Here is a 144,179-nt window from a genome sequence, read left to right as displayed (position 1 = left end):
CAAGAATCCTCCTCTCTTCTTCTTCTTCTTCTTCTGCTTCTTCTGCTTCTTCTTCTTCTTCTTCTTCTTCTTCTTCTTCTTCTTCTTCCTCCTCCTCCCCCTCCTCTGACACATTCATCAATATCTTGTGGCAAGAATCCTCTTCTCTTCATCTTTCTGGCTTCTTCTTCTTCTTCTTCTTCTTCTTCTTCTTCTTCTTCTTCTTCTTCTTTCTGGCTTCTTCTTCTTCTTCTTCTTCTTCTTCCTCCTCCTCCTCCTCCTCCTCCTCCTCTTCGACTTCGAGTTTACTCTACCTTCTTCATTTGCTTCTGTTTTCATCCTGAATCATCATCGTTTTCTTCTTTTCCTTCTTTGTTTCTTTTTCTCTGATGTTAGTAACCTAATCGTTTCTTTCATTTTTATTTTGACAGACTCATATTATTTTTTATGATAAATTGTATGGCTTATTTTGTTTCTTTTTTTCATCTTCAATTATCATCATCTTCTTTTTCTTGTTATCTTTAATCATCATCGTCGTCCACTTATAACATTTACCCCTAATATGATTAATATTTATTACGACATTGTTATTATCTTCTTTAACTCTACGAAAGTTCTTCGTTCTTCATCTTTATAATCATCATCATTATAATTAAAAACTTCATACTTTCTTTAAAAAATCTCCGAATGTTTTCTAATATGGGAACACACAACAGGTATCTAGATGAGATGGCGCAGGCTGCCAAATCCAACACGAAGACCTACTGCCGACAGTCTCTGATGGGAGGCAACTATGGCCTCCTCGACTTGAGGAGCTTCAAGCCAAACCCAGATTATTACAGGTTAGGATTTGCAAATTAACATCTCTAATCAATTATATCGTCATTAACATCCTTTATCCTGCAAATTATTTCATCATTATTTGGATAATGATGCCAATAATGATGTCCATGTCCTGCAAGACAACATCATAAGATATGAGAGCTGTTGCCTTATAATATTTGAGTTGATGACGATTAGGACTAAGTTACCCGTAATGGCAAATCCTCATCGTTCTGTAGAACCGAATGATGCGGATAACATAAGTGATATATAATATGATAACGATGATGATACAAAAGGACCCCACCTCCTTATATACTTCTTCTTCCCTCCCTTATTCACTAGTGGGCTAATATATCCTCCTTTTATTACGATGTCATCATTTGACAATCCACATGACACGCTTCTATCTCTTTAAAGAAGTTGACTTGGTTGACCCTCACTTTGACCCCTGTTGACCATAGTCTCCTTAGTTAGGATCTCATCCGACTGTTCCTTCCCTGGCCTTCTCTTGTATGAGATGTATAGTACCTTATCAGGTCCCTGATGATCGTCGAAAAGGCATTAATTTTCCCTCTTCTATCTTCCTGGCGCAGCGCTCTTCTCTGGCACCGGCTCATGGGGAGCAAAGTCCTTGATTATTCTTTTGCTGGGCCACCGTCCCTTCGAGTCTACGCTCACTGCGCGCAGCACAAAGTACTTCTCTCTCTCTCTCTCTCTCTCTCTCTCTCTCTCTCTCTCTCTCTCTCTCTCTCTCTCTCTCTCTCTCTCTCTCTCTCTCTCTCTCTCTCTCTCTCTCTCTCTCTCTCTCTCTCTCTCCCTCTCTCTCTCTCTCTCTCTCGCTCTCTCTCTCTCTCTCTCTCTCTATCTCTCTCGCTCTCTCTCTCTCTATCTCTCTATCTCTCTCGCTCTCCCTCTCTCTCTCTCTCTCTCGCTCTCCCTCTCTCTCTATCTCTCTCGCTCTCCCTCTCTCTCGCTCTCTCTTTCTTTCTCGCTCGCTCTCTGTCTCTCTTTTTCTATCTCTCTCGCTCTCTCTCTCTCTCTCTCGCTCTCCCTCTCTCTCTCTCTTTCTTTCTCCCTCTCTCGCTCTCGCTCTCTCTTTCTATCTCTCTCGCTCTCTGTTTCTCTTTCTCTCGCTCTCTCTCTATATCTCTCTCGCTCTCTCGCTCTATCCCTCTCTCGCTCTCTCCCTCTCTATCTCTATCTCTATCTCTATCTCTATCTCTCGCTCTCTCTCTCTCTCTCTCGCTCTCGCTCTCGCTCTCTCTCGCTCTCTCTTTCCATCTCTCCGGCTCTCTCTCTCTCTCGCTGTCTCTCTCTCGCTCTCTCTCTCTCTCTCTCTCGCTGTCTCTCTCTCTCTCGCTCTCTCTCTCTCTCTCTCGCTCTCTCTCTCTCTCTCTCTCTCTCTCTCGCTCTCTCTCTCTCTCTCTCTCTCTCTCTCTCTCTCTCTCTCTCTCTCTCTCTCTCTCTCTCTCTCTCTCTCTCTCTCTCTCTCTCTCTCTCTCTCTCTCTCTCGCTCTCTCTCTCTCTCTCTCCCTCTTCGTGACACGCTCTCTTTTTCTTTCTCTTTCTTTACGTCACAAACTTTCTCATTCTTGCTTAAACGTTGTCTCACCCTCGGCTTCTACATTTTTAACGAAGGCGGGGATAACGCTGCTCTTCATCAACCTACACAGGCAAGACAAGGCCATCGTCACCGTGAGAAATGACCTAAAAGTAGCCGTGGCAGAGAGAAACGGCATCCAGAGAGACAACGCGGTGGTGAGGGGCTTAAAGAGAGCAGTGTCATGGGTGGGAAAGATCTCGGCAGCCAAAACTGGCAGGGAAGAGTATCATCTTAGCAGTGATGGGGATTTCAGGAGTAAGAATGTGCTACTTAATGGGCGTAGGTTTGAGATCACTGAGAAGGGAGATGTCCCCAACTTTGATCCCCTTATCTCCGCTCTGGGTACTCCTGTTGCTGTTCCGCCCTTGTCCATTGTTTTTGCAGTCTTCCCCAACTTGGATGCCACTGCTTGTCAGTGATTTCTATGTAGATTGCTTGTTCACTTACAAAGAGGGAGGCAAAACCCCTCTATCTGGGATGGGCATGAGCAAGTTGAGATTAAAAGAGTATCACAGGACTTGAGGATGTAAACCCTCCTCACCACAGACCAAGATTCCCACTGATGACCTCTTGCATGCACACCCTCTCCCATAGTAGATTCAATATTAGTAATTTTTCTCTGTATTACTCCTAGCCGTTATAATCAGTTATAATGGCTATATCTAGATGAAATTCTACGGACGGATTATTTCCTTTAGGTTGAATCCTCACCGTCTATGTTTAAGCTTATGTTGAATCTTGGCCATTAATCTCATAACAAGTATAAGTGGTACATTTTCAATTCTTACTCTCTAATCTTAAAATTAAATCCTATTAGTCATTATCCTTCTTCGTATTGCTAGCTTGGATGCTGACAAGGATCTTAGTTTCTTACTCGTTAACACCCCCGGCAAGCACAACAATGTCTCCAAGACACTAAGCTTGATTCAAATCATACCAACGCGAATTTGCCGAGTAGCTTTGTCAATGCATCAGCCAACTGTTCTTCGCTTGGGACAGAATCTCACTATTCCTGACCATAACTTGTTCCTAGACAAAATGGAAATATGTCTCTATCTGTTTAGTTTTTTATTGAACACAGGATTGGCTTCTAGATATGTCTCTCCGTACTCTCACACTACAAAATCGGCGATATTATGGGTTCAATATTGATTTCTTTGAAGAGAGAGTGAACACAAAGAATTGTTGAGGCACAATTGGCTACGGCTTTATAATTTGCTACCATGCTAGATCTGGCGATGGTTGATTGCTTTTTAAGCTCCTGGAAACAAGACTTTTGCTTATATATACAAAAAACTCACATGTGGACTGACTGTCAAGATTGTCACCTGCTCAATCTGCGTCACTAAATGTGTTCATATTTTAACTAGAATACTTATGAATGATTAATTCACATAGGATGATTTTTTTTCGATAATGAAGAAGATGATTCAAGGCCTGCAAATAATTTTAAGTTGAAGAGAGCATATTCTGGCATGCTTTGTTCTCAACAAATGACATATCTGGTCTAGTTAGAGTAAGATATTGAAGAGAGACTATCCATCTGAGAGTTGACTAAATCAGGTTTAAATTATTTTAAATTTTCATGTTGTAAAAGTGTAGATTTTTTTTTATTGGCACAAAATATGACCCTTTTCGTGCTTTATAAACCCAATTCCTGAAACGTAATGTGCAGGACCCGGATCTTCAATCAAACATCCAGAATGTACGTAGCGCATGAGATTTTTAATTTCCTAAGTATTTCGAAAAAATTATCAAAATATCATCTTCATATAAGTAAATAAATATGTATCCCACATATGATTGAAGTTTTGAAAATGTATACGTGTTAGATCCAACTAAGCCAAGAGTTAAGATCACAGGGTCCCTCAACTGCTTCATTTCATAATATTTTTGGCATGCATACCTAATGTAGAAAAGAAATAGCAGTTTACATAAAATGTCTATTATTTCATTCTGTTGCTCCATTTTTTCTGCAATGTGTGGTAATGATAACCTATTATTAATACCTTGAATTTTAAGATAGGTGTGGAGAGCTTGTACCTTTCACCCCATTAAGACTACAGATATTCTATCCTACAACTAAATTGGTTCTCTCCTTGGTTCTGAAATTCGCTACAGATTTGTATTAAATCACTTTTTTTCTTCAACACAATAAACAAAACATAGACAAAAACATAGTATATTTGCTAAAATAATACATAAACAAAACATAGGAATCACACCTTCAGTACAACATAATTGGAGGACCCTTGAGATCTGAGCGAATTACTTCTAAACATTTATTAGATGCGTGGTAAGTCGAAGAAAAAGGAACTTTATAAGACTTAGAAATGCTGAAATATTCACATATGATTTGTCGAATGAAGTGTTAAACAAGAATAGAAAATTTGTTAGTCACTCAAATAAAGTTCAAAGTTATGGGCGCCCAAGTCCAAAGTGTCATGTTTCCTTTGTCAAGAAACAAAGATCCCTTTTAGGAATGAGGGTCCAAGTAGTAGAGACCATCTTTAGATATTCCTTGAAAAAGGATCTGATGATTTGTTTTTTCCTTCAAAAGGAATAAGAAGCACAAAACTCAACATAAACATTGTTATCCACGATTTTTTTATGAATATTTTAAAAATTTTAGTTACTTTAGGAGAAAGATGAATAACTTTTAAGTGAAGAGTTTTAATATATGTTGGAATATTTGAAGATCCAATGAATAAAATAGTCGAACATCAACTACTATATGTGGATTATCATTTCCGTGATTTTGATTATATCCTCTATACTTCTAATTATATATTCTCTGCACATTGCTTTATGATTCAAATCTTTGTGCCCAAGTAGTGTTTGCAATTGGAGGAAATAATTTTATATATTCGTCTTTTTGAAATAAAAAGAATGTGTCATGGGCCTTCAAATTATGAACAATTTCATCAAACGTCACATGGTTGATGTTATCATTGATACTCACTGCGAATTAGGAATACTATGAACCAAGTCCTGTCAAGAAGGTAAAAATATTAGGAGTGTCACTTACTTGCTATCCAGCTGATTCCAAGGATTGAAAAAGATCTAAAATGCTTCATGTATCCAATCAATAGTCATCATTGTTTTCCTTCTGTTGTGAAATTTCCAATGAAGTTCCATCTCTTAGGGTTGATTCCAACTAAAAAATATGATATCAAGTTTGTAACATGCTTCTTGTGATGATTTTTCCTTTCTTATGCAGGGAGAAACTCCTCAAAAGGAGTGGGGTGAAGATCTCCCAACGTTTTCTGACCAGTTTTCTGCTAATTCTTCCAGTGTCAGGTTTCCAACTATGTCTCCTTGCACATCTGATATGGAAATTGGAGTAATATCATTAATACATTTTGTAATTAAAACTGGTGAATTTCAAACACAACATTGCTCCTATCATAATCATCATTGGAGCTTGTCTCATCGTCACCATATATATTTGATTCGGTGAACTGAACAGAGTGGTGGCAGAAGATTTTCCTTCAGCCTTCTTGAATCCCTTGAGGCTCTGATACCATGAAAATAATCAGGAAAAACAGGAAGAGGAGAGAAGAGGAGAGAGACAGTTAAAAGCCTGTAGTTATTCCACACAGATTTCATTAAAATTGCTTCATTTTTGTATTTCCATATAATAGATATATAATCAGTATTTTTCTGTCAAAATCCTCATGTTAAAATAGTTATAAGAGCTATTTCTAGACAAACTCCTACCATGGATTATTTCCAGAGTAGGTTGAATCCTCATTCAATGAATATGTTTTTAATATTTTAATGAACATATTAACTTGATCTCAAATTGATGACAGAACCCTAATATTATTAAAATTAGCATTAAATAATTATTTTGAATACATTTTCAAACCGACTTGTTTTTATTATCATGAATTTTGTCCAGTTTCATTTTTTGAAGTAGAATTATTGATATATACGGATTAAATTGTGTAAATGCAAACCATTAACTTTTCTTATCTGATATTTAAATGTATCATGTTTTTAGATGGAAATTTTGAAAAAAAAATGAAAATTTTATTCAGTTTTAAATGTCCTTTTGTGTGCTCCACGGTAGAGATTTATAGTATGCTCTGAACTTATTATTCTGACATCCCTTCACCTGATAACTAACTCATGGCCCCTGGTTACTTCATAGTTTCTAGTTTCTATAAGTTGAGAAAAAATTTATTCTTAAAATATTCATAGCAAATAGATTGTAAAGTACATTCTAATTTCTCATGAGATGTTATTATCTCTATATTGGAAAAAATATTATGCATAATAATAATTGGAAAAACTGCAACTCTTAAAATATTTCCTCACATGAAGATGGACCTCTAACTACTGTTTATAAAGTCAAATACTTAATAAGATGGGTCTAGTTACTATGACAATCTAGTGCCATGCCTTTTTTCAATTGCATGTATACTTATTTAGGTATTTCGGTCTTTAAAATCATGTTTGATATTTGTAAAAACATATTTGGGTTTTAAAATGAAGGATGTTAAAAATTTTTGGGTTATATATTGGTACATTTGATATGAGTAAAGGCATATATTTGAACAAAGTGATGACCCGATCACATGTTTAGGCTGATAAAAAAAGGACAGACCAATGTGATAAACTCAAATTTAGGGTTAAAAATTACACCATTGTTGATTTGATTTTAATCAATATAAATTATAACCCAACACTCACATAAATGAGCCAGTGGATGAGTATGGGTTGTCTCCATAGTGAATGAGTCTTGGTGAAATAACTCGCTCTCGATATGATGGTTTTAGGAGAATGATGAGGGATAAGTTCAGATGGTGATATGAGATGGGGATAATAAAAAATATAATAATATCAAGATGATTATTACCTTGAGTCGTAGATAGTGGAATGTGAACAAAACGAGTGAAAATGAGAGCGTGAGATAGAGGAAGACAAGAAGAGGTGATGACAAGAAAAGAAGATGAATGAGGCAAAATGATGAGAAAAAATACTGAAATTAGAGTATATGATTTGAATGAGGATTTTAAGTAGATTTATGGAGATAATGGGAAGATACATAATGATGAAGGCGGTGGATGTAAGGGATGAACGAGGAATAAGATGGAGGAAATGGATATGATCTACCTATGAGAATGTACTGACTATAGATCAATGGAAGGCATGAGACTAACCTTAGATCCCTATGTTCTGTTGGGATCAAGGCATTTTCTTGATGCAGATCAATTTCCCCACTTCCCAGTTCACCTTCTTGATGGAGCGTATCCAGACGACGCAAACGAATCATCAGCGGAGCCGTCGTCGCCATCATTAGCATCACCGCCGGTCCGTGTCCAGCCCGACCGGCACGCCAAAGCATCCGTGAAGACGCCCAAGTTTAAATACCCTGGGTAGAGCACGTCTGTGCCCGTATCATCGTGTTTTCGTTACCTGTTTTCAGTCGTGTGATTTCCTGTCCGTGTTCATCATGACGAGTTCACCGTACTCATCATGACGCGTCCGTATCGTCGCATTTAAATCTGTTGTTTTATTTTGAGTCGTTTTATTATTTCCCCATGTTTTTTTTTTAATTTTGAGTGTTGTAAAAGGGTCCCTTTTTGGGCCCCTGTGTTTACTGTGTAATGGGTCCATCATGGCCCTTATATAAGGCCATGATGGACCACGTACAATCTAGATCTGGAATTTGTGTTGCAGTTATCCCACGTGCAGGTCTCATCTTGAGAGAAGAAGAAGAAGAAGAGGAAGGAGGAGGAGGAAGCAGAAGAGAAGAGGAAGGAGGAGGAGGAAGCAGAAGAGAAGAGGAGATCAAGGAAGAAAGAGAAGAAAACAAACGGGAAAAATGAGGTGAATCTGGACGAGGGCAGCCTCTGTGAGAAGTCGGAGGAGAACGTCCCTGTTAAGGAGTCAGCACCGGACAAGTGCGCCAACTCGCTCGGAATCAGAGGACACCTACATAGGGATTAATCAAGATTAGTTAGTAATGAATCATTTAAGTACTCTATACTCGTTAGAGAACTAGCGGTCAGGATCAAATACAGGTTCAAAGATAGATAGGATTCAACATAGAGGGTCAGGATTAAATCTAGAACGATAAGTTCAAACCTTAGACAGAGGGAGCACGAGATCAACGATAACGATCAATGCACCCACGTAGTTATAACGGTCAGGATTGATTCTATCAATTATATCTAAAGGACCACGACACCGATCAACGGTGGTGATCGGTGGACCCCATTAGTTATAACAGTCAGGATTCATTCGACTAGTTCAAATTAAATATCCGTTGAGGTTGTTACAACGGATATATAATTAAACGGATACTTTCTATATTTAGGCTACGATATAAAACTATAAATACGAAAACCCATGTAAACAAAATGTCTGAGGATAATACAACGATCAACTCTTCACCTATTCTTGGCGTACTTCTCTCTCCCTCTCTCTCTTTCTCCTCTCCTCTTTCTTTCTCTATCTCTGCGATCTCTATCAGAGAATTCTTTCAGTCCCATTCCACGAATTGCCACCCCGAGCAATGCCCGACGACTTTCACCTGTTCTCCTCATCCGACCACCGGCTTAGAGCCGACAAAGGGGTCTGCGGCAGAGCGACGGGAGGGATAAAAATTCCCCTGAGAGGTCGTTGTTGACGCCGTCCGAGCGGGCGATCTTCTCTAGCCGTCTGAACTTGGCCGCACTGTTTTACCACGACGATTTGTGGCGCCCCTGGTACCTGGACAAAGCACCTTGCCTGATCAGATCAGTGCGATAGGAAATTTTGACTACCTTCTTGAGGATGACCGAAAGGGAACGAGATTCCTCTCCGAAGCCGTTGTCTTCACCGTCTAAGCGGTGGCCTTCGCTGGGCATCTGAACCCGTCCTCACCGGATCTGCGATGGTCCGTGGCTTTCCCCTTGCACCTGGGTGACGCCCTTCGCCAATCAGGTCAGCGCGTCAAGGAATCCCGGTCACCCCTTGAGGGCGAACATGGCTGGGCCCCACAGAAGTTTGACTAACCTTTGTGGACGGCCAGGCAGTCCGCGGCGGATTGTTCTGACCACACTCTTGTGGATGAACGGGATAGTGTTTCCTGGCCTGTTTTGATCTCTCCACCATTCCCTTTGTGGATGATTGAGGCTGGTACCTTGAGTTGACCAGATCATCCCCTCAGGCAAATACGGCTGAACCCCCCCCCTGGAGAGTTGACCGTTACGTGGACGACTGAGTTCACCCGCTGGGAATTTCTTCACCGACATTGTGGACGCACAAAGGAGGAAAATATCGGTACTCTTTCATTCGAACGGCGAGAACCTGTGACGCTGTGAGGATCATGACATTTCTCTCCCTACTCCTCGCCTTCTGATGTAATATGACCTGCCGGGATCGAGCAGCGCGCGTAAACATCACAGGGAGTGGAGGGCGGAGTGGCGGAGCGGCAGCACGGGGCGGACGCTTTGACGGTGGTGACGGGGTGGGCCGACTTTCGGGAAGAAAATGGGGTATGATGGCGGAGATGTCAACACGTCCTCGGAGTGATCTCGACGAGGAAGCGAGGTGGAAACTCACGGAGTGATCTCGACGTGAGAATGCATGATGATGACTCACGGAGTAATCTCGACATGAGGGAATGTACTGACTACGAACAAACTACGAAGGCAGCGGCATAAGGCGGCTGCATCTATGTCCTATCGAAGGACCAAGGAGGCTGCAACTACGAACGAGCGTGAGCATCGGCGGCAGTATGTCATCCTGCGACTACTCTTCTCGGAACTAAACTAAGGGACTGGAGACGCGCATATGGCGCGGGTGACTCTATGGCGCAGGTATGCGAGAGTATGGATCTCGGACTTCGTGCGCGGCAGAGATGGCGGAGGCGACGCACGATGAGCTAGGATGACAGAGGCAGGCGATGGAAGTCGGGTCGGCTAAGGGCGGGCGAGGCAGAGGTGGGTAGTAGATGCAACTAAGGTGGCCGAGGAGGCGGAGGGGCGGACGAAGTGGTCGAGGGCCATGGGATGACCGACAACTGTCAGCGGTTGAGGTTGGCCTAAGGCGGTGCGGGTTGGCCGGAGGATGTCGAGGTGGCTGAGGCCACCGAGGGCGGCCGGGGCGGCAGAGGCCGCTTGAAGCAGGCGTAGTCGGCCGGATGAAGGCGGAAGGACTGGAGGCCGGCGGAGGGGTGGAGGCCGACGGAGGGCCTGGAGGTCGTTAGAGGGCAGGAGGCGGACCGGTCGACGGTGGTCGGGTGGCCGACGGCGGTTGGCGGCAGGGCGGCCGTCGCTGACTGTGGTGGCCGGATCGGTCGTGAAGGCTGCGGAGGCCGTGGCAGCCGTGTCCGCCCGAGGCAGCCGAGGCGGCCGGGGAGCCGTAGGCTGTTAGGCGATCGAGGCCGGTAGAGCGGCCGGGCGACCACGGGCGATCGGACGGCTGAGGAGGCGCCGTGGTACCTGGGCGGCCGTGGGGCAACCGGATTCCTTCCACAGGAAGGCCCTGGCAGATGGTGGCCGCCGTAGGCAGTTGGAGGGGTCGCCGGTAACTGGAGGTGGCCGTAGGCGGCCGGAGGCGAATGACGGCAGCAAGAGGCGGACATATGCGAACATCAGCGACCATTAGGTGACCAGAGAAGGCTGGAGATGGCCGTACGCGGCCAACTGCATTTGGTGACTAGAGACGACCGTAGGAGGGGGTCGGCGATGGGCGACGGAGGTCGGAGGTACCCGACACGGAGGCGACCATTTGCGGCCAATGTAGTCGGAATCGGCCAAAGGGTGGCCGGGCTGGACTGGCGGCGACGAGGGTGGCCGAAGGAGCCTCAAAACCCGACGAGGTGGCGGAGCCGGCGGCACCGGCCAAGTCGGCGCCGGAGCCCCGGCGACGAAGACGAGAAGAAACCCTAACTTCTCAATCTTGATGGCATTCTCGTAAATTCCTCCAACTCGGAAAATACACTAAAAACTCTCAAAATTCTCAGAAAAATGACTAGAAACTCAAAAGAACAAAGGGGCTACATTTTGGCAATTCGATTTTCAATTCTTGGTCTTCTCTTTTTACAATGGGCATCCTTCCTTTTTATAGGGGAAAAGGGGAAGCCCAAGAGGTTTTAGGGAAGATGAAACAACAAAAAAACAGAAAACAAAGAAACATAAAAAAAATAAGGAAGATAACTCCTTAAGGATTGATGGTCCCCCATCACCTTCACTCTTCTCGCCATCGGTCTTGCGCTACACCGCGCGACGAGCCGCCAACCCTCTCTGGCATGTCTCCACCGCATCTACTGCATCGCTTTATGCACCGACAATGACTTCAACGACGAACGCCGCCACCGACGAGGTATGCCGTTCCCCTTGCTCGTCAGTATATCTTTCAACTATACTCCACCGCGATCGGGTTAGATTAGGTGAGAGATTTATCAAGAAAACTACGAAGTTGAGCGTCTTCTTCGGCATGTCCAAGCCCATCCGTTACGTGCGAGCCCCTACGGACTTGTTCCGTTCGGCGCCATATTCGCCATCGTCGCTCTGATGAGGGTCAGAAGGTCACCGTCACCGTCACCGATCGTCTGCTTTAGAGCTTGAACTTTGGTGAATCATCACGAGTTGGGGCCTGCACATACATTCTCCTAGGTCACATCGTATCACGTAGTTACATTCACCTAGTAAATTATCCGTCAGAAGACGACTTCGACGACGTCCGACATCACTTCTTCAAGTATTCAAGACACAAAAAACACCCTTTATGGGCCTTCGAAATCTCACTGTCTTCAATCTGCCTCTCTAGAAGAAAGAGAGTTGAAAGATTTTTTACAAAGGTTGTGGGCTCAATCTATAGATCCAACTAAACAGATGGACAGCGGACAAAAAGATGAAGCTACCCTCAGAATTTCAGTGTTATCGGCCTTTCGGATCTTGGGATGTCTAGCTCTATAGTTGGACAATTCCTAGCCATCGATTTGATCCAAAGACTTATCTCTCCTCATCCTCATCGGCGCCATCATGTCATTTTTTAGGGTTTGTCCTTAACATTGCCTTAAATGCCATAATTGGTATGGGTTCACACACCTCATCTTCAACTAATGGCTTTTGTCGCACCACGTGTCCCGTAAGGAAAAACACAAAAATTGAAATAACTGCATCACAATAATATATACTAATATTTATATAATAAGAGAGATATGTGTGTGATGCGACAGTGCATCAGTGCGCACAATGTAAATGTGTATCTAAGAAAGACCATTTAAAGAGGAACACATGAGGGCCTCGTGTCCTGTGATTGGCCTCGATCAACATGCACATTTATTGTGCAACAAATATATTATTTTTTTCTGGGCCACGTCATCCCCGTGATTAAAAAATATAAAAGAGAATCATTAGTCATTAATGTCATCATGACATTTATAATCACTGTATCATTTTAATGATTTTCCGGCATGAATCATGAACGAGAGTGAAGGATTGGCTGATGCCAATCATTATCGGGGGTAATATATGGTCGTTGTTGGACAAATCAAATGGTGACATGTGGCATGGCAGAAATAAAATACAAACTTACATCAATAATGTTGGATCTTCATGAGAATAAAACCTTTATCAGGTAAGTTTTTTTTAATGATTTATCAACGTTTTGAATTTAATGAGTAATTAATCCTTCTTGATGCAGGTTATTAGAGTAAATAAAAGAATAATAGTATTTGATGTTATAAATAATAATATTTTATCAATGTAAAATTGGCATAAAAATATTAAATATATATGTAGGTTTGTTTGGGTTTTGAACCCAAGACCTCTCAAGAGTTTGCTTTAAAAAGGAGGGCCTTTAACCATTCCTTGTACTTTATCTTTTTGATGTAAAAGAAACAATTATATATATAATACCTTTTTCGGCCCATTACGGTAAAGTGACTATAAAAGCATCTTTTTTGGAAAACGTGCTCACTTTTTTTTTGTGCGCCCACTCTCTCTCCAAAAGTTTGTGCTCACCTTGAGATCTGAGATCTGTTCTTGCTGGAGGGTTTCAAGCTTCAAGAAATTGGGGCTTTGGTGGTGGTTTGATGCAACATTCATTCTTGGGAATCTGCATTCATAAAAACTGGTGAGATCTTTTCATACTAAGTGCTCTTCATTTTTTTGTTCAATCCTGATAATCTTCTTGAGACTATAATAATACTTCCAACTTGTGATCTATATCTTGGATCGAAATTCTGATATTAGTACTTCAGATTAGACATCACTCATTTTATAATTCTTGATTCTTCAATCTTTAGTTCAAAATTGAATATTCAAATAGATTTTCCTATTCTGAAATCTGAAATTAGGCAATTCTAATTTGACTCTTGATTCTTTAATCTGAAATTCAGAAGTGGGTATTTGAATTTTTGGTGGATCACTAATCTGAAATTTGAAATTGATTTTTTTTATTTTTAACCCAAAAACCTTATAATTGAAAGTAGAAATTGATTTCCTAATTTGATTCAACAATTCTTGATTCGATATCTTGACGACTGAGTTGATTATACATATTTAATGATCGGTTATCTTTTCTGAAATACATCCTTGTTAAATCGACTTTGTAATAATCGATTGGTTATTAATCATTCATTTTATCCATATCGAATTTGCTTGCCTACATCAAATCAGTGCATTCATATAATTTGATCATAACACATAATTTGATTTGGTATTACCTATTAGTTGAATTTAATCATTTCATATCAATTCAATTAATCTGGTTGTGACAGTACTCTTCAACTGATTTTATTTGTGCTTGTTAATCCAGTTTAATCATAAATTTGATTGAAAATTGATCATACTTGTTTGGTCATTGATTTGATAATAATTCATCTCATTTGGTGTACCTAATTTTGATTTGATCACATCTGATTAATTGATTAATACATCAATCATAACCTTGATTGGCATCAACCAACATTATTTTTCTCTCATAAAGTAAATTGAAATCAATTACATCTATTACTCTAAATTGATCTCATTTAATTCTAAAGATTGATTTCAATTGATAATAGTTGATGTTATCACTGATTTAATCATAGCTGATCATATCCAATATATCTAGTTGGTTTGATCACTTTGTGATCAAAATTTGATCAATCAGTAAAATCGACTTGACTTTGACTTTCTCAATTACTTTTGATTATTCATAACTGATCGAATACGATTAACACAATTGAATTAAATTGAGATTGTTATTTGATTTAGTTTGTTCACACTGAGCTTAGAAGCTTTGACTTGTATTGTTGAATTGAATTTGAATTTCCTTCAGATTTCATTCTACTATTCTGATTTGATTGAAATTGATTATTCAGATTCAAGATTTGATCCATATTACATTAGATAATATCAAATTGAACTTGATTTTAAGTGACTTATCATTCTGATACTCTCAAGTTGATAGTATAGTGTTTTTTGATAAATCTAGTTAGGAAATATATTTGGACTGAAATTGGTGAACATTGGAAGTTGGTGTGTTGACCAAGGGCCAACAAGGGAAGCTAGGTCTTTGTTCTATTGCAGGTAGGTGGTCACCGAGGCTGAGAAGATTAGCTTGGGTCAGGACAAGGAGGGTTGACGTTAGGAGCTCCGTGGTGGTGTGGAGTAGGCGTCTCTAGTTTTTCCTATTCTTGACTTAAGTGTAATTGTAAGGCGAGAGTGATGCTCACCCCCCATATAGTGAATTGCGGTTTTTTATAGGACTTTCACTGGGCCTTTGAGCCTGTGACTGTCCTGAGATCTAGACGATCTCCCACGGCTGCATTAAGGGCACTTGTGCCCCCAAGCAGGGTAAAAGATTGTGTTAAGGTGAGAAGAGTGGTTGAGAGACAATATTAAACAAGGAATCTTAAAAAGAGAATTAGATAACATAAATACAAAAGTAGACTAATTCACCCCCCTCTTAGTCTTCAAATAATTCATATTGAAATAAAATAAAAGCCCAGAAAATATAAGTAAATATGTATACCAATTTAGAAATTTTACATCTTTATGAATATAATGTTCAAAAATTCAGAAAATGTCATATTTGGATTAAAAAAATCAGAATATGGCATCAAAAAGTCCCTTTAAATACTAAAAAATACAAATTCAAAACATCTTTCTAGAAATGTATTTAATCTTTTTATTCTTGATAAAAAACATATATAACCATATAATGTGTGAATAAAAATGTAAATATAATCATAGTAACCTAATAATAATGTGTGCTATCAAAATGATACACCGATCAATGATAGTCATTGGAAAAATAGTCCTTAGGAGGAAATTTGTGATATTCACATGGAAATTCCAAAAAAATTACTGCCAGTATGATACAAATTCAATAACTTCAGTCCCATAGGAAATATTTTGTTGTTGAATTAAACTTCCATAATAATGTACATGTTGTGGTAGATAAACTTAATATTTTATTGTCCTAGTGAAATGTGACTGTACTAAATTTTTTTTTTATAAACCATAGTTGATTAACGTATAGTTATTGATTTACTAAAAAAAATTATAAAATTTTCTTTATGATTTGAAAACAATATAAATTAGGTCAAGTTTAACCCCTCTAACACTATTCGGTTCCTATGAATTAGGTCAAGTTTTTTTTTCTAAATCCTTCGATTGGTCAAGTTTAACTCTCCCATCATTCAAGGTTTGGACTATTAAAATCAGAAACAAGCTGAGAAGTTGTGGCATTTGCATTAGAGGGGATGAGTAGCATTACTCGAAGGTCATGGTGGAATTGAGAGATGTTGTAAATCAGATTTCTGTGAAGTATCTTCTTTGGCCTATATTGGTCGCTCCTGATGGAATTTTGACAAGTTGTGGAGATTCTGTCCATGTGCCAACACAACAAACCGACATCCCAGATACAACAAACTGACATCCCAGGTACTTGAGTGATTCATTCATATTTGGAATCACATAAGCTTCTAGACGATGTAATATGATATCATGAGCATGTCTCCGTGCATAGTAATAATGAGATATTCTATAATTTTGTATCTGGGATGTCAGTTTGTTGTGTTGGCTCATTTGCTATCATGGTATTAGAGCACAAAAATTGTTGGTGTGAAGACACTCGGTAAACAACATTTTCCATCAAAAATGTCAAAGATGGACAATATCACTACATCCTCCTTTTATGCAAGGTGTCACAAGCCATGTTTCTCTAATGAGCTTAAACCTCAAAAGGGGTAAACTATCCTCTATGGAAATGCCAAGGTATCATAACTGTGTTTCTACAAGGGCGGAGCAAATACATCATTCATGAAAGGCTGACTTACATGCCAACACTCTCAGATCTCACATAATAGAGAAATGAGATACGTACTTCCTGGCCACAAGGATGTCTTTTTTTTTCTCTAATAAAATCAAATGATGAGATATTTTACTATAAGGTGGCGCACACAACCACACGCCATCATGGACGTGACACCACTACCGCAGGAGACACCCCATGTCATGACACGTCAACAACGTCAACTTCAGACTGAGGATTCGAGCATCATTTAAATTAGATTTGAATTTTACAGTTATTTTAAATTTACTCTTTCCTCCAAGACCTATACATAGGCCGATGCTGTACTGAATTACTTGATGATTTTCTTTTGAAATTGAAGGTTTCTTCTAAGAGAAATTTGCCTTAGTCTCCTCTCCGCCGCGACGTCACCACTACTAGTTGTTGCTGCCACCGTCTAGAGGAGGCCTCCATCCCAGTATTGCCACTCGCACGGTTTTGATGCGTAGCTGCATCAGCACAACTGCCGCACACAGCCACCGCTCATACAGTCTCTCGCACGACGCCGCACACACAGCCTCCTGGATGGCGCCTGCCATGTGGCTGTCACGCGCAAGTAACTGTCCTCGTAGCCACCGCACGCAGCTGCCAACACACGCGGCCCCTGCGTGCAGGTATTCGCTCACGTAGCTGCCACGCGCAGCCGCCTGCCCACGCGGATGCTGCGCGTAGCCGCACGGCCGTCGCGCACAGCCGTGCACCCGCACAGACGCCCCCATTCTGCTTCCTCCTGTCCACACAAACCCCCCCCCCCCATTCTGCTTCAACATGCTTCACACCACTCGTTCTGCAATTGCGCGCCCCCTTTACCATTTAGGTTTCGGGGCCCTGCCCCATACCCTGCAAGGAGGCGACTCCCCCTTGACCCCCCGCCAACTGACTGCGTAGTTGGATCCGCAAAACCCTATCGCAGCGCACGTCATTTGCTCCCACCAATGACGCGTCGACAATTTTTTGCATCACCTCTTCGCACTACTCTTGTGTCAAAGGTCCATTCTTCCCTCTTTGGTATCAGTATTACTTTTCTAGTGTTTCTAGTGTGTTTGTTCTACCGCCGTCCGAATTAGTTGAAAAGGTTTGAATCTTCTCGTGATCGACCGTTCGAGATAATGGATTTAGAACTTGTTTTCACCACAGTTGTTGTAAAACTATCCTCCCACCCTCGACCGAGGAAAGGGGCTGCACCATCAACATTTTCACTGTATTTAAATGTTCGAAGTCGATCATGTTGATTTGTAGTCTATTTTATCCATCCCTGGTTGAGTTAGCCTATCCTACTTGCGTCATTCCTAGTCATCCTGCATCAATTTCACAAGGTATAATCCAAACAATTTACACAATCCATCACGCCTGTGCTTATATTATGAAATTCAAAATCTGAGATCCAAAATTTTGGATGAGTGTCGTTATAAAAAAATTGATAGATAATCTGGAAAAAAATCATAATCTAGGCCTTATAATTCTTTTCTAGTTATTTGAAATCATGAATTCTTTGGCCATATTCTCTTATGAACATTAAATTCATGGAAACTCATTTAATTATATTTTATGCATATGAACTAACTATTTATGTGATAGTCTGAATCATCCATACACTAGATTCCAAGTTGTGCCACATTTCCTAGAATTTAATTTTTGATGTTACCCACACATGGAGGGATTCAATCGACAATCGCAATGATGTGTCATCATTTGCTCAAAAGAGGTTAGAACGATTTCACCATTGTCAACTTTTAAATCCTACTTGGTCATTCATGTCATAGCTGGTGAGATTAGATATCATAAAAATATTTTGTCTTAGATAATTATTCTTACTTGACCATAGACTTAAGTCGATGATTTCTTATAATATATTCTTGACTCAGATGGAATTAAAGCAATTCACATAGTGGAAGACTGTGAACAAAGATCAAATATCATTTGTAAATCTAATGATTAAACCACATGGGCATGAATTGAATTCATGATATCTTGGATCTTGATTGAGATGTGTTGAGCTTCTCAAATGTGCAGCCTCTATACATATCCGAACGATCCCTGGTACATTGGATCTCCTTCTTCATCTTAGCGAGCAATGTTTACCCTCCAACATTGTTGTTATACACTCTGGATCGCATCAGGAATGGGAAGGAGCCAAAGGGAGAGGAGCACAAGAATGATAAGAGGACTGATAAACTCTGGCTTAGGTGAATTTTTTCAGGCCTTCTGTTATTTATATTAACTGGGGATTTTCCATACAACCCCCGAAACTTTAGGGATATCTTCCGAAGTCCAAAAACTCATTTGTGGGTTACCCTCTGAGCCCATGTCTCAGTCTAGTTAACGACTCTAATGGTCTAATAATAATATCATCATAAAGAATAATTAATGTTGGATTGATTTAACCCAATTGATACGTCGATTCTCTAGGCCTAAGGTGTCAAGCTATACTTTGTGTTGTAGAAGAAATAAAGGAGTATATATCATCTCACTCGTGGAACTTGTTTGTCATTGGTTACCATGGGTGTTAAATCTCTCATCCACTTGATACTCCATGGATGGTTAGGGTATGGTCAACTCTCCAATCTTAATTAGTCATTAAACTTATAATTGATGCATCAGAAAATAATACAATAACTATTACATGATATTCTATTGCCTCAATCAAGGACTTTGTCACGTCATCTTTCGTGAGTTGTCTACTCTTATTACTAGGGCGAATGATCAAAACCTAACCTATCTGATGGAGAGCGCCAACTTACTCCATCGGGACGTCATCGAAGCCGCCATCATCGTCGTTGACAACCCGCCAGCTCGCACCCTGCCCGACCGGCATGCCAAGGCAACAGTGAAGACATCCAAGTTTAACACCCTAGGTGAAAGCACGACCACGCCATCAATCATTTTGAAATGTTCGCCAGCTCGTGCTTGTTTTAGTCATTTTACCATGATCGTTCAGTTTTGTGTTTATCGTGTTTGTGTTTTTATTTTCGTCGTGTTGTTTTTTGTGTCTGTCATGTGTACGTCGTGTTTTTGTGTGTCGTGTTCATGTTGTCAAACGCATGTCAAAAATATTGCTGTTTTGTTTTAAAGGGGGGTCTTATGTATAAGACCCCCCTAGTAAGGGCACTAGTGTCCTTACTAATGGCTCCCCTACCCTTAGTAAAGGCCTTAGTAAGGTGATTGAGATTATTCAATAAAATATATTTAACGGTACTTAGAAATACTTAGTGATAAGTACGGATCGTCTCCACAGGGAACGATGATTGAGGAATTACTTTCTTATGCTAGTGATGATAGACGAGAGGACCGACAAAAGCAAGATTTGAGGACGTGAGCTAGTGATATCGATAAAAGATATGTGATTATAAGCTAATTTAACTTAAAGAAAAGAGTAAGTGATTGTGATGGATATGACGATGAACGACGGTATGAACGAGGATAGTGGTTGGATATGGAGTGGTACGATGGCAATTATGGAGAGATGAGAGAATGGGGACGTAAGTAAGTGAAGTGATAAATGAAACATTGATAAAAAAACTTTAACTATGATAACGATGATGTTGGGAGAGAAACAACGTAAGGCGACGACACTTACCTTAGACCCTTACGTTCCGCCAAGATCACGGTGATTTGCGAGTGCAGATAAGCTCCCCCTCTTCTCTTTTGTCTCTTTCCACACACCCAAGACACCAAGAACACTCTTGATGGATCTCAAAACTCACTCTCTTTCAATCAGCCCACAAAAGTAGGAAGCAAGTTCAAGATGATTTTTACAATGATCCATGCCTTTACTTAGAGATCAGAGGGTATGGATAGAAAGAGGAGGGGAAGATCAAAAGTTATGGCTGTTGGAAGTAGAAGCAATCCTAGCCTTTAATTTCTTCTCTCTCCTCATCAATGTCATTGGTTTCATGCCAATTAATAAGTCAAAGCACTTGGTATACTATGGCTTTTTCGTATTCTGTGGCTTTTCGTATTCTGTGGCTTTTTGTATTCCATGGCTTTTCATATTCTGTGGCTTTTCATATTTCGTGGCTTTTCGTATTCCATGGCTTTTCGTATTCCGTGGCTTTTCGCATTCCATGCCACATGTACATGACAAAAGGACAAAAAACAAAGAAAAAAAATCTATTTCTTGATGCTGACGTGGCGGCACATCAGCGCGCCACATCACCTTATGCCATCAAATAAAATAAAATACTTAAAATTTCATATTAAATAAAATAAAAGCCCAAAAAATACGTATAAATATATTTTTTGACTCATAAAAATCATATATTTCCAAAATTAATATCAAACAATTCCAGAAAAATCATATTCTGTCTCAAAAGTTATATTCTTTTAGAATATATTGTTAGAAAAATCCTAAAAAATACAGAAAATTCAGAAATTTGTTCTAAATATAGATTTAATCATTTTAAGCTTGATAACATGAAAATATGAGTAATTTAATACATAAAGACACATAAATATAATAATAGAAGGCACTAGAAATACATGTTATCACCATCGTGCCCGTATATAAGGGGCACAATGGAGCCCTAGCCGACCAGACCAGAGTATCAAATTTTGAAGGTTTGTTCAGAGTTTGGTCTCACCAAGAAGAGGGAAGGAGAGGGAGAAGAGGAGAGGAAGAGGGGGGAGGAGAATGGAGGAGGAGAAGAAGGCAGGGAACACACCCCGGCCCTACCGTTCCCCCATTAGCCCAGTCTACCACGGACCACGCACACTCACAGGCCACCGGCTGATGTAACACGATCGGGTTCTCGGATTGAACGACTCGTGTTACACCAAAGGAGGGGCTAATGCGGTCATATCAGAGAGCAAAGACGAGTAACGATGATGTCGTGATAGTGATAATATGACAATAAACTCGATGAGAAGTATGAACTCGGTGTCGACAAGCGCCAACACCCACTAGGCCACGGCAAGCAAGACTTGGGAATGCCACTAGGCTCCTGATGATCCGGATATCGGGTTGAAGGCCGACGGTGCGAGCTCGGCTACTGCCGCTTTTGCACACACCCTCGACGGCCCCAACCAAGGACGTCTCGAAGGAAATCCTAACGCGCAAAGCATGAATCCTATCTATCACTAGCCTAACCCCGGCGGCAGAGAAAACGTTCGGAGGCACTGAAAGAAATAATATAACGACGATGGGGAAGTCAAAGAGCGTACCAGGAATGATAGGCTCGGGGGTGTCTTCTTCGGCAGCCGTGGAAGGTGAGCAGCAAGGTGCGGCGGTACCACGATCAACCGAGATTGGATGCTGGGGCTGACCGAGGCGCGGCCGCGGGGGCGGGCGCGAGGCGTCCAAAGGGAGACTGTGGGCGCCCGTAGGATTGGACGGCGCCTGCGAGAGAACGGCGGCCCTGGCGGCCGCGGTCGGTTCTGGCGGCCTTAGCGACAATGGGCGGCCGTTGGCGGCCCTCGGCGGCCGTTGGCGGCCCTCGGTGGCCGCTGGTGGCCCTCGGCGGCCGCTGGTGGCCCGGAGGGTCAGCCGGCGGCGGTAGGCAGCCTCAGGAAGGGTCGCCGGAATTCCGGCGACGGTGGCGGAGACGGCGGTTTTTGGCGATGGCGGCGGCGGTTTCCGGCGATCTTTAGGGTTTCCTCTGTCTCTCCTAATTTCGCAGTGGCATTTTCATAAATATGTCGAAAACCAAAAAAAACACTAAAAATCACATTTTCTTGGGTCTTTTTTCTTCCTCTTTCCCATGGGCGGCCCCCATCTTTTGTAGGGGCAAATATGGGCCTTGTCCCCTTAAAAATAAAGGAGAGAAAGGCCCAATTAAAGAGTAGGGCCCCCCCTATTAGGAGAGAGGGAGAGCGTCACACGACTATACCTACATGTGCGCTAACACACACGCAACGTGCAGGTTTTACAACGGTTTAAACAAGCGCGAATAAACAAAACAAGCAAACAATTGGCCGACGTACATGGCCGACTAAACAAGAAAATAAAAGTAAAGATAACGTCAAACCTTGTTGGGCCGTTGACGAGGCCGCGTACTCCGAAGACTGGATCATATGCGTGAACCTTCATGTGATGAAGTGGATGAATGAGGGCTTCGCAAGTGGATGGTCCCCCATCACCGGCTCCACACTTGCACCCTTGAATCCCCCAGCTCTAGTCCTCCCACATGCATGCAGTAACCCGCCCTGTGGGCACGCGCATGCAATAAGCCTCTTCCTCACCTCCACTCTCCGACATTACGCTCTTGCGCCGCGTCACCGCCGCCAGTCGATCCTAGACGTGCACGTTAACAGCACGCCTTCCCCGACCTGCCCGCATCGGCCCCTTGCGTCGACAAAGACTCAAACGACGAATGACCTGTTGACGAGGTACGCTGTTCTCCTTGTTCATCAGTTATATTACGTCTTTCAGTATATTTTTGGCTGCCTCCACCGCGCTCTGGTTAGTTTAGGTGAGAGGCTTTATCTTGAGATTATATCATGAGTGGATTCTTAGGTATGGGTCAAGCCCATCCGTTACATGTGAGCGCCAACACAAATATTATGTTCGATGACGTAGTCATCATCGTTGCTCCGACGAGGGTCAAAAGGTCATTGTCACCGTCACCGGTCACCCACCTTGGAACTAGGAGCTCGGCAAACCCCACGAGTCGGGGCCTGCATGTAAATTCACCTAGGGTTCATTGCATTACATAGTTAAATTCCCCTTAGGGAATTATCCTTCGGACGACAACATCGACGACGACCGACATCTTCTTGGTATTCAAACATCGTCTCAATATGCAACCGGACGATGACCCCGATGACCTCCGGCATCACTATCGATTGGGTTAAATCAATATGACATGAATTAATCCATACAGTAATATATATAATTAATTCGAAAGACCAATAAAGTTTTAGGATTTTTATGAAAATACCCACTTCGTATAAATAGGGGAAAGCTCTTAACGAATGAAAATTTGTTTTCTTTGCTCTTCTCCCCTTAGTTCCTCTCCATTCTTGATGCAATCGTGATAGCGAAATGATGATGACAGAGAATGGAAAATGTTTCTCAAGACGAAGGAAGAGATTTGAATTGTCAAGCATCACGTGGATATGTTTAGAGGCTCACACATCAGAAGCTCGACACAACTCACTTGAGGATCCAAGAAACCAAAGATGTGGTACGTAGTTTTTTTTATGGTTCGACTCATAGTTTTTTTGATGGTGTTACGATTCTGTTTTCAATCTTCTTGTACCAAACGTAAGTCTCATCCAGATCAAGGCCCAAAACCCTTTTATAAGTACTCACTTCTAAACGTGGTCATGCTTGAAAATGGAAGAGCTCCAAGAGGGCAATAACATTGAGACAGTAACCAACAGTCAAGATGAGTGAGAACAAAGAACCAAGAGCTCGACACATCAGAAGCTCGACACAACTCACTTGAGGATCCAAGAAACCAAAGATGTGATACGTGCCCTGGTGATTTGATTTATCGTTGTTTTTTGATGGTGTTACGATTCCATTTTCAGTCTTCTTCTACCAAACGTAAGTCTTATCCAGATCAAGGCCCAAAACCCAATTATAATTACTCACTTGTAAACATGGTCATGTTTGAAAATGGAAGAGCCAAGAGGGCAATAACATTGAGACAATAACCAAGAGTCAAGAGGAGTGAGAACCAAGAACCAAGAGCCAACAGCCATAAGCCAACAGCCGAGAGGAAATTTTGCAGCGCACAAAGCCGACAATCAAAAGGAGAGAGCCCGACGGAACAACTTGTTTTAAATGAGAGCCGAGAAGGCAAGAAACTAAGAGCCAATTGACGATCACCATGTGATAGTCCAATGTTGTTCTAATTCAGACCGATAAAAACCACCAGTGACCTATATTTTACTATCACGGACGTGGGACAGGATGTGGATGCGTCAAGCCAAATGGATCTTGGATGAGATGATTCCAGATAGGGCAGTTTCAGATGACCCAAAAAAATGGGGCACGGGATGGGACATAATGATAACCATCCCTAACCGTCTCCAAGAACTATATCGCACTTAGAGCTATAGGACGGATGACGCATCATCATTCGCCTGTGGAAAAAACGTCATCCGTCATTGTCCGGAGAGACTGAAGGATGACTGAACAGAGAGCTTTGAGTCATCCGTCACCTGTGACAGATGATTAGATGATGGAAATAACAAACTGATGACAGAACAGACGTATGACTTTCGGGTGGTGACGGAAATATTTATCTCTCTCTCTCTCTCTCTCTCTCTCTCTCTCTCTCTCTCTCTCTCTCTCTCTCTCTCTCTCTCTCTCTCTCTCTCTCTCTCTCTCTATCTATCTATCTATATATATATACATGTGTGTGTGTGTGTGTGTCGATCTGGATATCGATGGCTCCCTCTCCTTCTCCCTGTCTCTCTCTATCACTCCCTCTTCATATATTTTTCTCTCGATCACTCCCTCATCCTCTCTCTCGAGATCGCTCCATCTCCTTCTCCCTCTCTCTCGATCACTCCCTCCTCCTCCTCTCCCTCTCTCTCGATCGCTTCCTCTCCTTCTCCCTTCTTTCTCTTGATCACTCCTTCCTCTCTCTATCTCTATCTCTCTATCTCTCTATCTCTCTATCTCTATCTCTCTCTCTCTCTCTAACTCTATCACTCTCTCTCTATCTCTATCTCTATCTCTATCCCTCTCTCTCTCTCGATTGCTCCCTCTTCCTCTCTCTTTCTTTTTCTCTCGATTGCTTTCTCCCCTTCTCCCTCTCTTTCTTTCTCTCGATCTCTCTCTTTTTCACCCTCTCTCTCTCCGCCCTCTCAGTCTATTTTTCATCCATTATCCATTCCTTTGTCTGTAAAAGATGAATGATGGAACAGGACTGATGACGGACTTGTGACGATGACGAAACCGGAACAGATGATGAATCAAACAAAATAAAGTGCTATGGACGGATAACTGAACAGAAGTCCGTTCAGACCCGTTCTGTCCATCCAAAGCCGTCATCCGTCCAACAGCTCTAAATAGAGAAGGGTGTACGGTGCAGTGCAAAAATTCGCACCAACTGTGTGAATTTTCGCACGCACTATAGGGGTTGTGAGATGTGGGGTGCAGTTTCGTGCCGAAATCCGCACCGCACATGGCACAAATTCGCACAGGTCACTGTCGCCGGGCCAGGGCGGTGCTGGCGAAGGAGATTGTCCAAGAGATCGAGATAGTTGAGAACAGGAAGGAAGCCAACTCCACCGGGATCGTCCCTGTAAGGAGATTGCTCCCCAGGTTGAGCTCCGTCAGGCGTCGCCATGAGAGCACGTCTCTAGGGAGCTCAGCGGAGATGGCGTTGTCGTGGATGGTTCAGCACTTGGAGCCTGGCCAGCCTCCCGATCGACGCCGGCAGCTGCCCGGCAAGGCGGTTCCCGGAGGTGGAGATCTCGAATATGTTCTTCACCACGGCGATCTCACCGGGGACAACGGCACAAAACTGGTTGTGTGATATGGCGAGGAGGGAAAGGTTCCGATCTCCGGCTATGGTGGGGGAGATCTCGCCGGAGATAAGGTTCCCTTCGAGGTCCAGTAGGCTGACCCTCGGCAGCGCCAACATTGCCGGCGGGACCTCGCGGGAGAGCGAGTTTCCTCTGAGCCAAACCCGCCGGAGCGTTCTGCAGCTTGCCAGCCCCTCCGGTAGAGTCCCCAAGAGAGAATTGACGATGAGCATGAGCTCCTCCAAGGAGCTCCCATGGCAGAAGGGGCAATCCGCAGGGAAGCAAGGAGGGGGGCGATCTGCAGGGAAGCAGAGAGGGGGGTGGGGCCGCGGGCGGAAGGGAGGGAACGCGAGCGGCCAGGGGAGGAGGGAGGGGGGGCACCTTCAAAAAATTGGCACAGTCGCACCACACCGCACGGACCTGTGTTCGGTGTGCGGTGCGATGTGCGAAACTCGCACTGCACCGCACAAACGCACGAAAATAAGTTCGCTTGCACATTTGGACCTTCCCTAGCTCTAAACATACTATACTCGTAAGTCCCACTTTCTCTTATACTGTTGACTAAAATTGTTTACTAATTATTCTTAAGTCCCAATTCTCTGTCTCCATCTCTCTCTATCTCTATCTATTTATCCTTTCTCTCTCTATATATCTCTGTCTCTGTCTCTGTCTCTGTCTCTGTCTCTGTCTCTGTCTCTCTCTCTCTCTCTCTCAGCCAAGGTGGTGAACTTGAATCTGAGTTGACCTTTCCACGCCAGCTTGCGATCTGTCATGAAGTCTTCCTCCCAGTCTCGGTCGAAGATGAATTGGGTCTTTAACTTCAGGCCTTCGCCGCCCTACTCGTATTCGCTTGGGTTCGAGCAATACAGATGTCTCCCCGGATCAATCGCCACGAGAAAAGAGTTTACAATCATCTTTCCGGGATTTTCACTCGATCTATTGATTAGGGTTCCATTAAATTTTCAGACTACTTCCAAGTTCAATGGCCAGGGATAGGAGCGGATGTTCGTTTTCGGTTTACGCCTATGAAGCTTCTGTCGAGTTCTAGATTGAGTGGACAAGTGGAAAGAATTCGCCTTTAGGCCGGAGGAGATGTTCATGGATCCGTGGTGGTTGCTTTTTCTTTGCGTTCTGATGTGTCCTTGCTTCTACACGAAGAAGAAGGAGCGCGATATCTCTTTCAATAGGAAAGATGTAAAATTGAGTGAGTTTTCTATGATGATATGCTTACACCGTATTCTCTTGTTCTTCGTTATGGGTGATATCTGAAACGGGGGTCACCTACTTTGCTTTAATGGGCGTTTTTAATGTAAAATTGTGATGAATTTCATGAATAGTTCATTCGTTTCACTCTGCTAAGCATTTACGAATGAAGAGATTTAAGCCCATAGAAGTTCAGAATGTGCAAAATTGAAGCGAAATTCGACGGGAAAGGAATCCTTGAGCATCGTTGGTTGATAAACTATCTTCGTGGAATTAAATAATGGGCATGAGTGACTCTCCTGGTTGGTTTCTTAGTTGATGCTTTTCATTTAAAACTGCTGTTAAATTCATGAAAAACCATCATTTCACTGAGGGAATCATTTCACAAAACTTCGGAACTATGCAGAATTGACGCCAAATTCAATGGTGATGGAACTAGTGTGCATCCTCAAATAGTGATCATGAAACCCTGGACCTGCCATCCATTACTCACCAACAAAGTTTTCTTTTAAATTGTGTTTTCCCTCCGAAACAGTGATAAAATTCGTATCATTTCACTCTGCTTATCATCTATGCCTAAAAAGACAACCTATTACACTTCAGAATTATACCAAATTGAAGAAAATTCAATCTGAGAGGAACCCTTGAGCACCATCTGTTCATGAACTATCTTCCATGAATCAAATAATGGGCATGGGCAACAGTGAATCTGACACCCATTCCTTACAAATTATCAAAACTCTGGGCAATCATCAACCTCCTTTTTTTTCAGCTCCATCTTCTCATGAAAGACCAAGCTCTGTGAAGAAGTCTGAACCCCTGCAGATCATACCGGCCAGCCCCATGCATCCACCTGGCAGCCCCCTACGTCCACCTGGCAGCCCATTGCATCCATCTGGCAGTTCCCATCGAACGCATGCCAGCCCGTTGCATCCAACTGGCAGCCCCTATCGTTTGCCTGGCAGTCCATCACGAGGGGCAGCAAGCTCTTCGCGTGTGCCATCCAGCCCTTCGAGGTTTTCATTTTCATCTCAGATTTCTAGAGTAAGCTCTGAGAATCTATCCTTCCATCAGATAGCAAAGGCAACCCACAACTTTTCTCCGGTGTACAAGATCGGGGAGGGTGGGTTTGGAACTGTGTACAAGGCAGTCTTTCCAGATGGGGAAGTGGTGGCTGTTAAACGGGCGACAAAGGTAGCCATTTACAAGCCTCTTTGTTTATTGATACTAACAAATACACTTGTTAGGATTCTGAGATGGGTCTCAAAAGATATGAGAAGAGAAAAAGTGTGTTATTGAGATAATATAGTATTAAAATATATAAGTTAAAATTATAATTAAAATAAAATGAGCTAGCAAGTCTTGGGGTGAGGCTTCGCTAATAGGATTTGGAACTTCTTGTTGGGGTTGATGGTGGACGTTGAGGGGATCTTGAGGAGTTAATGATGACCAAGTCAATTTCCAGAGCTTGTCATTTATCCCCATCATCCCTGTCATTTGTCCTGGCCAGGATGAGGATGATGATGATGATGACGACGACAACGATGATGACTTTCTCTTGTCATTTCCTTTTGTCACTGACCCTTTGTCAACCTCACTAAGATTGTGATAGACGATGAATAAACATCATCACCCTTCATCTGCGACCAGGATGAAGATGTTGAAATTGTTATCATCACTCAAGGTGGGGACAATGAAGGGTATTGGATGCTTTTAGTCATTATCTGGAAACAAAACCAGTTATCCTCTCAACATTAATTTTAGCCAACCCAAAAACACCAACGCCGATGACAGCGGGGTATGTTGACTGTTGGTAAAAAGGTTGTCAATACCGTATAGCTGATGTTTTTGCATCATCACATCATGCTTTTCAGGAACACTTTCCAGCTATGCTGTCCGACTTCTTTAATGAGGTTGAACTTCTTGCAAAGATTGATCACATGTCCCTGGTGCGATTTCTTGGCTTTATTGACACCGGAAACGAGAAACTTATCATCACCGAGTATGTATCCAATGGCACCCTTCGGGAGCATCTTGATGGTAGGTACATTATTTTTTTAATTGACTTATATTCTCTCTCCATTTTCTTTATTTATTTTCCCTTCTTAACATTTGTAGCCCTTTGTATAAATACTGATATCTTCGCCTGATCTAAGAAGACATTATTTATTTATTTTCTTTTTCTCTCTCCTCTCTCTCTCTCTGGCGGCTCAAACTCTTTCACCGAGTTGATTTTTTCCGGTTCTTCACTGAATGTCAGCGCCTGATGGTAAAGCTCTGAACTTCAGCCAACGGATGGAGATTGCCATTGATATTGCTCATGGCTTAACTCACCTCCATTTATTTGCAGGTGATGCGCTTGTAATTCTCTTATCTTAATGCTTGCTGCAAATTTGGTGATTTACAATTTACTTGCTTTGTGCAGAGAGGATGATTATACACAGAGATGTCAAGTCTTCAAACATTCTGATTACAGAGAATTTTAGGGCCAAAGTAGCCGACTTTGGTTTTGCAAAGGTCAGCCATAATGATACGGAGCAGACCCATATTTCAACTAAAGTCAAAGGAACATTTGGGTACCTCGATCCAGAATATCTCCGGACCAATCAGCTCACTCCGAAGAGTGATGTTTTTTCATATGGTGTCTTGCTCATAGAAATCTTATCTGGAAGGCGGCCTGTAGAGCGTACAAAACCACCTGATGAAAGGCTTACGGTCAAATGGGTGAGCAGGATTTTGTTACTCTTGGCCAGATTGAAACTCATTCCTGATTACTGATCTTTTTGACGATCCATAATCTCATGGTTTTGCCTTCATTCCCTCATCATTCGTCGATAATTTTTCTTGAATTTTTCCAAAGACATTAATTCATGATTGATTTTTTTTAGAAAAGAGGAAAGATCATCCGAGATAGTGATCAACCTGAAGCTAGTAATATAATGAATGTGAAATCCATGAAAGATCTTATTGGCCTTCTCCCAACCCTTCACTTCCTCCGAAATCAGTTTGAAATGAAACTCTCCATATCATGCACCTTGCTGTCCTTCTATACAGTCCTTCCCTAAACACAACTTCATTGCAGCATATTAGTGAATGATATGAAGCTCGAATAAGATCTATAATCTAATGATTTCGTTTTCTTATTATTCGTTAGAAATATTTTCTTGAAGTTGATAAGTTTGCAAACTCCAGTATGTTAGCTAAATTTTTACTTTTCTGATTAACTTTTTAAATTTTTTTCTCCTGCTGTAAAAACTTTTTACTCTCACGAATGGTATGAAACTGTCATAAAATCTATAATCTCGTGATTTTGCTTTCAGTTTCTCTTCATTTGTTAAAACATTTCTTGTATTTTGGAAAGTGTGCAGAAACATGGTTTGTGATACGCTCCTTAATGTCTTAGACGGTGAGAGAGAGAATTAGGAACGATGACTCCAAGAGGTTACCCTAAGTTGGAGCAACCTTGGATAAATTTATTGAAGAATGGAGTTTATGTTAAAGAATACAATGCAATAGAAAAAACGATACTACGGACCAGATCATTCTGTCGTCTGGTAGGGAGGATCTCCCTAAGCCAGCCAAGCAGGAGCATGATAATCTCCAAAAGCTCCTCTTCAAGAAAGTCCATTACAAATTCCCAACTCTCCAGCGTGATCTCCCGTCATTTATAATGTTGACCTCGATCTTGTTAGTTGTCTCTCTTGTATTGCTCTGCACGTCCCTGGCTCATTTCTTCCATTGCACATTAGTGCGTGGAAGAGTCGTATCAGTTTGTCAAGTAGATTTTTTCTTTTCTGCTTTAATTCTTTGATTTGTTTTTTCATGCTGTAAAAACTTTAAGTTTCTTATCATTTTTCAAAACATTTTCTCGAACTTTGAAAAGTTTTAAAACACTTCTCTATTAACCATATTTCTACTTAATTTGTTCGACTTTTTGAATTGCCCTCTAGTGCGGTAAACATTATTTTATTCATGAATAGTTTGCAGCTTCTGTAAATTGATAATGCTTAGTAATATAAGATGTTGGAGGCATTGGAATTATTTTTTTTATTATCATCATTTTGCCAAGTTAATTAGATGTTCAATCCTAAATGAGAGACTCTTCCTTTGAAGCCTCTTATTCAATTGTGTTTGAATTTCTTTAAAAGATGGAGTGGATGATTAGGATTTTCATATTTCAGGCATTTAAGAGTTATAATGAGGGGAGGATCAAGGAGATTATGGACCCCCTGCTAAGAGAAGAGGTAGACGAGAACGTGTTGTCACAGCTATTTAATCTGGCGTTCAGATGTGCGTCTTCTACTCGCAATATTCGTCCGGCAATGAATGAAGTTGGTCATCAACTGTGGGAGATAAGAAGAGATTATAACCGGAGTCTCCATAAGAACTGAGGTTATCGGTGCTCATATTTGTTCCTCTCCCCTGCATAGTTTCGGTTTTATCACTCAATTCGCTTCTGATGTTTAGTTTGCAAATAAAATATTCTCTGTAGAACATGCTTTTGTTCATTATGGCATTTGATTTGGAATGTTATTGAAGTTCTTTGTGCTCTGGGAGGGTGTCTTTTAGCCTCCGCATCATTGCTGGAAGATGATCTTACCCACGTCACTTTGTAAAGTATTCCCTGTCCTTTTCTATGAGAATGACTTGGTTGCCTACTTTTGTCACGTGTTTATTTTTTATTGAATGCCGCCTATGATTTTAAACAGCTATAATATGCCGGGTAGGTTTTGAAGAAATGTAATACATCTATTTTCGATCTCATTTCATATTTTATACATATATTCATATACCATCCTATTGCTTTCTAATAATTTAAGATACGTATTTTTATCATCCCCCTAAATTTATTCAATCTTTTGTGATTTCACAGATTCGTCTTCCCTTCATTGATCAACGGCTGGTAAGTTTGGGGAAAAAATCATGCATGAAAATTCTACCCAAAGCTTCATTATTACTTTAATATTAATATTTGTTCATGATAAAGGTGTTGTTGTTCCCAAAAATCTTATCACCACTCTTTCGGTTCGTTATGTTACTTAAACAACGATTTTTCACAATTTGTCTCCAATCATAATTCTAGAACATTTGTTGTCCAAGTACCTCCTTAATAAAGGTTTTTTGAAACAAAATATGCATTAGTTTAAGAGCCCATTCATATCTAAATCTTGGTTTAGTATACATTATCACCATATGGAAGATATTTATGCTGCATATGATGTGTTAGAGCCATTTGAGGTGTCTTTTTTGGTGGACTAATTTGAAACAAGCAAAGCAAAATTTTGGCATTAAAGATAGGATTTTGGTAAGTTTGATCATGAATGTTACTTCTTATTTATATTTACTAATTTCAAAAGCTTGAAACTTGCTGTTGAAATATTTATACTCTGTGGAACCTTGGATTGAGGTGCTGCCAAGGTGATTTTCCCTCCTCCCCACTACACTGGAGAAACAGGGAAGCCAAGATCAGATATACTTTCAATAAATGCCAAAATTCAAGCTGATGTTCTATACAATGATTACTACTGATCTTAACACATGCAACATATGTTTCATTAGATAGTTTTTACACTATGAACTGATTATGAAATACATCTACCAGGTCTGTCATTCCATTTAAGTTGTAGAAATTCTCTGAAAATAAAAACCTGTCATGGTAAGTGCCAAGTAAGATTGTTGTAATTAAATCTTCAAAGTAATGTGGTAAATGTGACGCTACAACTTGCATCTGGCTTAGTGTATTTCCTTAGTTGGTAAGGTTTCCCAAAGCAGAGTTCTAAATGATCTTTTACATTTGTCTAGGTAGCCTAAAACAGAGATTCATTGGGCACTTGTTCTGATTTTATACATTTTGTTGCCTATAATAGCCATGAGATTCTAGCTTGAAAATATAATTAAAATGCAACAAATCATCTTTTAAATATCCAGAAAAAATCTATTTGTTACTAGTTTCTACCTAGTTCTTGGTGGCTCATGATGGCTAAGGATTGCTTAAGAAGCTGAATCAGTTTTTCTAAAAATGTATTATGATTTTAAACATCTATGAAAACAGTTAAGAAGTAACAAGTGAATATTAAAATAAAAGTTACTGAAATAGAATCCTTAAATTACTGTTTTGATGCATCTTTATTGTTAGAGTTTATTACTTGGAAGACGAAAAAAGACCTATCAAGCCTTGATCATTGAAGTATGAGCTAGGTGAACTCGTTTTCAATCATTGTCAGACATGCACTCCATCTCAAGACAACATCTAGTAAATAGAGTAAGTTATTTGCCAATAATTGTAATTTAAATGCTTGGAATCTTTGATAATTGCACAAATAATAAATTTTGACATCATAATAACTGGAACAGAAAGAAATCATTCTTGGATGAATTGGACTGAGTACTTATTGTCTATGTTTGGTGTCTTCATGATTATGAAAATTATTAGCTCTATGGATCAAACCTCCAATATTGAACCTACAGCTTTCATGATAAAACTTTAATGTGTCAGTCAGATAAAACATTCATTATAGTACTTGTATCATTGATCTGAGTTTTATATCAACCAGGCAAATGAATTTTTTTATGCGTATTGAGTCAAAAGTTTTTACTATAAGTACTTTGACAAAATTTCATTTTGGCATGAGTGGATTGAAAGAAATAATGACTAGATTAAAAGCAATAATGTCAATCAAGCTCTCATTGAAATTATACTTCAAAATTAATCTATATCAAATTCTAACAATATAAATATTATAGATAAGACCTTTGCTGTTTAATAGCAACCACTCAAGGTCTATCAATAATTTATCCCATTGATTCAAGTATTATTGATAGATTTGATTCAATTATTGCTGACAAACTTTGTGTTTTTCCATATTAATCTTCCCATATTACCTTTTTACCAATTCAATGTTCATTTAAATCATCGACTGGTTATAATCGCAAGTAATAGGATTAGATGAAATCAATAAATGTATGATGAAATAAATAAATGCATACAAGTAATCCCTAAAGTATTCGCTAGGGCACAGAGCCAATTAATCTCTTTTGTTTAGAATTTCGACAGGATCGAAGTTCTTCGCGTTCAAGTCGTCTTCGCGCAGAGGCGAAATCTGAGAGGTATATGCTAGAAATTATTGCTTTAGTCCATCCGCTGGTGCCAGAAATTTCAGTTTTTTTGTTCATTCGGGCGAATTTCGTTGGCGAATCTTCACTTCACCGATCCAGTTCTTGTTTTCCCCGATCCAGCTTCATAGGATTATGCCGCGACGTGATCTGTGCTCGGGTTAGTGATTTTGTAATTTCACAGACAAGGATCTGTTTTTTATCTTGATTTCTGCCGCGACGTGTTCATCTTTACTGAGATGTCAGTTGCGATCTTTTAAAACATCATTTCTCGTTCGATTGTTCGTGATGGGATCTTATAGTTCAGTCTCTTTGACATTGTCATTCGGCGATGTGTACATCGGAGATCTCAGCTGCAATCTCTTAAAACGTCCTGTCTCGCTCGATTGCGCTGAATGAGCTCTTGAATACTGTTTATTTGAAATTGTCATTCGGCGACGTGTTTGCCTCTAATGAGTTATCATGTATTGGATATGCTTGCTGCAATCTTTTGTTGTACCGGATGAGATCTTGCATTTTTGTTCATTAGAAATTGCGATTTGGGTGAAGATCTGACAATATTCTTAGAGATTTGGCTTGATTTTTGAAGATCCATCCAAAGATTCACTCCGAAGCTGCTGAAATCTACAAAACTCTCTTACCATCTTAAAAAAAAAAAAAAAAACTCTCTCACCATCGTTCTTGATTCTTTTTTTCCTTCATGGTGGCAGATGTTTGACGATCAGGATCTGGGCTTCTTCTGCAACTTCTTGGGTATCTTCGTCTTCATGCTGGTCATTGCATATCATTATGTCATGGCCGACCCCAAGTTTGAGGCGAGCTAAAAAGATTCACGGTTTGTCTACCTTTTTGCTCCCTAATTTGAAGTGAATCTAGGTATGAACTAAATAAATCATCTGCTCTTAAATGCTTCTTTATTCTCCTCATTTTGGATGTACTACTTTCTAGCTAAATTCTTCAAAGAAAAAAACTACCTTTTAGCCAGAGAAAAAGAGAGAACATCTGCTTCATTCAGAGTGTTGAAGTGCAACATCCTGCTTAAGTATGTTGCTATTAGCTATAGCTTTTTGCAAATTTAGTAAGCCCTTAAATCCAACATGGTGTTAGAACCAGGTGGCAGGTTCAAAGATAGAGAGAGATGGGTATTGTTTTATTCCAAAAAAAAAAAGGGTATTGTAGAAAAGCAGGAGGTGTTAAATGGAGAAGCTTGAGGGTATGAAAGAGATGTGGATGGAGAAGGATTATGTGGAAAGAAGATAAACCTCCTCGAAGAGTTGTCTTGGAAACATAGGTTTGATGGAGAAAGGTGGAGACAAACTTATGTAATTATGTTGACATGTAGAGAGAGAAAAAGGCTTTGAGAAATTGTAGGAGAGAGAATGATAGGGGAATTTAGCTTTTGATGTGATGAAATAAGATTCAGACTCATGTGTGTTAGTGTGAATGAGGTTTTGAGCATAACTATTAGAAGGATTTTTTACTTCTCATCTGACTCACCAGCAGAAACAAAAATCTTTGCGGTCAGATGAAAAAGGGTACAAATCAGGACGAAATGTGATTTATGCATTAGATGACTAATGCGAATAAGATTGAAGGAAAAATGTGAAGCATAAAGTATACAATGAATGGATAATCTAGGAGAAGAAATATATATTTCTGAAGAAAAACAATGATAGTTGTCTTGAATCCCTAATGTTTAACTTAGGAATTCCCAAGGTAGGATACCTTTATGTTTAATTTTCTAAGCCAATTGCTAAAACTTATTTTTCTTAAGATTTCAAGATTCACTCAATCATGAAATTTAATTTTAATTCAATATCACAATGATATCAACCATGAATATGCTACATGGACCTTTGATGAACTCAAATTTCGGGTTAAAATTAGGTTGTCATTGCTTTTTATTTTAGTCAATTAAAGACAAAATGGTACTCAATAGTTCTAGATAGTGGATGTGTATGGGTCATCTCCATAGGGAACATAATTTAGGGGTTTCACTATCTCTAGATAGTGATTCGGGTAGGATGAGAAGGAATACAATATAGGGTATGACGTAGTGATGTGATTGAGACTGTGTGATGAGATGGATGGTACTAATAATTTAATAAGGATGTGATGATTGAGAAAAAGAGAAGGAGATAAGATGACATGAATAGGATGAATGAAAATGTGGAAGTAAGGTAGACGAAGATGTAAGGGGGAGATGCCGGTTGTAGAAGATGAGTATGAAGGAAAGGTGAAGAAATTAGTGATTTAAGGTTTAATGATTTTTATGGAGAATATATCAAGTGACATGATGTGATGATAGACTGGAATGGAAGTGATGAAACAGTAAAGATCTAACTAGTGGATGTGTTGAATAATCATCAATGTAAGGTGAGATATTAACATTAGACAAACCTACCTACTTCTCCTTTGACGTTCTTTAAACATTCAGACAGACGCAAAGAAGCCTTGATGGATCCTCAAAAACCACACTCTCTTTCAATCAGTCTCTCTTGGAGGAAGTGAGTTCAAAGATTTTTTTTACAAATATGAGGGCTCATTTGATATATCCAACCATATGAATGGATAGAGGAGAGAAATATGAAGCTGCCCTCAAATTTTCAGTTTGATCTGCCTTTTGAATCGTCAAATATCAGCCATGAAGTTGGACGATTCCTGACAGTACATTTAAGCTAAATATTTCTTTTAGGCCCAGATTCCCTGGCGTCATTCTATATCATCATCTCTGCTTCTGCCACGTGTCCTTACAGGAAAAATATGATCAAATAATAAGAGTAACAATAAATGAGATCTGTGTGACATGTCCGTGCATCAGATCGCAACATGTCCACACGTGACATTCTTCTACCACTAAAATAACACCACATGGATGCCACATCACATGCCATGTTTGTGCACTTACTTTCCTATGTGACACATGGTCAGTGTAGTTCTCTTTTAAAATTAAAAATAAGTTGATATTTTATTCTCCGTTTTCAGTATTGAATTTATTGCAAAAAAATCACCAAGGAAAAGCAACCCTCAACATCATTCCATCTATAAAATCGCCAGAACTTTAATAGGAGACAACCCGATTGGAAAGGGAACCCCAAAAGGAGAAACCCTTCCCCGGAGGGACACCCACGTTAGAAAGAGATAAAACTGTCTCCTCCAACATTAATAAGTCCCTTAAACTGACATTATTCATTTTTTGGAAGGACAAAGCAGGTCCAGTGCTTTTCCCTCTTGGCTACGACAATATTGCAATTAGAAAAAATAAAACCATTAGTAATCATGGGCCATTATGGCATCACAAATTGGAATGCCATAATGACACTTTTTGGCAATAATTAGCTATTTAATTATCATAGAAAATGGTTATTCATCATCTTTCAAAGATTTCGATAATGTCACATGGCATGGCCAATGATGAAAACCAAAAAATATTAATCAATTCATATAAAATGAAATATACGTGAAAAATAAAAATAATTAATCTTCTTAGAAAAAACATTTCTTCATGAATATAATGTAAAAATGCCAAAAAGCATATTTTAATGCAAACCTTATTTTTTTCAGAATATAATGTCAGAAAAATCCTTTAAAATGTCTAAAATATCTTTAAATTCAAAAATTATTCTAAAATGGTTTAAACATTTTAAGCTTGACAACATGCATATAATCAATTTAATGCAAATAAACTTGCAAATATCATCAAATTAATCTATTAAAGATGCATGTTATCAACCTTAATAAATTATAAACCTCTAGATCAACCAAAAATGATATCCCTATGTGTTCCACAGATTGAATGGAATCATATTCCAAATTCCTGCTTTCATTCGGACCGTTCAGTAGTTAAATCTAAGCAGGTTCAGTATCTTAAAAATACCTGGAGGCATTGTGATTTTCTATATTTACTTATCTTCCCAGGATAATAAACATAATTTGATTCATTAAAAGGCCTAATGGACGGACATCAAAAATAACGGTAAGTTTTCTATGTTTAATGAGTATATCATTAATTTCTAATGGATTTTTAAACCCCTATATCAATTTGACGAGCATCCACTTATTTGTGTTTGCTTATCTAGTCTAAGTTGGGTGGATATAGCTATGGAATAAAGTAATAATGTAATGATTAGGGATTAAAAAAGCTACGAGTAAATATAAAATAGAGACTATATAAAATAGGGATCTTAGATGCATTATTTAGGGATGTCACAGTGCATTGATATAGATAAATATTTTTGATATAATCCTTAATCTCATCTATGGTATTTTCCAACCCCAAAAACAAATTCAGATTTCATCTTGCTATAAAATTTCTACACACCCTAGGCCAACTCCCCGTCAGTTAGGGTAGTAAAATATCACGGCAATGAACACAATCATTAACCTCAAAGAATCCTCCACGTCTAGACTCCAAAGCATTCCAGAATATGATCCTTGTTGCAAAATCAATCAATACCGATCAAGCTGGATGAAAATAAAATTAAAAATCAGAGTCTTTAACTCTACCATAAATATCAATCTCCCTCCCATTTCCCCACTATTTAGTCAATCAAGTTAAGATTTTTTCAACTTAAACTCACTCACTTTTGACCAATAAGATTCTCACATAAACCTAAAGAGGTTTAACCGAATTTTTTTTACCAGGCTTTAGACAAACCAGTCTAAATTTAATCATGAAATAAGTCTCTAAGATTAGTTTCCTTTTTAACACCATCTTGGGTGAGACACTATTAATCTATATTAATTATCTGAAGTGTTCCTTTAAATCTTTGATAGATATTATTTATTTACTACAATTAAAGTTATAAATTTTCACCTTATGTAGCATCCAATATAGCTAGGCAGTTCATGTGACGGTGACTCGTCCTATTGACTGGGTCAAATCGGTCTATGATAAGTTAATACATATGTTTGATATAGTTACGTAGCTGAGCTAGACAATAAAGAGATCTTGGGATCATAGAGTGATAACCCCAATGTAATTGTTATTTATGTCATTTAAGGCTTCTGATTTATACAGCGACATTTTTGTTTTAAGCAACCATTGGATAAATGAATTTTAATTTTAAATTCTCTCATTTAAGGGTGGCTTCTATCTCTCACTCTCTCCCCCTCTCCATGAACTTCTCTTCATTTGTTCATAGGCCTAGAGAGAGTCATCGAAAATTTATCAAAAACTAAAATAAAGTAAATCACACGAACTTAGCTCTCAAAAGACCCAAACACTTGAACAACAGACTTGTTCTTAGTTTCAGCGCCCTAATATGGAACTTAGTAATGCCGTCTAGATGACATGAGGACGACATGACCTGATGGCACATGACATGTCATAAACAGAGACTACTTTTTTTCTAAAAAATCAAGTACGTGTGACATTACGGGAGACGCAACATACTGTCCCCTCACACTCCGTCTTGATACAACTTGTCATCCGTCCCAATACGACTCCCTGTTACCCCCGCCCAGGATGTGTTAAACTCTATTTCAAACTGTAATTTCACTATACTTTACTATGGCTTCAATTGTCCATTGGGCAAAACATACTGCCTGGTCACACTCTGTCTGAATACCACTTGTCATTCGTGCCATCACGGCATCCTGTTCGCCCAGTCCTGTATGTGTCAAAATCTTCATTAAACAGTAATTTCACTGTAGTTTACTATGGCTTCAATTGTCCATTGGGCAAAACATACTGCCCGGTCACACTCTATCTTGATACAACTCATCATGCGTGCCATCACGGTGTCCTGTTCGCCCCGTCCAGGATGTGTCAAACTCTTCTTCAAACAGTAATTTCACTATACTTTACTATGGCTTGAATTGTCCATTGGGCAAAACATACTGCCCGTTCACACTCTATCTTGATACAACTCGTCATGCGTGCCATCACGGCCTCCTGTTCTTCCCGTCCTGGATGTGTCAAACTCTTCTTTAAACAGAAATTTCACTATAGTTTACTATGGCTTCAATTGTCCACATGGAAAAACATACTGCCCCGTCACACTCTGTCTTCATACCACTCGTCATCTGTCCCATCACAACGTCCTGTTCTCCCCGTCCTGGATGTGTCAAACTCTTCTTTAAACAGTAATTTCCCTATAGTTTACTATGGCTTCAATTGTCCACATGGCAAAACATACTGCCCTGTCACACTCTGTCTTCATACCACTCGTCATCTGTCCCATCACAACGTTCTGTTCATCCCGTCCAGGACGTATCAAATAATTCTTCAAGTTTTAATTTTACTATAGTTTACTATGGCTTCAATTGTCCACTGGCCAAGACATACTGCCCCGTCTAACTCTGTCTTGATACCACTCGTCATTCGTCCCATTACGGCGTCCTGTTCACCCTGTCCAAGATGTGTCAAACACTTCTTCAAACAAAAATTTCACTATAGTTTAATATGACTTTAATTGTCCATTGGGCAAAACATACAACCCCGACACTGATGTAACACGACGGTCAGAATTGACACGTTGCATTATGTCCGTAAGGTGGATTCTAAATGCAATGGAATGACGTGAATTACCGCATATGATTTGAGAGAAACAAAAAAATAAATTAACAAGAAAATATGATGTTCGTCGAATGACATGAGACGCAGGTCAATTAGGCAACATGTGACGGGTTTCGGCACGATCAAGGCCGAGATTGGCCGCAGTATCTTTGGAGACTGCATTGATGCAGCTCCCGATAATCAACTTGCACGTACGCCCACAGATCTTTACGTAGACGTAAAAGCTCAAGGTGTGCTGCACAAGTTCGTTAGAGTTAGACAACGACTATGTCTGCGGTGGCAGTAAGGTGACCGCCGGAGTAGGAGTTCGTGAGGGCGTAAGAAAAGGTGCACGCGCATGGAACACTCGTTGTGTCAATGCTAACATCAACTGAGTTGTAGCTGCTGGTGCTGCTGGTGCGACCGGAGCAAACCTGATGGCGCGGCACCGTCCAAGACCGCAGGACCATCGCTCGAGGAGTCGGCACCGCCTTCAATCTCGCCATCGACTCGCATCCCGTGCACCAGGATTCAGATATCCCGGGTAACGGCGTGCCCTCTTTGAGTCCATCTATCACTTTATTTTCTTGCGTTTTATTCCCTTTCGTAGTTCTGTCGTCTTCTTGCGTTTTATTCCCTTTCGTAGTTTTCTGTCGTCTCACCTACGTTGTAGAGAGGGGAAGTTCCCATATGAGGATATCTTCTCCTCCCTTTGTGGGCCTTAGTAAGTCCCCATAGTTTTGTCTTATTTTCTCACTTTTTACTTTAAGGGGCCTATTTACCTCTCTCCTATAAAAGGGAGGGGTGGGCGTGCCCCCCCCCCCTACTACTCTTGAATTTCTATTGAAAGTTTATAACGTTGGAAGTCAAAGAGTCACTCTCGTTGAGGAGGAAGAAGAAAGAAGAAGAAGAAGGAAGAAGAAGAAGAAGGAGAAGGGGAGGAAGGAGGAGAAGAGAAGAGGAGAAGCGCCGTCCTCAGCTCCGCCTTGCCGTCAGCCGGCCACCGCCGCCACACGCCGCCGTTCTCAGCGCCACTCCGCCGCCTGCCGACTGACGATGGCAAATTGCGTAATAAAAATTTTAATGGTCGTTGTAATTTTAATTTGCCTACAATCAAATAAAATTTATAAAAATAGAAACTTATGTATAGCGTGAGCAAGGTCGTCTCCACAGGGACTGGCCTTTAGGTTTAAATTCAATAGTTGAGTTATCTTTATTAAATTGTAATAATAATACTAAAGATAATTGGAATGAGAAGAGATGAGTAAGAAGGAAGTATAGAGGATATTAGTTTAATAAGATATGTATAGAAAAGGGAATGTTAGATATATATAGATATACCTTTATAGCTACTAAGAAGAAGAAAGGATTAGGCTATTAGGTACTATTTCTAAGAATGAGAGTAGTTTAGCGAGTGATGGAATCAGGTTGCTTAATATAAGTAGTAGTAATAAGAGGACGGGGGAGAGAAGAGTAACCGAGTGATTCTGTCGAACGACCGCAAGGTGTTTGACAGAATGCCCGGTAGAGACGTAGATATAGTTTTTAAAATTTTTATAAGGTTGAACTTAGGCAGATCGAATATGGTTCATCGAACACACTAGGAGTTCGATGAAATGCCCCTAAGAAATAACTAAATCAAAACAAATCGAAACTGCAATTATATGATGAAATGTTTGATAAATCTTTCCGCTAGGCTCAAAGCGGCTGAATAAGGGATCTATTTACGAAGATTAGATCTCACCGAACGCCCTGATTCGGAGAACAGGGATAGCGGCGCCGGTCGATGTTGCGGAGCTTCCGTCTTGTCGTTCACCTGTTCTCCTCCTCCATCCGGGTACGACTCGATGAAGAACTGATCTCCGAGACCTCCTCGAGAGTCCTCTGAGCTTTAGAGGTGTGTCACCGCACCTCGTCGACTACTGGGTCACCTGCGAGAGCTCTCCGCCGTCCCTTTGTTCTTGCGGCCGGAGATGGAGAAAGTGGAGGATCTCAACCCTTTTTAACGGCTTGGGAGGGTTCCCAGGAGCCGTCCGATGGTCGAGAGCTGCCCTGGTAGCCCTCTCGAGCCGTTGGATCACTTCTGGTCCCCCCTCGCCGGCCGAGAGCGGCCTCCAGCCGGCGAAGTCGACGACCAGGGGTGGAGGTGGACGGAAATGCCCCTGGCCGTTAGATTCGGCTCATAAGGATTCAACGGCTGCGATCCAGCCGTGGACCCCTTCTTCCGGTGTGCCCCGATCGCCGCCACATCAGCGCCTCGTCACCGTCCACATAGGCATTCCGCGTCACCTTTACCATCTCTGATTCGTTCGTCGCCGGGCCCCGCTCTTCGTCAGCCTAAAAAAAGAAATAAAAGCTTTAAATTTGGCGCGATCGATCTCCACCGTCCAATCTTTTTTAACAGATTGGACGCCTAAGATCATATCCGCCTCTTTAAATAAGCCCGAAATGATACGAGCTTCGGGCTGGATTGGCTCGAAGCCCGGTATCGTTTTCTTCTAATTTTCTTTCAGATCGCGGCCCGTCGGGCCGCGATCCTGCTTTTACTCTACGGCCCGGCCTGATGGGATTTAGCTTTAAAAATTGGGTTTTTCACAATCCCATATTGAAGAATTCAGAAATATTGTTCTATATATAAATCTCGATGCTTTTTAATAAGTGAATCCAAATAATTGACATACCTCTCTCCTTGCGATCGAATGTGAGCCTCTAGTGCACTGTATTGGGCTTCCCTAGCATATGGGCCTCGGAGGCGGCTGGCTGAGTTGGCTTGGCCGCTGCGTGTTCGCTGACCTTGGCTGCTTGCTTGAAGCCCAGACCTTGAATTGCTCCAAATCCGGCCCAATAAAAACAACTCCTTATTTTATCTTTCACATCTATATTTGTTTCTCTTTTTTTTTTTTAAGAAGATTTCTCCATCTCTTCCTGCAAATTAAATACCGATTTTTCTCCCTGCGATTTCATGGACAATATGCTAAATAGAACATTAGCAATTTAAATACGTATCAAATGTATATTTTGCTGAGAATTATTTAAATTGTAAAACATGCATAAACTGGCGTTAAAATGTATTATTTTTGCAACTTGCTCTATTTAGTGCATGACATGCAATATTGCATAAAATAGGGTAAAATACACACCAAATAATCCCAAAATGTTGTTAAAATATGTGTAATTACATGACTCATTTTGGACTTATCACCGACCGCCGCCGTCGCAACTGGGAGGAAGTGAACACCTCCCGCACCGGCCCCCCTGCTGCCCGCGCTCTGCTCTGTCCGTACGCCGCTCACGCAGCGCCGCGAGCCGCCATGCCTGCCCTGGACCGCGCCCGACGTCGCCCGCGCCCTGGGGCGCCCATGTGCTGCTCACGTCGCGACCGCGAGCCACTGCCCACCGCCGTGCTGCGCCCGGTTGTGCCACGCCGCGACCCGCGCCCTCATGACGCGCCTCGCCGCAATCGCGCGCGCCCGACCACCGCTCCTCGCCGTGCGCGCCCGCGCCGCCGTGTCGCCGTGCCCCGCGCCGCCGTAGCCGCGCCTCGCGCCATGCTGCACCGCGCCGTGCCTCGTCCGGTCGAGCCGTGCCCTGCGCCCATCACTGCGCCCCTGCGCCTCGCGCCGCTCCCGCGCCACGCCCACAGCCGCACCTGGCCGCGCTCAGTCGCGCCCGTGCGTCGACGCCGACGCTCGTTTTGCACCACGCATCCGCCCCACCAACCGACTGTCGCACCGCCGCCTTGCCACGATCCGCCACCTTGTGACATCCGCCGTGCCGTGCAGCTGCTGCCCCTCCGGCTCCAAAGTGCTACGAGATATCTGTCGTTGGACGCGAAGAAGGTACCCCCTCTTTACTGCTCTTTACGTCTCTTATCTACTTCAGTATACTTTCGATTTGCCTCCTCCGCGCTCAGGTTAGACGCAGGTGAGAGAGACAGGTTGAGAAAACAACGACGATCTATTCGAGAGTCTTACCTGGCTGGTACGAGTCGAGCCCGCCCGACGAGTATGAGCATACTAGCGGGGTATTCCCGTTCGGTGACATATTTGTCCTCGACCCTCTCGGGCGAGGTTCGGTTGGCCTGGTTGACCCTACCTTAGGTGACCCCGTTGAATCTCTAGAACGGCATAACCGCGAATCGGCACTTGCACGTACCACAGTTAGGATTTTTGCATTTCCGTCATTTATCATATCTGTTCATCGTCATTATCGGATGACACTTCCCGTCGTGGCCCGATAGAGAGCCTTATTCGATACTGAGCCACTACCCTCGGTGACGACCGGACGACGTCTTGATGACGTCCGGCATCAAAGCCTCGATGCTCCACGGATGTCACAAGGTGTAGTGTTCTACTGAATTCCAAAGTTCACTACCGGTGAAATGCACGCGGGAATCGCGGGGGTAATCTGGATATACCCTAATGGTTCTCCATTGGCCTCGTCTTCGGGGCACTCGCCTGGATAGACATCTACCTCTACATCATCCTCGGGTGGTGGATCGATTGGGTTCCCACTAACGTCCATAAAAAGTAGGGATGGACAGTCAGACCCTCGATGTCCAAATCCGTTACACTTGAAATACTGTAGTTGTTCGTGGTTCACGATTGGGGCGCTAGCGGTCGAGACGACGGATGAGGCAGCTGAGACTGCGGTAACCATCATTGCTGGAGGAGCAGTGCTCCTAGTGGAAGGCAGAGCCCCTCTCGGTACACCTGTAGTCGATGTAGGCCTCACAATCTGAGATGTGGCAGCGGACAGAGTACGAGTCATTGGGGCTGTCACCGTAGGTGTATCATCAATGGAGAACTCATTGCTCTCCACTATACTATACGCCTGATCTGCTGATGTTGGGTTCTGCTCCAACATCTTAGCTCCTAGCTCTCGACATAGTCCGTGCACGAAGAGCGCAATCTGAACATGTGGGCTATCGACAAAGCAACAACACATATGGTACTCCTCGAAGTCCTCGATGTAATCACTAACCTTGCGCCTGCCCTGCTTGAGATCCATCCACTTTAGGAGGAGACGTGTCATTTGAATCGGACACTCTTTTGAACTTCTATTCGGACACTCTTTTGAATCATGGCTCGATGGGCCTCCCGTCTATGATCTCTATCATCATCGTCATAATGATGACGAGCTCGCTGATGTCGACGGACGTCGTGCGGTCCGTATAGGTCTAAGGGTTCCAGGGCGGGAGCTGGGACATGATGAGCCGGACAATAATCCGACAGCGCAGGAGGTCCCGGTGGCACATCAACTATCCTCGGGGCTGGTGGCGCATGTTGCGTATACTGCCAGGCTGGGTGGGGGCCGCATATGGTACATAGGCTGCGGGAGCAACCGGCGGTGAGGCAGGTGGAGCCGAGGTAACATAGGGTTCATGTGGCGCATAGGTTGGCGGTGGCGCATAGGTCGGTAACGACGCGTATGTTGGTGCCGGCGCATAGGTCAGTGCCAACGAGTAGGTTGGCGCCGGGGCATAAATCGATTGTATCATCGCCGCAGGCGCAAGAGATGCCCTGTAGTGGCCTTGGGGGCCATACGAAGGTGCATGGGTCGGCGCGGATCTGTACAGTGTCGGATTCGCTTGGGGCGACAGTGGGTAGTGGGGTTCCTCCCGTGCTGGTGGATGGCCATGCGTAATGATGGCACATAGTGGTCACATAGTGGGTACTAAGCCGGGGCCGGTTTGTAAGATCGGCCTTGGTAATCCTGAAGTGGTCCATTCAGCTGATATCCGGTAACTGCGGATACCTCCTGTCAGGGCGGGAATCACAGATCCAGGTAGTTTTGTGGTCGTCCCTGATAGTATTATTGGCCCTCGTTGCATCGTAGAGTACAATTTTGGCCGATCGAAGGTTGTCTTCGTTGTTGTTGTCCCCATGGCATTTGAGGTGGCTGATAGGGGCGAGTCGGTGGCTCGTGTACGATTGAGGCTGCACATTGGGAGGCGGCTAGAACTCTGAGCTATCTCTGGCTCGCGCTTTCCCGAGTCGATGGACAACGTCGCCAGATTGTGATGGCAAGTAGTGAGTGTTTGGTGTTGGTGTTGGCGCTGTGGGCACTATCGTTTGCCCTAGGTCTTCGGACTGTGGCAGGGCTGTCGTCATTGGTGCCTCGATAGTATGAGTAGGGTGCCTAGGTGAGGACTCCCTACAAGCGCGAATAGATGACTCGGCCTCGTCGACGTCAGGCAAAGCGGCCTGAGGAAGTGCGAAAATGGGATCACCCGTGAGGAGATCCAGGAATTCAGGATTGAACAGTGGATCCTCGTTGTATGATGCACTTTCCATGGCGGACCATAATTGGCCGCGTGTTTGAACCATCCTATGGCCACTTATCTAGTTCTCTTGGTTTTCCTATCTAAGATGATGCAATGACGAGTAATATGCGATGCATGAATGCACGTGCAATGAATTTTGAGAAATAAATGCGTGCAAGACGTGCAAAAATGAAAATTTTTTAATCTAAGACCAACGGTGCTAAGCACGGAGGTTATCATGATTGGATATGATACCAATTTGATGTAACAAGATGGTCGTAATTGACACGTTGTGTTATGTCCGTAAGGTGGATTCTAAATGCAATGGAATGACGTGAAATATTGTATATGATTTGAGAGAAACAAAAAAATAAATTAACGAGAAAATACGATGTTTGTCGAATGACTTGAGACGCAGCTCAATTAGGTGACACGTGACGAGTTTTTGCACGATCAAGTCCCAAATGACCCGCGTGATCGGCTTGTTGGATCGACATAGTGGGGAACGACCCTCGTTCAAGGATGTCCATGCCACCAATGTGAGCAAGCAGATCCGATATCAACAAAGAAAACCCCTGGCCCAAAATACGGTGGCTAATCCTATAATCATGCTTGAAAATTCACTCACGGTGATGAGCAATTTAGAATTCGGCACTAGAAGATATAAATAAGGCTGGAGATTAAGGAGAGGGGAAGATGTAACCTGCAGGTTCAACTCGAGTGCTGAAGATTTGAGTCCTGATAGGTGGCTGAACAACCGTCGAAGGAAGGTCCATCGTAAGAGACAAAATGGCGCCGACTGCAGGTTCAACTCGGATGCTGAGAGTTTAACTTCTGATAAGCAGCTAAATAACTGTCGTAGGAATCTCCGTCGTCAGAAACAAATTTCGGAAGGAGGTGGGGAACGGAGGTGACTTCCAACCAAGAAGTTTGATCAAGACCAGCACAACACGATTGGCAAAGGGGACGTCATCAATTGCTAGTCGGAGTAGAATCAAGTCGAATAACAAAATGTGGGCACCTGATTCCTCACGGTTGATTAGGTCCATGGCCGTACGGTGGATGAGTGCTAACACAATTCACCAAATTGAGGCAGCCGATCCACGATTTATAGCAAGGAAATGCTAATTCAGTTTCCTGAATACTTCAGTGTCATCAGGAAGATCAACGGTAGCGGAGGAGGGAAGGGGGGGGTGGTAATGAGGAATGACCGAAGGGGGGGGGGGCGACTCTGGTAAAGAAAATTCATGATCAGGACTGTTCCCGGTGGTTTTGCCAGATGAATCTGATTTTCAAAACAATAGCGGTGAGGATTCAATAAACGGCGGTGAGAAGACTCTGATTCCCAACTCGATTAAGCTGATGAAGTCGTCCGTGAAGAAAAGGTGATTTGGCACGGAGTCTTCAGGTAGATAGTCCGGGTAGACCGGTCATCGACTGATGATCGTGAAGGAAGCAATCCTCTCCGAATTTGTTGTAGAAGGAGCAGTCCACCAATGTCGTTTAAGACAGGGGATAAAGAATCGTCTTTCACCCACGCACATGCTCTTCTTCTTCTTCTTTTGATACACTCCTTCTCTTGCAACAAGGTAGAACGATGAACAACCAAAATAACTGCCACTAAGAAAACAAGATCTGGATTTCACAATTCAACAAGCCTTAAGCCTCCCACGTCTGCCCTTCCTCCTCATTATAGAGAGGAAGTGGCAGTTGTGGGAGGCCCAATTGGAGAAAGCCTATTGGGCTTCCCCTTTAAAGGGATCTTTTAGGGGGAGAAGAAGCCGAATATGGATTTCCTCCCCCAAAGAAGATAGCTAAAGCACAATTAAAAAAAATGAAAACACACGCAGGAGGCCGGTACTCGCGCAGGAGGGGCCTCTGACAATCCAAAAACAACGAAAAGGAAAGAACACAAAGAGGCCTCGGCACGCTCCAACACGACGCGACTGTTGCTTCAAGCTCGATAGTGGAAGTGTTGGTTCTTCACGTCGGTTCGGACTCCTCTTAGGGGCTGGCGACGAGTCTAGACGCGATCAGTTGGATGGTCCTCCATTAGTCACACTCCCTCCTGATACCACTCGTCATTCGTCCCTTCACAACATCCTGTTGGCCATGTCCAGGACATGTCAAACTCCGCTTCAAACAGTAATTTTGTTATAGTTTACTATGGCTTCAATTGTCCACCGGGAAAAACAACTTGACTCGAGTAAGAGTTTGTCCAGGTGGACCAGAGGGGAAATGACTGTTGTGCCCTTCAGGTTCACACGTGTGGGGTAGTGGAGCACACGTGGAACGCGTTTCCTTCGTCTAGAAGGAAGCCTTCAACGGCTTTGGCTGGTCTGCCATCGATCTTCCCCGCTCTCCTCCAGGATGCAGGAAGGCGATCAGCACGATCTCTCCGACGATTCAGACTACGCCGCATCTCAGCAGCAGGTATCGATAACGCGCGCCGATTTCGGTTTCAATTTCACGTTTTTTTGAGTTTTTTACGGTGATTTCTCGTTTGTTTTGCGAATTTTAATTTGTTGATTTGTGCGGAAGGATTTGGGAAGGAGTTTTTACCGGAGCGACTCGGCTAAATCGGCTGATATGGGAGGCGGCGACTCGGAGACGGTGTATGTGAAGGATAATGTTGCGATTCATCCGACTCAGTATGCTTCGGAGAGGATCAGCGGGCGTCTGATGCTCGTGAAGAGGGGTCCGTCACTGTTTATGGTGCGGAATTTCGTCGATGGATTGACACTTTGCGGTTTTCTGAATTCGATGTGTTGATATCACTTGCTTTAATCGTTTTTTTAGACATGGATTCCGTACAAACATGGGGTTGCTGGGGTCGACTCCGCTGGGCGCAGCTCGAATTCAGGAATACTGGAAAGAGGTTTGTCGAGATTTATTTCTTTTATTAGGGATGGAAATGATCTAATTCATCGATTCTGTCGCCCAATCCCGGTGCATCAGGATGAGAGCGATGCGGATGTCATAATATGAACCATACGCAGTGCATAAATTCGAAAGTGCAATATTTATCTTTTGTACAGACCCTATATTCTCTTCTTTCTCTGTGATGTTTGACTTAAATTACTGTCTCATCTGTGTTGTTTGCTGGGATGCTTTACTGAGACTAATTTCTTCTTCTTGAGTTGCTTGTGGAGTAAAATAATGGATAAAGAATCTGTCTAGATTATGATTATAATCCTAGGAAAAGCAATCATGTGCAGAAGAGGAGAGTATATTTTTGAGAAATTTATTCCTTAGAACTTTAATGTGTTGATATGAGCCTGTGTCATTTTGCGTTATGGTGGTTCAAGTAAGATCCTGATATTTGCATTACCCTTAATTTGTCCTTGCAGATAGAAAGTTATATACAATAAAGGATGTGCCTTTGGCTGATGTGCACTCCATTCGTAGACATACACCTGCACTTGGATGGCAGTACATCATTGTTATCTTGTCATCAGGTGCCTCATTTCGATTGCCTTTCACTCTTTTTCATGTTCATCTTTTTGCGTTCAGCTTTCCGATTTTCTCCTATTTTGGCCATTTGGAATGGCCCTCTACTTTTTCTCGATTTTCTAAATAACTTGATAAACACAATTGTGTTCTGTATTAGGGGGCTTTTTAAGATCCGATCCTTGTGAACGGATTTGGTTTTAAAGATCCGATCCTGCTATGTAGTCTTATACAGGGGGTCTCTCGCTATGGAACAATTAGGCTTTTTTGGGCGAACGACCCTGTGCCCTTTCCTCTCCCTCTTCTCTGGCTCGTTTTCTCTCTTATCGTTGCTGCCCTAAACGAGCTCGTCTGCAACATCTTCGGGAGACAGCACAAGGGAAGTGTGTTCTACAACAATAACCTTTCCATTTAGTCTTTGAAATAGATCTTTCTCATTTTTCTTCACACATGCCTAGTTTCTCATTCGGGTCAAGGGGAATAGCCGACGACTTGCACTCAATCATCTGTCCTTTAAGTGATCTATCAAGTGTATACTTTGTGAGAGGAAGATCCTTTTCTTCAGAATTAGGTGATTTCAGTTCCAAGAAAGTGGCGCAGAAGCCCAGTGGTTTAATATGAAATAATTTTCCCAGCTAGCTGCTCAAATGCTGAATCTCTTTCTCATCATCACCTGAGATGATAATATCATCTACATATACAAGGAGATCCACAATTTCTAAGTTTCCCAATTGGGGACCAATTGGTCCTTAAGCATGGGAGTAATGATAAGATCCCCTTATGGATTTATTATAGCTCAAAGAAGAGACAAAGCCACTCTACAAGTCAAACATAGCCCCATGTGAGATTTTGATACAATCCCTAATGTAAGCTCGTATCGGGGAAGGGAATAGACGAGAAGGTGGAGAAGTTCCCAGCGTAGAGAGGAGAAACAGGAATGATCCAAGGGAAGGTTGAACTGATGAAGTAAGGATCCACTGGGGATGAGCCGCCTGAAGATGCGGTGAGAGAGAGACGATCATGTAGGATGGGGATCATAGAGGGAGAGACGGACGGTAGACATGGAGAGGAGAGACAAGACACTTTACTTCATTCTCTTTTCTGCCGTCCTCAACGGCGAGCATCCCTATTGTCAAATGGGTTTTGGTCAATGGGCCTGGCCCATTGGCACACAGTTTCATGCACTAGCCGCTTTTTTTTTGAAAATGCACTAGCCGTTATCCTGGCCGTTATACTGCTATTGGGCCTTTTTTGTGTTTCTTTGGCCCTATAACACTTCTATTTAACTTTGAACCCTAAATCGGTTGTGTAAGGGTCGTTCTTGTATTTTGAGGGTTCTTTCTTCTTCCCTAAAGTTCTCTACCTCTCTCATTCACTCTCCCTGGAGACTGCCTACTCATGACATCTATTTAAAGGATATACATGATGACCAAATGACTGAAAAGCCGTTGTGGGCTAACATGACGAGCCTACCCTTAGATAGGTTGAGGATCCTATCAGAGTTTGGAATAAAGGCGGGCTTGAGGACCTCCCCACAAAACTCTTCCCCTATTTATGGCACATGGGGCGTACGGCCGATGTATCTGGTAGCAAGTGCTTACATAGAACTCGTATCATCAAATGTCATCTAAGACCTTTCCCAAAAAAGGCGCCGTCAAAGAAGTAGCCAGAAAAATCCTGATTTTTAATGGAACCTTTTGCTTCCACAGCTGACGACAAGTGGTAATAGTTGACTCCTCAATGGAGGGTTGTCCTATTTAAAGGAATTGCATTAGGTCCAAATGACCTAAATGCCCCTATTGGGCTGAATGATGAAAGAGACATAGATACGTTGGGGTCGTATCAACATCCCAATGGGCATCCCCAAAGCCTCCGAGCATTGAATCTCTTCCTCCTTTGGAAGGGCCTTCCCACAAAAGTGGATTTATTATGATTGTTCTGCATGCCTGAAGTACAGTGTCATCAGTCTTTTTTTTTATGTAAAAGAAAACATTGATTATCATTTGGGTGGGACATTGCATAAAGCAAAGTTCTGTGTCATCAGGATGCCACTTATTAGGTGCTAGCATTTCCCCTCGTTTGTCCACAAAAATGCGTACCTCACTCTAATACATTCAGTATCCAAGAAAGTCAATAACAACTGAGTTGAGAGCAAGGAGAGGGGTCACAGGTCCACATTCTAACACAAACCCGCAAGTTTGTACCAGGGAGAGTACAGGAAGGGAGGGAGAAGATGCCGGAATGGTCATCAGCACAGAGAGGGAATGCCAGGGTGGACTTCGGCACGATGAGGGCGGTCGGAATGGACGTCGCCCAGGAGGAAGTCCAACTGGGTGGACGTTGCTGGAGGGAAGATAGACATTGGATGGACTTCCCCGGGGAGCCAAGCACATCTATTGATACGTCTTGGCTGTCCTCTGATAAGTATTTTAGTAAGGTATATAGAAGACGGCGGTTCAAAAAGGCGGGAAGAGGAGCAACAGAAGAGAATTGAAAAACAGGAGGCTATAAATAATACCGCAGAGGGGGCAATCAGGACATTTTTCTTCTCTCAAGCCCATCGCAGGAGTGGGAGCTGGAGCAGTCAGAAGGGAATTCCCGGCGTCCAGTTGGGGAAGAGATCAGACCGGATCTCTTATCGTTTCTTCTTTCTTTTCATTTTGTTCATCCAACGCTGGTGTACTTCTTCAACTACATTCTCAATCAAAGCTACATTGTCAATTTAAGGATCGATAGAGCGTGGAGTTCGTTGGTTAGTTTCCATCTATATCATCCTCCTAAAGGCAGGGATGCCTTATTTGAAGGAATTACAGAAGGGTCAAATGATTAAAATGCTCCTGGTAGGCTGGAATAATGGAATAGACCTAGATACAACGGGATCATGTCACATTACTGCCATACATTGTAACCTTTTTTTTTCATCTGCCCGAGGGTGACATAAGTCATTTCCTTATTTCCTCAGCTGTCAAACCTTTTTACTGCATGTTTTCACCTCTCCTTTTCTCATTTATTTATCTATCCTCGTCTCTGCCTGCCCTGGTTTCTCTTTTCTTGCATTATACGATCTTTCACCAAAATAAAATTTTCCAGTGATCACCAAAATACTGTCAAATTTCCAGATTTTTTTGGTAATTCCATCGAGTTTGAAATCTTTTATATGACATTTTATGTATTTCCAGTTTCTTATCTTATTCTATTGGGAGTCTTGCAGGAATTGCCTTCCCGACATTTTACTTTTACAATGGAGGCGTTCGAGAATTCTTGGCAACTCTGAAGCATCATGTTATTCTTGCAAGGTTATATTCGTTTTCATAAGTTAATTTCTTCATATTTTTCTGTTCTGGTCATTACGCGTTAATTTATAGGGCATAAGAAATGCAAAATTTATTAAGAAATGCAAAATGTTTTGATGAGGTTATTCACCAGTATTTGAGTTTGTTTGCTGGGGTAATACGATTATGTTTAACCTTGTAGATCTGCAGATGATGCCAATGTCTTTCTGGCGAATAACATCCAAGATCCTTTGCAGGTTGAGATCTTTCCTTTTTGTTCTGTTAAATTTCTCCTCAGAGTTCAATGAAATTCAATGATTCATAATCAAACTTGAATTGTTTTACGTTTATGTTCGTTCAAGTTTCATCATGATATCATTTATATTTGAAATCACAAGTTCTAATAGATTCTACTTAATAATTTTCCTTCCCAATGCACATGTAAGTTGCAAAACGTTGAATTTACGTTTTATTAACGTTTCAGACGACAAAATTACACAAACATTGAATAATAAATTCTTTTGAATCAGATCTGCCCAGTTGCATGAGCCCTTGGAAACATTGTATAAGAAATGCAGTGCTTGTCATTGTCTTAATACCTTTTAGGGGGCCATTTCCAAATTACATGCTTAAATGGTAACTGAGCAAGCATTGGATTCTTCCGTTCACTTTGTTGCCCTTCTGTGGTATTTGTCTCGTTATAATTTATTTTTTTTGAAGAAAGTCTCGTTATAATTTTTTTAAAGTTGTAAATTGTGCTTTGTTTGGTGGAATTATTTTATTAAGTCTGTGCTATGACCTTTGTGATCCCCTTTTGCAGAAAACCCTTTCATCATTGGAGTTACCCCGTGTAGTTCCTGCTTTGCAAGGTTCTGGGGACATTCTCGCTTCTGATGAGAACCCTGGAAAAAGACAAGTTGGCCTCCATATTGGGGATTCAAGCTCTGAGTACAGCGGACGCAATAGGCATAAACTTCATGATCCGGCTCGTGATATTTCGATTCAAGTCTTGGAAAAATTCTCTCTGGTCACTAAATTTGCACGGGAAACGACATCCCAACTTTTTCGTGAAAATCAAAGTAATGGCGCTAGCTTTCATGAGAAAAGGCCTCTTGAGAATAAGTACGCCAGTATATTGGCCGAAACTGAAAAAGTACCTAGTGCTCCGGTCGCACCAGATCCTTTGGAGGTCAGAATAAAATTTTCTTTTGTTAAAAACTTTTTTAGTCTCTAGTTGCTTGAATGAAGAAAATTGGGTTTAAATGGTAATTTTCTATCTAGATCAGACACAACAGTATTGCTAGGCACTAAATATGTGTGTTAGTCAGTTGTCTTTTGAAACTCGCAAATCTGATCATTCCTTGGACCCAATTATGAAGTTGATTTTCTGCTAAGTTGGTGCATGGTTTTTGGCATCGTATTAATCTCTTTGATGTGCAATATTCAGCTGCTTACATCAGATGTGGATTTTTGCCTTCTTGATATTGTCATATTTTGTCTAAGTTGTTTAATTATGGCAGATTGATAGGCTTCCTCTCGTATGGGGGAAACAACGGCAGCAGCCATTGAATGTCTTGGAGGTTGGTCTTTGATGTTCTTTCTCTGGTTTTATTTTTAGTATAACAGATTAAGTCAGCTTCTAAGCTTTTATTGTCTCTCACTTTTCTACCTTCTCGCAATTATATAATCCACCGGTAAATAGAATCGTCAGGGAAAAATGGGATAGAGCTTAACAAATTTGCTAAAAGCTATAGCTTCTAGCAAAGGCGCTACTTTTCATCTTTAAACAGGATGTTGTACTTCAACACTCCCCCGCCACACCTGCCGTGGCCTTTTTATGGCTCAAGCGTGCAGTATGTTGTTTCTGGGATGTGAATCTACCACATGGCTTTGATACCATGTCGGAATCAAGCGCTTACCAACTGTGCTAAAAGCTAAAGCTGATAGCAAGGGCGCTACTTTTCATCTTTAAGCAAGATGTTGTACTTCAACAGATAGTAATATCAATTGTTAAATGTATTTTTTACAGAATATAAGTGAAAAGAAACATACTGCATATTCCTGCTCTAGAAACATATTGAGTTGTATCTGGAATGTCTGAACCTTCTCTTGCATGTTGACCATAAACCATGAAGAATAAAGGGAAAAATAGGAGATCAATGGATCTGTTAGGTTTTGGTTTCCAACCTAAGTGTCGGATTACTACATATTTGAATACTGTAGTAGCGATCGCTGAAAACCACTGCTACTTTGTTATCTCACTGTAAAAGATACATATAATCCTGTTTATTATAATAAAGCGATAAGACAGAATATAAATTTTATTTATTGTTCATACAGTGTTTGTATTATATTGTTAATCACATGACATTGAATTCTTTGACAGTGGTGCTCTTTCATGGACGCCGAAGGCAGGATAACAGATTCTAAAGCATTACGGAAAAGAATCTTTTATGGCGGAGTGGATCACAGCATTCGACCAGAAGTTGTTGCCTAACATCACCTGCCGGCATGGCAGAACTTTTACCAAGCTTTTCATTCGTTTTCTCTCTCAATCATGCCAGGTGTGGAAGTTTCTGTTGGGATATCATCCATATGATTCAACCTACGCTGAGAGAGAGTACCTTGCTTCTGTAAAGAAGTCAGAATATGAAATCCTCAAATCTCAATGGCAGGTGCGTACCTTTCAGATTAGTCTCATATGCTTGCCGGGTATGAAGTTCACACCGATTTACCTCGCTCAATACTTGTTAATTATTTTCCCATAATTCATTTGATTTTTGTTACTGTTAAGAGTGAATAACCTATCGATATGCTAAAAGCTATGGCTGATAGCGAGGGAGCCACTTTTTGTCTTGAACTTTTCTTGTCATATTGTTGGCTATTACCCGTCAACAGCTGCCACTAAGATAACTTCTTGTTCATTGTAATCATGATGAGCTCAATTTAGATTTCAATTTGTCATGCCTACGGTCATATAGTATTTTATCAGGGCAAATCAACCCATTTTATAGTAATAGGCGGGAAAGCATTGTCTGAAGGCATCTTAAGAATGCAAAAACTCAGATTGTTGGCGCTGTTGTCTCATTTGCAATATTTCCCTGGGATGTTTTTTCTAGATGACTCTTCTTATAACTTGTCTGACAAATAAAAATAACAACTCAGGAAGCCCATCGAGGGTAGGAGAATGTGTCACGCAACCCTGCTAAATAAGCTGATGTGGCAAGTCAAGTCGGATATAGAGCCAGCTTCCTAAACTGACTCCCATTTGTGGTCTCTTCAGAGCAATTGAAGGAAATAAAATTGTTTTTTTCTTAGAAAAAATTTAAGGCGGTCACCGATAGATCAGTGACCACTGGAAGAAATAAAAGTGTTGGCTTGGCATAAATCTCAGATTAGGGTAAGAAAAGTCTTTCTCAAGACAGCTTATGTATGAATTCAATTCCAAGAAAATGCCACGAGTTACCAGAATCAACATTACCGAAGGATGAGAGTCGATCCACGGACAATGTAGCTTCAGTCAGAGAGAGAAATAGAGAGAAGAACAGAGAAGATTGTGTGGAAGGGATAGGAGGTGTGGAGACAAGACGGATCACTCTCATCTGTCTCTGAGGAGGAGAATCTCCCGCTCAGCTCAATAGTGTCACCAACAAACTTCAAGAAGTGCCCCCCGATGATTTAGTTGCTCCTTAGTTATAGGCTTGGATCTCCAACTATAATGACTTTACCCGTTGTCTGACGTGGCACTGGTCAAGCTTCTTCTTTTCTTCCTTTTCTCCATGTATGTCCGAGGAAGACTCGCCTCACTATCCCACTTGTTTAAACATATTCATGGGAAATAGTCATATCTGTGAAACTCATTTCAAGATTTTTTTAGAATTTAATTATAGATTTGCTTATTGCAAAGTTTTCCGCCAAGAAAAGTATGAGTTATTTTCTTTGAGAAATTTTCTGTCAATTTTTTTTTTGTTCTTGATGTTCATGCCGGAGTTCACTCACGCATAGTACTTTGTTTGCTTCAGAGCATTTCTCCTGCACAAGCTAAAAGATTTACAAAGTTTAGGGAGAGGAAAGGCCTGATTGAGAAAGACGTGGTGAGGATAAACTCACTGGGCTCGTTACCGATTCTATTTTATGGTATACGAGATAAATATTTGATTCTGTTTTGCCCAATTGGTTGTTATATGAAGGTAAGAACTGACAGATCCATTTCCTTCTACGATGGAGATGACAATCCAAATGTCACAGTCCTTCATGACATATTATTGACTTACTCGTTTTACAACTTTGACCTCGGCTACTGTCAGGTAATGTACAGTTTTCTGGTTTTATTTTATAAATTTATATTGTAATATCATTTAATATGTGGCTTTCTAGAAGTTCGGGAACATCTACACTTGTTTATATTTTCTGACAATTGTTTAGAAGTTCGGGAACATCTACACTTATTTATGTTTTCTGACAATTGTGAAAATTTCATCTGGAGTTTATATCTTAGAGTTAAATATTTAGAAAATACTGTAGGACCTATCTTTCGCTGTCTCTGAGGTTGATTAGATCCCAGCCTGTCCTGACCGGGATCGACACTTGTATTTCAAAAATAAAACTCCTATTGCAATAAACCAATTCTATCTTTCAAATGTCGTTGACTGAGAGAACAGAGAGAGCGGCGAAGAAGAGAGAAATGAGAAGATAGAGGTCCCAGTGGATAAGGATGGAAGAAACGGGAAGGGAAAGGAGGGAGACGACAGAACGTCAAAGAAGGTTGTGGCCGCAGGAGGACGACGTCGTTCTGCTGGTAATAAGGAGACGAAATCACAACTCAGAAGAGAGGAGAGATGAAGATGACGAGAGAGAGAAAGAGAGACTCACAATTAGCACTTAATTCCTGCCCTTCCCCAATCGTAGCCTGGCTTAAGTAGGATTCGTAGTGGGCCGGGCCTGGATGGGCTTCATGGGCCGCTGTCGGGTCTGCCGAGTGTAAACTCGCTGATGTATTATATAAGAGGTCCTTGTATTCTTTTATTTATCTCGTAATTTTATGTACGCCTTTTTCTTGCTTTTTTTTAAAAAGAAATTTTCTATTTATTTTAATCTGTAATTATAATAATGCATATAACTCTGTCTTTAGGGCATGAGTGATCTATTGTCTCCTATATTGTTCGTGATGGGGGACGAATCTGAGACATTTTGGTGCTTTGTGTCACTAATGGACCGTCTTGGACCAAACTTCAACAGAGATCAGAGTGGAATGCACTCACAATTGTTTTCCCTTTTGAAGGTAAAAAATGCACTGGTTTTCATGCTGCCTTACTCGGAGATATTTACCGGTATTTTTTGTTCTTTGTACTTTTTGGCAGCTGGTGGAACTTCTTGACAGCCCATTACATAACTACTTCAGCAAGAAAGATTGCTTGAACTATTTTTTCTGCTTCCGGTGGCTTCTTATACAGTTCAAAAGGTAACACAAATTAAATTATTGTTTTGAAATAAAGTTTAAATCTCAATCATAACGGCAAAACCCAAGTTTTTTGACTTCGCATTAAACTACAAGTGAACCCAAGATCGTAGCTGAGAAGTTGAGCATTTCCAGTTGATGTCCTCGTCATTTGTCCATGCCAGGATGATGATGACGAGTATATTCTATCTAATTAGATTTTTTCTTCTCCAAATTCGACTCTCTATCTGGACTCTCTCCTATGTCATCCAAAAGGAATATGGCAAGTTTTCATCGTCATTCGTCCATGGTCAGAATGACGATGAAAATTTCTGTTCTTTTCTTTTCTATAAAAATTGCTCTCTATTCCCTCTATCTCTTCTCTCAGATGACAAGATGATGATAACAAGCAGTCTGTGTCATCATCATTCGTCTGCAGTCAGGATGACGTTGACACTGTGTCATCATCAATCTGTTAATTTTGGGTTGATCACCGATTTTGGGTGATCTTCCCTCTTTTCCTTCAAAAAAAACCCTAATTAATGTACATAAAAAAAACTTAATTCAAAAGCATAGCTGATTCTATGAAATCATTCTTCCTTCGGCTTCCAGGGAATTTGAGTATGAGGAAGTTATGAGATTATGGGAGGTTCTATGGACTCACTACCTCTCAGAACACTTCCATCTATATCTGTGTGTGGCCATACTCAAACGGTATCGCCATAAGATAATGGCTGAAGAAATGGATTTCGACACTCTTCTCAAGTTTATCAACGAGCTCAGTGGTCATATCCATCTTGAAGACTCCCTTCGGGATGCCGAGGCCCTCTGTGCTTGTGCAGGGGAGAATGGTGAGGCCTGCATCCCGCCTGGGACCCCTCCGTCCCTTCCTTTGGAGGCTACCTCATCTTTGTTTACCCAGCAAGATCAAGATGATATATGACTCCATGATACCAGGTAGCGGATGGTGATCCTTTGGTATCTCTTTCTTGGTTGATCAGTACGCATTTCTTGCCCCTCAATTTTAAACATGGTCTCCGTGTATGTTTGTCCATAAATTCTTCTGCTACAATAATCAATGGGGCAAAAAAATTTTATATTTGAATGCTTCTGTGACTTAACTTCTGTCACATCCTCACCTTGGGCTGTTTTATCACCTTGATTAGTTAGCCTTATTTTCCTGTAATTTTTACCTGGAACCTTCTATTTGTTTATAATTGCATCATGTTCAATTGTTTGATTTTTCCCGAATATTTTTTTACGGACACAGATTTTGTTAGGTTTATTATGATATTTCCATATCTTCTCTCTTCATCATGTTGATAAGATCTCTCCATGAATAAGATTCAAAAAAAATGGGCAACTTGATGATAAGAAATCCCCCCGGGTAAATGGGCAACCTGCAATTCTTGTTCCCTTTCCTTTTAAGCAACTGCGCCACTAATTCAAAGGGAATGGGGACGTGCTGCCTTTCACATGCCACCATCTTCTTCTCGGGGATATGCAAGAATGAGATCCATAATGTTTGATCGTAGGGTTAAAAAGTTTTTCCTTAATTTCTCAGGGGTTTTTGTGTAAAAAGGTAATAGTTTATCTCCCTATTTAAGGCAGATAGAACATGAATGACATTGGGCAATTTCACTTATTTTCTAGGGTTTTCATTGCCTCGCTCCCAGGGCAGTGGGAGGAATCCCGTCGCCGTGCCTCTCATTCTCTCCTCCGATCAGCCAAGAGCTGACACATAACAGTTGTCCATTGTTGATGAGCTCCCTCGGATAATTTGAAGGAGATGTCCATTCATGATGAACTCCCGTGGATAATTTTAAGGAGTGGAATGAACTTGGATGAAGGATTTCACTATCTTCTTTACATTGGCTATTAGTTTGAGGACCTTTCCTGACTATCTGTCAATGTTTATTCATGATAACAGAGACATGGAGAGACCAGATTCCAAGTGATTCATATTTTACGTATTTCGTTATATGCTTTGCCCATTAGGGTTCTGCATGACCCTGGTTTAGATTGCAAGGTTTGGGTAGGACAGCTGGTCTAACTAGCTCAAAGACCCATCCAAGGGGAACCCGGGAAAACCAACCAAACTGACACGACCCAAATGCGAATGACAGTTTTTATTTTTTATATATATGTTGATAGTTGAGTTAAGAAAATGAGCTTTGATACTCAGCAAATGGAGGAAATTTTAGCAGATTATAGTTATTTTTTATATTTTATATTGTTTATGAAGTTTGGAAAATGAGATCTATCAAATTATACAATTTTGGGCTCCTCAGATCTACTCCAAGATTGGGCGTATCACATTTTTTGTTTACTGACAACTTTTATAAGTTTTAGAGACCAGGAAGGGTGTTCATCAGAAGCTAATTTTTTAAAATTTATATATTTACCGACCATAAGTTCAATATATATATTTACCAACCATTTATGTAAAAATGATTATTTCTTTTGGGTTGGAACGATTGGTTTGTGTACTACATCCTTAAAAAAATCATTTTCATAAAAAAATATCATAAGAGGTTCTTGATACAAAAGGACTGGAAGATCTTCAATGCCCAGAGTCATTTTGTTGTTTGAAGTATGTTAATCTGTGTTAATACACTTTATTCTGGAGGCATCTACTGATATTTTTTCTCTTCATCTCAAAACTCCTCTTCGATTTCTAATTTCAATTTTCTATTTTTCTACCTGCCTTCTAAGTTTCATCTGATCTTTGCTTCAAATATTTCATACTTTATTTTTCCTTGTAATCCTCTAGATCATGTTTCTTTAATTAATTTACCTCATCACTGGCTTTCTCTGTTAAATTATATGACTCTTTCGTTCTTCAATATTATAAAATGAGATCCAAAAAATAAATTTTACTAATTATATAAAGAAAATTCTTATTAAACGTACTTTCTAATTAGTTAACGTACTTTTGGGTAAATCCAGCAAGCCAATCACATATTTCATGTATAGGTCAATGTTCATTTATAAGATAAATATTTATAAAAATTCATGTATGATACTATAAATGAGCACCATAAATCCAAAAAAGGACTAAGCGAATTATGATGAGATCATAACACAAAGATTACTTGTATTTAAATATGTCTTTGGAATATTCATAGTTAAAGGGTACTCAATAAGGACATCAAAATATCTAGTTCAAATAAAAGTAAATATTCTCATTTATATGATGAATATGGCCAACCCCTGACCAATAGTATGGAGACGCTAGACAGATTGTGGGTAATCTTAAGGAAACAGAGTTCACTAAATTGATATGTATGAATGCTTGAATTTTATTATACCAAATTCTCCATCAGGGTGATTCATGTGAAGGATGTATAAATAGTCCTTAAACTTAAGACATCAAATACATCTTGTAAAGGGATGTTTGGGCTTTACCTATGTCCTAAGAGTTCATATTCATAAAACTCCAAAATGACTTCAATTGTGTTCAGCAGGAGGTTTCCAAAGGTAATTGTGTGGTCATATGGAATCGCTCGCCCTCCCCATAAGAGGAGTTTGCTCAAGGAACATGATGCAATAAAGTCCTTAAAAAATGTAGCGCAATATCACAGAAGAGTTCTCCAATAAGTTCCCAACACACAAGTAATAAGTTAGACCATAGAATAGGGTTTGACAATTGACCATACCCTAAGTCGTCCTAGGAGCATCAATTAGATGAGAGACTATGTATACACGGTAACCAATGATAGAAAGGTTCAATGAGTGAGTCTACACTCATTTGTATCTTCTCAACCATACCCAAGGTTGAAATCTTCAAGTTGTAGCTTCACATCCCATAGGCTGGAAAATTGAGTTTTTCATTGGGTGAAAGCAATATGTAGTCATTCAATCAAGATGATGATATAAATAAATAATTAAATTACACAATAAAGATTATTGGGCCATTGGAATCGTTAACTAGATTTAGGGTTATACATGGACTTAGACGGTTACACACAAATGATCTTTTAGAGGCCTTTGGATATATTCACACAAATTTCAGGGTTTTAAGAAAAAGATCCTGAAACTTATAAATAGGAGAAGGCCAGCCATAAATTCGCTAGAAATCTTCAAGTGTCAATCCTTCTCCCTTATTCCCTTGGCTTTCCTCTATTTCTTAATGCAATCAAAACAGTGTAATGATGATGGTGAATGACAATGGGGATCATCAAGATAAAGGAAGAGATTTGACGTGTTGAAGATCTTATAGATAAGTGTAGAGGTTGCACACCTCAGCAACTCAGCATGTCTCACATGAAGAGCTGAGAAATCATGGATCCGATTTGCGCTTAAATGATTTGATCATTTGGTTTTATGATCTGCCAAAATTCTGGTATAGACTTTCAAATTTGCGAACAGTTCAGGTTTCATGTCAATAAAAAGCACAAAACTAAATAATTTGCTAAGTGGAGCTAGAAACCCTCATAACTAAAGAGGAATATAATGAATCTGGAGAATGCGATGCTTAGTATTGGCCCACAATAACATTATTAACGATATATGAGTTATCAATGCTGAGATTCAATTTCACTATTGAGTGATAAAATTACTGTGTAGAATTTTGGGTAATTTAATTACTCTATTAGTATTATTTGATCTTTTGAACTCATAATATCATGTGCTTGACACTTGAAATATAAGAAAACCACATAAGGATTTTTGTTCCAGAGTATGAAGGGAAATGGTTTGGATCCCCTTGGCTTTATCAAATTTTCAAACAAGATTATACAACACAACACAACTGAAGGTGGGGGTTTTATGTATATTAGCCAATTCACATAGAAGACTAGCTACATGCTGAACTATATGGCATGTGAATATTCTCATAGCTTGATCTTATTTGTGGATATTTCAAATAAGTTTGAATAATTTTACATCTAAAGAAATGTTCAACTAGTACCATCATTTTGAGATTTACATGCCATTAGGGTTATCAAATAGTCTTGTAACATTATGATTCTGCTTCTTCAAGTCGTGTTTTATGATATCACCATCTACTACACAACTTATGTCTGGCCAAACTCCAACTTGTTTCTGCCAAGTTGAGAAAGGATTTAAAGTTGATTATAAAAAGTGTCAAATCCATCAAGCGTCTTCGAATACCGAATAAGAATAATAGCTGTGTCAACTGAAAAGGAAATACATCAATGATTAGTGAGAGACCAACCTCCAGGACTCCAAGGGATTTGATCCGTGATGCCTTGGAAATGTGTTTTCTCTAGATAGAAAATTGCTCTAGACATTCCATTGAAAAATATGAAATAATGTTCTAAGAATAAACTATTTTCTGACATGGTGTGCAATGCCAATTGTATTGTTTTTTATTAACATCTTCACCAGTTTAATAAAGATGGAACTTCACTCAATTTAGGGTATCTAATCAAGAATGATCTCTTCTTATCACTTGCTTACTGATAGACTATCTGATGTAGTGAACCAGTGCTTGGATCATCATTGACAGTTTTCATTTGAATAAACCAAAGTTCAAATCACTTGAATGGGGTGGTATCACATATTTCTTATGTTGGTATGCATACATAGTCAACATATGGTTATTATTAGTGTATCCTCAACATTGCCAACAAATGTTGTGGAGCAGCTATTACTTGAGAGTGATCAAGCCATGTATCTTTTCAAAACCCATCTGTATTAAGGGCAAGCATTCTGAAGTCTCAAGCCAACAAATTTAGAAGTGATTTGAAGTTCAGCATTGGAGACCTTTTTCTTAGGCTCCAACAATACCGGACAAACACATTGGCCTGAAGGGTTAATTAAAATCATAATTTAGAGCTTCTTTCCCCATTCCAAGTCATTTAATAACATTGAGCCATTGTGGTTCAAGCTTAGACTTCTTGAGCTTTCATAATGTCCAAAATGATGTCTTTACTAGTCTAAATAAGCTAGATGTTAAGTAAAAGCTAAGCTTGCCTAATTCAGAGTTTCCTGTTTCCATATCTCACGACTTTGGAAACCTCTGCAGCCAGCACACTAAAACAACCTCCTCCACCACATTGATGTAAGAGGTACGATAGGAATGTGCCAATGAGAAAGTAATGAACATTAAGCCACTAGTTTTCTATCATTTAGTTAATTTTCTCTTTAAAAAATAGTTAAAAATCCAAAAATATACAAAATCACCAAAGAAAGTTATTTCAAAATATATTTGAATTACAATTCACTTTCTCGTTACTTGCTCCTTGAGGATTCGACCCTTACTTACCCTATTCTAAGTAAGGAAAATTTTATAAATATTGTTGCATAAATCAGAGCCTTAAACGAATTATTTAACCCGAATTCTGGTTTATCATCGTCGCCACGCCAATTGTAGGGCAATGAATTCTTCCTCGTATAGAACTGTGGTTTATCATTGTCGTCTGAGTAGATATCCACCCCCAATAATTGCTGCGATGCCCAGACGCCATGTGCGAACTGACATGTGAAGAACAGGTGGGAACAATTTTCCTCTCCACTGTCACACATAGGGCAGCCAATGGGAGTCGCATGGGTCCATTTCCGTCGATAAACTCGTGTGACAAGCCTTCGACGCCTCAACAACCAGCTGAAGAGCCGCACTTAAAGGGAGACTTTGCGCATCATCAACATATGACAGGCTTTACTGGTCGTCTCGTCGTCCCGAGCTGTTCCTCGGATTTTCAAATATACATCTTTCACCGAGGACGACCCTCGTCATATCCAACCGTCATGGGAATCAGCTATCGGTCTGAAAGGTAGAAGTGACTCTTGCAGCTCCATCAGCTCCCCAAACCGCGGCTCTAATAAAGCTTCTGTCAACATAGGGACCGAAGCCTCGTCCCAACATTCCCTGACCGTGGCCTCTGGATTTCGTGCTAGCGCAAATAGCCGTGGGAACGTCAAATGCATAGGGCCGTGGTTGGACCAATTGTCGGTCCAAAAGCGAAATATTGCCCTATCTCCCAATCTGGGCTCAAAGAACTCAAGAATGCGAGGTATGACTTGACGCAGACCGCTCCAGAAAGGGGACTCTCCTCTGACTCTAGCCCAGCGTCTCTTCCAGTCTATCTCGAAGCCATATCTGTCTCTTAGGATGTTGAAAACCAGCCCCTCCGCCGAAGTCACAATCATTTCCACCCACTTGGTCAACAGTGCCAAATTCATTGATTCCAGATGTAGGATCCCCAGCCCTCCGTGCTTTACAGGTCTGAATAGAATCTCCCACGCTACTAGCGGCACCCCCTTTTGTTCTTCCTCTCCATTGCCGCCCCAGAAGAACCGCCTCATCCCCCCCTCTAGACGCTTCACCACTCCCCTGGTATTTTAAATACCGATAAGTAGAATATCGAAATCGCAGAAAGCACCGACCGTCGAAGCACCAGTCGTCCCCCTTTCGAAAGTACTTTGTTCTGCCATCCTTCCAGCCTCCTTCCTACTCTCTCCACCACCGAATGCCATTCAGCTGCTAGAATACGCTGCCATGTTAATGGGAGACCCAAGTAACACAGGGAGCGATCCTCGAGGTGTGCCTAAAGCTTTGCCACACTGAGTCTCTTCCTTTGAAGTAAGTCCGAAGCCTACGAATGCAGACTTAGCTCGATTAAGTTGCAGTCATGAGAAGTCCGCAAACAGATCAGTAATGCTGATAGAATACGAGCATCTGTCATTAAGACTTTAATGAAAAACGTGGTGTCATCCGCATATTGCAGAAGCGGGATGCCCTCAGGGTAGCTTGCTGTTTGAAAGCCTTTGAAAAGGCCTTACTCGCAGACTTTGACAGTGCAGGTCGCCAGGGTGTCCACCGCAAGTAGAAACAACAGTGGTGCTAGCGGGCAGCCTTGTCAGATTCTCCTTTGTGGCCCGATCCATCCCCCCGCAGCTCGACCATTGACCAATATCGAGAAGGAGTGAGACGTAACACACCGTTTCACCCTAGTCACCCACTCATCAAGGAACCCATGTTTGTGCATAACAGACCATATGAATCTCCAGTCAAGCGAGTCGTATGCTATAGCAAAATCAACTTTCCATATGAAACCCTTACTCTTCTTTGCCTTCCTTGCGGATACGATCTCCCCCGCCACCACCGCACTATCCACCAATTGTCTACCTGGGATGAAAGTTGATTGGGAAGGTCCAATCATGTCTCCAATTACCATCCTTAGCCTGTTCGCTAGCACCTTGGCGATGATAAGATATATGGAATTCGAGAGTTCAATGGGCCTAAAGTCCCCCATGTTGATGGCACCAGAGCGCTTAAGCAGCAGAAATAAATATGATCGATTTAGTCTCTCCAAGCCATAATTACCACACCGAAATTCATCCAATGTACTCATCACCTCTGATCCGACCACCTCCCAAAATTCGCTGAAGAAGACTACTCGGAATCTATCGGGGCCCGGTGCACCCTCTTCATTCAAGCCCTTGATTGCCTTCCTCGCTTCTTCCACCAGGAATGGCTTCACCAGCTCATTTTGTTGGACTTGTGTTAACTTGGATGCTCTTCTACCGCTCCATCTTCACTGTTCCGAGCCCCTCTTCTAGTCACTTCTCTGAAATGGTTTGCCAGCGCTTCGCCAATCATCTGTGTCCCGACAAATTATTGCGCTCCAACTTTCACCCGGAGTATTTGATTCGAGCGTCGTCATCCATTTGCCGCTAAGTGGAAAAATCGAGTATTGGCGTCCCTATCCTATCTTGGCGAGATCGCTGTCTCCAGTCAAGCTCTATCTTCTTGTCTTCGTCTTCAACTATCCCTCTGCAGTTTTTTCTCTCCGTGCGCTCCGTATCAGGTAAGCCCCGTATTGTCTTCCATCTGTCTGCTGAACTCGTGCCACGGCTTCATCTCTACGGCGGTGATGTTCTTCTCGGATCTTTTTTTTGAATTCTGATAGATGAAGGCGCAAGCCTGCCAGTCTGGTGGCCAATTGCACCGTGGCTGTGCCTTGGTCGGTTTGCGAGGACCACCATGACATCACTTCTTCTCTAAACCCTTTCTCATTCAACCACGATTTATCCATCTTCAAGTATGTGGGTCTGTTTTGGCTGACATTATTCTGCCATAAAATTGGGGTATTATCCGACAACGGTCTAGGGAGTGCATGCACATCGGCCAACGGGTATTCCTCCAATAGCTCCACTGAGCATAGAAACCTGTCCAGACAGGAGAGAGTATTAGGTCCCCTCATACTTCTCCATGTGTAGACACAATTCATTGGCCCCATTTCTTGCATGCCTGCTCGTGATATAAAGGACCAAAACTCCTCCGAACCCAGATCTTGCCCTCCCGTCCCATCTAGCCTATCGCCCGACTCCAATGTCACGTTGAAATTCCCTCCAATAAGCATGGCGGTCCCTTGGAAGAGCGAGGGCACGGCCTCCAGCTCCTCCCATAGCACGTACCAGCGTGCCGCAATCACTAGGCCGTAGACTGATGCCACCGCATAGTGGCGGTTGTCGCACCTTCTCTTGATTTTAACTGCAGGCACATACTGCCCTGTCCAACACCCCTCCTTGGCATAGGTCACCATGTTCCATGCCACCAATAAGCCCCATGATCTGCCGATTGCATTGACTGCCACGAAACCTTCCAAGAACCCTTGCCCCACCAAGTTCCACTCTTTGGCATCACACCTCTCCAGCATTGTCTCCTGTAGGCATACACATCAGCTCCCCATTGTTGTTAATACCCTCGCACCACACCACGTCTCCCCTCATCACGGAGACTATGTACATTCCACGAGATACATTCTAGACTTCATTTATGAATGGAGATCAGTGTTATGTACCTGCCAAGAGGGTCAAGAGGCAGGCAAGTTTGGGCCAATATCAGAATGCCACGCAGAGAAATATTAGACTTCCAAAGATTACGTACCCCATGCGCACTAAGAGAACTGTTAGTCCAATTCCATAAATTCTTGGGGCTTTCTAGAAAATTATTTCTCCTCTGTTCTGAACCTGAACATACTACCATGGTCTCCAGCTTAAACAAAGTGATCTAATCAGCATGCAGACATGTGAGCCTCAGTCTACCAACCATTGCAATACACACAAAAAAAAACACTGGGATGAGTCAGATTGTTGAAAATGATTTTATTAAGATACCATGTCCCAAAAATACATAGAAATAATGATCAAGATAAAGGGAGACTCTCCACTTGGAAAAGAGATGCCAATAATTCCAATGGGGCTCTATCTCTATCTCTCTTCAACTGTTAGATGAGGAAATCTCTCTCTCTCTCCCTCTCTTCTAAGTCTAACACATTAATAATTGTTCTTTCCCCTCTAAGCTATGTACCAGTGATCTTGCAGTAGGCATATAAGCCAGACCCAAGAAATCCGAGGCCCTGCCCGACCACATTCAGCTGAAATGATCACAAAGAGAGATATGTACAGAGATTAAGTAAATCTCCAAGGAAAAATGGGGCAAGAAAATAGTGAAGATGGAAAGAGGGTTCAAAGAGAAAAATGTTCACCAGATCAAACGGTAGGCCACCAAAGATTAACCAGCCCAGGCCAATGGTGAACAGATCCTAAAAATGATTAAATTTGTTAGAATGTTTTATCTGTCTCATGAGACATTGCTGAAACTGACAAGAGAGGTTTGACCTTGAGATTTCCACACATTGTCTGGGTGAGCGCAGAGTTGAGGGAGGTATTCAGGAATATGCAATAGTTTAGGAAGAAGGCCAGGATGCAGGAGAAGAGCATCACAACCTGTAAGGGAGACAGGGAGTTGAAAGTTTACAAGATATTAACAAGATTGAAGAAAAAAAGACAAAAAGGATGGTGAGATTATCATAATTTATGTGCAACTGAGGCGAATCGAAACAGAGAAATGACATCGCAGCTTTCTTGCAATTTAGTTTAGCCCATTAAGCTATTGGATCCCGACCTAGATATTAATCATCATGGCCCATATCTAGTGGGTATACCACAGATGAGGTACTCTTGATCTCGTTAAAAAACATTAAAATTCAAAATTTGTAAATGAGAGTATTCTGAGGCCATAATTGAAAATACATTAGATGACAGAAGTAACGATTGAAATAATAACAAATGTCTCTTACCTGAAATCCAGGACTATACAGATCGGGAAAGTCTTTAGTCCTAGACAAGTCGCCCTGAAGGAACGTCCAAAGTAAGAGGACTGGTCCACAAACTAATCCTGAAAAAAAGGATATCATTTTTTACCAACCTAATATTGCTCATCAATTACTCCACCTAATACCAATATACAATCATAAGACAATTACACCACATTGAACCAAAATTGTGCATACATACCATTACACCACATTAAACCAAAACTATTGAGGCCGCTAGACTTTCCTGAAATAACGAAGGGCAGAAAGAAGATGGGAATTGTTGCTTAGTATATTATCTAGGGGGACAAATATGAGAAAACATTAGGGAAAAAATGAAAGTTTACCAACGCGAGCTATGGTGGCAAGGTATATTGCTGTGGTCACGTTGGCCAATATAACTACGGTGTAACCATAAGTATCATATGACATGTCCCGAGCGCCAGCCACAAATGCTCCAAATACGATCAACCCCACACTGATGAAGTCCTTGGTTTATTTATTTAACACAGAAAAATATTAGAAAACAAAGGTGAATGGCACTGTATTAATCATATTATAAAAAATATGGCTTGAAAATATTGTCACATCAATGATGCAGTCCCCAGTATTTGAGGAAAAAAATTCTACTCTGATCTAGTTTTTGCAGTCCCTGAATGAAGTCATCATTGTCATCGCAAGCTTAATGATAATGATAACGATTTCATCATCACCATCCCAATCATGGACAAGTGATGGTGATGATCTCAACATGCCAGCTTAAAAAAGGAAGAGACGTTTGCGGTGGCAGGCGAAGTAGGGATTCACCCCTCCATCATCATGGTCATTGGCATTGCCTGCCACAAAGATGACAATGATGATTTTGTCACCATTGTCCTAGTTGCAAACGAGTGACAATGATGATAATAACTATGTCATCATCCTAACTTGGACGAATGATGAGGAAGATGAAGATTCATCATCATCCTCTCATTGTCATCGATGGCGAACACTACGCTGACCCCAGAAGAGTGATTAAAACCAAGCCATTGCAGCAGTTCAGCTAAAAAAACCTCTGGTTATCTTTAGAAGAATCATGTTGGTAGAATATTGCCTTCAACTTTCCAAGGTGTTGGTGTTTGCGTGCTAGTGCTAACTAGAAGATGTGTAAAATATATTTTTATTTGTTTTTTTCTTAAACTATAGAGGAAAAGCAAGTATTACCTGCCGAAAATTGGACCCGAATATTTCTGTCGAGATAGGAAGTACTCAACAACCATTGTAAAAACAACAGTAGTGCGCCTAAGGGTAGTGTACATGGGAACGTTCACGCCGCGTATAGATTCCATTGAAGCCAGCTGCGGTGATGAAATAATTACGAGATTATATTCTAAGACTAGGAAAGCGTTTTTTTCTAAAGTAAAATTATTAAAAAATACCATGTAAAGAAGATATGAAAAGGAGACGGGAAGAGTGTGAATAAGTGTGGGCAGCGGAACAAATAAAGACCCATAACTATCTGGAACAGTCCGGGATTCACCCCCAATGAAGGAGATAAGTCTCCAGCGCCTCATCAAAAACAAGATCACTGTGGAAGATATCATCTGCATTAATAGGGGTACAAACGTCATTGATACGGCATTACTGGGCCTGGTTGAAACTAATAACACCAACGAGAATAGAGAAGAAATTACCTGGAATAAGGTGATGACATTTGCGCATGGGAAATTAAATGAAGAAAGAGCTGCTTTGTTGAACAGTACCAACAGGACTGCACATGCCCGCATAGAATTATAAGAAAAAGTAGCACTAAAAGCTAAACTGAGAAAAGGGGCCACTAAATTAAGAAATAGGCAGAAAATATAAGTTTTTCCATAATTTTTCTTTCTTCGATACCATTCATTTTCCATTGTATTCCTTGAATAACCCCAGAACACAGAAACTCAGTTCAATAATTTCGCCCACCGCTTGGGTTATCCCTCCGTCAGCTTTATTTTTCTGAAAGATTCCGCTTATTTAGTAATTCCTGAGCTTGAACGAAAATCTCAAGCCTCGGAATGAACTTCATTTATCGGGATCGAAGTTCAACAATCATATTGCCACAGTTTCCTTGTTTCATTTAAATGTGGAATCGGGGGTAGCATTTGTAAATTATCACGTCAATGGTTTTTCCGACATTTATTACATTCATATGAGGGATTCAACATAAGAAAGATACAAAATGAGAAAAAAGTAACATAAAAATTGAAACTGAGAAACGAGGGCACCAACAGAAGTATGCCCGATTACTTCAAGAATATGCAGAAAAAATGATTCTTTCCTTCGGTTTCCTTCTTGGCAAACATTCATTTTCCAATTTCTTTCTTGGAATATCCCGAGAACACTAAACTCGGTTCAATACTCTCGACCACGCCTTGGGTTATACCTTCTGTCAGCATTCTTTGCTGAAAGATGCAACTTATTCCTTTGTCCCTTTGATACAACAAAACTTCAAGCCTCGGAGATAAATTCCGATTCTTCTCGCGTTTAAACTCAAAAATCATAATACAATAAATTCCTCATTCCGCAGAAATCGAGAACTACAAGTGGGAAATTTCACGTATTATTTGCAAATTATCACCTCGAGTCATGTTTCCAACACCGGATTAATGATATGACGCGATGCAACAGAAAAAACAATAATCCGTCTAAAGGATAATACAAAAAGAGAACAAGATTGTAGGTTTTCAAAGATTAACCTGCGCAGCTCATGTAGGAAACAGCGGCGACCGTGCCACGTTTGGTCATTCCAGATCCTCTGAAGAGGCTTTCATCCCATCCGCTCCCTTTCGACGGCGAATCCGACACTGGCAGCAGTACGTGCTTCGATCCCGCCGCCATTGCCGGTTCAAACCACACCAAATCAACAATCAATCACTCGATCAAGATCACGGATCGAAGAACAAACGCCGATCCAATCCTCAAAACGAAGCCGATACCAACTTCTTCTGACTTCTTCTGACTACGAGACTACAACTAAAATCGCCTTCGCATACTATACCCCGTGCGTTTCGCTTTGCACCTATCCGTACGCCAAGGATTTATTTACTTATTTCCTTTCTCAAAAAAAATATCTTTCGCAGGTCAAAACATTTACTCCAATTGCAAAGCTTGAATATCTTCCAAATTATAATTTATTTAATAAATATGGACTGAGGATGGATGCCGAATCAGGGTTATGAACCGATGGAACGAGACCGGATTTGATTGATTTATCGTCCGTTCAGTCGCCTGTTCAGTCGCCTGTTCATAGTGACTGATGACTAATGAAAGAAATGACTTCTTCTGACGACTAAGCTGGATTTTTTTTCCAGAATAGAAAGATTTAGTATCTGACAAGTATAGTTCCGGATCGTCCAGGACGTGGATGATGGACAGGATGGATGAAGATCGTCCCGTCCGACGTTCGGAATCAATGCAGGGATGTGAACGGGACAGTTTGGTCATCCGAGACCTACCAGACGGGACAATTTTTTCGTCCTGTCTGGACAAAACCGTCCCATCAAGTCCCTGCACTATACTGACAAGCAATGTATCTGGATAAATGTAGAAATTGGATTAGAGCACAGGCGATGTATCGTCATCCGTTTCGTCCCGCTCCGTCATCACTCATCACACTGGTGTTTAGATGACTGTTGGTTGAAAATGATAGGATGACATAAGGTGACTGGTGAAGAGTGAAACGGTGGGGAATAAACAAAAAATTATGAAAATTAGAGCATCAAAGTAGAATAATACTATCAAAATGTGATACTCATTAGCTGTGAAATTTTAATCCAAATATGAACCTCACTTTTTGACGGGGGGGTTCCTGCAATTTTGCCATCCCTTCATGAGATTTGGCCTGAAATTGGTGGGTTGGTGCACCGCGGGTATTTGCTCGGCCTCATGCAGTTTGGTGTCGATCCGCCACCATACAAGAAAGCTACATACTACCAAATAAGTAACAATCGAGTCCCATTTTTTAGGTCCCTGCGTTGTAAAAGGGGGGCATTCAAAAGATCATAAATATCAAATAACCACACAAAAAATTATATATAAATCTTAAATCCATTAATAATGTCGTTATCTCTCGACAAATCGATAGTGCAGTGAGAGTATACAAAACTGTTATTTATAGTGACAATTTGAGATTAACTAACTCATTGACAAATTGAAAAATTGTATGTCCGTTCTCTAGTAGAGCACTAAGGGTCAGAGAAGGGCAAACACTAATATTCAAACAAATATTTGTTTTAAAAGTTGGTATTGAATGTAATAGTAATTTGAACATATTTTGACTCCGCAATTTCCTTAGAGATTACTTCAGTTTCAAACTATATCAACAAATATTCAATTAATTTACAAATTTTGTGGTACATTGTGCACACTTGATTCCATCCGTAGACAAAATTTATCTTCTAATTTTTTTGGATTTCATTAAAATATAAGGTCTGAAATAAAAGCAAGTAACAACATGTAAGAGGGACAATTTAAATGTAGAATAACAGGCAAGTCATAACCACTTGTAATGAAATGAAAAAATTAAAATAAGAAAAAAAAAGTGTGTATGTCCCTTCAAAGTCAACTCCATCAAGCGCTGACCATGATGGAGGGCAGGAGTGAGAGGGGAAGAGAGATATTGAGAAATGGAGAGGGTGGCACATAGAGAGGGAAAGTTGTAGATTTGGAGAATGAGAGAGATTGAGAGGGAATACTCATATTTATGTACATGTAAATATACATATATATGTGTGTGTGTGTGTGTGTAAATAAGCAGGCGAGAGTGCAAGGGAAAGAGAGCGAGGTTTTTTAAGGATGAGAGGTCAGGAAAGGGATAGAGTGAGACTAAAAGTAGATACATTTAGAAAAGGTGACAGAATGAGATGAAAAGGTAAAGAATTGGAAAAAAGAAGAAGGATCGGAAAATATGAGAGATGGAGAGAGTGAGAGTGAGGTAAGTGGATAGAGCGAGGGAGTGAGAAGGAAGGAGAGAGAGAGAGAGAGAGAATAAAGCTGAAGGACGGATGACGGTTTCGTCATCCGTCATTTCATTTTCGTCATCTGTTTTCGTTCGCGTCAATTGACGGATGACTGAACGGTCCTATGTCATTCATCATTAGTCATCCGTCATCCGTGACGAATGACAGATGACAAAAATTATGGATGAATGACAAAAATGACGGATGACAATATCGGTTGATGAAAATATTAATGTATAATTTTTACCTTAATTTTTTACATAAACTCATTGGCTTCTATGAGAAGAGAGAATTTGCTCTCTACATTTCCTCCCATCTCCAATGAGCTCAGAGTTTTTGTTCGGTGAGCAGATCCTGAGTGTTGGTAATCTTTATCAGAACACAATCCATACATTTCATCAATGAATATCGGTGAGTCAGAAGTAAGGATACCCTCTTGCAAGCAGAAATCGGGTGGTGAACCATTGGCTGTCCAGCCAGCGGGAAAAGAGGCTTCGGCACATTCAGAGAAAGACGCCGGAACTGAGTTCCTGAATCAACCAACACAACCAGCTCGAAATTTGAAACCAAAATCAAACAAGAGAAGATTCTGCAACAATTTCGGCAACCATGATCACAGCAACCATCTTCTCTCGCGGGCTTCCCATTCTCACATGCCGAATTCACCTCCGCTAGCAACCATAATTCCAAACCAATGCAGATCAACACTCAAAAAAGTTTTCTCTGCCTACTGTCTACTGTCTAGCTCAACTAACCAGACAGATATCTTGTCCATATACAACGATTGAAAATGTCTGAAATATGGAAATTCCATTCATATATAGATATGTATCTCTCTACCTACTGTCTATTCGAGAATGATTATGTTCTTGTGGAAAAGGGATGATGATGATGATAACCCTGTTTGTGATGATGATGATGTGGATAATCCTGGTTGTGTTGATGATGATGATGATAACCCTGGTTGTGATGATGTTGATGATAATAACCCTGGTTGTGAAATGATGATGATAATGTTGAAGAACTTGTAGGTGTTCAAGAAGGCCTCTCTCATACTGAAGATGATAATGATGATGATGATGATGAAGATGATGATGATGAATTGGTAGGTGATGTACAAGGGCCCTACCATTTTAAGAACAACTTGATACTAAATATAGATGATGGATGATGATGATGCCACCACTGATGATGATGATGTTGTTGATGACGATAAACTTGTAGTTGATCGATAAGGCTCCTCCCATTGTAATAACAACTCGATATATACATGATATATTTATTATATAACATAAAAATATATCTAATTTTATATCGGTAATCTTTTTTGTCTTCAACTTAATGTTTTGGTCGTTGAGATAAGTGATCGCATGGGTTTATTTTTTAATTAAAAAAAACAAAGTTGTGCAATAATTTTTTTCCTTTAGTCACATGATACTTGGAGTTTGGTTTTTTTATATATTTTTTGTCATGGTTTTTTTCTTTTTTAATGATAATATTCCACCTTAAATATTGGGCGAGAAGGTTACATCTTGGGTTGTAATGGCCACAATTGAAAAAGTTCTATTTTATCTAGTTTAAAAATCATGTTTAAACATATTTCATTTTTTCTTCAATTATCCATTTTTCTGTTTCTTTGCTGCCGTGATTGAGGACCTTAAAGAATAAATAATTGATGGAAGGATATTGGTTTTTTTGTGTTTTGATCCAGGAAATTGATGCGGAGTTAAGTGACACAAAAATGACTACAATATAGAGGGTTATTGAGGCTTTGATTGTCATTTGTAAAGTAGAGGAAACGACCAGCAATTTATATTGTCTAGATGGTGGCAGCGACGTCAACACACAGCTTCGGACGAGCCTCCACCGTCATCCTAGACATCCCGCATCATGACTCGTCGTCAACGCCAACTGCAAGACCGCCCGAATGGCGACCACGTCAACGCAGCGGCATCGGATGCGACTCCACTTACACACAAGATGTCCCACGTCATGACACATCATCAATCCCAACTGCAGGACCGCCCGGATGACGACCACGTCAACGCACCGACATCGGGCACGCCTCCACTTACACATGAGATGTCCCTCGTCATGACACGTCGTCAGCGCCAACTGCAGAACCACCCTTTGGCGTGACAGGCTAACACGTTGCCTACATCGACATGACGGTTATCTTTATTCATATTTTCTCTTTCCTCCAAGGCCTATACATAGGCCAATGTTGCAAGACACACTTGGTGGATCATATTTCAAGAATTGAAGTTTTCTTTCTTCTTGAAGAATTTTTCCTAACTCTCTTCCATTCCGATCCGCCGCCGCCGTTGTCGCTGGCGTCGCCGTCGTCGCCGTCCCTCATCATGCCGGCTGCCACCATGCAGATTGACTGCCCCCACATACCACCCACCGCTTACGCAGGCCGTTGCCTGCACAGACTGCCCACCGCGCAGGCTGCCCGCCCGCGCACCCAGCCCGTCGCGTAGTCTGGCCGCCCGCACAAGGTTTCCCGCCACCCACACGGGTCACTGCCCGCGCAGGCATGCCGCCCGAGCAGGACGTCCCCCGCGCAAGGTCGCCCGCCACCCACGCGGACCACCGCCCGCGCAGGCCGTCCGCTATGCAAGGCCGCCTGCCACCCACGCGAGCCACCGCCTGCGGAGGCTGTCCCCCCCGCAAGGTCCCCCCCGCCACCCGCGCAGGCAAGCCGCCCGCGCAGGTCATCCCCCGCGCAAGGCCGCCCGCCACCCACGCGGGCCACCGCCCGCGCAAGCAAGCCACCTGCCCAAGCTGCCCGCCCGCGCGCCGGCTGTCCACCCACGCAAATTGCCACCTGCGCAGGCCGCCGCCCACTCCGACATCCACACCCTCACGCTCGTCTGACAGCCTTACTCCGTACTTATCATTGACGTTCAAGAATTACCCGCAACCTCATCACGCACTATCGAGTGCTGAGGTACTACTACACTCTTTGGTGTCCAGTGTTCGTTGTCCAGTATTCTTCGAGTGTTTGTCTATCGTAGTCAGATTTGTCTTGGATTTTGAATCTTCTAGAAAATAGACTGAATAGATTTGAATCTTCTAACAATCGACCGTTCAATTTTTTTGATTTTGGTGCTTGGCATCACCGCAGTGGTTGAAGACAGTACTCCCACCCTCGACGAGGAAAGGGGTTGCACCATCACTATTTTCATCAGATTTAAATCTTTCAGATTCGATGGTGTGATTTGTGGTCTGGTTTATCCTACCCATTCCCTAGTCGTCCTAGTATCCAGCTCCCATCGTCATCCTACTCCCGTCTCCCCTAATCATCCTGCATCATTAGCAGCAAGGAAAGAGACAGAGAAGTTGATGGAGAAAATTCATTCTTTCACCATAATGAAGGAAGAGATTATGTTGTTGGCAGTTGAGGGGGAGATGAGAGAATAAGTCATGCGAGAGCTGGAAGCTGATAAGAGCATCTTAGAGACAGAAGTTGAGACTGCAATATTTGACGAGTCAAAGATTTGAAGAGTAATGCAAAATTGATGAATGTGGAATGATACATTGTTTTGAAGGAACAAGAAGAAAGTCAGAAAAATGAAGGTAATGTAAAGATACTATCAATGCATGAGGTTTAAATTTTGATACATTAAAATAGCACACCATAGAAATATAATCATCATCCTGGTGACTTGAAGACTATCTTACGTCGTCGTCATCCTGGTATCATCATCTTCATCCTAGTGGCCCCAGCGATGAGTCTCAGGCTGGTGATGATGTGCAGTTTACGTCATTATCATCATCATCTTCATCATCGTCATTGTCTGCAACATGAAGAAAATTAAATGTTACACAGGGGGGAATGATGATTGATACTGAGATAGCAATTCAAAGATAGAGAGGTATAAAGGGGCTCGTGTTCAAACCGTGCCAGAAAGAAATCTCCATAGAGAAAAACTTATATAACTTATCAACGACGGTTGAGAATCAAGCCTCCCTCGAGGAAAGATGTTGCAGTAATGGTCTTAAGTAACGTTACATATAACATAAAAAATTGAAAATTAATTAAAAAACTAATAACCTCAGCCGTGTTTTCGGATAAAAGAAACGTCGATGACGTTGCCGGATTGGGTTGTAGGGCGCATCCAATAGTGTAATGCACACAACATCTCAATGCTCTCGACGTCCAGGCTCAGTCGTTGAGGCGTGACAACATTACCTCCGACTGAAAAGAGTCACTCTGATGGTGTACTTGTCACTGGCACGGAGAGGTACACCATGGACATTTTTGCAAGATGTGGATAAGCACGAACACCGGTTACCATCCACCATTTAAGACGGCTTTCACTTTCTTGAGTAAGGGGCTCGTTGAGGTAGGCATCCAACTCCTGCTCGGATCTTGCTTTTGGCTTGGATTTAATGCTAGCTTTGGCCTCTTTTATTGTCTTTGCAATTGCAGGAGTAAGCTCCAGGCCACCTCCAGCCTCATCGAGCTCAATTTGATCGAGATGCTCATCAGTACTTAGTGAAGTATGTAGCCAAGATTGTAGGTACACAACAGAGTTTTCAAGGGTTCGAGGATCTATGAGAGTCATTTTTGTTGATGGGTCAAGAAGCGTAGCTGCTGCAATGTATTCATTGCGGCATATGATACTCTCATATTTGCCAAATTTAATCTTTAAGGCCACGCATGTGTCCCGGATAGATTTCCTCTGTATTTTTGGTAACATGTCCATAACTGCAAATATACCATCCCTGTCAAATCGGTCCACGACATCGTTGAGGTGTCTTGATACATTCTTGATCACGACGAGCACCATCGTTGCAGTAAGAACCTTGGAACTACTTATGAAGTTTGATACTTCGAGAAAGACTTCTAAGATTTTGCAAAAATCTTCCAACATTAGCCACTCGTCTACCTCTAAGCTTTAATTCTCCGTGCTCGTCAAAATGAGCACACACGCCATGTGATCGAGAACCTCTCCCTTATCTATGGCACCTCACAGCATAATGTACGTCGAGTTCCACCTTGTCAGGCAGTCCATTAGCACCTTATTGTCATTTGGCATCGCAAAATTCTTACATATCTCCAGGTAGTCTACCCTCCTTTGGGAGGAGCGAGAAATAGCCTTCACTAGTTCATGAACTCGGGCCACTGCCTCCCCCAGGGAGGTACAAGTACGTTCATACGATGTGTCAATGGGATCTCAGACTTCGTCAAACATAGACATCTCTATTTCCTTGGGTGTCTCACATAGGCTTCTTAAACCCGCCTGCACGATCAGGTTCAAGACATGTGCAACACATGGCACATGTCGATCACTACTGAAATCTAGATTCGTAGCACGCAAGCTTATTGCTAGAAAGTGCATCATAGTAGTGTTGTTAGTAGCGTTTTCGGTGGTGACTGTAGAAATATGCATGTTTTTCAACAATGAGATACATATTCTAAAATAATTATCAGTAATAACAAGTTGATATTGGAATGTTTATCACACCTTCTACGACCTCAACCATGAGTCCGCTCATCGTCTCCGCGTTTGTGCTTGTCTTTGATATGACGTAGGCCAAGCACCTGCTCTTGAAGCTTCCATTCTGCATCGACCCAATGGCCGGTTACTCCTAACATCGATTGGCCATTTGTAGTCCATGTGTCTACCGTGAGGGCCACACGGTGGACGTCATTAAACCTATTCACTAAGGCTGATTTTAGTTGGGTGTACACTGTCCAACCAGTCTCCTTAATAGTCTATCGTCCATACATCTTTATGTTGGACTGAGCTCTAAATCTCTGTGCCCTTTGGAATCGCTCGGTATCGACAAAGGACCAAGGCAACGCACTACGGGCAATAAGCCGTAGAATTTCTTGCCTCTTCACCTCCAGAGTTAGTCTAGTGAAATATTGCTTCGTCTATGAAAAATTCAAAAACACCTCTGCAACAGAACGTTGCGAAGAAGGTATACCTTTCAGTTTGTCTTGTATATTTTGATGAACTGTTAACAAATGTCGCCAAAAAATATTTGTGCTCCCATCTTTAGGCCATTGTAGATAGCGTCTAACTGTAGGGTTGATAGCACGACAAAGTTCATGTATGTACTTTGAGTCTTCTGTTTTCGTGAAGTACTCGAATATTTTTGCTCTATGTGTCTTCCTCAAATTTTGACTCCGACATTGACGGACGTTCCTAACCTCAGCCTCAGCCCCCACCGCCGGCTCAACGTCATTTGTCTGTTGTGGGAAATTGTAAGCACTAGACTCCATAGTATGCATTAACTTTTGAGGATATACTTTTTCTTGGAAAAATGTCCAAAATTATCTGAAAAATAACAAAAAACTCTGCTGTGTATTTAAAATGACAAACATCTACACCAAATATAAAGAACAAAACCACATCATTTCGGCATAGATAAGCTCAACTAACATCTATAGAAACACCATCTATACGCACCTACACCAAAGTATTAATATCGACAGTTACACCAAAGCAGATCACCACAACAATCAAAATAACATCAACAGCTACACCTTATATAAATAACGACAACATACCAACACATTTACAGCTACACAACACAAACAACTATACAAAACCAAAGAATGTAGGAGCATATCAACTAACCTATCAGACTAATATCAACAGCTACTCCCAACATAAACAACTACTTCCAACATATTTATTCTATAAACGATAGCAGATCTGAGGAAATTTACAAACACATTCATTCAGAGAAATCTATCAACTTTATTTTTCCATAATCTTCAGCTTTAGAAGACAGACCAATATTTGTTTTCAATAATGATCTTGTGACCTGGCTTATCTATTCCAAATAGACCAAAGATATGAAAAGTAAATGGAATTGATTCGAGAGGTGCATAAAACATTACGTAGTTCCAACATCAACAGCTACAGAAAATTGATGAGCAACTAGCAATACCAAATAATTTCGGACCAGATTAACTAAACTATCAGAACATCATCTACAACTACAGACAACATAAACAGCTATACAAAACCAGAACAATACCTGTTGGGTATTCAAATTGTCAAACTCATATCTAAATTGATATAATCTCAAATCACCGCGCCCAATCAAAGATCCATCGAGCAAATATCCAGCAATCACCTGCATATAATTAAAATCTTAATCAATGTACATGATGTACAGAAAATACAAGCACAAGGCATGAGATGATTATACAGTCATGTACCAGCGTAACATCTCATCATAAATCTAAATTCTAATGGAGATGACTAGACACTAATTTGATGTATGCATGCCCAAACACCTTTCCGGGGTCAATATCTTCATCTTGTTTGAACAAAATGAAGGGAAGAAAATAAAAAAAACAAATATAGAGTTTAGACTCAATGCCGATAGATGATACCTGGGAAGAAAATGAAACACAAAATCTGCAACCTGATTCATCCAGATTCACGGATTCTTCACGAATTCATCTGGCATTACGAGAATGTGGCATTCAACACAGCAAGATCTGCAGGCCCAGGAAGAGTAAGAGAGCTGAGAGAAAGAGAAAGGGAGAGATGAGACGACCGCAGAGAGGGGGAGAGATGTGTCAGTGGGGTGGGGTGGGGGGAGAGAAGGGACAAACAGAGAGAGGGAGAGGGGCGAGATACGGAGGAGGAGAGGGAGCAAGGCGACAATCGCGAAGGAGAAGAGAGAACTTAGAGCAGTGACAGATGTCAGGGGGGGGAAGAAGAGCGCTGAAGGGTTCCAAGAAGAGTGGGATGGAAAACTGAAGAGCGCTATAGGATTCAGAGTTCGTGAGTAACTGAGGGGGGAGGGGTGTTTTTAATGAGAAGCAGGGGGGTTTGTTTTCGTTTTCTGTCACCAAAGCGTCCATTCTGTTCCGTTTACGTCAAAAGATGAATGACAGAACGGACGAATGACAAAAATGACAAAAATTTTCATGAAAAACGGATACCGAAACGAATTCTGTTCTAATACGTTCCGTCCGTTCAATTTCTCTTTCGTTTCTGTCCTCCAGCTCTAAGAGAGAGAAGGAGAGGGTGACAGTGTGAGTGAAAGGGAGATATGTGGATGGACTAAGGGAGTGAGGGGGAAAAGGAGAGAGAAATAGAGAGAGAGAGAGAGAGAGAGAGAGAGAGACTGTGGGTATCTGGACATATTCACAAAATTAGCTGTCAATCACCCACCGGACATGAGACCTACCCAAGACCATTAAAAGAACCAATCAAGAGCCAATTTTAGTCTATGTGTTTTGAAGGGTGGGATTCAAAATATCAAATAGCTACTCCAAAATTTTAATCATAAATCTTAATGCCATTATAAAGTCCATCAAAATTGATACTTAAAAAATCTAGAAGAAATGACAAGTTTCTTTTTCAAGAATTTGATATTGCAGTGAAAATGGATTTGAAATTGTTATTTACATGGAAATTTTGAGATTAACTGATATTTCACTTAGATTGAAAGAAATTTTGGAACCATTATTTATTTTAAAAATATACTGGTATTGAATGAAGTAGGGAGAAAATAATTAGAATCAGTAATTTTGGTATATATATAATTTATTTCAAACTATATGCCCAATTATACAGCAAAATTGCAAGTGGGTGGCACATTGAGCGCACTAGGGTCTATCCCTAGATAAATTTTCAGCTGTATTTTTTTAAACAAATTGGAAATATTTGAAATTTTGATCAAGTAACAACGTGTATAAGAATAAAGTGAGAGGATAATTGAAACGTATGTTAATCAGTAAATCATATGCACTTTAATGTAATAAAAACAAAAAAACTGAAAATATGATAAATAAAAGAATAAACACGCAAACACCTTCAAGTCCACCTCATCCGGCATTGACCACGATAGAGCGAGAGGGTAAAAAGAGAGGAAAAAATATGTGGAGAAGGGGGGTTGAGAGTGAGAGGGATAGAGAGCAAGGTGGTCAGAGGGTGAGATATCAAAAGAGATATCAAGAGAGGGAGAGGGAAAATACATAGATTTAGAAAGTGAGAGTGAAAGTGAGATAGGTGGATTGATAGAGGGAGTAACATGGACATATGTATGTATATATATATAAGAGGCAACAAGAAGTCTAAGAGAGTGGGAGGATAGGGTAAATACTTAATAATATATATCTTCTTTAAAATAAAGTCAGTTAGGTGGTTCAGATTCTGTCACCTGTTAATTTCTCTGTGATGGACGAATGACTGAACTGGACTGATGACGACGATGACGAAATGTGGACTGATGGACGACGGTTCAGTACTGTCCCCTCAGACTTTCAGACGTATCAAAATGTGCCACGTGTCCTTCTAGGCAAAAGACCTTGCCACGTAGTCAGAATGACTACATCAGGGATGATGACATGGCCGGGGGCCCCACGCAGCCTTATCCGTTATTTCCTCCTTTTTAACGGCTCCCCGCGTCTCATCGAGTCAAAGCAGCCGACGAATGCGCCACGACACCCTCGCCAGTTGGCTATCCTCCCTCGACAAAGGGTCCAATAGGATGTCTCCACGTCATCAAAGCATGGCCTTCGCGGAATGTGGGTCCCACAGTCTCTTATCCTCCTCTTAGCAGCCCCCTTTTCTTCTTCTTCACTCATTCTCTCTCTCTCTCTCCCTCTCTCTCTCTCTCTGTATATATATCTCTATCTATCTCTCTACGAGAACAAACGAGCTGGAGAGCGATCATCGGATCGTCGCCATGGAAATCTGGCATGCCGATTGCAGAGAATTGAGGAGTTGGTGAGAAAAGTACAGTAGATTGTGAGATTGTTCGTGGATTTCTGGAGATTTGAGGGAGAGGAGACGGAGAATTGTTCAATATGTCTCCAGCTGCTTCATCCTCTTTCTGCAACTTATCCTGCTCCGTTGCCGGAGATCTCTTCTTTTCGCGGTTAGTACCTGGTTACGCGAGCTGTTTTCGCTGATTGCAGAGTGTTTGTTGGCGAATTTTTCAGATTTTATCGTTTGAATTCCGCTAATTAGTCTGGGGATCGGATCTCTTAATCGGTTTCTGTCTCTCAATTTTTGCGACTGCAAAGTTTGTCGGCGAATTTTTTGGATCTTCTGATCCGAGTTCCGCTAATTTCGTGTGCGATCGGATCTCCTACGTCGTGCTGTCAGCGTTGCTTGTGGCTTCTGTCTTTCTGTTTTTTCTGACTGCTAAGTGTTTGTCGGCGAATTTCGTTGATCGTCTCGTTCGAATTCCGTTAATTTGGCAGGATTTCTGTTATTGTGGATACTTTCTCTCTTTTAACACTGATTTCAGAGTCTTTGTTGGCGACTTTTTAAAATATTTTTGATCTAGTTCACCAAATTTTGCTTGAGATATATAGTTCTTGAGTTCAGTCTCGCCTATGGCCTCTAAATCTCTTTTTTGATGATTTCAGAATTTTTGTTGACAATTCTCGCAGATCTCATCGTTCTGAATTCCCCTAATTTGACAGATCTCTTCCTCTCAGATCTCACTGTTTGTTGGCAATTTTTCTAGATATTATGCTCGAATTCTCCCAAATCTGGCATGATTCCTCTTGTTTTCGCCGGCAAATTCTTTAGATGTTATCGTTCTTGATTCCCCTAATTTGGAAGGATATCTCTTCCTCTCACCGTCAGCGTTGCTCATGGCTACTTTCTCTATCTTTTTCTGCCTACTGCAGAATCTTTTTAGAGCAAATATCCTGGATCTCATCTTTCTTCATTGTCTTAAATTGTCTCCAGAGGAAGTCGCCGAAGATTCCGACGATTCGCCGGGTCTCAGCGCTTAAATTCTTCTAGTTTTCCGTCCAAGAAGAAGCATGGATCGGACTGGATCGCTCTGATTAATCACAGAAACTCAGACATTTCAAATTCTCCTTGGATCCAATCCAAGATCAACGTCCAAGGAACTGATGCAGGCGATCTGGAGCTGATTGACGATGGTTTTTCCTCCGACAACGACGAAGAACTCGACTTTGATTATCCCTCTCTAGGGTTCTCCTCCATTCCTGAGGCCATTGAAGATATCCGCCGCGGCAAGGTCTCTTCCCTTCATCTTCCAGTTTCCTCTTTTCTTGTTCTTGGCCATTGCAAAACTCTTGAGTGTGTAGTTGTTGGCTGATTTGCAGTTTGTCGTGGTGGTCGACGACGAGGATAGGGAAAACAAGGGAGATTTGATAATGGCGGCATCCATGGCGACTCCTGACGCAATGGCCTTCGCGGTGAGACATGGCACGGGAATAGTCTGTGTGGCCATGAAAGGAGAAGATCTTGAGAGGTTACAGCTACCTCTAATGGTGTCCAAGGAGAAGGAAGAAGATCACTCCACGGCTTTCACCATCTCTGTGGTCTGTAATCTCTCTAACCATCTCCCTAATTATTATCATTAATGTTGTTATTATTGTTGTGGGATTCGATCTGATTGATCAAAATATCGATCAGATCGGCAATCCGACGCAGTCTTTGATCTACTCATTATCAATGCCCATGAGATCAATCAGATAAAATAGACATCCATGATGAAATGACCATCGGGCGATCAACGGTGATCCAATACGATCATAAGATCGGATCTCCGTTCCCTAATTATTATTATTATTATTATTATCGTGCCCGTTGCCGCCCTGCTGTTCTTGACAATAAGGAAATTTAGATAAAAGATGGTTCAGATCGGTCGGATGAAACATCGATCGGGTTGATATCCATGATAGAATGACTGTGGAGAGCTGATCAGGCCACTTAATCAATGACCTTCGGGCAATCAATGTTGATCCAATACGATCAAAAGATCGGATCTCCGTTCCCTAATTGTTATTATTATTATTATTGTGCCCGTTGCCCTGCTGTTCTTGACAATAAGGAAATTTGATAAAAGATGGTTCAGATCGATCGGATGAAACATCGATCGGGTTGATATCCATGATAGAATGACTGTAGAGAGCGGATCAGCCCACTTAATCAATGACCTTCGGGCAATCAATGTTGACCCAATACGATCATAAGATCGGATGTTAGTTCCCTAGTTATTATTATTATTAATATACCCGTTGCCCAGCTGTTCTTGACAATGAGGAAATTATCTGAAATTTTATTTCAGGATGCAAAGGAAGGGACAACGACAGGAGTATCGGCCGTGGACAGGGCAAAGACGGTTCTCGCTCTATCATCTTCTTCCTCACGACCTGAGGATTTCAATCGACCTGGTCACATCTTCCCGATCAGGTACAGAGAAGGAGGGGTATTGAAGAGAGCAGGGCACACCGAAGCGGCCATTGATCTCGCAGTCTTGGCCGGGCTTCCCTCGGCGGCTGTTCTATGTGGGATTGTGGATAAGGACGATGGGTCTGTGGCGAAACTCCCCAAATTGCTTGAATTTGCGCAGCAGGAAGGTCTGAAGATCATCTCCATGGAAGATCTTATCAGGTTTGAACTGATCTTTTCATATCTTTGTGTAAATTTCGACCGAGCCCAAGTTCAAAATCTTGTTTTTTCTCTTCCTCTCAGATACAGGAGAAAAAGAACGAAGCTGGTGGAGCGTTCTTCTGATGCGAGGTTACCATTGGAGTGGGGCAACTTTCAGGCCCATTGTTATAGGTCACTGCTTGACGGGATCGAGCACATCGCTATGGTGAAGGTAAGCCTCTCTAAAATATTAAAATAAAATAAAAGGTAGACCAAGCGAAACTCAGATCTCAATCAAGAGCTCAAATTCCTCCTGGCCTATCCGTTTTTTCAGAATTTCACAAATTGACGTCCCTCTATCTTCAGACCCTCTATCCAAGTTAAATTTCACAAATGATCGCGATCACATCTGATCTGATCCGATTGGAAGATTAGATCAACTAAACGGCCTTGATCATGACTGATAAATCCGATCTGATCTGATTGCAAGATTAGATCAACTAAACGACCTTGATCATGATTGATTCATCCGATTTGATCAGATTAGAAGATTAGATCAACTAAACGGCCTTGATCATGACTGATTCATCCGATCTGATCTGATTGGAAGATTAGATCAACTAAACGGCCTTGATCATGATTGATTCATCCGATCCGATCCGATTAGAAGAATAGATCAACTAAACGGCCTTGATCATGACTGATTCATCCGATCTGATTGGAAGATTAGATCAACTAAACGGCCTTGATCATGATTGATTCATCCGATCCGATCCGATTAGAAGAATAGATCAACTAAACGGCCTTGATCATGACTGATTCATCCGATCTGATTGGAAGATTAGATCAACTAAACGGCCTTGATCATGATCAGTTCATCTGATCTGATCTGATTGGAAGATTTGATCAACTAAACGGCCTTGATCATGACTGATTCATCTGATCAGATCTGATTGGAATATTAGACCAACTAAACGGCCTTGATCACACTGATTCATCCGATCTGATCTTGACTAAACGGCCTTGATCATGACTGATTCGTTTGCCACATCTAGTTGATCCGCATCTCATGATTCATCCAACCGATGATCGATCAAAACTTGATGGATCATGCCAATCAAAAATTTCACTAATCGATATCAGGCCGATCAGGGTGAGTCCCCTAAGCTGAGATCAAGTGCTCGAAATTACCAACGGTTAAACCCGACCACATAAAACACCAAGAAATCCCTTGCTCTCTGCCAATTTCTTAATCTTTTACTCTTAATCTCGCTTAAGCCGTTCCGATTTCTTCTGACAGGGGGATATCAGAGGAGGGGAGGATATCTTGGTGAGGGTACACTCGGAGTGCCTCACGGGAGATATATTCGGATCGGCGAGGTGCGATTGTGGGAAGCAGCTGGCCCTGTCGATGCAGCTGATAGAGAAAGAAGGGAGAGGCGTTCTGGTGTACCTGCGGGGCCACGAAGGCAGGGGAATCGGCCTTGGCCACAAGCTCCGCGCCTACAACCTTCAAGACCGAGGCCGCGACACCGTGGAGGCTAACGAGGATCTCGGCCTTCCCGTTGACTCCCGAGAGTACGGCATCGGCGCCCAGGTCAACGCCTCTTCTCTTTCTTATCCTGTTCCCATCTCTTTGTTTCGCCGTTGATCGTCTTGCTCGATCAGTCCAACTGATCGAGTGGGTCGATCGATCGTCCTAGGTGGCTGTATTCGATCTATTGTGCATGACAGTTAGTGTTTGCCCGTCCCGATACCGATATCGGCTGCTACAGTGTCGATATCCGATAGCGATATCTGTCCCGATTCGGCATCCGTCTCCGTCTCAAGGGGACAGATGCCGGTACCGGACATCGGATGCGGATATCGGTTTTCGATATCCGCATCGAATTATTTATCTCTCTCTTTCACTCGTTCCTTCTCTCTCTCTTGCACTCGTTCTCGCTCTCTCTCTCTTTCGCACTCGTTCTCGCTCTCTCTCTCTCGCACTCGTTCTCGCTCTCCCTCCCTCTCTAGCTTTTCATGCCTCTCTCGCTCTAAAAATATGAGAAGAACATTCAAGCCGCGTTTCTCTCTCCTAAAATTTTAGTCCGCTGGCAATCTGGCATCTCACATATCGCAGAGGCATAGCTATTATTTTAATGATTAATATATGTAGACCTCATTTAATATATACTAATAAAAGTTTCTAAAATCTCCCATGTGGGATAACTGGATTCAGAGTTTACGTTAACTTTGAATCCTGTTATCCCATATGGAAGAAAAAAAAAATGCACACTATATAATAAGGGGCATTGATAATATATCATAATAAATTATTGTGGTCGACATCCGGTTTTTCGATATTCGATATGGGTTTTTCGATATCCGGATATCGGTTTTCCGATATCCGGTATCCAATACCGTCTTCGTCCTCACTCCCCCGATATCGGGTACCGATATCCGTCTACCCCTGATAGACGGTTATCGCCCGATCCGATATCCGATATCCGGAACCGTCCCATTTTTTCCGGATATCGGATATCGGATATCGGTTGTCCGATACCTGATATCGGACGGATATCGGGACGGGCGAACCCTAATGACAGTCCAGGACTGGGACGAAGGACGGGACGGGACGAAGATTGTCGCGTCCTATGTCCCAGTTTTTAGAGCTCCGTCTGAATCGTCCCGTCCAGAGTTCATACATCCCCAATAGTTTCTTCCATGTTGCTTCCCGTCCCGTCCAAGATATTCTCGTCCTGTCCGATGTCCAGGACGAAGCAGTGCATCGTCATTAGGCCACTCGGAATTTGACATGTAGCACGTCCAAGGCCCTGTATAGGACGGTTAGTTTGTCCATGGTAAAAAAAAATCATTCCATCTGGAGACTGGCGGAGAATATTATGTCCCGTCATTCATCCAGACTTTTGAACGGGACGACTTTTTCACCCACAGATGAAATAACCATCCCGTCGGTGTTTGTGCACTATAATTCGATCATTGATTGTCTATCAGGTCTAGTTTTTTTATCCGGAGGATTAATTAAATAGCTTTTAGTGCATGGAAAGGAACATAGTTTTTTCGTCCCAGGATGAAAAAGCCGTCCCATTGATTGTAATTCATCCCATCTGCATGTGTTGGACGAGATGAATGTACTGAATTTCCATTTTATTATTTTTTTCTCAAATAGTAGAACCACTATGTTGCCGATCTCAGATGGCATCGGGATGCCAAGGGCATGGTTTTTCTTTGGAAGGGTTCCCATATTAAACATATCCAAAGGGGACTCGGTTCTCAGATGGGACCGTTTCAGAGGACCCAAAAAAAGGGATGTGGGATGGGATGAAAACCATCACAAACGGTCCAACCGTCCCCGTCTGGAATCTTGGTTCTTCCCAGAACTTAGACTACTTTAAACCATGGATTATACCGATCCAATTTCTTCTTTTAAACATTCGTAGAAATGCCAAAATTAGTCCAAATAAAAACATCAATGGAAATGTTATTTATTTTTTGTTTCATATACATATAATAAACTAACTATATCTGAAATGATGTATAAGCACAAAAATAATGACAATTTTGTGTTGATCTTGAGGAAGAGAGAATAATAGTGCATTATGTCCGTGACTCTATCCTTAGATATATTAATGATGCAAAAAGTCAACACCTTGAGAGACACAGCCAGTTTGGTAATTTGGGGTTGACTTTGGGGGACTGTTGTATGGTGGTGCAGATATTGCAGGACCTGGGGGTGAGGAAGATGAGGCTGATGACGAACAATCCATCGAAGTTTATTGGGCTGAAGGGGTATGGGCTGAGTGTAGTGGGCCGGGTCCCTCTCCTGACACCCATTACTTCAGAAAACAGGAGGTATTTGGAGGCAAAGCGCGCCAAGATGGGTCATGTTTACGGAACCCATTTTGATCAACGACTCAAGGACGACAAGGCCGACCCCAACGGGGCCTCTCCCTAACAGAATTCCATATTATGTCATCTCTCTCGCACTCTTCGTCTTCATTTGCCTATTTTTCTGCTCTGTAAATCATGAATTAAATGATCTCTCCGATTTCGGAGTCACCGTATTTCTCTTGACAGGTCCATAGAAATGTGAGTAAATAGTGCCACATTTTACACATGGAAGTGTTGAAGTGTGATTTCATGCTGGGAAGGCAAGTTAGTTACTTATACATTTGTTTTTGCTTTTTCACATTTTCATTCTCATCATAAAAATGTTGAAACATAATGCTTCTATAATTAAAAGAAAGGGGGTTGTTTGACAGAAATTATTATCTTTTCCAGTAATAATTTCCAAAAGTAGTTTTTCTTTGGTACTCCCGAGAGGCGAATCTTGATAAAACGACAAGGCTACCCTTTTCTTGCAATATTTACAAGTTCGGTGTTACCCTTTTCATACTAGAATGCAATTGAAAGTGGCTCCATCTAGGGTGTGGTTAGGGGGGAAGAGTCAGGAATTTGGGGAAGGAATCAACTTTGCACTAGAAGCCTGACATATCTCCTCTTGGTATACCTTCTAGGGGACACAATTTTAATTTAATTATGTTGGTTTATCTTGGCACTTCTCTTTTGGGATACACTGGAGCTAAGCAACTGAAATAAAAGAATTAATGACAAACTCAGACCTCATAACATACAATGGACAACGTGAACTGGCAAAGCCCAACTCCAAACCAAATTTTAATTTAATTATGTTGGTTTGTCTTGGAACTTCTCTTTTGGGATACACTGGAGCTAAGCAGGTGAAATAAAAAGATTAATGACAAACTCCGGCCTCATAACAGACAATGGACAAAGCGAACTGGCAAAGCCCAACTCCAAACCAAATTCCCTTTCTTGTCTTTTACTTGACTGCAACTCTATTCCAAACTTGAGCTATGCCGTCCACTTTATGTTCTGTTAGAAACAGGATTCTAGATTCTAATGGCATGTACCTTTTCTGAAATAGTCTTCCAAAGCTTCTATCAACAGACGTACAACTTTTCCCTAAAAGCAAGAGATGTAGTCATGTTTTTTAACCAGTTTCTCCTTGCCCAAGCGGCATATGAACCGGGAATTAACAGCTATGGCAAACCAGAATTTGGATTATTATACATCATTGTAATCCTCTAATTTATACTATTATAATTATAAAACTGACTAAAATGAAAGAGTACTAGCTGAAAACTTTTTAAATAAATCAAATATTTATTTATTTTATTTTTAATAGGTATTAAAAAAATCATACAGTTTAACAATTTTTTAGAGAAAAAAAATCAATTCAGATAAGTTCAAGTACCCTTTTTGAGTGCTCCAATGGTGAAATTCACTGGTGGTTTCTATGAACAGTGCAGAATTTGCGGTGGCACCATGCCGTTGGGCGGCAAAAGGGGTGGTAACAAGGAGTGGAAAAAAATGTTGCAACTTTTGATGAACAAACTTCTTGTGTATTGGGCCTCTTTTATGATATGGGTGATAACTTGAAAATTATAATATTAAATTGATGTATATTACATTATTTTTATGTGTTTTAATGGCCATATTTGCATGTTATCATATATATATATGTATGTGTGTGTGTGGATATAAATGATTTGCACTGTGATTTTTATGATTGTTTTCAATTTTTAGTATCTTTTACATGGTATTTGACCTTTTTGCATTGAATAAATATTTTTCACAGGGCTTAGAATACTTGGCTAAAGGTTGGTAAGTGTTTTACTAATTTTCTGGATTTTCCCCATATTTATTTATAAATTTCTGACAATATTTAGCCAAGAAATAATTTTACAAATTTAAAGAATACATATTTTATTTATTTGGCATTTTCGAAAGGATTTTATAACATATATATATATATATATCATGTGGCATCCACGTCATTCACCCAAAATTTGGGCGAATAAGTGGATGCATTAAAAAATAAGAGCATTATTGGCTCATTATTTCATCGCAATGCGCGATGCCATAATGAGCAAATTATTTCTTAAAAGGGACCAACGTGGCACGGGCGAGAAGATAAATGTAGCATCTGTTTTTTAGTTAACTTTTTTGTGCAATAAATGCACAAGGAGAACTGATCTCCGTGTGCATTTATTGAACAATGATATACCTCGTACGACAGTCGTGTAGCCGTGTGCATTAAATGCACACGGGAATTGACACACATACATTTATAGAAAAAGGAAGATTCGCATGTATTTAATACACGCGGCAATCAATTCGACGTATGCATTAAATGCACACGAAAATCGAAAGCCGCATGTAATAATTTCTAACAAAAAAAGTACATTTTGTCTTTTGCGACTTTTTTAAAAAAACAGGGCGACGTGGCGCATTCTCCTCCGCGTAAATGAAGCATCATTTTTCCAATGATTGTGACCTGTAGAAGTGCTCAAACACGTGTTAGAACGAGATCCAAGGTGACGAAAATAACATAAAAGAGGCATCATTCAATAAGAAAAATCCATTTTCTTAAATAATAAAATGATCCAACGGTTGAGGTTAAACGCCAGTATAATGGCGATATCTTGAGATTTAGCAGTCCGATTGAGCTGAAATTTTGAGGGCATGTTTGTCTTTTTCCCCTCTACGATCCATATGGTTTTCTTTTTAAATAGAGGTTGGGAAGAAGGCGAAATTTACTTTTTGAAGCTCTCCCCAAGAATTTGGTCAGGAAGGACACAGGAGTTGTTTTGGAAGTCGACGGATCCTAATTCATCATTGAAATTTGTAAGTTTCTAATTTTTATTTTGAACTTCTTCTTGAAAGATTCTAAAATGTCAGGGCATGGGCAAAATGTACATGCCCTTGAAGTTGATTTAAAATTAAATTAGCTTTGCATTTTGATTTTGATTCGAGATCTGGTTTTTAATATTTAGTTCTACATTGATTTGGATCCATTCTGCAATTTTAGATTTTTAGATTAGGGTCGAATTTCTCTTTTTCTCCAAATTCTTCTACTTTATCTCTCTAGGTTAGATCTCCTATTTTTTCTCTCTAGATTTCAAAATTGATTGTTTAGAAATTCAATTAAACATATAAAACACCTAAATCTAAAATTTCATAAAAAAATCATACATCTTCAAGTCCAATTTGAAAACCCCCTTTTGTGCTTACTAATTCCCAATTTTAAACATATAAAAATTGTCTTATAAAAATTATGTTGATGGGGAAATTGGTAATCCGAATTAATCTGATCTTATAATCAAAATTATCCTATCCAAGTGTCTTGATCGAAAATATTAAAATCAAAATTAGGTTTCTACTTAATTTTGATTAATTATAAATATAATTAAACATATATTAAGGTTTATTAAATGCAAAATTAATTTATTCTTGTATTAATTAATTTGAAATTGTATAAAAATTATTGCTTAGTGCCTCTTTGTGGTTCAACCCGTTGCTTGCTCTATTTATACTATTTAGTGAGTAAGGTTTATTATAAATTTTATTGCATAAGTCTAAAAGCCCAAACAATGACGTAATTACACATCAATTTTAAACTTATCAATGGGACATGTCATGTTTTTCTTGTTATGGCCTAGAAGTGGCTTGGGCTTCTATTTTTTCTCCCATTTGACTCCAAAAATCGCCATTCCATTCACTTAAGCCTTGTTTTTTCAAATAAAATCCAAGAAGATGCGAGGAAAACCACTTTACTTAGAGTCAAACAGGATTAATCTCATAAATCAATAAAACACATAAAAATATAGAGTCTTAATTTTAATCAGGCAAGCTACCTCTGTCACACACTATTTGGGGACATCACACTACCTCCTTGGAATAGAGTTTGCATTTTAATCGGGCAAGCTGGCTCTGTCCTAGAGAGAATATGCTCTTAATCTCGTCTAAGAAAGGGGGCTCCCAGGTTGAAAACCTTAAGCATACCCAATGAAAGTTGGCACAAAGTTTTGTGATGATTACTCCCACTCCTAGAGGATACTAATTGCTATCGCTGATTATTTGGAAAATTGATGAATCTTACTGTTATACATTTTGACATTGTGCACATTACTGGTGTCCTCAGCCAGTTTATGTAGGCACTCCTCCAGTCCCACTAGAACAGGGAACTATGAGTCCTGGCCCATATTAAATGTACTCCAAGCAAGGTAATTCTCTAAAAACACCGTGATCATATAAGAGTGGAAATGTATTCTAACTCTACAAATGTTAAAGACAAGGGTGACAACAAATCAATCATTATATCTTGTACTTATGTCGGGGTTACCTCATTACTTGGTGACGTTAGAAGCAGAAGTTAGTCTCTTGGTCTAGTGTTGAAGCCAAATGTCGTATAATGGTTGAGACAACTCGTGAGGTGATATGGTTGCACTCTCTCTTGGAAAAATTGGTTATCACTCCGCTAACACCTATGCCTATGCATTATGATTATCAAGCTGCCATCTTAATCGCCAGAAATCCTTCATTTCATGAGTGGGCCAAGCATGTTGAGATTCATTCTTCAAGGTGTCATCTCTAGACAACATATTACTTTTTTGAACCAAATCATAGACATCTTTGTCAAGAGCCTTGCCGGGATTTCTTATGATGCTCCGTGCATCAATATGGGCATGTTCAGTCTCTACGCTCTAGCTTGAGGGGGAGTAATAAATAGTCGTTTCTATTCTCTCTCTCTCTCTCTCTATCGCTTCCACTTATACCTACTTATGTACTCTTTGCATATGTAATACACTTTTTTGGGTTTCTTCTTCTGGGTCAATGGTCGACATCCATTATGTTCAGTTACAAATAATAACTTACATAACATAGGGCATTTATGCAACCTTTCATATTACTTATTATTTTCAATTTTATGGAATATGCATGTACCGTGTTAATTTCTACATGTTCATATAATTCATGCATAAACATATAGCTACACATCTTCATATTTTAAAAATAAAATTAACTAAGAACTTATACAATAAATGTTTTTATATGATATCTGACATGAAAATTGATATTGAGGAATTTCTGATGAGTCTATCTGATATTCCCAGATTTTTTGTATTGTTCCAGAAATTTGATATTTATTTCATATATATTTATCAAGTTTTTAAAAGGGTTTATTTACTTAATTGTCTATTTATTATGGTATTTCCTCTGCCATATGTCAGAATTGTCTGAATTTATATATTCACAGAGCTGAATATTGATGATACCCTTTTCATGAATAAATATAAAATGATTAATGAATGAAATGTATACACCTAGTATTCTTGTTTCCTATATTTATTTTTATATTCATTGAGCTATGCTCACTTCACCTTCTCTCCTTGGGAAACATATTTTTTACCCTGATTTGGGGACCCTAATCTCTTATACAAATAGCCTGCAAGGAGTTCGATTGACTTAGATGCTTCCTTGGCAAGCAATGTAGGTTGCATCGATTCTGATCTTCATTGCTATAACAATTAGAATCTGCAGATCATGGGGCATGTAGAATCTGTTAGAAGATATTGTGTGGTTCAATAAGATCCTAACAAGACAAAACAGAAGATATACAACTCTATCAAGCTAGAGCAGATAAATTCTACAGATCGTGGCAAAAGAAGAATATGTCAGACGATTCTATCAGATAATAATTTGTCAGGAATTTTTGCGGGGCTTTTTGTCCTTTTCTGCAGATCCTGTTAGCTTTTAGATTGATCTCCTTCTGGGGCCACCAGTTGGTAGTGGACCTCAGAAAATGGGCTTCTGGGCTACATCACAAGGCTACCTGAAAAAACCATGTTGCATGGGTATGTTACATTTGATGGAAATTCATTATCAGTGTAGCTTCATCTTAATATATAATCATGTATAAAAATGTGACAATAAAGATTAAACAGTTATTGAATAATCTGAAGCGAGTTTAACCGTTTACCATTTCATAACAATTAAATTCATACATATACATATTAATTAACAGTAGCGTACAAACATAAAAATCAATATTCGTCATTCATGGGTATTCATATAATATTTCATATTAATGATGTCAATAAACTAAAATATTAATTACAATTACTATAATAATACACAGGATGAAGTGAGTTTATTTATTAACCATTTCCTACTAACTAAATTCTTATATATTCATTCACAACTCAAAATTTATCATAGATTGGTATTCATGTAGTGTTTCAAATTAACCAATTAGGTCACTAGTGTGACAGAGTTATCTAGAATTAAAACATGCACACAAACATATAACTAAAAATTCATGTAAATTACTATACTTATACCTGGCTCAAAGCCAATTTAATAATTTACCATTTGATGATGTATAAATTCACGTAAATTCAAATTAATTAAAACATGCACACAAACATATGACTAAAAGATTCATCACTGACTGGTGTTCATGCCATTCTTCATATTAAATAAATACGTCAACAAACATACACAACTAATTAGAACTAGTACACTTATACAAGGCATGAAACGATTTCAGTTATTCATCATTCCCCTATAATTAAATTCATGTATATTCATGTGAATTCTTGTGAATTCATATTAAATTCATGTATATTCATATTAATTAACCCACACACACAACAATAAAACTAATTGATTGGTATTCATGCAGTGCTTCATACAAATTAAACTAGTTAACAAACAGATAGAACTAATCAGAATCAATACACTAATACATAGCACGAAGCAAGTTTAATTCTTTACCGTCTCCTTATAACTAAATTATTATACAGTCATATTTATCAACACTATGCATATTAAAATAAAACTAAAAATTCATCACTGTTTGGTATTCATGCAGTGTTTCATACTAACTGAAAAAAGTTAACAAACAGATTGATCTAATTAGAATCAGTACACTAAAACATAGCACGGAGCGAGTTTTATGCTTTACCTTTTCCTTATAACTAAATTCTTACATACTCATATTAATCTAGACTTTGCATACTAACATTAAACTCAAAATTCATCTCTGATTGGTATTCATGCAGTGTTTCATACTAACTCAACAAATTAACAAACAGACAGAACTAATTAGAATCAGTACACTAATACATACCGCGAAGCGAGTTTTATGCTTTACTGTGTCCTTATAACTAAATTATTATATAACCCATATTAATCAAACACTATGCACATTAACATAAAACTCAAAATTCATCACTGATTGGTATTCATGCAGTCTTTCATACTAACTCAACAAATTAACAAACAGACAGAACTAATTAGAATCAGCACACTAATACATACCGCCAAGCGAGTTTTATGCTTTACCGTGTCCTTATAACTAAATTCTTAATACCCATATTAATCAAACACTATGCACATTAACATAAAACTCAAAATTCATCACCGATTAATATTCATGCAGTGTTTCAAACTAAACAAGTTACCAGACAAACATAACTAATTATAATTAGTAAATTAATACATAGCAGGAGTTCCCTATAAATTACTCATTAATCATCCGATTCTCCTTTATTTTAGCCCCCAAAAAATGACATTTTAAGTAAATACCAGATCACCGCTTTGGCACGTGCCGATAATCACACCACACACTTGCGACCTCTCCTTCTTCTTCTTCTTCTTCTTCTTCTTCTTCTTCTTCTTCTTCTTCTCTGCTGCTCGGAGGGTGTCACGGGCTTCAATGGCGCTCTCAATCTCGTCCTCGCAGCTGTCAATCTCGTCTTCTTCCTCCCATCGATGCCCTGTGATCGCCTTTGTCGCCAGAAGTCCAGCGTTGGAAGCTCACGCTCTCCCTCGTTCCATCTCCTTCATCTCGCTTTCGCCCCGTCTGGAGCTCCGCTATTGGCACAGGAAGAGGAAGCGGAATGGCCCCGGGAAGGGGCGTAATCGATTGGGTTTTGTTGTTTCGGCCTCGGCGGATTACTATTCTGTACTTGGAGTTCCCAAGTCTGCTGACGGGAAGGAGATCAAGGCCGCTTATCGGCGACTTGCCCGACAGGTTGCGCCTTTTCTCTCGCTCGTTTGAATCGTAAGGTTGAATTACGGAAATTCAGTTCAAATGCGAGTTGGGATCTCTTTTTTGCTGACGCTTTTTAGATTGTGTTCCTCGATGTCCTGTGTAATTTGTTTGAGAAATCTGCGATATGCCCGCTTCATTCTGGCATATTTTCCTGTTATGATTGTCTAAGTGTTATTTTCTGTTTGAGGCGCTGGTTTGGAAGTTTGAGAAAATGGGAAACAATAAGTGATGTGATTTTTATACGATCATGTCAAAGAAACTGCTCCCTTGATGCCAGCTTGATTTTAGCGCAGTCTTTTTAATGCTATAATTTAGTGGGGGAACTATTTCAAAAAAAAGACACAAGTGAGTGTGGGATATTCAAATAAAACGCGAGCTGGGACTTCCTGTTTGCAGAATTTTTGGCTGTTTGAGATCGTTTAAATTGTGTTTTCAGATGTCGAGTGTAATCTGTTCAGTTTCCTGGGGTGTTTCCGCTTCATTTTGCCCAATTTTTCCTCTTTTGATAGTCCCAAAGTTATTTGATGTTAGAGGTCCCGAAGAAAATAGGCTAATGCACGAAGCAGAGTGATAAGATCCCGCCAACGTAGATGATAGAAAACCCAAGAATTCTCAAGAAAATGAAACAACGTTCTGGGGAGAACAATAATATTATACACGATCCCGCGAATCTCTTGTACGAGAGTGGAGAAATAAGGAAAGAAGTCCAAAACAGAGGTGAAAGATAGGAGGGAAGGAAAACAAGAACTAGTAGCCAAGAACAAGGCCGAGTCGGCTCTTGCTCCTCTGGTCAGGAGGATCTCCCACCAGCCTTCTCACCCGTGCAATATGAACTTCAAAACAACTGCCTCCTGATCTCAGCAAGGTCTTTATTTATACTGTTCTTGATTCCCTCCATGTTAAGTATGACCTCCACACCTGTCTTTCCCGGTCGGCATGTGAGGTCTCCCTTCGCTTATGCCTTCTATGATATGTCTTCGTAAAATCCTTATCACAGAGAACCTCCACTTTGCCTCCCGTTTGCGATTTTTCTCGCTGTTATGGATTTGGTCGATAAATTGGGCTTGAAATCGATTAGATTGATCACCCCATGTTTTTCCTCTGATGAAAGCCTACTGCCTACATGCATGAGGACTAAGCGTCCTCGGTCTACAGGAAGGGTGCGGATGACGTTTAAATAAGAGGCAGGAGGACGAGAAATATCTGGTTTCTCTGTACCTGAACAATTCCACTCAAAATTGCTTCTTAAAAGAAAAACAAATCATACGGAAAAGGAAGTAGGATTTTGAAATTGGGACAACTTCAAATTTCTGTTTCATAAATCAATTTGGCTATCTTTGTACAGTTTATGTCAAGAATTCTTTGAGCTGCGCCGGACAACATGTGTATGTGTATAAGGAGGAGAATTTGTACGACTCGTAGCCCAACTCCAAAAAATAACCCCTGATATTAAGGAGCCAGCTATCTCTGGGGGTTGAAATTAGAGATGCGCATGGAAGTATGGAGATATATACCTTTTGGTTTGCAGGAAATGACGGACTTGTCGATTTAAGCTAAAATTGATATGGGAGTCATGTATACAGCTTCGCAAAAGTGTCCTTTTTATGACCAACCAGCCTACTGTCCAGCATCAACAAGTAAACAAGTTCCTCTCCCCGTCTAACAGAGGACACCTTACCTTGTTAGGAACAATCCACCCATTACTCCTACACAGAACATATCCTCTTCCAACCGTCAGGACAGACCTGAACGGAAGAGAAACCTGCTACTTACAGAAGCTGATTTCAGCATTGAAAGGAGGAAAGATCTGCTTCTATTGGAATCATAAATTCTTAAAGGAGCGCCCGGGCACTGGTGACGAAAAGACTTGAGTCTCATTATGATATTTGACAAAACTTATGTAGTTGAAGAAGTCAATAATGAGCCAGATATGATGCAGACTGATGATACCAATTCTTGATGGTTCAGAATTTTATGCACATCTGACAGCATTTATATCTCTGAGGGTACGGCACCAAATTACACCATAAAATCGTGGGGTACTATCGTAGAGCGATTGGTTAAGATTCTGATTGATAGTGGGGCTTACCAGACCCTGACAATATATCATCAGCATCTCTCCAGATTTATACAGGTGCACATTTGACTAGCCAACGGGACTCTGCCATCATTATTAGCCTTCTGTCTGGATGTTCCGATATATCTGCAAGGAGTAAACATTATTCAAGACCTATATCAGCAACCAATGGGAGCAATTAACATTGTACTAGAAACTCAATGGCTGAGGACTCTGGAATGGTTCGTGTGCAATTACAATCTGGGAACTCTGAAAATTCTATGGCATGGGCATGTTCATAAACGGCACACAGATCCTTCACAAACCTTAGTATTTGCCATCTAATTGTCTTCTTATATCGACAATTTCCGTGCTCTTTATCCTTTGGTTTTTGAATCCAATTTTGCATTTGCCCCGAAAGTGAGACATAGACCATTAAGTGTATCTGCTCCCTGGGACCCCACTTATTAACTTGAGGCCTTGTCATTATTCTTCCTTACACAGGAAATGTTTGGAGAAAATAACCCTGGACATGGTTACATCCAACATCATCAGACAGTTCACCAGCACATTCTCTTGTCCAGTTCGACTAGTTAGAATGGTAAATTTGCATTGGCTACAAGGCTCTAAACAAAGCCATTCTTCCCAACAGGTACCATTTTCCAGTGGTAGACAAATTATTTGAAGAGCTGCATGGAGCTATACACTATTCACTAAGCAAGACATGAAACCTGGGTTCTACCAAATCCGAATCAATGAGGACATATATATTTTTTTGAAAGATGATTTAAGGTGGTCACCCAGCAAAGCAGTAACCACCCAAAGGTACATATAAAGAGCCCTAAAGCTCTACTCATACATGGTCAACCCCTCCTCTATGTGTTTACACCTCGAGGGAGCCATGACGCCATGAGGCGAGCCCGTCCTTAGAAACCTTGCGCCCCCTAAATATTGCCTCATTATGGTGTAGACATATTGCCCATAGCACTGTCATCACCGGGCCCCCCTCTTCCTAGGGCCACATCTCTGTATGAACTCCCAAAGGACCACCGCTGACTGCACTTACGTGGCCCAAGTCAAGCAGGCCAAGGGGCATTCAGAGAATAAATGGTTGCAGTCTTCGTCGCCTTTTGTGCATAAAGTGCATGCTGCCGATGTATATGAATACATCCTCTTGCAGAAGACGTGGGTCATCGGTCTCTTGCGCAGTTAGAGCCATCCAGAAATCTTGAACTTTAGCGGAACATTTAGGCGCCAAATGGCCGGACATGCCTGGGTAGTTGGTTGGTCCTCATTTCTCTGACAGATCCTTGCGTTGGCCTTCCAAAGTGAAAAGCAAGTACTGGTCCATCCGTCTAAGTCTCTGGGTCTTGGCCTGCACTGATTCAAGGCTTGTTGTATGGCCAAAAAGTCCGCCACCCTCTGGTCTGATAAGGCATGGTCTACCCTCTGAATCCATGTGTTGTCCCAGCACTCCCCTACTGTGGCATTGGGTCATCGAGCAAGCACAAAGAGCCGAGGCAATGCCTCCCCTCAAGGACCATTGATCCGTCCAAAAGCAAAATAGGAAGCCATCTCCAAGAGGGGCAGAGAAGAAGTCTCGGACTTGGGGGAAATCTGTCTAAGGCCCTGCAAGAATGGCGACGTCCCTCTGCCTGGGGCTGCTAATTCATCCCAGTTTATTCCCTGACTGTATCTGTCTTGCTGAATTTGGATGACTAGGTCCTCCAGAGGGTGCATGAGCCTTGTCACCCACTTTGTTAATAATGCTGCATTGATGCTTGCAGATGTAGGACACCCAAGCCTCCTCGTTTGATAGGTGTGCAGACAATATCAAAAGCCACCAGTGCCAACCCTTGACTCTGGTCAGGCCTGGCACCTTTCCAAAAGAAACGACACATCAGACCTTCGAGTCTTTGACTGATTCCTGCTGGCATCTTGAGCAATGAGAAGTGAAAAATGGGAATTGATGATAACACTGACCTCACCAGCACCAATCGATCTTCTCTGGACAATATCTGGGCTTGCCATCCTTCCATCCATTTTTCAACCTTCTCTGCCACAGGTTGCTGTTAGATCATACGGCCCAATAGTCATGTTCTATAAATGGGCCCGCTCATAGTGAAATATGACAGTTGATTCCAACGGTCATATCCCTCCAACGGTCGATCGTCACCCTCTCTAAAAGAGGGAAACATTGTGTATGATTAGTAGTTCGCGTAACTGAAAAAGATACATTCTTTGTTATTGTTCAAACTTCTCGCTCAAGAACTCTCATGGTATCAGAGCGACGATCGTGGGCACACCAAAAGGTGACAACTTTCTTCTTCGTACAAATTCTATTTTTCTCGGCTTCGGCGACCTCGGCGAGAAGCTCTTGCGAGTACGGCGGCGATTTCTTCCTCGACGCTCTATTTCGTCCTTGGGAGTACGGCGGCGGCGACAAGCTCGATTTCATCCTTGCGAGTTCGGCCGTGACTCCTTACTCGGCGATTTCGGCATCAACTACCTCTATTTTTTCTCTACCGGCGAACCCGGCGAGCTCAGCCGTCCTTGGCGGACTCGGCGAGCCCGGCGATCTCAGAAGACGGTGCGGCCTCGTGATTTCACGATTTCACGAGCTCCCGCCTCCGGCAGTATCTATTCAGTCTGACTTGGGGAAGCCACTTCCTGTGAAGACGAAGAGAGGAATTACCCTTACTCTTGAAGCTACGCCCTGGGGGAAGCTCGATTTCCTCTTGAAGTCTCATACGGCGGAATTACCCTTTCAGCCTTTGTGCTTATTTTAGGGGAAGTCCTTCTCCAGTGAAGACTTGCTCCTATTTCTGCTCTTGAAGCTTCATACGGCGAAACTCAAGCTTTGTCTATTTTTGTGCTCCGACTATTTATCTCTAGATGGGAAAGTCCAGGATAGCTGAGAAGGAATCCGAGGTCACCTCCTCAACTGTCGTTAAAACAGCTGAGACACCTGCTCAGCCAAGGTTGTTCTTACCAGATTTGGATATCAAATATAATGGCATTAATGGACAGAAATGGATAACGCTAGTCCAGAGATCTCTTAAAGCTATCTACCTGGGGAATCACCTAACGGAAGATGCTCCTTCGGAAGACGCTCCCAAACTCGAAAGGGTAATTTGGGAATCTGAAGAAGCCTTTATCACAAACTGGATGATCAAAAATATGGAACCGGATCAGGCAGACGACTATCTACTCATCGACTATGTACGAGACTTATGGCAAGAAATTCAGAGGTCATGCGCAGAAACACAGTGATTATCGTGTCTATGATCTTCGTGAACAAGAAAAAGCATTGAAGCAGGGAAATCTATCAATTTCTTCTTATTCTGCAAAATTAAAAGCTATATGGAGGGAACTTGACCTTCTCTGGCCCACAGGCGACAAGAATTCTCCATCCTATCTCAGAGAAACCAAATTCAGAACCCTCACCTTTTTGATGGGGTTGAACTCAGAATATGAGAATCTTAGAAGTCAATTGCTGCACAGAGAGAGGTTCACTACTTTAGTAGAAGCTATCTCTGAATTGCAAGGGGCAGAGCGGAGGAAGAAACTTCACTCTAAGGATGGTGAGGCGTCTACCCCCGTCTCAGTAGCACACTTGGCCAAGAAAGGGGAACCAAGGCCCAACATGCATAATGCAGCCACATCGTCAACTCAGCATCAGAAGACCACTCCACAGGAAGGTAACTCCTCAGAACTTACTTGTGGCTATTGCAGGAAACCAGGCCACCTAAAAAGGGACTGCAGAAAATTAGCCTGGAAGGAAGAGCAGATTAGGAAAGGAACGTGGAATCCAGGGCAGCACAAGAAAACCTATGTGGCCAGTGAAGGAGAGGAACCATCTACTGCCAGGAAGGGGGAAGGAGGCGAAATTCAGAAGCTTATTCAGTCAGAAGTGAACAAGATTCTTCAAAAATTTTGCTCTACTTCACTCGTACAGTCCGGTAAGAAGTTTATTTTTACTACAGTTACTAATAATACATCCACTACTGCGTCTTGGATTTTAGATTCTGGGGCGACAGACCATATGTCACCCCACAAAATGCTATTTAAAAATTATGAACTAGAAACTAATAATCTCAAGGTGTTTACTGCCAATGGTGGAATATTAGAAGTGGCAGGAAGAGGATCAATTGAGATCAAAGGGAAATTACTGGAAAACGTTTTGCATGTACCTGAACTAAAAGCTAATTTATTGTCCTTAATTCAATTAGTAAAGGATACTGGATGGCGATTTATTTTGGACTCAGATTCTTGTTTCCTGTGTCTTAAGAAAACCGGACGGAAGATTTCATCTGTTAAGAGGAAGGGAGGTCTCCTCCTGCTAGATGGACTAGAGGAGAACGAAGAGCAGAAAGCCACCTATATTGTCCAGAGTGAAGAACGGATCAACCTCCTGCATAGGAGATTAGGACACCCCTCATTTCACATTTTGAAACATTCTCATCCCAACTTGTTTAAAGGGATTATTGTTGATAACTTGAACTGTGAAAGTTGCCAATTTGCAAAACATAAGCGATCATCTTTTCCAGTTTCAGATCACAGAACTCAATCGGCATTTGATTGTATCCATAGTGATGTATGGGGACCTTGCTCCATTCTTGGATTATCTCATCACAAGTGATTCATCTTATTTGTAGATGATTTCTCTAGATATACCTGGGTATATCTATTGAAATCTAAAACTGAAATTCCATCTATCATCATTAAATTTTGTGCGATGATTCATACACAATTTGGAAAGAAAGTACGAATACTTAGATCAGACAATGCAACAGAATTCTTTTGTGGAAAAGTAACTAATTACATGGAAGAAGAGGGGATAATTCACCAATCCTCATGTGTGAATACCCCTCAGCAAAATGGACTTGCTGAACGAAAAATTGGTCATATAATGTCTTCAGCCAGGGCTCTGTTATTTCATGGGAATTGCCCCAAGAACTATTGGGCTGAAGCAGTCGCAACAGCTACTCATCTTATAAATAGGACGGCCTCAAAGACATTAAATTATCATGCTCCTATTGATCTTTTATCTGCTGAATTTCCACATTTATCTTTAAGAACTAACCTCCCAGCCAAGCTGTTTGGCTGTGTTGTATATGTTCAAGCTCATCTTGCAGGAAAGTTGGACCATCGAGCCCTGAGATGTGTGTTTCTGGGATATTCGTCAACCCAGAAAGGTTATAAATGTTATCATCCAAGTTCCAGGAAGATCTTCATTACCGCAGACGTAAAGTTTGACGAAGCCCAAATGTTTCATGTTCATTCGGAACGGTCAGAAGCGTGTCTAGAATCTTCGGAGCAAGTAAATGATAGTATGCAGCGACGCCTCTCCTCAGCATCAGAAACTTATGATCAGGACGTGGCTATAAGTACTTTTCCAAGTCCCCCTGAGGAGGAGGAGGAGCCTTATAGACCACGTGACGACTCAATTACAACAATACTGCCGGCAGAAGAAGACTCTGGAAATGCTGGCTGGTCCATTGCCATAAGTAAGGGAGTTCGAAACTGCACGAAGACGAAACTCTATCCAGTCAGAAATTATTTATCGTACTCCCTGCTCTCTCCAGAGTATACTCAAGTAATTCAAGCCCTGATGACCGTATCTATTCCGAATAATGTGACCGAAGCAATGTCATCTGCAGAATGGAAGATAGCTATGGAAGAAGAAATGGCAGCACTGAAGCGAAATGGTACTTGGGAGATGGGCCCACTCCCACCCGGGAAGAAACTAGTAGGAAGTCGATGGGTATTCACTTTAAAATATCACTCAGACGGCTCAGTGGCCAGACACAAAGCTCGTTTGGTGGCACAAGGATATACTCAATCTTATGGCATTGACTACAACGAAACCTTTGCTCCAGTTGCAAAACTAAACACGGTTCGGGTCTTAATAGCACTCGCAGCAATATTCAATTGGAAGCTCCATCAATATGATGTGAAGAATGCCTTCTTACATGGAGAATTGAAAGAAGAAGTGTATATGGCACCTCCTCCCGGATATTGTTTGAGCCAAAATTCAGGGGATGTGTGTCATCTTAAAAAGTCCTTATATGGACTAAAACAATCGCCGAGAGCATGGTTTGGAAGATTTTCAGCAGTAATGTTGGCAGTGGGATTCTTCCAAAGTGAGGGCGACCATACATTGTTTATAAAACATGGCAAGGATGGGAAAATTGCAATTTTAATTGTGTATGTTGACGATATCATCATTACTGGAGATGACTACACTGAAATTCAGAATTTGGAGAAACATCTTTCACTATCCTTTGACATAAAGGCACTCGGTCTAATGACATATTTCCTAGGAATTGAAGTGGCCTACTCTCGGGCAGGGATCGTACTTTCTCAGCATAAGTATATCCTTGATTTGTTAAAGGAAACAGGGAAGCTGGATTGTCGACCAGCAGCTACACCAGTGGATGGTAATGTTACGTTAAAAGCCGAACAAAGCGAGAAAGACACACCAGTAAACAAGACTTCATTTCAACGTCTTATTGGTAAGCTACTTTATCTCAACCATACTCGGCCGGATATTGCTTTTGTAGTCAACTCTCTCAGTCAATTCATGAATGATCCCCGGGAATCACATCAACGTGCAGCAGATCGCATCCTAGCCTACCTGAAGGGGTCAATTGGACTTGGCCTACTATTTAACAGAGGAAGCGAGCCAAGTGTAGTTCTCTACACGGATTCTGACTATGCAGGATCATTTGAGGACAGCCGGTCTACATCTGGTTATTGCAGTTTCCTAGGAGGGAATCTTGTCACGTGGCGTAGTAAGAAACAAAAGGAGGTCTCTGTATCCAGCGCAGAAGCCGAACTCCGAGCACTGAAGAAGGGAGTATGTGAAGGCATGTGGCTTAAGGGTATCTTGCAGGATTTGAAAGTTTTTCCAGATAGAGGAATGACTCCGATAGCAAATCAGCAATTGCTATGGCAAAAAACCCAGTTCAACACGAAAGAACGAAGCATGCAAGAGTGGCTCGGCACTACATCAAACAAAGCATCGACGAGGGGTTCATTATACCTCACTACATTCCTTCTCTGGAGCAGATTGCGGATATTCTCACCAAAGGGCTTCCCGGTCCACAGTTCCAAGCATTGGTGTCCAAGTTGGGCATGATCAACATCTATACCCAACTTGAGGGGGGGTGTTAGATCATACGGCCCAATAGTCATGTACTCTTGTATTAACGGGCCCATGTTCTATAAATGGGCCCGCTCATAGTGAAATATGACCGTTGATTCCAACGGTTATATCCCTCCAACGGTCGATCGTCACCCTCTCTAAAAGAGGGAAACATTGTGTATGATTAGTAGTTCGCGTAACTGAAAAAGATACGTTCTTTGTTATTGTTCAAAATTCTCGCTCAAGAACTCTCAGTTGCCAATCAGCCTTAGTCATCCTCCCTCTGGTCAATTGCACGCCCAAGTCTATCTCATAGATAGACTTCCAAGCGGTGTACCCAGCGCCTCTGCTCATCACTTCTCCATGATGAGGACATATATAAGATGACATTCAAAACTCACTAATGATACTTAGAATTTTTAGTTATGCATTTTGGATTAAGCAATGCACCGGTCATGTTCCAAGCACTTATGAATTCTATTTCAGGTCAACAACTTCCCAAATTTTCTCTTGTATTTTTGATGACATATTAATATAGAGAAAATCTACCGTGGAACATGAAAAACATCTGCACCAGGCTTTTCACATCCTTCAAGAGAACATTTTAAGGATCAATGCGAAGAAATGCTTCTTTGTGCAAGACAACATCAAACTCCTTGGCCACTGGATATCTGCTCGGGGCTTGGCAGCCTATCCAAGTAAAATTGGCACCATCTCAGCATGGTTATTACCCAAATAATTGAAGCAATGCTGAGCCTTCCTCAGATTAACCAACTATTAATGACATTTTGTCACTTATTATGCAGCCAAGGCTCGACCATTGATGACACTACTGTAGAAAAACTCATTTATCTGAACTGACGAAACAGGCACAGCCTTCACAGAAGTGAAGTGGGCACTCACAACAAATCCTATTCTAAAGCTACCAGCTTTTTCACTACCATTTACGGGCAAAACTGATGCCTCTGTGTTTAGGTTGGGAGCAGTATTTCTTCAGGAGTCACACCCTGCTCTTAACAGCGACGCAAGGCTCAAGTCAGCATATGAATGAGAATAATTTTTTTGAAGAAAAAAAGAGGGAGTATCACCACCGAACAGAGATCAACCCAATATTGGTATTATATGAGCAGTAAATACATGACCTACCAAATTGGTCCTCTTCGTACCCTTCACTCCCTCCAAAACCACTGAAAAAGAAACCCTCTACATCATGTAAGACATTGTTCAATGTGGCAACTCTTTGAACACTCCATTACGGTACACAGCCAAAACGCCCAAAGGACTGCAAGGAGCCTGGCTCATGCCAAGCGTCACCTGCAAGCTCCTCCCCCGATATATCCCCAACATGCTTCATCAGATGCCAGGTCCGCTCTTTTGAGCTCTAAATTGCCTCGATGAATGAACACTTCAAATTAATGGCTATGGTACAACTTAAGTGGAAGCACTATCTCTTAGTTCAAAAGTTTTTATAAAACAAATCAGCTCAGTTGGAAATATCTGGCTGAGCAGAAAGAAGTGCTGCAGCATTATCATAAGTGGGTACTAAACTTTTGGGTTTCAACTTTGAAACATGTTACAAGGCAGGAAAACAGAACATAGTGCTGACTCCTTATCCAGATCCATATCAGACACCCTACCTCATTGCTGTAGCATTTCAATTACACATTGGTAAGATCGGCCAATTGGGAACAAGAAATCGACCAAGATCACAAATTCTCCAAAGAGGGACACTTTATTCTTTCTCATGTGCCTACTACGCCACATTATCCCCTGCACCACAATGTTCTCTTCTACAAAGGAAAAATGGTATGACCAGAAATTTCATCTCTCATTCCCTTGGTTCTCAAAGAGGTCCACGATGCAAAGATAGGTAGTCACGGAGCAATACGTTATATTGACACGAGAATTAAATACTATATTGTAGCTTGCAAAATCTGCCAATGCCACAAGTCATCAATACTCTCCTCGGCAGGGTTGCTACAACCACTTCCTATTCCTGAACAAATATGGTAATATGTGTTAATATACTTTATAGAAGGGTTACCAAAATCTGAAGGCTATGACTCCATCATTGTAGTAGTTTTCAGGTTAAGCAAATACTGCCAGTATGTTGCAGGCAAACATTCATCCACAGCTCCTGTTATTGGATACATTTTTATTAACTATATTGTCAGATTACATTGTATTCCTCATTCTTTCGTTTCTGAAAGAGGTAGCATTTTTACCAGCTCCTTTTGGCAGGAATTTCATAAACTTCAAGGAACAACCATTAAATTGAGTTCATCTTATCACCCTGAAAAAAACAGAGGTTATGAATAAAAGTTTAAAATGTTACCTTTGCAGTTTCGTTTCTGAGAATCCAAAGAAGGGATCGAAATGGTTAGCTTGGGGAGAATATAGCTATAACACTTCCGTTCTCACGTATATCCAGATGTCTCTGTTCAAAGCTGTTTATGGATGAGAGCCTCTGCCCATCATTTGATATGGCTCTCTAGATTCAATCAACACCTTACTCACAGAAAGAGGCAACATCTTATCACAATTGCAGAATTACCTTTCCAAAACCCAAGTAATTATGAAAAAGAAAGCATACCAGCATCGCCATGATATTGAGTTCCAAGAAGGTGATAAGTTCTTGAAAATCCGACTGTACAGGATGAAATCTCTAGCCAAACGGGTTTCTGAAAGATTGGTACCAAAATATTTCAGTCCTTAACGCAATCATAAAAAAATTTGCGTATAAGCTGGATCTCTGGGAGTCTGCAAATATCCATCTGGTTTTCCATATGTCAAATTTATGCTAGTGGTGGGTGATAATATTAACGTTTTACCGGTCTCCACTAGCATTTCTGATGAAATGGAATGGCAGGTCTACCCTGAAGTAATGCTAAAAAAACAGTTCTCCACAGAGGCGATGCAGCTTCTCGTCAGGTGGAAGAATCTACCAAACTTCAAAGCTTCATGGGAAGACGCCAACATCATCTCCCGTCATTGCCAAGTCTTCCAAATTGAGGACAATTTGGACTTTGTAGGAGGGAGTTGAGATTTCTTCACTATCAAGAGGGTAAATTTTGTGGAAAGAAGAAAAATATATGTATATTATTTTTCACAACCACAAATACTACACGATGTTCCCCCCTTTTTGGAGACTGCCAATCGACCGTTGGAGGTATATGACCGTTGGACTCAACGGTCATATTCCTCTCTGCTCGGGCCCATTTATAAAACATGGGCCCGGTAATACATGGGTTATTTGGGCCTTATGATCTAACACCCCCCCTCAAGTTGGGTATTGATGTTGATCATGCCCAACTTGGACAATAAGACTTGGAAATGCGGGCCAGGGATCCCCTTGGTGAAGATATCCGCAACCTGCTCCAGAGAAGGAATGTAATGGGGTATAATGAATCCCTCATCAATACTTTGTTTAATATAATGTCGTGCCACCCTTGCATGCTTCGTCCTTTCATGTTGAACTGGGTTTTTTGCCATAGCAATTGCTGATTTGCTATCAGAGTACAGAGTCATTCCTTTGTCTGAAAAAACCTTCAAATCCTGCAAGATACCCTTAAGCCACATCCCTTCACATACTCCCTTCTTCAGTGCTCGGAGTTCAGCTTCTGCACTTGATAAAGAGACCTCCTTCTGCTTCTTACTACGCCATGTGACAAGATTCCCTCCTATGAAACTGCAGTAACCAGATGTAGACCGGCTGTCTTCAAATGATCCTGCGTAGTCAGAATCCGTGTAGAGGACCACACTCGGCTCACTTCCTCTGTTAAAAAGTAGACCAAGTCCAATTGACCCTTTCAGGTAAGCTAGGATGCGATCTGCTGCATGTTGATGTGATGCCCGAGGATCATTCATGAATTGACTGAGAGAGTTGACTGCGAAAGCAATATCCGGCCGTGTGTGGTTGAGATAAAGTAGCTTACCAATGAGACGTTGAAATGAAGTCTTGTTTACTGGTGTGTCTTTTTCATTCTGTTCAGCTTTTAACTTAACATTATTATCCACTGGTGTAGCTGTTGCGACTGCTTCAGCCCAATAGTTCTTGGGACAATTCCCTTGAAATAAAAGAGCCCTGGCTGAAGACATTATATGGCCAATTTTTCTTTCAGCAAGTCCGTTTTGCTGAGGGGTATTCACACATGAGGATTGGTGAACTATCCCCTCTTCTTCCATGTAATCAGTTACTTTTCCACAAAAAAATTCTGTTGCATTATCTGATCTAAATATTCGTACTTTCTTTCCAAATTGTGTATTAATCATCTCACAAAATTTGATGATAACAGATGGAACTTCAGTCTTAGATTTCAGTAGATACACCCATGTATACCTAGAGAAATCATCTACAAATAAGATAAACCATTTGTGATGGGATAGTCCCAATGTGGAGCAAGGTCCCCACACATCACTATGGATACAATCAAATGCCGATTGAGTTCTGTGATCTGAAACTGGAAAAGAAGATCGTTTGTGTTTATAAATTGACAACTTTAACAATGCAAATTATCAAAAATAATCCCTTTAAACAAATTGGGATGGGAATGTTTCAAAATGTGGAATGAGGGGTGTCCTAGTCTCCTATGCAGAAGATTGATCCGTTCTTCACTCCGGGCAGTATAAGTGGCTTTCTGCTTTTCTTCCTCCTCCAATCCATCTAGCAGGAGAAGACCTCCCCTCCTCTTAACAGATGAAATCTTCCGTCCGGTTTCCTTAAGACATAGGAAACAAGAATCTGAGTCTAAGATAAATCGCCATCCAGTATCATTTACTAAATGAATTAAGGACAATAAATTTTCTTTCAATTCAGGTACATGCAAAACATCTTTTAGTAATTTCCCTTTGATTTCAATTGATCCTCTTCCTGCCACTTCTAATATTCCACCATTAGCAGTAAAAACTCTGAGATTATTAGTTTCTAGTTCATAATTTTTAAATAGCATTTTGTGGGGTGACATATGGTCTGTCGCCCCTGAATCCAATATCCAAGAGACAGTAGTAGGTATATTATTAGTAACTGTAGTGAAACTAAATTTCTTACCTGACTGTACGAGTGAAGTAGAGCCAAACTTCTGAAGAATCTTGTTCACTTCTGACTGAATAAGTTTCTGAATTTCACCTCCGTCTTCCCCTTTCTTTGCAGCAGACAATTCCTCTCCTTCACTTGCTACATAGGCTTTCTTATGCTGCCCTGGATTCCACGTCCCTTTCCTGATCTGCTCTTCCTTCCAGGCTAACTTTCTGCAGTCCCTTTTTAGGTGGCCTGGTTTCCTGCAATAGCCACAAGTAAGTTCTGAGGAATTACCTTCCTGCGCAGTGGACTTCTGGTGCTGAGTAGAAGATGTGGCTGCATTATTTATATTGTGCCTTGGTTCCCCTTTCTTGGCCAAGTGGGCCACTGAGACAGGAGTAGACACCTCTCCATCCTTAGAGTTAAGCTTCTTCCGCCGCTCTGCCCCTTGCAATTCAGAGATAGCCTCTGCTAAGGTGGGGAACCTCTCTCTGTGTAGCAACTGACTTCTAAGATTCTCATATTCCGAATTCAATCCCATCAAAAAGGTGAGGGTTCTGAACTTGGTTTCTCTGAGATAAGATGGTGAGTTTTTGTCGCCGGTAGGCCAGAGAAGGTCCAGCTCCCTCCATATGGCCTTTAATTTTGCAGAGTAGGAAGAAACTGATAGATTTCCCTGTTTCAATGCTTTCTCTTGTTCTCGAAGGTCATAGACACGGTAATCGCTGTGGGTTTCCGCACATGATTTCTGAATTTCTTGCCATAAGTCTCGTACACAATCAATAAGTAGATAGTCGTCTGCCTGATCTGGTTCCATATTTTTGATCATCCAATTGGTGATAAAAGCTTCTTCAGCTTCCCAAAATACTTTTTCAAGTTTGGGAGTGTCTTCCGAAGGAGCATCTTCTGTTAGGTGATTCCCCAGCAATTAAGGGATCTCTGGACCAATGTTATCCACTTCTGCCCATTGATTCCATTATATTTGATATCCAGGTCTGGTAGAAATAACCTTGGCTGAGCAGGTGTTTCAGCCGTTTTGACAATAGCTGAGGGGGTGATCTCGGAATCCCTCTCAGCCATCCTGGACTTTCCCATCTGAAGATAAGTAGACGGGGCACCAAGAGACAGAATACTCCTTAACCAGGAGCTGATAATTTGACGGAGCAAGTCTTCACTGGAGAAGAGCTTCCCGGGAGAGTGAACACACCTTTTGATCAGATACTGTCGTCGTGTGCAGATTCAAAGAGGAAAGAATCCAAACAAAGGCCAACTCCTCTCTTCTTCTGCACCAATCGTAGCTTGCCCCAAGCGTAGAGTTTTTTCTGAGACGTGTGGATCGCGAATCAAGAAAAAAAAAACTCCGGAAGTAAATTGTGACAGCTTGCGAAATCAAGATATCGCGAAATCCCAATGTCTGGAATCACCGATATCGTCAAAAATCGCCAATTTCTGGTCGAATGTCGAGAAACGTCGCCAAAGCAGAAATCGTCGCCGAATACTGCAAGATGATGTCCCCGAATCTGCAAGCAGATGCCGCTGAGATCGTCGCCGAAGGGCGCCGAAATCGTCGCCGAAAAATGCCGAAATCGTCGCCGAAGCAAGAGTCGTAGCAGAAATCGTCGCTGGAAGACTCCGCCGAATTTGTAAACAGATGCCGCCGAGATCGTTGCCGAAGGGCGCCAAAATCGTCGCCGAATCAGGAGTCGTTGCAGGACGATGCCACCAACAAATGCTAGAGGAGCTCGTCGCCGAATCGAGAAGAAAAATAGAAACTATTTCGAAGAAGAAACTTGTCGTCTTTGGTGTACCTTTGATCGCTGCTCTGATACCATGAGATTTCTTCACTATCAAGAGGGTAAATTTTGTGGAAAGAAGAAAATATATGTATATTATTTTTCACAACCACAAATACTACACGATGTTCCCCCCTTTTTGGAGACTGCCAATCGACCGTTGGAGGTATATGACCGTTGGACTCAACAGTCATATTCCTCTCTGCTCGGGCCCATTTATAAAACATGGGCCCGGTAATACATGGGTTATTTGGGCCTTATGATCTAACAGGAGTATTGATACAAGCCTACTGAGTACATACAAGAGGACTAAGTCTCCTAGGTGAACATGAAGGGGGGCCCGACTCATAATTAAGGGGAGGATGAGATGCATATCGACTCATTCTTGAAGTCTGTTGCCAAGGCGACTGCCCAGAGAGGGGGAGAGCCCTGATCGAGAGGGAGGGTTACCACACCGGTAACCCTAGTTTGAGTGTCATCATTCCTCCCTTCTAGTCCTTACCCTTCCTCGTTTCTTGTCCTACATTCCTCATCATCTTCACACTGTTCTCGGCATTCCTGGAATCTAAGGATGTTTTTTAACTACATTCTTTTCTGAATTTTTCTAGTTTGGTTCAGAGCCATACATTCCTCTTGATGCCAGCTTGATTTTACCCAGGAAATTAGATCTATTCTTGTTTTTCTCGTTTTTTTGTTGAACTATTTTAAGTTTGTGTTTATCCTTATTCATCTTTTAACCTTAAGTCTCCATTTTGTCCTCTTCAAAAGGACCAAGACTTTATAGTCAAGCTTGTTTCAATTTGGTCTGTCTTATTCATTTGGATTTTGTAAATTAACTGTGTAAAGTTGCCTCGTAGATTAAAGATATTTTCTATTTTTTTGAAGAAAATAAGGAAGACCACCCTTAAGTGGTGGTCAACCTGTTACCATTAGTAATGGAAAATATGTACATTCATGATACATATATGACCGAAATGGTCCTCCAATCACTTCCCTCCAACCCAAAAAGACACAAGCGCCTCAATGTTGTGAATGATATTCTCCACTGACGCCCGCCTCCCCTTGAACACCACCTCATTTTGGTGCAGCCATAACGCCCATAGCACCGCAAGTAGCCTCCTCCATTCCAATTTGCTACGGTACCTATCACCAGTGACTGAAGTCCAAAATGCCTGGTCGGAGGAGATATTCACCCCTGGTATCTGCTGCGCTGTCCATATTTCTTGGGCGACCTGACACCTAAAGAATAGGTGGGAGCAGTCTTTGTTGACATTATTGTCTCCTTTCCTTTTCTTTTCTTCTTTCTATTATTAGCTCCTTTCTATTATTAGCCCATTAAGGGCCCTTTCTATTATTAGCCCATTAGGGCTCCCTATAAAACCCCTTGTAATCTCTTTGTTTGAGTATCAAGAATTGTTCTTTCTTCTTGTCTTCATGGTATCAGAGCCCTAACCCTAACCCTAATCCGGGTTCCTGGGCTCGACCGTAGCTCCGATCTCTGGCGTTTCTACATTCGCCACGATCTTGAGCTCCTTCTCCTTCCGGTTGGCTACCTGCTCCTGGCGGCGCAGCTTCTTTCCGGCCACATTTCCGGCTTCCCGCACCGCGCTCCCTCCTCGGCTGTGCTTCTCTCTCGGCAGCGTACGCTTCCCTCTCGACCGCGCGCTCTCCTCTCGGTCGCGGCCGCGCTCCCTCCTCGACTCTTCAGCCGCGCACGCAGCCAATAGCCGCGGGCGTTCCTGCAGCCGTGTGCTCCTCGTGCGACACTTCATTCTGTGATCAAGATGACGGAGCCTGTATCGGTTTCCGGTGGAAGGCCAGCATCGATGCCAGCATCGACGCCACCCAGTGTGGGTCAAACGTCAAATGATTCGGAGGCACCTCTTGAGTCGGGGAATTGGTCGGCTTCACCTGGACCTTTTTCTGTGCCTCGGATGCCTCCAGATGGGATGTTCACCGGCTTTAACCTTCTTCAATGGCAGCAATATGTCCAGATTACTCTCAAGGGACGACTGATGCGTCATTTACTTGAAGAAGGGCCTTCCAAGACAGACTCCAAGTACTATGATTGGCTAGACGTTGAAGGGGTGGTCCATCGATGGCTTTTGGATAGTATTTCACCAAGTATCAAGGGTGAATTTCTATCTCTTGAGTCTGCCCGGGCCGTGTGGGAAGCGGCCCTTGACAGCCACTCCAAGAAAAATAATATTGCCACACTGTATGAGCTAGTGCATCGGGCCGCCAATCTGCGTCAAGGAGACATGACGATCATGGAGTACAGCACAGAACTCCTTTCTCTGTGGAATGAGATTGATCACTACATGCCTCCGGACCCTCACTCGGTGGATCGCAAGTACACTCTTCAACTTCGGGTTTTTCAGTTCCTTATAGGACTTAACCCGGAATATGAAGCGGTACAGGCTCAGCTTATACACCGGGAGAAAGAGCTTTCCTTCAAGGATGCGCTTCGCAGCGCGAGAATTGAAGAATCTCGCTTTCAGCAGTCCCAGACCCCGGCTTCTGCACTTGTAGCACATTCGTCTTCCTCCACGCGCTCCGGTGGCGACCACATCGACTGGAGCAGGAGCTTCGCCTCGTGGTCCTTCTACTCGGACTGAGGAATCCTCCAAAGGTGATCCTTCCCTTTTCTGCAATTACTGCAAAGCGGGGTCACCCAAGGAGACGCGTGCTTTAAGCTTCAACGCGAAGCGAACACAACAGAGCAATCTCGCCACGGCTGCACCTTCTGTCAACCAAGTACCGATGCCTGGTCAAGTGCCTCTGTCCTATGGTCTTCTTCCAAGTGGAGCGTCTTCGCGAGTGCTTCTCTTCCGGCTTTACACCTGAAGAAGTGGAACGCGTCTTCGGCGATTGCTTGACCCTCCAGTCGTGGGCTCGTGCTCTCTAGCTAACGCGGTATGTCCACCATTCCTTCTCCTCCTCCTTCACCATCTCCGTCGTCATCATCATCCACTTGGCTTCTTGACTCTGGTGCCACTGCCCACATGACACCCAATCCTAGAGCTTTTGTGACCTATGAACCAGTTTCCGGCTCCTCCAAAGTTAAAACAGCTCCCGGTGATCTTCTCACTGTGGCTGGGATTGGTCGTGTGTCTCTCTATCCTTCGATGAACCTCACTAAAGTCCTTCATGTTCCACGGCTTGCTCATCATCTTCTTTCTTTATCCCGCCTTGTTCGTGATCTGAACCAAGATCTTACATTCACTCCTAATACCTGTTTTTATCGTGATAAGGTGTCGGGGCGGACGATTTCTATTGCTGAGGAGCATGAGGGTCTCTATCTTGTTCGATCTCCCTTGTCTCCTCTCGCTGTTGCTGCCGCTGCAGTTCCCCTTTCGGCGTCTCATGAGCGTTTGTGGCTTCTCCATCGACGCCTCGGCCATCCATCCTTTGCTACTCTTTATCGTTTATTTCCAAAACTTTTCCAAGGCCACTCTGTGGACCGCTTTGTTTGTGATGCTTGTCGAATTGCTAAACATCATCGCATTACACGTATCCTATTTCTTCTTCCCATTTGACGACTCCTTTTGCTCGCTCACACCGACGTGTGGGGACCCTCCTGTTCATAGCACGCCTGGTGCTCGTGGTTATGTATATTCATTGATGACGCTACTCGTTTCACGTGGGCCTATCTCTTGAAAAATAAATCAGAGATCTCCCTTGTTATTCCTCAGTTCTACTCTCTCATTCAAACTCAATTCTGCACCTCTATTCGTCGCTTCCGCTCCGACAATGCCCGAGACTATGTCAATTCCACGTTAAGTACTTTCTTCCAAGAAAAAGGCATCATCCATGAAACCACATGTCCTTACACCCCCCAGCAAAATGGAGTTGCAGAACGAAAATTTCGTCACGTTTTTGAAATGGCTCGGGGCCTCTTATTTCACATGCATGTGCCAAAGTATTTTTGGGCTGAAGCTGTCCTAACTGCCATTCATCTTCTCAACCGTCTTCCGTCTCGCGTACTTAACTACTCTACTCCCATTGATTGTCTTCAGCATTCCTTCCCCAACATTTCTCTCCGAACCAATCTTACCCCTCGTGTCTTTGGGTGCGTTTGCTTTGCTCCTAACCACCATCTTGGTCGTGACAAGCTTGATCCTCGGGCCATCCAATGTGTCTTCGTCGGCTATTCTTCTACTCAAAAGGGTTATCGATGTTATCATCCACCCTCTCGTCGATTTATTGTCACCAAGGCTGCTACCTTTGACGAATTCACTCCGTATTACCCCTCTTCTTCTCCACCTTCTCCTTCTTTACCACCTCAATCAGATCCCCTTGAATTTCTTATTCTTCCTAACTCATCTCCCTCGTCACCAGTCCCAAGTCCTTCCTTGCCTGTTCCTCTCGAAGAGCCTCCATCTGATATTCCCATGAACACCTTGTCCTCTGATCCTCTGCCTGCACCAATCCCAAATCCACCTGTCCTTACTAAAGATCCATCCTCTGCTTCATCGAACCCTCCTGCAGAGTCCCCATCGGATCCCTCTATCCCACTATGTTGTGCCCCTTTACCTATACGCTGCACGCCAGAAAAACGCTATGGTATCACTCTTGCTCGTCGCAAGCCTCGTGTTCCTCCTACCCTGAAGTTCCTCATCCTCCTCATCCACTCCTCTTGAAAATCCTTCATTAGCACTTGTGTCTTGCCCTCATCCTTCTCCATTGTATCCATTAGCCGCATCCACCTCCTCTCACCGCCCTTCCCCCCCCCACCACGCTCTTCTCACCTCCCTTGACACTATCTCCCTTTCAAAGACGGTGGGCGTAGCCCTCTCTTCCTCATTGGCGTCGGGCAATGGAGGAGGAGCTACAAGCACTTGCCCTAAATGACACATGGGATCTGGTTCCACTACCGCCGGGCAAGCACTTGGTTGGCAGTCGTTGGGTTTATGCTGTAAAGCACAATTCGACGGCTCTATTGAAAGGCACAAGGCACGTGTTGTGGCGCAAGGGTTCACCCAACAGTATGGCATTGATTATCAGGAAACGTTTGCCTGTGGCCAAGATGAACACTGTCCGGATTCTCTTGGCTCTTGCCGCGATCGGGCTGGATATTGCAGCAATATGATGTCAAGAATGCTTTTCTTCATGGTGATTTGACTGAGGATATATAGTTGGCCTTACCTCCTGGATATGCCTCCTTAGTGCCGTCTACTCCGAGTTCAGTTGTTTGTCGCCTGAAGAAAGCGCTGTACGGTTTGAAGCAATCTCTCGTGCTTGGTTTGGCCGTTTCACCATGGCCATGAAGAACCGGGATACCGTCGGTGTAATGGAGATCACACGCTTTTCTACCGTCATTCCACGTCCGGGAGTGGCTATTCTTCGTATCGTGGATGACATTATCATCACGGGTGATGATACGGAGTCCATTACTCAGCTGGCTATGTATCTGTCGTCGGACTTTGCCATACGTCATCTTGGCCCATTACGATATTTTCTTGGTATTGAGGTGGCTTATTCTTCGAGTGAGATTTTCATCTGTCAGCGGAAATATACAGTGGATCTTCTTTGCGAGCTGGGAAAGGAAGACTCCAAGCCTATTTCGACACCGATTGATGTGAGTCATCGACTTGGTGCAGATGAGAATGAAGATCCGGCTGAGCCCGGACAATATCGAAGACTTGTGGGCAAACTGCTCTATCTCACCCACATCCGTCCCGACATTGCATATACAGTGGGTGTTCTAAGTCAGTTTATGCAGAACCCTCGAATGAGTCATCTTCATGCTGCCCATCGCCTCCTCTGTTTCTTGAAGGGCACCATTGGCTGTGGATTAATGTTTCGTCGTCACAGTGGTCTGCGTCTAGAAGTCTACACTGATGCCGATTATGCAGGATCTGTGGTTGATCATCGGTCGACCTCTGGGTACTGCACCTTCTTGGGAGGCAATCTTATTACTTGGAGGAGTAAGAAACAGAAAGTGGTCTCTCGATCAAGTGCTGAAGCGGAGTTCCGTGCCCTTGCGCATGGTCTTTGTGAAGCACTTTGGATTACCCAACTGCTTTGTGAACTAAGGTGTCCGGTTTCTTCCCCTGTTCAGCTGTTCTGTGACAACAAATCGGCTATCAGCATTGCTCATGATCCCGTCCAGCATGATCGTACAAAACACATTGAGATCGATCGACATTTCATTAAAGAGAAGCTTGAGTCGGGAAATTTCTGCACGCCATATGTTCCGTCAGCTGAACAGCTTGCAGACATCTTCACCAAAGGGCTTCATGCCCCTCGGTTTGAGGAGCTCTGTTCCAAGCTGGGTGTGGAAAACATCCACGCTCCAGCTTGAGGGGGAGTGTTGACATTATTGTCTCCTTTCCTTTTCTTTTCTTCTTTCTATTATTAGCTCCTTTCTATTATTAGCCCATTAAGGGCCCTTTCTATTATTAGCCCATTAGGGCTCCCTATAAAACCCCTTGTAATCTCTTTGTTTGAGTATCAAGAATTGTTCTTTCTTCTTGTCTTCAGTCTTCATTGCCCTGGGCACACAGAGGACACTCGATGGAAACAGTCGGATTTCACCTCCTCTGAAAGACCCGTGTGACCAATCTTCGTCGTCTCAATAACCAGCCGAAGAACCGCACCTTGAGAGGAACATTTTGCATCATCACGGAGCATGAATTGATGGTTGTCGAGTCTCCCCCCGCTTCACCTCGGATCTTCAAATATGCATCCTTCACCGAGAAGGATGGCCCTCTCCACACCCAGCCATCTCGATATACATTTGACAGTCTAATGTTCAAAAGGATCTCTTGCATCTCCATCAGTTCCTCAAACTGTGGCTCTGATAAGGCCCCATGCATGATAGGGACCCAAGCTCCAAACCAACATTCGTCTACTGTGGCGTTTATGTTCCCCGCTAAAGCAAAAAGTCTTGGGTATTTCACCTTCAGGACGCCTTGATTGGACCAGTTGTCGCTCCAGAATCGAAAGCGAGCCCCGTCCCCCAACCTGGGGTCAAAGAACTCACGCATGTGGGGGATACTAATACGCAAACTACGCCAAAAGGGCGACTTCCCCAATCCGTCTCTGCATCATATCTGTTCCTAATGACATTGAGGGCGAGGCCCTTCACTGACGTCACAATCCTTTCCACCCATTTGGTCAGTAGTGCCAGGTTCATGGAGTCTATGTGGAGTATCCCCAGCCCTCCTTGTTTCATGGGCCTGCAGACCTCTTCCCATGCTACCAGGGGTACCCCTTTACGCTCAAAAGTGCTTAGTGGAGGACGTGTTCGGGGAATCTCCAGGGTTAGAGGAGGTCCGGAAGGCATATGGCAGAAAGTTCCGACACTAGAGAATTCAGAATTACAAAGGCTAGTTCTTCGAGGGTTATCGATGGCCGAATATGTTGCGGTATGCGGCTGGACGCAGAGGGTCAATGACACCATGGAGGTGAGGTGGCGCCGATTGCTCCCTACGGATGGGGCTGATCAAATTAAAAAAAGGGGGGACGGTAGTAGAGGTGCACGGGGTCCTATTGGTGCATCGTGGATTAAAGATATAGATGTCTTATAGCATCTAGATTCCGAAAAGTCTGCGTGGATAAAATGAACACTCATTAGCATGTGCTGTATTGTTTACTTGCATTTTGTTTGATTAGTCATGGTCACAATGACAGCTCCTGAATTCCCTATTGGGAATCAGATGTCTCTAGTATTTTTTTTGCTCGCATATATTTTTATTGACTCCTGGCATAAACCTAACATTATTCGTCCTCTATGCTGAAGTTTCATCCTGATGTGAACAAACAACCAGGAGCTACGGAAAAGTTCAAAGAGATAAGTGCTGCATATGAGGTATTTTATGCTGTCTAACTTTGGGTTCCTGCAAGCAACATTTATTAGAGAAGAAAACCGGTTTCTTGGTTTGAATAGTTGTTGATTTTTACCTTTGTTCCTCAAAATTGAACATACACCAGTTGCGTTTATTCTAGACACTTTGCTTGCACTTGAAGATTGTGAATTTTTTGTGTAAATTTGATTGTGGAAAAAAGACTTTAGAATAATATTTGATTGTTCGAATTCCATGACTTACAATCACTTTATGTGCTTGTTTCCTCCACTTTGAATGTGACAAATTTCATTACAATTTGCAGTTCTATGTTGTCTTTCTTATGTTTCCCGTTGTTTCTAGTAATCTGATGTCGTATGTAATACTTAACTCTAGAATTTTGTGGTACTAATCCAGAAGACGGAAAAAAATAGTTATACTTGTCTGCTTCGTACGCTTCAACTTTTAATCAGATAATGATGTCTCAAAATTTTATATTGTTTTGTTGTCAGCATAAATAAAATGAAAATTAATTAGCTTGAAGTCCTGAAGGAAATTGATTGAGTGATTGAGTGATCCTCCATTTTGAAAAGCTGAAATTTATCTCACCAGTAAGTTCCCTGATCCTGGCTCATTAAGCAGGAAAGAAACTTACTCTTGGCTACCCATCAATGGATGGTGTAAATTCCAGTTTACAGAAGGTGGAACACTAATGAATGGCCCACGTGATGATATTTCCTTTATGTCATTAATTCTCAAGTGAGAGAATAAGTGACTTAAGTGGGTCATGTGCTATAAGTGGCCTGCGTGTCTCTTGTCTTTTGGTCACTTGTTCCCATGTTGGAGAATTAAGTGATTTGAGATTAGTGTCCAAGCAGATAATAGATTATGACTTTGTCTCTCAGAACCCTAATCTCCATTAGGGCGTCTGGAGGCCTTTGATGGGATTCGCTCATCTCCATTGGCGACTCTTTACATGGTATCAAAGCAGCTCACCTGGGAACATCTGGCATGACCTGATAGGCTCTTCTTTCGTCTTCCTTAGCGGCGGACATCATCCTGTGCACTTGTTCATAGGAAGATATCTCTTCGAAAGTGTCAAGGGAGTCTTTGAAGTACAATATGAATTTTCGGGTGGACCCATCTGACGTTTGGGGACACAAAGAACTGTGAAAGGTTGACCATTGGCCTCACGGACATTGAGATCAAGTTCGATGGCACCGATGGGTATCAGCGGTGCAAATTGGTGTGGCTATCCCTGGACGCCAGGGATTTGGTAGATAACCTTGTGGAGGAACCTCTGTCTCCTGGGGATCAAGATGACTGGACCTGGAAGTCGAAGGATCCAGATGATCCATCAATGGCTCTCTTGAACAATGCGTCTGTGATAGTGGATAATTTTCTCAGAGTGAGCTCAATCAGGGATATGTGGAAGGAGATTAGCAAGAGCTGCACAGAGCAATAGGTGACTGGTGTATATATGAATTGAATGCTCAGGGTGTCCAGGTTAGGCAAGCTAAAGCTACATTTAAGGCATTTACATGCAAGTTGAAGGCATTCGGGAGGGAAATGGACTATTATTTGTCGATGGAGAATCATAATGCCAAAGAGAGCTAGTGTTCCTTGAAGCTTGGATTGTTCACTTTTCTCACAGGTCCAAATCCTGAATATGAGATGCTGAGAAGTCAAATTCCCCACTGGGAGAAAATAGTGGGATGGTAGTCAAGGAGGAAAAGAGGCTGAAACTTTTTCCAGAAGCATCCAAGAGGCATACTGCAGAATTATCCATGAAGAAAAGTGACTCCAAACTGTCAGGGGGGGATCATATTGGAGGGAATATGATACAAGGATTGTATCTAATGACCATGCTTTACAATTACTTCCAAGAATAATATGGATCTAGTGATCGGACTAGGGGAGTATCTTCAGAAAAAGACAATCACCGAAAGAGAAAGTGCAAGATGAATAATGGAGAATCCGGGTGGATTCTCCCCTTCTCTGGTCAAGTGGCTTGCTCCTGCTGCTCGAGCCCTTGTTTGCTCCACAATCCCCTAATTCCTGAACTTCTGGGAGGAAATAACCAGTGCCATCCTCTCTCCCACTGTGTCTTCATTTATAGGTTTCCGCATGTGTTTCTTTGGGTGCATGTGTCTGTAACTGATTCACCTTGCATTTTTTCCTTCTTCTGTGAGATCATGTGAAGAATGTATCAGGATATTGGTGCAGGTCTTCAGGGCACCAGCTTGTGGTTATCAAAAAGGTTTCAGAAAGATCCAAAAGACTACTTGTACGTGTATTGCAAGAAGCAGCAGTTCACCAAGGAGAATTTTATGTTCTGGGATATACGAATCAGGAGAAAGTTTATGTGGCTATATCTCAGACTCAAGAGACAAGCAAGTTATCCTTTGCAGAAAGAAATCTGTTGATACAGTCCTGGATCAGGTGGATGATACGGTGGTGTTGGATGAAGGAGAAGATGAGGCAGATCAAATGTTTGCTGAGTTATACCTCCTTGGAAGATGCAAGTTAGAACTATGGACTCATCGGATACCGACATTTTTGTTAGACTGATAAGAGCTGGATCTTAGATACTGAAATACTGATTGTATGGCTCCAAGTAGTGTGCGATTCATTATCTACTCACCAGTTAGTGATCCTCGCAGAGTAAAAGCAGGGAGAGGAGTAATGGCCATGGCAGACTGATAGATGCCCCATGGAGATCTTTGGAGGAATAAGAAAGAAGAGGGAAGAAGAACAAAATAAGAAGCAAGAACAGCCTTAGCAGTCCTTGGCACAGTATAGCCCAAGGTGCAGCGAACAAGATGGCTGGACATGGGTCAATGGCCCTTTTTCTGTCTGAAAGGCTTACACAAGAATTTGAGAGGGGCAAGAGGAGGACCTGACAATCATCCACGTATGTAGGCTCATATGGTGGCAAAAAGGTCCCGACGAAGGTACGTATTTTTGCCTGACTTCTATTATGGAGAAGACTAATGACCTAGGCCTTTTGCAAAAGGCTATACCCAGATACATCGTCAACATGCATGTTATACTCAAGAGGGGAAGAAGACTGCCAATACCTATTTTTTGAGTGCCTATTTTCTTGCATGATTCAGGCCAGCCAAGAGATATCAATGGTGGACATGAATTCTGGTGAGGCTTTTTGGTGCTCAATCCTGAGCTCCAGGTGTAAAAGGAAGGAAAAAAGGGGGGGGGGGTACTGGCAGCTCTTTGGACTATACGGTTGAATAGAAGCAAGGTGCTGTTCAGGGGAAGGATGACTTCTACTAATGGGGCTATCCGTGAGTTGGAGGTACTTATGGTGGCCTGGTTTCCTCAGGTCGTGGATGGAGAGGAGGGTTTGAACATGTTTAAATAGATTGAGATTGGTCTGTCAGGTTCTATTGAGAAGGTCACCGACTCGTGGGGTGATCGCCCCTTTTACTGTTCAAAAATCAAATAAAAGAACAGCCTAAGCCTCATGAATTTCCAAATACTGAAACCTGTGCCCTCACGATGTTGGACAGCCCAATCATGCCAAGAAGAACCTCAATGATCATTTCTCCTCTGACAAGGAGAACTTGTAACTCTATGATTATTCAAAGGGGTCCTTCATGTGCCCGGACGTAAGGCACAGATCATATCTCTGTAGAGGCTTGTGTGTGATACTAGTTGGCAATTAGTGCTTGATCATGGTTTTTTTTTCTGTGAGATTAGGTGGCCAAGGACTGGACTTCATCTGATAGAAGAGCAAGTTTAATGCCGATGGACTTGGAAAGCTACAAGGCCATGTTAGTAGCCTAGGGTTACAGTCAATCGTACTCTATTGATTATTTGACATGTTTGCTCTGGTTGCCAAGTTAAATTTTTTTCTTTTTGAAAAAACTTGGGGAAGGTCACCCGTGATTGGTGGTCCTCCCTATATGATTAATAAATAGAAGGGTACAAATACAGCCTTGAACCAAAGGGTCCTCACACCCTTCGTTCACCTCCCTTTAAACCAAACTGAGGCTAAGATCTCTACATGGAGCACTACCCTGACCTGCAACACCTCTCATCCTTTGAAGATGACCTCGTTGCAGTGCAGCCATATGGCCTAGAGCGCAGCAAACAGCTGTCCCACTCCTCTTGCCCCATGGGTAACCCTTCCCGTAATGAGTCCCAGGACTCTGTGGAGACATTCACCCCTGCCATAGATTGACTGGCCCCTTCTGTGCGAGCAAGCAGGCGTTGAAAGAAAAGATGGGATGTCTCTTCTTCAACCTCCATGCACATAACGCAATCTGTTGGGGCTGCCAGTAGCCATTTCTCCTTGATGACCCGTTTTACCAATCATCGTATAAGGCGCAGCCACCCAAATATCTGCACTTTTTGGGGGATTTTTAGCTTCCATACAACTCGGCATGCATTGATGTTTGATGGTTACTCCTCTGCTTGTCTTTTTCTGATTTGTAAAAATGCATCCCTGACAGAGAAAGGTTTGCCTGACCACATCCATCCATCTTGAGCCTCAATCTCAGGTTGCAGATGCGGCAGGTACTGTTGCATCTTCTGATAATCCTCCACTCCCTACGCTGACAAGTTCCACATACCATCCCAATTATCTCTAACCATGGCAATGGGCATCCTCGGAACTCTGCACATATGGGGCCTTGAGCAGATCAATCGTCCGGCCAACAGCGAAAAGTGGTTCCATCGCCCAGCTGGGATGTGACAAATTCTTGAACTGGAGGAAATAATTGCCTCAGGCCATTCCAGAATCCAGATGCCCCTCTGCTTGGAGCAGTGCGCCGTTCCGTGTCTAGCCATGGTCTATAATTGTCCTTCGAGGCCTTGATTGCCATATCCTTCTACAGTACTATAAGTTGGCCTACCCGTATGGCTAAAAGGGTGAGATTTGTGTCATGTAGGTGTGGCAACCCTAGCCCCCCTCTGGTTGACTTGTCAACAGACCGCATCCGAAGATACGAGGGCCATCAGCCCCCCTGGTTGATGGTCGCCAAGTTTAATACAGAATGTTTTAATTGCCTGGAAGAAAAATGTGGCTCATACATCCTGGAATTTGATGTTAAGAATGACTTCTCGCATGGAGACTTAAAGATATGTATATGTCTGCTCCTCCTGGATACCCTTTGTCTGATTAGTTTAATGTGGTGTTTGAGCTCAAGACGGCTCTGTATGGTCGTAAGCAATTCCCATGAGTCTGGCTACTTGGCCAAGCGGGTTAAATACATGCCTTGTATTCAATACCCTTAGGACCTCCAGCTTGACGGGTCCTGTTTTCTCACGTGGGAAATAATTGACTTCAGATTAGTGGGTGTTGGCCTGCTAACTTGTAATGCTATTATTTAAGCCAGCTCCAACCCACTAGTAGATTATGATGTTCTTTCTCAAAAACCTAATATCTGTTTGGGCATCTGGAGGCACTGGAAGGGATTCGCTCATCGCTCTAGGTGATTTTTGTCAGGGAGTGACTGTGTTGAACTGGAGCATTTTGCTTTTCATCTGTTACACAATGTTTAAATTCTACCTCAGTCAGATGTGCTGTCTTCGGCCCCAGCTATTGGGCTGGGGATCAGAGCATCAACTTGAAAGAATTCAACCTTGCGCAGAGAAAAGATGTTTGAATGACTTTCTTTCTTCCTCTTTAGGTACTATCTGATGACAGCAAAAGAGCGGTGTATGATCGGTACGGGGAGGATGGCCTCAAAAGTTCGATGGGTGGTGCTGCTGGAGCTTATACGGTAAATTGATGATCTGGACGGTGTTAGGTTCTGAACGCTGTAAATGTTTTGACGTTTTTTTTTATGATTTGATATGTCAGAAGAAAGATTATCTGCAGATAATGTTACCCATTGCAGCATGATTTTTTGTCTTAGTTGTCTGTTTTAATTAAACTCTTTCTGTGCAGAGTAATCCATTTGACCTTTTTGAGGCTTTCTTCGGGCAAAGTATGGGAGGTTTCTCGGGAGTTGATCAAGGCACTTTCAGGACTGGTAGGCGCAGTTCAGTTGCAAAAGGCGAAGACATTCGGTTGGTCATGGATCACACATTAAAATCTTATTAATTTTAAACTAGGATAGTGGACGACTACAAACTTATTCTAATTATTTACCTTTTAGTAAATGTTTTCTGATGCTTCCCATTTCTGTGCATTTTTTGTATTATGAATCCGTACTTTGTTTACTCAAATTTACATAGGCTGATGTGAAGTCATTTTGTTGAAAGAAGGTACCATTACACACGTTCTTAGTTTGCACTTTTCTTTTTTCCATCTAGCGCCTAGTTTTTATGTCTACTGATGGTTGATCTTTTTGTTTTGGTGTTCTTGAGTTTTCCTTTGAGTTTAAAGGGAATTTATGTATTTTACTTTAAAATGAGATTAATTTATGATGGTAAGCTGCTGATCAACAGGATGAGGTCTTTATTGTGGATCTAGACCTTATAATTTGTTGACCAGCAGAAACTATTTACATTTTTTTCAAAACAAAACAATTTATAATGTTGCATCTTTGTCTTTTTAACTTCTAGCCTTTTTTCTTCGACCATATGCTTCAAAATACATACAAGGGCAACATTTATTTCACTAGTAAGTTGGGTGAATAGTAGCTGGATATCTATTACTTGAACAAACATGGACTTCAAAAGATTGTTAAATCTGGTATCAGTTTATCATCAGTTTAATGAATTATTTTTGTTAAGTTCTAAATGTTTGATAGAAGTTGATTTTTTTTCTCAGTTATGACTTGACATTGGAGTTTTCCGAGGCTATTTTTGGAGTGGAAAAAGAAATTGAGCTTTCTCATTTGGAGACTTGTGATGCATGCGATGGTACTGGGGCAAAGCCAGGTTCAAAACCTAGGGTGTGTCCTACATGCGGTGGACGGGGTCAAGTCATGCGAACAGAGCAGACACCATTCGGATTATTTTCTCAGGTACCTTTGGTTTTCTATCAATGATAGGTTTTCCATTTATTATCCATTCAATAAGGGTGATGAATGTTTTGTGAGTTTATCTTAAACCTAGTTGCCAGATGACTAACTCAGTTTCATTAATCTTATATTTTAAATCTTAATTACTAGGTTTTGTGAGTTAACCTCGAGACAGGTTGAGAGAAATAGGCAAAGAAGAAGAAGTTTCATTATGTTACGCCAATCCTTTAAATAGGGCAGTCATCTGTGAGTTGGACAGATGACTTCTCAGTTGGATTACAATGTTCACACTAGGAAAACACAACAACCTAGTAAGCTGAGCCAAGAAAAAATAAAAATAGAAAACTATGACACCCCCACTCAAGTTGGTGACTGAATATTCAAAAGTCTCAGTTTGCCAATAAACTCACAAAACTGTGGCCTGATGAGGCCTTTTATTGAACACATGATTGTATCCCAGAATAATTAAGTAATATATTTTTGAAGAAATCTATTATTACGTAATTTATTTTATTCTCTGATCCTATGGAACTGGTATTGTACAACTATCCTGTAGCCATAAGTGAGAAGGTCTTATACAACTATCCTCTCTTTTTTTAATTTTTTATTTTTCTCCTGTAGTCTCTTATAACTTTATTTTCTTTAGTAGGCTCACTTATTCATAATGGGTCTTCCTTTCATTTTCACCTGGCATTTAAACCAGGATTCACGAGTACTATAATGGGGCTGTATTTTCCAAATATTAATCGTGGTTGGTGGCTCTGGGAAAGATCGTTATACCACCTGCGTCTGAATCCTTTAGTTATAAGATCAGCATATTGTTCAATTCATAAGACGCACCAGTATCCAATTTCTTCTTACTGAAATGCCTACATTTCTATGTGTTTGGTTGGTCCTATCAATTGGACAGGCTCATGAGCAAAACTTATGGTCGATTGTCCAACTCTTCCAATATACATTTTATCTAAGTGGATTCACATTCTCCTTGTGCTAGGGCAGTGAGCTCTGACTCTGCAGTGAATCTTGCCACAGCACCTTGCTTTTTTCCATGTCATAGCACAATGCTACCTCCTGGAAATGTGATAGGCAGTTGGCGTTTGATGTACGGGTTCCTCCTTAAACCGAGGATGTTGGCAGTGATGAGATATCTGGACTTGTATCTGAGTGGTAATTTAATTTTCCGATAAGGTGCTGGTAAGCGCTGTGATCTTCCAATTCTGCTCCTATTTCACGGTTTATTTTATGATTATTGCTAAGAAGTATCGTTAGCTTGGGGATCAAGACATCATGTTGCAGTTAGGAGATCAGTTATATATTCTGATGTGAGAGTAGAGTCCCAGACATAGAATGTGAAAGTTCACTGTCAAGAAAATATTTTAGTTAACCTAATGCATTCATTTCAAAGTCAGTAGCTTATTGGTTGTTTTATGGTGTAATTTCCTGATTATCGCTCCGTCCGACAGTTATACCATCGTCACGCACCAACAAGGTACTCACTCCCTCTGAAAGTGTATGCTTGATGAAAAGGGTATGATCACCACTGCTTTGGTGTTAATAAAAGTTCTCCATTGCCTGGGAAAATCAGCTAAACCAGAATCTTGTACGACCTCAGGTTAGACGTGCGCTGGCCTTGGAATGTGCCAAACAATCTTCACCAGAATTCAGCTGAATTCTTGAATATACAGTTGATATGGGGTTCTGAGGAAGATTACCTCATAAGAAGCCAATAATACAAAATGGTCGATACACCTTGGCAACATGCTACGTGTGGCCTTATATAGGTACTTGGCCTTGGGACCATGTTGGGCAAGTAGTAACTTTGGACACATAAGATGCCCAGTCGCTTCTTTTAATGGGGGGCAAAGGCAGCAGCGCAACCCCATGGACTACACTGCTGCACATGCCTATTCAACTATGATGCACTCTTGGTGTGCTCTGGGGGCCCACCGTATCTGTCACCATTTGCAAAGCATCGACAATACTGTTACTCCCAACAACCACCACTCCTGGTCAGTCTTTGCTGCATGCAAAGACCCGCATCAGCACCTTGTAAACCGCCTGTTGCCTTGGGACCATGTAGGGCATCACTACCCCAAGTTGTGGTGCAGGAGCACCCACAAGGCTTGGTGGCCGCCAAGTGCCAGAGTGTGCCCAGTGCCCTACACATGGCTTGGCCAGAGTGTGCCTATGGCCTGCAAGTGTACCTGACAGGAGGGCACCATGACTTTGCTGATGAGCGCACCCTTGCTGTTCATGTTCCCTGTGCTATGAATGTGAGTATGAGGCACACGTCCCTGTAAGAGCGCACAGGGTGTGTCGCCATGTAACGCACACATCAATGCTCACTGGACTTCTGACTGGCAGTTTTACACTTCTGCTCTACTGTAGGCAGCAAAATATTTGGAGTACTGGTCTTCCCAGAAGATGTATCTGAGTTGATAGTAGAAAGACTGTACAGCCCTTGCTGTTCTCTAACAAGTCCAATCCTTTGACAAAGAACGTCCAAGCAAGTGAAAAAATCTCACAGTGTGAAATTTTCTACTACTTGAACAGACATGAGGTTTACATTTAACTTTGGTACAGTTAAAACTGTTAAGGTACTGACTAATTTGTACGGAACGACATTAGTCAGTAATTCCTCTCGAGTCTTGATCCCAATCAATGCACCAATTGTATCAACCAAGATTGTTAATGAGAGATTACCTTTCCAAAACCAAGTGTTCAGTAGAATTTCAAGCAGTAAAACAACGATGGATGAGAAGGGAGAACCAGATCAGAAGGTGGAGTGTGGTAGCCCAGGGAGAGTGACGTAGTGGAGGGCCGGATCGGCTTGCCTGCTCCCATAGCAGACGTAGAGATCTGGATCTAGCTGAAGATTGAATCGATTCCCCAGCTCCTCGCGGAAGAGATACTCTTCCCGCTCGACGAAACTTCTTCAACTGATTTCTTGATTTCGATGGAGGGCCCACACCTTCTATATATAGCGCTTCCCATTCTTTATTCAAACTCACACGTGCAGTACCAGTTTGCACGTGTGACTGAAGCTCTGCGTCTCCTTTTACTTCAGTAAGTCTTCCCCGAGGACTTATCAAAAACCTTTTGTATGGTCCCTAATATTTCAATCTTTACTCTTCCTATATCAACAACTGTAGGCAGATTGATGTGGGCTGTTTGAACTTTGAAATCTCTGCAACAAGGCCTATATAAGAAAAAACAAGTAGAACTGGAAGTCATATAATCAGTTGCTTATTTCTAGAATCCAGGGACATTGTCAGGTAGGTGATTATTGAAATTTGACACGATTTGATGGCAACAAGAAGAGACTATTGAGGTTTAATAAAGGACTACAGGTGAAGAGTTGGTGATGATAAGAAGACAATCTGTCAGTATATGTGATAAGGTTCCTCCTAGGATCATTCTGAAAAGGCGAGATGAAGCCGCCACCACAGAACAACATAAACCCACATGTACCAATTCAAAGAAAGGCGGGACTGACCCCTATGGTCGACTCTGGTGGGATTTTAATTTTGAAATCTCCAAGAAGAAGTTACTCGGCTTGTCTGGAGTGTAGAGATCCTCAAGTCCAGTAAGGGATTACTGATTAAGTGTCTCCAGGTGTACTATTTCTCTTCGGAGTCTCCACTCTATTCCCTTTTCCTCTGTTCTTCTCCACATCTATATTTTATGACTGGATTGTCAAGGAGCAGAAAAAATGGCAAACGGATGGAAAGAAATGACAAGATCTGGCTTGTAATGATTGTAAGATTATACCAAGTACTGCTGGAAGTCCTGATATCTTTGCCGCTAATACTAAAAAATATTCTGGTCTTGACTGAGAGAAGCAGGCTGGCAGTCACTTGTCGCAGATTTTGTTTCTTTCTGGAAGAAGAATATCTGGCTGACATCTATGCAAATGCTTATGTCTATGCACCATGCCCTTGCGGCCTATATAAGACTTGGATAATTGGGGAGAAACAGAAAATGGCTTAAATGAGTGGGATTGGGCTTCATTGAAACCCTAGAATGGCTCAGGAAGACATTAGAAAGGCCCTTTGTCATCTTGTTTAGAAAAGAGACTTAAAATTAGTTTGCAATTCTCATCCCAACATTCCAATCACTTAACTACCTTTTCCATTGGAGCAGGAAAACAGTGTCCTTCTTTGTTGGTCTATGTTAATGCGGGACCGCCCGTGACACTCACGTGGGTTCACAATTTGAGGATGTGCATGGAGCATCCTTAGCCGGACAAGGATTCTATAGAGTCACCAGCTCCTTGCTGATATAAGAAAATATTTTCATGAAAGTAACGTCTTTGGAGATAAACATCCGGCGTGTATACGGATGATAACATTTGTATCCCTTCTGCGTATGGGAGTATCCAACAAAGACACAAGTTAGTGCTCGCGGAGCTAACTTTTTGGTCCGATTTGGGTGTAGATGCACATATCATGTCATCTAAGGGAGTTTATCAGTTGGATAGGCCTGCATAACGACATCTAAGGGAGATTTATTACTGAGAGATTTAGGGGGAAGTTGATTTATGATATGAATGAACAGACAACAGCGCTGCTTCCCCCCAAACAAATTTTGGGGCACTGCTCTGAATCAATAGGGCGCGAGTTTTTTCTAAAATGTGTCCCAATTTCTGTTCAGTAACCCCATTCTGTTGGGGGGTATAAACGCATGATGATTCATGGATAATGCCTTGCTCTTTAAACAAGGTAGTCATGGATGCATTGATGAATTCCCTGTCGTTGTCTGTTCGAAAATGTTTAACCTGGGTCCCAAATTGACGCTTAATCATTGCCACAAATCCACTTAGAATAGTGAAGACTTCTGATTTGGCTTTCATAAGATGAATCCAACAAAAACAGCTCACATCGTCCACAAAAATAAGGAACCAGCGAAATCCGTGTAAGTCAGAGAATGGGGCTGGACCCCATACATTGCAGTGAATCATCTCAAAAATCGAAGTCGACCTCACGGCAGAGGGAGGATAAGTAGCTCTGTTGTGTTTTGCTAAGTGGCATACTTGACATATCAATTTGTCCAACTCTAATCCATTACATAAATCTGGAAACATAGTTTTTTAAAAAAGAAAAAAAGGGTGGCCCGATTGTTGATGAAGTTGCCAGATTGTTGCTTCTCCTGTCGAGGTTGTAGTGGCCACCATAGGCTTCACGTCATCAACTAAGGGAGATACTTGTAGGTGGTCGAGACCATCACGGATCCTAGCTAGCCCATGCTTCTGTCCCATCACCTTGTTACAAAGAAAGGCATCAACTCCATCAAATATCAGTTTATAGGCACAAATCTGTGTCAATTGTTGCTCTGAGAGCAGACTAATGCATAGTTTTGGAACATGCAGAACGTGCTTTAGTGTCCCAATGCATCCAATTTCAATGGTACCAATACCCAGTACTGGAAATAAGGTGCCATCAGCAGTCTGAACTTTCCTATTGCTAGGACAAGTTTCATACTATAAAAAACATGATTTGTCTGGTGTCATATGATCTGTGGCTCCGGAATCTAAGATCCATGAACTGGGTTGATATTTGGAAATGGAATCAATGTTTAAACGATAGGATGTACCTTAATGTGCCAAGGATGTGGATCCCATAATGTCTGACTGATTCTTAATGAGATTTCGAAGTTGGTTGACCTCTTCGTTGAGCTGTGCCATATCACTTAGTTTCCACTGTCCTTCTGGCAGTGTTTCATTATATCAGGCTCTGGATCAGAGACCTTAGTAGCACTGTTTCCTTTGCTGATTGTAGTTAGTTTGCCATGCAACTTCCAACATGTTTCTACGGTGTGTCGTGGTTTCTTGCAGTAAACACAGAACCTATGGTCTTCATCACGTTTGCCCGGATAATTTTTTTTTCTGTCCTTGAGGTGGCTGTTTAGTTGATCCAGATATTCCTCTTTGAGGCTTCACAAGACATGCTGCATTTTCAACCATAGTTTTTCCCTCTTCAGAAGTAATACCCTACCGTCCTTCCTCATTTCTGACCTTGATGACAGTGTCCTCAAAATTTGACTTATGTTCACGGTTACAAAGTTGAGAGCGAACTGTCTCAAATTCAGGTCGTAACCCCTTCAGATAGCTGTAGACTCGATGATGTAATACATACTCCCTATCCACGGAATTATTTGGAAAGGGTCGGTAGAAAATTTCTCTCCATAAAGCTTCAAGTTCATTGGCATAGTCCAATGCGGTCCGCTGTTCTTGAAGGAGATGCATGGATCGGTCTACCAAATCAGCAATTTTTTATTCATCTTCACGTTTGGAAAAATGTTTTTGTACAGTATCCCATACTGCTTTAACAGTGTCGAAGTCCATATTAGCTTGGTTTATTTCTGGCAGCGTTGATTCTAAGATCCACTAAATAAGACATCCTCCTCACACTGCCATTTCATGTCTGATTTGACTGTGGGATCGGGTGCATTGTCTGTCAAGTGGTAGAGTTGGCCCTGAGGGCGAAAAGTGTTCAGAACATATTGTGTCCATTGGTAGAGGTTGCGAGGTGGTATTTGGGGAAGATGTGAACACCATTTTTCCCCTAAATGCATAACACTGCTTGTTGAGCCAATAGTGGCACCACTCATTGTTTCCTCCTTTGCCATTAACGATCACGTTCCTCACCAAAAAGAATATAAACTCGTCTTACTTCTAGATTCCAATACAATAATAATCTAGTGGGGAATAAGAAAGACGGCCAATGACAGACCACCAAGGAGAATGCAGAACTTGCAACTGAGAGTGAGATCAATAGCAGCTCACTCTAGGTTGCAAGCAAGAACACTATAAGACGAGTTACCAAGCCAGTAAACAAAAACGATCGCACCTGGTCCACAGATCAGTGGTTAATCGGCTGCTGATCAAGCGTCTAAGGCTGGCTCGTGTTGGGAAGCTTGAAGAACGTCGATCTCAACAACAATGCTGGTCCCGTCGATCCGGGGGCTCTGATACCATGTGGAAGCGGAAGTGGAAAAAAACCCCTTTGATTGTAGGAGCGAAAATGGAGACCCCTTTTAACAATCGAAAATCGTCCTCTTCTCATATTTATACAGTGTCAGAATAGAAAGGAGAAAAAAGACAGACCAGCCCTTAATGGGCAAATAGAAAAAAAAGTAACGGGAAATATGGCAACAGCCATATTTCCTAAAATTGTGGACCCACGTGAGTGTCACGTGCGGTCCCTCGTTAACAGCCTATAATATGCGAATGAACTTCTTTGGGCTTTGTACGATACTGTTCCAGTCGTGCAAGACAGGGCAAATTCAGTTACTTTGCATAGTTTATTCAACCTTTAAAATTTGACTTGCGTGAGAAACATGAAAATCTGGATATAAAAGAATGTTGTGAAATGTTCTTGCAGACGGGGCTCATTTCCTTTGTCTATTCTTCTGGTTTATAGGCCCATCTTGGAAATTGAAGCAAAGAAATAAATTTTTGTGAATGAACCTAAAATGAAAGGAATACTGTCTCATTTAGGAATTGGTTGCAGGAGAGGGAACGAAGAAAGCAGTTGGTTAAACCTAGTAGGCCATTTCTGTGCTGCAAATTTCAGCTTGAGTTTGTATACTTTACAATATTTCTATTAGGTTTTCGAAGCCAGGGCATCATATGTGTTTTGTTGTCTTTCTATGGTGTTTGCGTTGTTGTTGCCATTCCAAAAAGAGAATGAAAATGGAATGGTCTGAATGAAGTTATTTTGAGGAGTAGAATCTCTTGATTGGTTGGAGAAGGAATGTAGCTTGAAAGAGATGCCCCTGTTCGTTGGAATGGTATGGAAATCATCTGAACAAGCTAATGTTTCCTTGATTAATTTAAACAATTAACAGAGTGAACCTATCCAAACCTGTTGATCTCTCTTTTCCTTCATTCCTTGATCTATCTAGTCTTTCATCCTCCTTGGTACCCATTTTATGGTGCAATCTATGGCCTCGATGTTCTTAAAATCAATTTGTGGACTTAAGATATTGATTCACTTTTTTGACAGGGGACAGATTAAACCCTTCTATTCTTATGCACATAGTAAATGTTTACTGTAACCATAAGCAAAAGTCTTGTGAACTATTTCCTGGCAGCATTTCGACAATCAAACTACTAGAGATAAACCCAATAATAAATAATCTACTATGTTAGGATGCAGCAGTTGAAGACTGAGGTTTTTACTGCAACCCAAAGCAAATGCCTTTTGGGGCTTATTGATTATGGAAAAGCTTGGCCTAATTTGCATTCCTCCATCAGTTCTGAATCTATCTTAGAGTAGTCAGTGCGCATAAAGGTAATACATTTGAAAATCCTTTGATCTCTTCTGTTACCCTTTACTCTCCTATGTTTTTCCCTCTGAAGAAAAGGGGGAAGATCACTTGGAATCGATGATCAACCCAAAACTAATAATAATCTATATAATCGTGAAAAATACATGACCGCCCAGCCTGGCCTCATTTCCATCCTTCACTTCCGACTGAACCAGTAGGATATACAATTCTCCACATCATATAATACAGTCCAGGGACACGGCCCTTCCCTTCAAGGCTACTTCATTTCGGTGCAGCCATAGTGCCCAGAACACTGCGGGAATCCTTCCCCACCCCGACTGTCCTCTGCACCCACCCCCGGGCATGATCTCCTGCATGCTTTATCAGACGTCACATCCATCCCAATGAACTGCTGCGATCTCCACATTGCCTGCGCAAAAGAACACTCAAAAAATAGGTGACAGCAGTTTTCCTCACTTTGGACACACATGGGACATGATGCAGATCTGTCTGGGATCATGCGCTTTTGGAGGACACATGTCATAATTCGTCTCCTAATAAAAATCCACACTTTTAATGTGACCTTCTGCTTCCATAAATGTCAGCATGTGCAGATGATGGCCTCTTCTGTCATGCCCCCCTGATCCTTTCCTTAACTGCTTGAACTGAAATCAGTGAACTGAAATCTCTGATCAGACAGTGTGCCTTCCATGTGTCATCTCAATACTCTCATACCAATGTGTGAGGACTCTGTGCAATAGCAAAGAGGCGGGGGAAGCTTCTCACAGCTTGTCTCGGGCCGACCAGACATTTGTCCAGTATCTAAAGCAGGCTCCGTCCCCTAGTTTGGGTTAAAAAAATCCTGAATTTGCGGGAAAATCTGTCCCAGGCCCTGCCAAAAACTGGATGCTCCTTTGATTGGGGTCGATCGCAGTCCCCAACTCAGCTCTGTGCTGTACATGTTGCTCAAGACCTTCGTGACCATGTCTTCCGCTAGACCCATGATATGTTTATATTGTAACGACGACTGTTGCTTATGTTTTTCTACCACTCGATTCTTCATCAAATTTGGGTTGTTCAAATGAAAGACAAAAAGTTTATGTGATCAACAATTTCAAATTTTATTACAAATAGATCCCGCATTTGTTATTATATACTTTGTTTGCAGATTTGCCAATCTATTCTCTCTGATATATGTACTTTTTTTTCTCTCCCACAGTCAATTGAAATGATAAACCCATGGAATTGCTTCTTAACTATGTTGTCACTCTGATACATGTAGGTCTCGATTTGCCCCACTTGTGGTGGTGAAGGCGAAGTAGTATCTGAATCTTGTCGAAAATGCTCTGGCCAAGGGCGCATTCGTGCCAAAAGGGACATAAAGGTCAAAGTTCCACCTGGAGTAAACAAAGGAAGCACACTTCGTGTTCGCGGTGAAGGAGATGCTGGACCGAGAGGGTAAGCCCAGGATTACAATTTTAATATAGAGGTTTTTTTGAAATCGATTCTTTTAGATTCAGAATCCTGATATTTTTATATACACGGAAACATTTATTGAAGAGACATTTCTCATTCAAGCAGGGCTCCTCCGGGGGATCTTTATGTATGCCTTGATGTCCGGGAGATACCGGGAATTCAAAGGGATGGTATCAATCTTTTATCAACAGTCCCAATAAGCTTTACTGATGCTATTTTGGGCACTGTCGTGGAGGTAATTTCATTATATTTTATTTTTCCTTGTCCTTCAGTTATTTTCTGCTGTCAATTTTCATTTCTGGAGGAGGATTTTGATATGGTTGTACCTAAATCAAGAAACAGATTCTTGAAAAAGATAGATAGTGCAACGGTTACAATTCTTCAGACAATGATAGTGCAACGGTTACAATTCTTCAGACAGAGGAAGATCTCAGATCCGTAGAGCCTCCTCGAGCTCTCCAGCCGGATGCAGCCTAAGCTCAGCAACCTCTCCGATCTCCAAGTTCTTTCTCAAATGACCGATCCCTCTCCATTCCCGAGAGGCTTCCTTATATAGGAGCAAGAAGTCCTTGCTCCTAGCCTGGGTAGTTAGTTACTACCCAGGCTACAGTCTTGGCTTATATTCACTCCACACGTGCGGACCCAAGTGTGGTCCCACGTGCAGATTCATCCATCCTCTCTACTCTCTGTCCTCTTTCATACTTCTTTCTTTTATACGTGATCCAAGGTATCGTAACAGATTTGTAGATGGAACAGGATGCTCCATCTGTCTCAATTCACGAGATGATATGGGACAAGATGACATGTCCAGGTGATGTTGTCGCATCATTCCAAAAGTTGTCAAAATATTTTAAAATGCTTTATCAATATCAAAATAAAAAAATTATAATAATTAATTATAGATTCAAAAATTAATATCCTTTATAATGTAGCACATTAATGTACACGTGCCATCTGTTGGACAACAAGTCAACTGTCCTCCCATCTACTAGGGTTTGCTGCCCTGATGATGATGATGAGACATCATTGTATTTATCATTCATCTGTACCAGCATGATGAAAATCAAGTCGTCATTGTCATGATCAGGCATCTGTAACTATGATGAGATGATGGAATCATCATCGTCATCATTATCCTAGGGCCGAGCAATGACAATGACTAAGACAATGGAAAGCACAAGTTCATCATCATCATGTAGGCACATGATGACAAACATACAATCACCAACCTTGTTGTCTTCTCTTTCAGATTCGGCGTTGCCATACCCATTTTTCTCCCGATCCATGGCCGATATGTCAGCTGCCAACATTCTTCTCTGGTCCCTGCTACCACTGGCATTCTCATCCTTACCAAAGATGACGAGAGGAGGATGACAGGTCGTCGTCATCTTTGTTGTCTGTCTGCGCCTAGATGATGATGACAAAGTTAACAACGTCTTCCTCACTCATCTGCAACCACGTATGTCTGATGATAACGATAATGATTTTGAGAATGACATTGATGATTTTCCCATCTTTCTTCCAAACTCTACTGTTCACTATCATGGGATGCAGGACAGATATCTTAGCATGTAGATGATGTAACATCATCCATCCCATAGCATCACATTCCGTCTCAACATCACCATGTCATCCGTCCACAAATTGCCGGAATTGTGAGTTCTTTGTTTTCAAGTTGCAAGGAGGGTTATTGTAAACCCATCGTACAATTTCTTCATATTTTTTTTTAATTTATTGGACTCTAGTGCGTGAACTATCTGTGCCAGAAATGATTTGTTTGATATTATTTTACCCGATCCAATGTAATAGCTTCCACTTAACAGGTAATGACAGTTGATGGCAATACTGAACTTCAAATACCCTCTGGTACTCAACCTGGCGACGTGCTAATTTTTGCCAAACGGGGTGTTCCTAAGCTAAATAAACCAACAATACGAGGCGATCATTTGTTCACAATTAAAGTGACCATACCAAATCGTATCAGGTGAGGATTCTATTGCCATAGAATTTATTAGTGTCCACAATCTGTTGAGTTTAAAGTTTGCTTGAACTTTTTTTTTCGGTGAAAAGTGTTTACAATTAACGTGATGATACCAAATTGTATCAGGTGAGGATTATGTTACCCCAGATTCTACTCTTATAATTATCGTTTGGTGCCCACAATTTGCTGTTGTTTAAGTGTGCTACTTTGAATATTTTTTCCCTAGAAAATTTATCCTTCCATTGATGAAGTGAAATTTCTTTTTCAGTGGAAGGGAACGAGAGTTACTTGAAGAACTCAAATCTTTAAATGTTCCTACTGCCAGGGTTCCTCGTACTCAATCTAAACCACGTACGTTGATCTCCATTAATCTGCATTATTTTCATTAATTTTAATAGATGGCCAGAACTCCTTCTAATGATGAATGTAAGTTAAGACTTCTCTTTGTCAATGCTATGTTTCCTTTGTTCCTCTTCTAGCAGCCAAGGAAACGGAACCTCCAAAGCCTGCTGAAGTGCAAGTGGAGGACTCAGACAAGCCTAGTGAAGAAGAGGACATTTGGCAGAAGGTTAAAAGTTTTGTTGGGTAAGCAGCCTTCTAATTAACAGATAGTTTCCTGCATTAGTCATCCCTGATTAACCTGCTTCTATCTCAATCTGTGCCGGGGCGAGCCTATTAGCCTACTTGGAAAGAGTTTTTCTATTTCTAACCTCAACTGTCTTTAGAGTCTTCATAAAAAGGATGGATTTAGGTCATCCATTTATTTGTCTGTTTAACTAGGATAAAATTAATACTGGTTCGTCTTATGACTTCTCTAGATGTAATTCTTCATATTGTTACTTCTACACATATAATGCTTCAAATTAGCGATCAATTTCATCTAATATTGATCCATGACAAATAGTTTCTTAAAAATAGTTTTTTACTGCAACATAAGCTATCTTGGGACTCTTCTTAAAAATGAATGGGGCTTAAATCATCATTAATTTATTAGTCATGATCTAGTGAATGCCGATGAAAAATATTTCGCGTGTGACTTCTCCACATTTAATGATTTAGGTTTTTGAGATTAAGAACTGTTTGAGCATGTTGGCTTTATTTTTTTTCAGGTCGGCTGCAAATGGAGCCCTGAAATGGCTGAGGGACAACCTATAAGTTTGCCATTCTCATGGACTTCTTTTGCAGCTCATTCTCCTTTCCCATCTTACCGAGTACACCAATTACAGGCCCTCGCTTGCCTTGAGTGTAGCTTTGGCCAGAGCTTCCACCCTTTTTCTTCATCATTAATGGTCCTCTGTGATTTGTGTACAAGCAATTCCTTCTGTCCATAGCCTTGATTATTGTGATTGCTCACTCCCTGAGTAAAAGTGATTGATTAAGGGGCAATATTAATATTGATTCAGGTTGGTTTTATGGGTCTTGGCTGTGATTTCTAGGGAAGTGATTGAGATGAAACTTAACTGACTCATTCAGTAGAAGAGTTAAAACAAAACTATAAGGGCTCAGTAAAAATCCATGAGTTAAAACAAAAATGACAGAGAGGCTTGTGTAGTCGGTATGCATCTTAAACATATTCATGTGATCCTCGGCACGTCAAATATTCTCCTTTACCTTGATGATCCCATCAAAATTAGGAATGAGTCAAGGGGAGAAGCATGGGCTTAGGAATATTTTGTTGAGGGTATTTTGGTATTTAAACTTAATATAAAATTGAAGTATATTTTTATGTGTTAAAAAATATTTTTGTATGCCCTTTAGGCCCATATCAGAGTCTAGTCAACGACTCTAATGACCCAATAATCTTTAATGGGCCAACTTATTTATTAATTATATCAATATATAAAGAAATTCATTAATGTTCTATTTGACCAAATTGATAGGTCGAGTTTCCAATGTATGGATGGGGTGCTAAGTTGCACCTTGTGCCATAACAAAATGCAAATAAGTATATTGTCTCTCATTTAATCTTTCTGTTAGTAGTTTCCACGTACATGCTATCACACATCATATTTCTGCTTCTAGAATGACAAAATGTAT

The 144,179-nt window shown here is 41.6% G+C and overlaps 7 protein-coding genes and 1 long non-coding RNA gene across 14 annotated transcripts in view; 6 read left to right on the top strand and 2 right to left on the bottom strand.

Moving 5' to 3' along the window:
• Positions 1-2,916, top strand: part of LOC144708237 (heparanase-like protein 1) — a 16,233-nt gene extending 13,317 nt beyond the window's left edge. For both annotated transcript variants that reach the window (XM_078581464.1, XM_078581465.1), the window contains 3 exons: positions 696-821; positions 1,398-1,497; positions 2,443-2,916. In XM_078581464.1, the coding sequence (XP_078437590.1) occupies positions 696-821; positions 1,398-1,497; positions 2,443-2,826 (610 nt within the window). In that variant the 3' untranslated portion in view covers positions 2,827-2,916. The remainder of the gene's footprint in view (positions 1-695; positions 822-1,397; positions 1,498-2,442) is intronic.
• Positions 2,917-7,852: 4,936 nt separating this feature from the next.
• Positions 7,853-11,428, bottom strand: LOC144708696 (uncharacterized). Of its 2 annotated transcripts, XR_013582837.1 has the most exons (3): positions 9,416-11,428; positions 8,813-9,318; positions 7,853-8,350 (listed from the first exon to the last, which is right to left on the bottom strand). It is a non-coding gene; the product is annotated as an uncharacterized LOC144708696 (long non-coding RNA). The 2 variants fall into 2 exon arrangements; XR_013582836.1 differs by lacking the exon at positions 7,853-8,350 and having other exon boundaries at positions 8,745-9,318.
• Positions 11,429-26,878: 15,450 nt separating this feature from the next.
• On the top strand, positions 26,879-32,874 carry LOC144708626 (calmodulin-binding receptor-like cytoplasmic kinase 3). Of its 2 annotated transcripts, XM_078582036.1 has the most exons (7): positions 26,879-27,317; positions 28,089-28,510; positions 29,191-29,356; positions 29,577-29,666; positions 29,742-30,040; positions 31,498-31,708; positions 32,190-32,874. In XM_078582036.1, exons 1-6 carry the CDS (start codon positions 27,206-27,208, stop codon positions 31,705-31,707), a joined length of 1,299 nt encoding a protein of 432 aa, XP_078438162.1. In that variant the 5' UTR covers positions 26,879-27,205; the 3' UTR covers position 31,708; positions 32,190-32,874. The 2 variants fall into 2 exon arrangements, with proteins under 2 accessions (XP_078438162.1, XP_078438161.1); XM_078582035.1 differs by lacking the exon at positions 32,190-32,874 and having other exon boundaries at positions 26,883-27,317; positions 31,498-31,849.
• A 2,265-nt stretch (positions 32,875-35,139) lies between these two features.
• Positions 35,140-35,355, top strand: LOC144708909 (dolichyl-diphosphooligosaccharide-protein glycosyltransferase subunit). Its single transcript, XM_078582364.1, has one exon. It carries the CDS (start codon positions 35,140-35,142, stop codon positions 35,251-35,253), a length of 114 nt encoding a protein of 37 aa, XP_078438490.1. The 3' UTR covers positions 35,254-35,355.
• A 14,115-nt stretch (positions 35,356-49,470) lies between these two features.
• On the top strand, positions 49,471-61,325 carry LOC144708199 (RabGAP/TBC domain-containing protein). Of its 2 annotated transcripts, XM_078581408.1 has the most exons (16): positions 49,471-49,626; positions 49,735-49,908; positions 49,993-50,071; positions 50,544-50,651; positions 53,855-53,939; positions 54,118-54,172; positions 54,736-55,104; positions 55,436-55,495; positions 56,302-56,400; positions 56,480-56,590; positions 57,938-58,009; positions 58,106-58,222; positions 59,047-59,196; positions 59,276-59,376; positions 59,965-60,309; positions 61,006-61,325. In XM_078581408.1, exons 1-15 carry the CDS (start codon positions 49,564-49,566, stop codon positions 60,293-60,295), a joined length of 1,974 nt encoding a protein of 657 aa, XP_078437534.1. In that variant the 5' UTR covers positions 49,471-49,563; the 3' UTR covers positions 60,296-60,309; positions 61,006-61,325. The 2 variants fall into 2 exon arrangements, with proteins under 2 accessions (XP_078437534.1, XP_078437533.1); XM_078581407.1 differs by lacking the exon at positions 61,006-61,325 and having other exon boundaries at positions 59,965-60,457.
• An 8,089-nt stretch (positions 61,326-69,414) lies between these two features.
• Positions 69,415-73,406, bottom strand: LOC144708734 (UDP-N-acetylglucosamine transporter UGNT1-like). Its single transcript, XM_078582168.1, has 10 exons — positions 73,139-73,406; positions 72,095-72,171; positions 71,840-72,004; positions 71,625-71,758; positions 70,769-70,899; positions 70,624-70,668; positions 70,407-70,504; positions 69,946-70,053; positions 69,813-69,869; positions 69,415-69,701 (listed from the first exon to the last, which is right to left on the bottom strand). Exons 1-10 carry the CDS (start codon positions 73,278-73,280, stop codon positions 69,627-69,629), a joined length of 1,032 nt encoding a protein of 343 aa, XP_078438294.1. The 5' UTR covers positions 73,281-73,406; the 3' UTR covers positions 69,415-69,626.
• An 11,591-nt stretch (positions 73,407-84,997) lies between these two features.
• On the top strand, positions 84,998-91,824 carry LOC144708929 (putative bifunctional riboflavin biosynthesis protein RIBA 1, chloroplastic). Its single transcript, XM_078582379.1, has 7 exons — positions 84,998-85,267; positions 86,092-86,389; positions 86,478-86,696; positions 87,446-87,771; positions 87,853-87,982; positions 89,051-89,347; positions 91,469-91,824. The coding sequence occupies exons 1-7, from the start codon at positions 85,197-85,199 to the stop codon at positions 91,706-91,708; spliced, it is 1,581 nt and encodes a 526-aa protein (XP_078438505.1). The 5' UTR covers positions 84,998-85,196; the 3' UTR covers positions 91,709-91,824.
• Positions 91,825-99,242: 7,418 nt separating this feature from the next.
• LOC144708599 (uncharacterized) lies at positions 99,243-143,562 on the top strand. Of its 3 annotated transcripts, none has more exons than XM_078581997.1 (11): positions 99,247-99,655; positions 123,440-123,508; positions 129,134-129,226; positions 129,394-129,515; positions 130,222-130,417; positions 139,968-140,143; positions 140,267-140,396; positions 141,985-142,145; positions 142,411-142,493; positions 142,622-142,727; positions 143,252-143,562. In XM_078581997.1, the coding sequence occupies exons 1-11, from the start codon at positions 99,338-99,340 to the stop codon at positions 143,295-143,297; spliced, it is 1,500 nt and encodes a 499-aa protein (XP_078438123.1). In that variant the 5' UTR covers positions 99,247-99,337; the 3' UTR covers positions 143,298-143,562. The 3 variants fall into 3 exon arrangements, with proteins under 3 accessions (XP_078438125.1, XP_078438123.1, XP_078438124.1); XM_078581998.1 differs by having other exon boundaries at positions 99,249-99,655; positions 142,625-142,727; XM_078581999.1 differs by lacking the exons at positions 141,985-142,145; positions 142,411-142,493; positions 142,622-142,727; positions 143,252-143,562 and adding an exon at positions 141,411-141,560 and having other exon boundaries at positions 99,243-99,655.
• Positions 143,563-144,179: the final 617 nt, after the last annotated feature.

Source organism: Wolffia australiana, chromosome 10, assembly GCF_029677425.1.
Source record: "Wolffia australiana isolate 7733 chromosome 10, ASM2967742v1".
NCBI classification, from domain to species: Eukaryota; Viridiplantae; Streptophyta; class Magnoliopsida; order Alismatales; family Araceae; genus Wolffia; species Wolffia australiana.
The sequence above is the reverse complement of the archived record's forward strand: the minus strand, read 5'-3'. Positions and strand labels throughout refer to the sequence as shown.

Excerpts from the sequence above, each read along its gene's own strand:
- LOC144708626 (XM_078582036.1), top strand. The coding sequence starts at position 27,206 with ATGTTCATGGATCCGTGGTGGTTGCTTTTTCTTTGCGTTCTGATGTGT. Across the intron at positions 29,357-29,576 it reads CCTTCGGGAGCATCTTGATG|CGCCTGATGGTAAAGCTCTG; the intron begins GTAGGTACATTA and ends ACTGAATGTCAG. Across the intron at positions 30,041-31,497 it reads AAAGGCTTACGGTCAAATGG|GCATTTAAGAGTTATAATGA; the intron begins GTGAGCAGGATT and ends TTCATATTTCAG.
- LOC144708909 (XM_078582364.1), top strand. The coding sequence starts at position 35,140 with ATGTTTGACGATCAGGATCTGGGCTTCTTCTGCAACTTCTTGGGTATC.
- LOC144708199 (XM_078581408.1), top strand. The coding sequence starts at position 49,564 with ATGCAGGAAGGCGATCAGCACGATCTCTCCGACGATTCAGACTACGCC. Across the intron at positions 53,940-54,117 it reads CATCATGTTATTCTTGCAAG|ATCTGCAGATGATGCCAATG; the intron begins GTTATATTCGTT and ends TTAACCTTGTAG. Across the intron at positions 56,401-56,479 it reads ATCACAGCATTCGACCAGAA|GTGTGGAAGTTTCTGTTGGG; the intron begins GTTGTTGCCTAA and ends CAATCATGCCAG.
- LOC144708734 (XM_078582168.1), bottom strand. The coding sequence starts at position 73,280 with ATGGCGGCGGGATCGAAGCACGTACTGCTGCCAGTGTCGGATTCGCCG. Across the intron at positions 72,005-72,094 it reads ATGTCATCACCTTATTCCAG|ATGATATCTTCCACAGTGAT; the intron begins GTAATTTCTTCT and ends CTATTAATGCAG. Across the intron at positions 69,870-69,945 it reads CAATGTGTGGAAATCTCAAG|GATCTGTTCACCATTGGCCT; the intron begins GTCAAACCTCTC and ends AATCATTTTTAG.
- LOC144708929 (XM_078582379.1), top strand. The coding sequence starts at position 85,197 with ATGTCTCCAGCTGCTTCATCCTCTTTCTGCAACTTATCCTGCTCCGTT. Across the intron at positions 86,390-86,477 it reads AAGATATCCGCCGCGGCAAG|TTTGTCGTGGTGGTCGACGA; the intron begins GTCTCTTCCCTT and ends GCTGATTTGCAG. Across the intron at positions 89,348-91,468 it reads AGTACGGCATCGGCGCCCAG|ATATTGCAGGACCTGGGGGT; the intron begins GTCAACGCCTCT and ends ATGGTGGTGCAG.
- LOC144708599 (XM_078581997.1), top strand. The coding sequence starts at position 99,338 with ATGGCGCTCTCAATCTCGTCCTCGCAGCTGTCAATCTCGTCTTCTTCC. Across the intron at positions 99,656-123,439 it reads ATCGGCGACTTGCCCGACAG|TTTCATCCTGATGTGAACAA; the intron begins GTTGCGCCTTTT and ends TCTATGCTGAAG. Across the intron at positions 140,144-140,266 it reads GGAGATGCTGGACCGAGAGG|GGCTCCTCCGGGGGATCTTT; the intron begins GTAAGCCCAGGA and ends TCATTCAAGCAG.